The sequence below is a fragment of the Miniopterus natalensis genome, chromosome 3 (genome assembly GCF_054644295.1).
Source record: "Miniopterus natalensis isolate mMinNat1 chromosome 3, mMinNat1.hap1, whole genome shotgun sequence".
Taxonomy (NCBI): domain Eukaryota; kingdom Metazoa; phylum Chordata; class Mammalia; order Chiroptera; family Miniopteridae; genus Miniopterus; species Miniopterus natalensis.
Genome location: NC_142083.1, coordinates 68,373,357 through 68,517,535, shown reverse-complemented (window position 1 = coordinate 68,517,535; position 144,179 = coordinate 68,373,357). Strand labels below are relative to the sequence as shown.

The 144,179-nt window shown below is 43.1% G+C and overlaps 1 protein-coding gene across 1 annotated transcript; it reads right to left on the bottom strand.

Annotated features, from left to right (window-relative positions):
* Positions 1–27,271: 27,271 nt before the first annotated feature.
* PRDM6 (PR/SET domain 6) lies at positions 27,272–122,947 on the bottom strand. Its single transcript, XM_087815089.1, has 7 exons — positions 122,380–122,947; positions 113,207–113,511; positions 58,844–58,971; positions 55,199–55,323; positions 43,636–43,975; positions 35,365–35,541; positions 27,272–27,950 (listed from the first exon to the last, which is right to left on the bottom strand). Exons 1-7 carry the CDS (start codon positions 122,939–122,941, stop codon positions 27,836–27,838), a joined length of 1,752 nt encoding a protein of 583 aa, XP_087671215.1. The 5' UTR covers positions 122,942–122,947; the 3' UTR covers positions 27,272–27,835.
* Positions 122,948–144,179: the final 21,232 nt, after the last annotated feature.

The following is a 144,179-nucleotide window of genomic DNA, read 5'->3' as shown; positions in this document are numbered from 1 at the left end:
TCTTTCAGAGGACTGTGTCCTCAACTGTGAAGTCTAACTCCAGGTACTTGCTATCAGAAGTCATTGCTGCACAACAGTAGACATCCATAGAGCAAGATTTGGAGCAGAATGATACGATTCCTAAATCAGGACCCAAAGAACAACTCCATGTTTACATTTGCCAGAGGCCTGACTATGTCTGAAAAGCATTATGGTTCCCTATATAACCAGTGCACAATTACTCTGTGTTTGTCGAATGAAGTCTTATTACTTTCACCAGCTTTAATGTAACCAAGGTTTTGTAAAAAGCCATGTGCCTTCTAGGCTTAAGTTAAAAATAGAGAGTGGAAATATATACGTCAAAATATTAACAATAGCTATTTCTGAGTAGAAGAGTTGGAATTTCCCAAAATATATATTACTTTCTGCCTGCTGGTTTGTTTATATTATGTTTTGCTTTAATAAGCTATCAAATAGGATTAGTTGGGAGCAGGTAGTGGCAAGTGGCTGAGAATAGAATGTTTCCCCAAGGCTAAATAAGGCATTGGGCTCTTTCTAGCATTTCTTATGCATAAGTTATATAATAACAATTTTTCTCCTATTGGTGTCATTTTGGCTCTGTGATCTTGGACAAGTCATTGTACCATATGTTAAATTGGGGCTTAAACAAGGTGACTGCTAATATTTCTTTCCACTCTAAAATTCTAAGTGCATATCTGAATACTTAAGTTTATGTGCCCATATCTCCAAAACATCCACAGATGTTGGAGGTGAGGGAGAGGAGTTCTTGAATAGGTGAGCCCCTCTAGGGGAACATTTGCATAAAGCTGATTTAGCAAGTGAAAAATGGACTGTGACAGATTAATGCTGGGAGGCTTGATCTGCGCAGTATCTGGCCCACACAGCCTGGTCTGATCAGATCTTCAAAGTCATATGGTCCCTATTTGGTTTTACAATAAATAACTCAGATTTATGAGTTAGACATCAATTAATGAAAATCATCTAGCCAGAGGAGAGTGAGCCTTCTGGGCAGTCATATTGGAAGCATAGACCATCCACTGGCTTTGCCAAGCCTGGGGCTTTTAGTCCTGCTGGTGATCAGCATGGTAGGATTCCTCCCACTTCCAGATGACCTTTGCTCTGAACTATACCAGTAGTTGCCTGGAGGTCAGGAAGGGATTGGCTCCCACAGACTTTACTGATGACAAAAGGCAATTCCAGCTCTAGCCAGAGGTTAGGCTCAGTACTGGGAAGTCTGTATATGGGGTCCATTGGTAAAAGGACAAGAAACTGCTGATAAGACTCTGCTTACTTAATTTTTGTTTCTAGCCATCTTGAAAGGATATAGGAAGGACTCCAGGTAGGATTGTTTTGGAAACAATTAAAGCAGCATCTTGAAGCATCATGTTTCTGGTTGAGAAAGAAAATATATTGACGTGTTCAGATATATTGAGAACCAAACCCACCACGGGTCCTCAATAAATATCAAGCAATCAATCAATTCTCCAGCCACAGAGAAGCTTCCTGTTCCAAGCATGTAGTCATGGAAGGGAGCTTGGCCCAAGACCTAGCCCTCTTTTCCAAATGATGTGGCTCCACACTCCAGGAAAAGTTCTGGGTGTTTTTTTTTCCCCCTTTCTCCCACAATAACTGATGGCACAATCCTTGGCAGCCCTGGCACAGTGACTTCCAGATCAGGACACCAGAGCAGTGAAGTCCTGCCAGGCCCTGGTCAAACTTTTACAACAGATGCAAAGAAGATCTTCAATGATCACCAGGAAGCTGATTGGAAGTGGCTGTACCTGCTTTCAGAAATGCTCTAAGTAAAAATGGATGTGATTTTGAAAGTGGAAATCTATTGTACAGAACTATAGCTATGAAAGCACTTGCTGGAAGATAGCCATAAACTGCACTTGTCTGAGTCAATTTCACATCCTTCAGTTTGCTTCAAAGGTGGCATCCTGCATTTTTAAATTTAGTGATACATACATTATAAATCTCACCTCTAAGTGTAGGGAAAGAGAACTTCACTGTGATGGTTGACAAGCTACTAACAATTTTTAAACACCGCTATTGTAGAAACAATTACCACTGACGCTCGAACATTTGGAGTTACTCACTTTTCCACTTGTAATACTGAGGTTTCCCCAAATGAAAAATCACTCTGAGGGTTCCACTTTTTACAGTGCCCTTTAAAATGATGCATGTTTTAATGGTACCTTGGGCACATGATTTGCAAGACTGTTTCAGTTGTAACTTTATAGACCTTTTGATGGACCATTTGTCTTTGGCTTTGGAAAAGGGAACTAAAGTTACGTGATCATATATGTTTTGTATTTAATAGCCATGTATCAAGTCTCTATATACTTCTTAGTGTGGTGGGATAATAACTTGATATATTAACTATGTGAGGTGGTTTTTTTCCCCTTTGCATTTTTTAGCCCTGTGATCCCATGAGCATCTCCCATTAGGACCATTAGCCATATGGCCTCCACTGGAGAGCAATTTCAGAGGGGATGGGTGAACAAAGGGGCAACTTATGAGTTTTTAAATTCAAAAGCTGCTTATGCTTGAGTGTGACAGAAGAAGTGATGGCAATAAGACTGAACGAATCTCTCTGGGGTTCTATCCCTCACCTCCGCCTAAAATAGTGATCCCTAGAGCTGGTGAGAGAGAGAGAAAGAGCTGAGAGGTTCGTGAGTCGCCAGAAGGTGGGGTTGGATGCTTTGCCAGGCTGGAGGATGGGTAGCAGGCATAGAGGATTGGGCCTGTTTTCCATTGCGGGCACTGAAAGGTGGCTGACCCCCACAGAATTCCTTTTGTCACCATGCCTCTGGAGAGCCAGCTAGATGGGATGCAGCTGTCAGGAGGATGGACAGAGGGAAGAGAAAGAAATTGTTCAGGAAGCCTTGAGACCAGGGCAAGCAGCCACTGCAGCAAGAGATATGTCCTGGGGTTTCCAGCCAGAGGGCTGATGACGCATCATTCATTGTAGCAGATGCCAACTTGAATCCGTGCAGACCAGCTAACACCCAAAATCCACTGCACATCTTAGCAGAAGCCAGAAAATAGAGATACAAAGAGGCTCAAGCACCTCCTACCTCCTCCATATTTCACCCCCCAAACCACCCAATACCTTGTTGCTAAGGAAGGTCCCCTAGATCCAGAAGCCCTCACAGGGGAAGGGGTAGTGAGAATCCTCAAATTTGTAGCCAGTTGGTCTGAAGTGCAGGTGGCCTGGGACCTGAGTCTGCAGCTGGTCTAACCTTAAAATTACTGATCAAATGTTAGAACTGACTAGATTGTGTCTTGGCTATCAGATGAAGAGAGAAATAAAATCTAAGGAATGGAGCCATGATTCTTACAAATTGTAGCCTGATTAAATACTTTCTCCACCAGTGCAGTGTGAAACAAATAATTCTCTTATTGTCTGCACAAACATAAACAACACACTGAGCAAGAAATAGAGACAATGTAAACCTTGACTTACTTAAGGTCAAAAATTAAAGGCTTGCCTGGTGGGCAGAAGTCACTAGCAGACTCCAGTCTCAGCCCCACCATTCACTAGCCATGTAGACTTAGACGAGTCACCTGGGCCTTCTGAGACTCTGTTTTCTCATCTGTAAAGTGGGAATAATGCTACTCTACTTCACAATGACTTGCACAGGGTCATGGTGAAGGTCCAATAAGAAAAGGTATGTGAATGCTCCTCTTAGGTATTTTAACTTTTTTTTTTTGAGCAACAGAAACATGGAGAGGTCAGTTCTAAGAGCCAACAAGAATACTGAGTGGCATGTACTTAGGTTATTCATATGGCCTGTTCTCAAGATCTAAGAAGCAAAAGCTCACTTCAGATTTCAAAATAATTCTTCATAACTGGTATATTAGAACGGTTGGTAGTCTATTTTTGGCACTATGATTTTAATCACATCTAAGTGTAGAAGGGAAATGCCAGGGAAAACCTGTTGAAATTGGTGTTAAGCTACTTGTATTTCATCCAAAGATGCGTTCATTTTTATTTTACAAGGCTGATTTCTGAGTCTTTTGCTCTCTTTTTCAAACCAGTCCTTCATATCAGAGGAATGCATTAGAAAGACGACGGCTAACCTAAATATAAGATGTCCATCCTCTTACGTTTCATCTCAAGGAAAGTAAATTAAAGGCCAAGAAGCTATGAGATACTGCAAAGAAATAGGGCCATAAAAACTAGGCCTGGTGATGGATAAACAAAAGCTGGGAGTGGCAGTATGTGAATACAGAATTATTCAGGACTGGCCCCAAGCCTGTGTGGCCTACACAGAGTAAGCCTGCCAGAGGAGGCCTCATACACTTGGATGGAATCTGTCTTTTCCCACAATTAGAGATATTATAAATTTTTTTCTTGCATATGCAATCTTTATAATATATTGTGTTTCACTATATAATGAAACCTTGATACCTACATATTACTGTATCTTATATGCATTACAAGGGACTTTCAAGGATGACTGGACTACACACATTTCTTAAATACGGACTTTGGAATCAAATCTCCATATAAAATGGAACTTCACTATATATCTTAATTGTCTACTCTTGCTAAGTTAAGAAAAATATAAATATGAAAGAATCATGCAACACTATAAGGCAGTCATCTTATCCATCTTTATCTACCTTTGGAGAGGGATATGATTCCAAATTTATTTGGAAATGAATATCCACACTAGATTTACAGACCTTTTGATGAGATTTGTACCTCCTTTGCTAATCTGTTTATTTCACTTACAGCCAACTCAATCCCAGGGCTAACACTGCACTTTCAAAATCCGCAGGAACTTGGCTTCCAGAGGTGCTGGCTTCACAAGCGGAACAGAAGGTAAGGTACGTAAGGCATCACATGCACAACCAGGGCCTGACATGGGGCGGAGGCATCTGATTTGAAAACCAATCTATTTTAATCACACCCTGAATCAGGACGACAGACACGCCATCCTCAGAAATGGATAATGCATGCGAGAAGTCAAAAGATCATCTTCCATGTCCTCTTTGTTTTTGCTAACAGTCTCGAGGCACAAATGAAATTTGGTGAAAATAATTTTGCAAGCACAATGAAGAAATGATTGCTGACATTTTCAATATGGAAAATTGTGATGAAATCCATTTTTCTGATACCTTTCAGCCTGCTGACTCCTGAACAGCACATTCTCAAATCAGAGAGTGGCTGTGACAGGTCTTCCCAGTCCGGGAGAGACTGGAGAGAATGGAATCTCCACAGTTTTCATACCATCAGGTGCTGGTGCAGAGTAACTTTCCTATTAGAAGGGAGGCAAGTGGAAAATGATGGCAGCTGGTGGCATTAATTTTGTTCCTAAAGTCATCTCCAGAAATGCTGAGGTTACATAGTCACCAGCTATGTCCCCTTGGGAACAGGCTTGTTGAGGATATCTGCTCACCTGGTCCAATGCTTCCATGCTGATTAGGTTTTACAAATAATTACTTAAAACACAAATGTTCACACTCTTCTATGGAGCCCTAAGTGTTTCAAGGGGCACAGAGGAGGCCAGGAGGTTCCTCTCCACCAAAACATTTCCACTTTTATCTGTTTTATATATTGTGACAGTGTTTAAGATTTCATGTTTTAAAAGTTCCACCGTTTTAAGAAGTTCAAAAGTTACTGATCTAAACGGCAGTCCTAACTATCGATTTTTTTTTATTTTCACTTGGATCTAAATAATACACCCGGGCAATGAGTTTCAGAGGCATTGACGATGCACAGACTTAGAGAGTGTCCTTCAATCAGTTTTCAGTGGACACCTTTTCATTTAATTGAATACTGTCTGGGCCTTGAATTATGTGAGAGCCAACCAGGAACACCTGTGTGACCAGGCATTCCCTCACTGTCTGTCATTTCTCCCCTGGCACATCTCATTATGGCCAAATACTATAAACCAATGATGTCCAATCGGTCTTCTGCATCGTTTATACTGGAGTTTTCTTCGATTCACGCAAGTCTTAGTAGAGTCCAAAGTCCGCCCCCTTCTGCTTTTCCACCCAAGAATGTCCAACCTTCCCTCCTTGCTGGTCAGCCTTGCTGGATGGAAACTTCTTCAGCCCATTTTGGATGGTGAATCAGTGATATGAGAGCAAATCTTCACAATTTTTCTAACCCAGAGTAAAACTCAATAGTCCCTCCAGAGTCTGAGTAGAGGTCCATGGTTTTGCATTTTCCCTGCAGCAGGAATGATAAAGGTCTTCTGTGCATTTTCTCATTGCTCTGAGAGTTGCATGGTGGAGCCCATCCATTGCTGCTCGGTTTTCACACAACCGTTGGCCTTCAGCTTCTAGCACATAGCTCTGGGCAGATGAGGGGTCGAGTTCAGTGTTGAGACTATTCTACTGAGTTGACCCCTTGAGAGGCAGAAAGCGTGATACTTGTAAGGGGAGAGCTTCACTAGGAAGAGGCCAATGCTGATTAAGGAGATGCTCTCTGGCTTTAGTGAGGGACATCTGCACCACCCCTGAGCTAAATCATCACTTACAAGATCCACCCACCCGGCTTGTTCAAGGATTTTCCAATCCAACTATGGAGCACCTGGGAACGGAGGCATGCGTGTGTAACTTCCACAGCAGGTCATCCTGACCAGGAAAATGTGGCAGGCAGAGGAGGAGAGGTGCCGTCTTATCACAAAGGCTCCTTTGATAGAATCAAGCACACTTGACTGGTTGATGAACCCCAGGCCTCCCAGGGCCACCCTCAGCACAAACAGGCACTGATTCCTGCTGTCTGAGGAGTGGCTGGAACTTACAGTGTCCCGACAGAGCATTCATTCCTCAAGGACTCCAGCAGCCACAGCATTGCTTAGGGCCCCTGGCTCTGCAAGGGCCACAGACGACAGGCCTCTACTACTACAGCAAAACCCACAAGACCCAGGCTCCTGACCCCGCCAGGCATGGAGCTGACCCAGCTGTTTTCACCCACCAGCCCAAAGCCAGAAAAAAGTGTTTGGTTGGACAAGTATTGAGTCCTTCTGTTGGCTTCTCAGGTTGACCCACTGACCAAACATGTAACCCCACCACTGCTTGGGATCTTGCAAGTTTATAATCCATACAGAAGAAACGTTATATAAACCTTGCCAAGACTATAGGCCTTTTAAATTCCCAACTAAGAAGCCGAAGAAATTTATGGCAGTGTTGCTAGATGGGGAGGCCAAGTAAACTCACAATGTTGATCTTAGGTCTGTTTAAATTTCTCTTGCCTTCTGGCACTTTAAGCAGTAGTGGAAAGAAATCATTTACTCATAGGTGCATTAAGCATTTGGAAACACAAGGATATCGGGGAAGAGCATTAGAAACATAATTGATGTGACATGTGTGGTCCTGGCCTGTGGAGGGCACGATTGCTCGCCAACACTGTAGCCATGCCTGTCATGGGTGGCGCAAAAACCTAACAGTACCTTCGTGCAATAAATAGAGTGAATTATACGAAGGCTCAGTTCTCCTACCAGTGAAGTCTTGGTCATTAACCAGCCCTCCCCCTGCACCCCTATAAAAGGACACACAGCTTGGAAATGGAGCTAGTCATCATATAAGGAAGATCCAGTTGGCTCCAAAGTATAAGAACGGGGTTTTTTAATGCCAGTTTTCTCTGCTCCTTTGTAATTAGTTCTGGGTCTCCTGCTTTTTGTGTCTGCAATGATTGCAGGATTAGCAGCAGGAGCCACTCAAGTTCAGATCCCTTTAGGACTGTTGTTGGAAGAGAATGATCTGAACCCTAAAGAGAGAAATCAGTATTTACCACATAATTGACCTCCGTTTGCTCATTGCATGTCTTCGGGGAAAAGTCTGAGATTCGATCACCGAGGAATACTTTCTGCCAAAGGCTGCAGTTCTCTGGGCTTCCTGCAGGAGCGTGAGGCAAAATGCTGTGGGAATCTCCACTCTTGCCCAGAGTTGGAAGTGAAATGAAGGAGCCTATGTTCACATGCCAGAGTACCTTGATTTAATACAAGATGAAATGCAATCTGATATGAGAACTGGTAATGGACTAACAAATGACTCCAGTAAAATGTCATTTTAATGTGAAGCCCTGGCCATGATGTACAGCCTTCCTGGGAAGCCTGCTCACTGTGCGCCCCTAAGGTTCACGGCTCTGGGACTTTTCTGGATGTGACGCCTAAGCCTTATCTACCCTCCTCCAGCCGGCTCCACTTTAGTGCTCACTTGTGTGTAATCTGAGTATTTTATATAAGAAAAACTTGCTGGAGTCGAAACTGGAGGGAAATATGCCTTCATGGGATTTATAATTTAACAACCCAATACGTCAGGCTAGGATTTATCGGAATAACATCTCCTAAGGATCTTCCATAGCCCGACTGCCGCAATCAGTGACCGAGATCTTTAGAAGAGAAAGGAAAGGACGCCTCGGAAATGTTCTCAAACTGAAGACAGCTAACTTGTTTAAAGTCTATAGGGTCATTTAGAGACATAAAGAACAGTGAAAGAGAAAAAGGAAGGGAGGGAAGGAGAGAGAGAAGCAGAGGCCTTGGTTTCTGATTTCCCGGCAGCAGGACTGACTTTCTTCTGCCTTCCGTTCCCTCCAGTCTCCCACTCCCATTAAGTTCCTTGGATTTGTGTATCTTTAGATGCAGCCACTTTCTTCACTCGGGAAGTTTTCCTCACGCCTTGTGAGGTCTTGGAACAAAAATCAGTTGAGAAAGAAACAACCGCTGCTTCTCTGTCCAGAAAAAAAGTCACATTGCATCATGCAGCTCAAGAAAAGTTTGTTGGGGCGGGGGGGGGGGGGGGTAGTGGGGGGAGGCGGGGAGGGGAGGAAGGCACAGGGCAGGAGCAGCTCATGTCCTCCGCGGGTAACTTCTCTCCTCTCCTCAGGGCACCCCTGAGCCTCAGCCGCTGTCTGCAGACGTGGTGCGGGGGAACCAAATGAACACAAACAGCATGTGAACGGCTGCAGCCTCATAAGTGAGAGTGGAGCCTGTGCCTGGAGGGTTTTGAGTCTCGCTTTTTTGCCTAATTTCTTCATGTTTTCCTTCACCCTCACTCCCATTAACCCCCGCCCGCACCCCAAATACTAAGGCTTTTCTCAATAGTACACACACACACAATTTACGAAAAGTAGCTTGTACACTCAGAAAGTTCAGGGCTCGCTTCGCTGGGGGCAGGGAAACGTGGTTGGAAAGGGTTCGTTTATTGGCCTATAAATCATGGTCACCGCGTCTGACCCAGCCGCCAGGGTGCCTGGGGTCAAGGGACCCTTTCAGAGCTCAGAAGCTCTGAAGCTTCTCTCTTTGCTGGGCTCTTAATCAACCCTCCAGAGGCAGAAACAACATCAAACGACTGCGATGTTGGAGAAGGACTGGTGGCTTAAATGACGCAGCCTCTGCTTGAGAGAAAGAATTTCTTAGCGATTCTGCCCTACAGTAAGTGGTTTTTCTAATTATTTAGAGGCAGATGGGGGGGCTGACAAGGGAGAATGAAGAGATCGTTCCAAATAATACAAATGATTTAAAACTAAGAGCAAAGACATAAATATTGACCCTTCTGAGTTCTCTCCTCTTTAAAATAAAGATAATAACAACTGCTTCCTAGTGTCCCTGAGGACTCAGGGGCAGCGCCCGGCTTGCACTGGGTGCCCAGTCTCCCAGGCAGCCTGCCCAGGTCAGATCCTGGCTCTTTGTGCTTCAATATTGCTCATCTGTAAAATGATGATAATTACAGAGAAAACCATGCAATGTGTTTGGGATAGCCAGGTATGTACTAAGTGCTCAGTAAAAGCTTTTATCATAACACATGTCAAGTGACTCATATGATATCTAGGCACTCAGTGAAAGCTGGTTTCCCTACCCACAATTCTGAATTATCCAAAACAAAGCAGCATGAAATAATTACAAGAACATGACTTTTGATGCCAATCAGATTTGGGTTCAAATCCTAGCTTCTCCACTCACTAGCTATGTGATTTTGGACAAATTATCTTCTGTGTGCCTTGGTTTTCTTATCTCTAGACTAGGTGACAATGCCTGTATCACAAGGTAGCTATAAGGGAAAAAATCAGCGACTGCCCAGGAAAATGTTTCATTGGATGGTGATATGTGGCTTAGAAGCTGTCAGAAACCAAAGATACAGGCTCAGTGTTGATTGGTCTTTTAAGATAAAAGGTGCTTAGGTGCTAGGTACTGAATATGCAAAGGTGAATATCACACAGTACTGCCTCAAGGAACTTCAAATCCAGGGGGGAGACACATAGGAAACATCATTTTAATTCTCTGTGGCTCTTAGTGGAGTCAAAGCCTATTCAGAAGACCAGATAAGACTCAAAAGCATACTGTTTCCTTGCCTGATACATCTTTCCTCAACTCTTCACCAATGCAATTCCAATTATCCTTTGGCTTTCAGGCCGTACTTCACTTGTCCAGGAAGGTTCTCTGAACTCCAAGTTCTCACACACTATGAAGGCACACCATGTTTCCCAGTTTCTAACACTCATCAACACTCCTACCTAACACTCTAACACTCCTACCTCAGCCCACTAGTATTTCCCGGGTGTGTTAACCCATTCACTTGGAAAATACAGTATAAATATTTTATGCGGGAAGAACTGCTATGTGCCCTACCCTGGCAAAGCTGCTCATGGGTAAATGAACTGCTGTGAGGCAACTCAAATATTCTAGGACATACTGGAGGCCAGTGTCCATCCTCTGGTCTGAAGGAGCAGGAGGTAGTTCTGTGATCATCAACACAATCTAATGAGTCAAGAATTACTTTGAGAGCCAGAAATAAATCTTCACATATAAGGTCAAATGATTTTCAGCAAAGGAACCAAGTCCATTCCATGGAAAAGGGGCAGTCTTTTCAACAAATGGTGCTGGGAAAACTGGATATCCACATGCAAAAGAGTAAACTTGAACCCTTATAAACATATATAAACATTAAGTCAAAATAGATCAAAGATCTAAACATAAGAACTAAAACTATAAAACTCTTAGAAGAAAACATAAGAGAAAGCTTCATGGCACTGTATTTGGCAATGATTTCTTGGATATGACATCAAAGACACAGACAACAAAAGGGAAAAAAAGTAGATAAATTGGACTTCATTAAAATTTTTAAATTTTGTGCATCAGACACTATCAACAGAGTGAAAGGCAACCCAAAGAATGGGAGAAAATATCTGCAAGTCATATATCTGATAAAAGGTTAATAAACAGAATATATCAAACTCTCATAATTCAACAACGAAAAACTAACCTGAATTAAAAATGGGCAAAGGATTTAAATATACATGTCTCCAAAGAAGATATAACAAATGGCCAATAAATACATGCAAAGGTGCTCAGCATCACTAATCATTAGGGAAGTAAATCAGAATCACATGAAATCTCACTTCATACCAAGATGGCTATTATTTAAAAAAAACAAAACAGAAAATAATAAATTTTGAAGAGAGAATGTGAAAAATCATAACCCTTGTGCACTGCTGGTGGGACTGTAAAAAGATGCAGCCACTATGGAAAACAGCATGATAACTTTCCTCAAAAAATTAAAAATAGAATTGTTGTATGATCTGTCAATTCCACTTCTGGGTATATGCCCAAAAGAATTTAAAGCAAGATCTCAAAGAGATGTTTGTACACCTCTGATCATATCAACATTATTCACAATAGCCAAAAGACAGAAACAACCCATGTCCATCAATATATGAATGGATAAAGAAAATGTAATATGTACATACAGTGAAATACTGTTCAGCTTTAAGGAGGAAAAAAATTCTGATACATGCTACACATGAGTGAAACTGGAAGATACTATGCTAAGTGAAATAAGCCAGTCACAAAAGGTCAGATACTGTATGATTCCACTCATTTGAGGTACCAGAGTATCGAATTCATAGAGACAGTAAATAGAATGGTCATTGCCAGGGGTTAGGGAGAGAGGGGAATGGGGAGCTATTGGTTAATGGGTACAGAGTTTCAGTTTGAAAAGATAAAGTTCTAGAGATGGCAGGTGCTGATGGGTGAACAAAAATGTGAATCTACTTAATGCTTCTTAACTAGACACTCAGAATTGATTAAAATGGTAAATATTACATTATATTTTACCACAACTTAAAAAATAAAATTAAAGATTTACTCTAAACTAAAAGCATTTTGGTAATGAAAAGGACTGAGAACCCCAGCCAGGACTGAAGTATGAGGTTATCCCATATGGGTTAAATCAGGCCTCTTTGAAAGGCAGAAGGGCAGCGTCAGTTCAAGTAGACAGGTGAGGACAGAAGGTAGGGTACAGCTTCGTGGTGTTTGGAATGAGGCTGGGGTTTGGAAAACCCAAAGGCAACAGTCTGCAAGAGTTTCACTTCCGGCTTTTTAGATACTCTCGTCTTTTTCAGGGAAATGGACTCCATCTGGTCTGAGTCATTAGCACTTTTTGAAATGTCGCTTTGAAGCTCTTGTTGATGTGCAGGAAAACCTTAGCCTATTCTCATCTCCTTTGTTTTTAATGAAGGAGGCTTTGTGATTGGCCAGAGGAACGCAAAGCCAGTAAGACACATTCACATCCGAAGCTCAGGCCTGTGGAGTTTGAGCACTTTCAAAACTTGGTCCGGAGGTTAAAGAGCAGTAAGGAAATGCTGCCGAATGAAAGTTGCAGAACTCTGGGTACTGGAAAAGTGAGCTGCGATGAGCTCTAACTCCTTAAGGCTTCTCCTGCCCAAAGCAGGGGGTAGAGCAGGAGGCTGGGATCCAGGCCTTGCCTCTTGGTTGCTTGGCTCATGTCCACAGAGACTCAGCCTATGAAGGGGAATGTGCCCACCAGGCTAGTGCCCAGTGTGCACATGACAATGACTCAGTCCAGGAAAGCCACCTTAAAAGGAAAACAAGCTACAAAGCAGGAGGAAGACCAGGACGCTGGACAGATGCGCTTAACTGTGGGAAATGCTCTTTTACTCATAAACACAGATAAGAATATGGTAGTTACCAGAGGGAAGGGGAGTGGGGGGTAATAAAGGGTAAAGGGGGCCAAATATATGGTGATGGGAGGTGATGTGACTTTGGGTGGTGGGCACACAATGTAATACACACATCACATATCATAGAAATATACACTTGAAGTCTATATGATCTTATTAACCAATGTCACCCCAATAAATTTAACTTCAAAAAAGGAAAACAAGCCACGAAGTGGAAGGAAGACCAGGATGCTGGAGGGATGCTCTTAACTGTGGAAAATGGTCTTTTAAAAGTAAACCAAACCTATTCATGATTCTTCGCACCTCAGTTGGTGAGACTCAAGCAATCTCTACACAGAAGCCAGTTTATTGGCCTTGTTTGAGGGACTAGTGGCCTTCTGTTATTTGGTGCAAAGCAAACTTATCAAAGTTGCCCCTAGTCTACAGCAATAGGAGATACCAAATATACTTCTCCCATGACAATGTCAACTTTTAGAAGGCAAACTAGTTCTAAGCCTGAAAACAGAATTCATCCACTGTAGATGTTGGCCTTTTTCCATGTGGATTCATCTAAGAATAATTTCTCTTATAGAAGTTGCTTTCTGACCTGTTTAATGTGGGTGGTGCTCTCATATTTGGTACTCAGTGGGTCAGGTCCCTTCCTTCTCTTAAAAAGGAGTACTCAGCCAAGAGGCACTTTAACACTCAGAGCCAGGGAAACTCTTCACACAGGTGGTGCCCACTGAGGAGTGGGAGTCTGTAAAGGGGCCAAAACAGAGCATAGTTTGAAGAAAATCTTTTTCTCCAGAGTCATGTACAAAAGTCACTTGGAAATGCAATAGGGCCAAGAAACAGCATTCCATATCCCAAGTTTTAGGAAAGGTAATATTTAGACACTGCTGAGTCAATCTGAGGCTGTCCATAAAGGGAGCTATTTAAATGCCCTGTGGTTGCAGGACTAGTGAGCTCTCCAAGCCCTCAGCGAGAAGAGCACAGCTGTCAGTAACTTTCAAGAAACTTCAGGGGACTCTTGCCACTCTTTTAAGGTTTTAGCTGATTTTCAAGTTCTCTTTGTTCTGACTCTGGGCTATTGTTATGATGAAAGTCTCAATAAATCCCTGTCAATGGCTCAAGGGTTGAAACATCAGACTTTTAAGAAAAAAATAAAGAACCTGGGATTGAACAGTCTAGATATATACATTCAGAGGAATGTTTCTGCACATCTTTGGTAGCTACTGGAATTCTATCAAGTGGTCTGTGGCCTTTTAAAAACATGGCCAGCTCCAAAATTCTTTGACATTCCTCCCATTGAGAAGTTGAAGGTCCATGTCCTCTCCCTTGAATCTGAGCAGGTTTGCAACAGCTTCAATCTACAGAATATGGTGGAAGTGATGCTATGGAGTTCCAAGGCTGGTCCTTTTGGGATGCTCAGTCTGGAGGAAGTTAGCCACTCTATAATACATCAAACTCCCCTAAGACTGCTGTGCTAGAGAGGCCATGTCCAGGCACTACAGTCAACAGCTCAGTTGAGCTCACAGCTGACAGCCAACATCTACTGCCAGCCACACCAGAGAGCCCAGTCACGCCATCAGGGGATCCAGCCCCACCCAAGCACTGGCTGCGACTCCTTGAGAGATTCCAAGCAAGAACCACCTAGCTGGGCCCTTCCCAAATTCTTTATGCACAAAATTGTGAGCAAAGTAAAAAGTCTGTTGTAAGTTACTAAGTTTTGGGGTAATTGGTTATGGAGAAACAGTAGCCTGAGTGTGGTCCCTTGGTAGTTTGGTAATTTCAGAAGAAAATGTGAAGAGACAACTTTGTTTATATACATATCACAAATTTTCAATGTTAGGTTGATTATGGTTTTCACCAACACCCAATTCTGTCCTCAGTAACCATTATATTCTTAAAAGTGACACATGCATTATTAAAATTATGTATAGTCAGTTTGTCATGGCTAACTTTCAGTTAATAGGATACAGTTGTTCTTTATATTTGCATGTTAATATTTACATAACACTTGTATTTTTCATCTTTATTACACATGCATTTTCATTTGTTAGATGGCAGATATTCACAAAGCACTTCTTATATGCCTGATACTATTTCAAGTGAATACATTTAATCTTCAGATTGATCCCAGGAGGTAGGTATTATTATTACTATCTGCATTTTATAAAAGAAAAAGCTGAGTTACAGAGGGATAAAGTATCTGGCTCATGGTCACATAATTCTTAAGTGTTGGATTTGAAATTTGAACCCAGGTAATCTGGCTTGAGCCCATGAATGTTTTGACCCTCTGCTGTCTCTCAATTATGCATCATTTTATTTCCAATTCTCTCTCTCTCTCATACACACACACACACACATGAACTCCACTGTGTTACACTGAAGTACAAAAGAAGTAATAAAAATATACAATTTGGAATAATGTCATAAATGCAAATGATCACCATAACTCAAGTGCAAATATAAAATACGTATTCTATGGGCTGGGATGTGTGAGAATCCGAGTATATGATACCTAAAAATTAGATTTAATAAGATTATCTACCCAATTATCCTTTGCCTCTAGTTATGAAACATTACATTATAAAACTTTATCATGTTAGGTTATGAAGCAACTAAAGCCTTCCCCTTATTTTTAAACACAGCACAACCACCTTCCTGGAACACCAACAGAGTTTTTCTAGAACAACTGTAAAACAATGCTCTCCATTAGGAAATTTCCAATTGTGCTGCTAAGGTGCAAGAGAGACCAAAAGCACAGAGGCACCATTTCAAGGGGCACACTCTACAGTAAAACAAGTCACACTATTGCCAATAGGCTTGTAAAGCCAGCTATCTATTTACTGACTGATATCATGTTTGGCAAGAAAGCAGAACAAGCTACAGGAGAAGCTCCCTCTTCAAGTGGCACTGTGTGTGTCACATCATAACAATGACACACAGCCTGGAGGAACAATCACTGTCATGTGCAGCGATGGAGAACGTGGACTCCAGAGCCAGAAGGCCTCGATCCACATCCCACCTTTGCTACTTACTAGCAGTGTGGCACTGGGAAGGGTACTGACCCGCCCCCTGCCTCAGTTTCCTCCCACACAAAACAGTGATAACAGTGCCCCCTCAGAGCTGCTAAGAGGATTACGTAAATCAGTAACATAAGGCATTTAGGACAGTGCCTGGCACAGGGCATCTGCTATATAAATGTTTGTCAAATAAGTGAATGAGATGTGTGCTAACAGATAATTCACCCTGTGGTTGGCTAAAACCGCTGCTGCACGATGCAATGCGTATACGCACACGTGGGAGGGAGCAACGTGTGACAACTTTTGTCCTAATTAACACTGAAAGTGAATACTGCACAAGAATGTTTTGGTTAACAATTATTTGATGAGCTATGACATAAATAGAAAAGGTGAGTTAGTTTGAGTATTGATGGGGTGCCAAACTATGTGTGCACCAAGAATACAAGAGTAAAATAATCGTTAGTTACTAAGTAAGTGTCAATCCATCCCCAGTTTTATTCACCAAGAAAAGCCAATGGCCAAAAATATGCCTCCAAATCTTAACTGTTGAGGGAAGTAATGAAAGTTGTAAATCTATAATCAGTTCACAGCCACTGGGTGTCTTTTCGGTGCACTGCGTGAGAAAGCAGTGCAATACGAGCATTCCGGTTCTCCACCCTGAGCTGTATCGACACAGTGATCCCGTGTAACAAAGAGTCGCAAAAGCCTTCCTGGCAGGCAACAATACGTGTACCGCTCATGTAGGGGGATCATCTGGGGCTTAGCTTGGCAGCGCCGTGGAAGCTGGCTGGGCTCGAACACGCATCTAGGGGTTGGCTGGGTATCAGCTAAAGCTACTGGGGCAACGTGGCTCAGTTCCAAGTGCCTCTGCTCCCCAGGCCTGTTCTCATGGCGTTGAAAAGGGCACAACAGAGGAAGCAGAAACACACAAAACCTCCTGAGGACCGGGCCCAGAGCTGGCACACGGTCACGTTACACACTCTGGTGACCAACAAGCTAAGTGCCAGCCTATGTTGGAGGTGTGGAGAAACAGACTCCACCTCTCGTAGCCCAGACTATAAGCTCACATGGCAGAGAGAATGAAAACAGAGAGAGCCAAAGGAAAAGATCACTCAATCATTTAAAAACGGTTTTAGGCCAATATTTATTCTCCAAGGAATGCATTTTTAAATGTACCTAAAATTGGTGGGCTGTATTTTTATGAACTGCTCATAATGTACTCCGATGCTATAATACATCCTACAGGATCATGAATTTTAAGTTAAAACCATAATTTCTTAATAAGACAAAACTGGAACGCACATGTGTAACTGCCAAGAGCTTTTCTGACACTTGATCATTTCTGTCATTTTTTTGGAGGAAAAAAATCAGTGACGTAATATTGGACACATTTTAGAACCATAAACAAATACTAGAGCAGAACAGGAAAAAATACCTTTTACAGCCACAGGCAACCCATGTGCATTAGGAAACCAGCCTTTAACTCTCAAGTTGATAAATCAAATCGCCAATTCTGAAACAGTATGTGTTCTTCAGGTTAGATTTTGGCACAATGTCGAAAGAGATTTTTAGTGAAAAAATTTGTACTTCCTGGCATTGGGTCTAACCTGAATGTCTACGACTCTCTGACAAAGCCATTGGCTACCTGCTGCCCTTGCCAAACACAGAATTGGAAATTAAGTGTTTCTAAATGAAAAGAAATAAAGAAAAAGAAAATAAACTGATGAGATGTGGAAACAGACCTATGACTCAAGCTATTCATCTTGGAGCCAGATGACGAGATTACCTTTCAGGGAAATAATTTGGGGAAAGATTACAGACACCATCATTCCTATAGTTTATCATGAAAAAAAGTATGGTGAGTTTTTAGATGTTTTATTTATTATTTAAAACTTATACCAACTCTTTTAAAATACTATACCTACAATTGGCAGACTGCATGTATGCTCTTTGCCATTATATTGTCTACACACAATAAAAGTTTAAAAAAGAAGTAATAGTTAGCAAATGTCTGAAAAGGAGCTTGCCAACCCCGAGAGTCAGCAGAATACAGATTCTGTATAGATCCAGGCATTTAACTGATTCAAGAACAGCTATCATTAGGAATGCAGTCATTTTGCATGGCAAAAGCCACATGGGAAACCTTACTGACCAATGAGAGTGAGGACAAATGAAATGATCTCAGTGGAGAGAATTTCCCCAAAGTAAATGTCATTGCCCCACTCACTGTTTGCAAGATGCTGGGTCATGAGCTGCATGGTGTGTTATAGTTTCCTACAGCTGTAACAGATTACCACACACTTGGTGGCTTAAAACAACAGAAATCCATTGTCTCACAGATCTGGAGGCTCCTGCACTTTGAAATCAAGGTGTCACCAGGGCCACACTCCCTCCAAAGGCTCTAGGGGAGACTCTTTCTCTGCCTCTTTTAGTTTCCAGTGGCTCCAGGCACTCCTTGGCTTGTGGCTACAACACTCCAGTCTCTGCCTCTGTTTTCACATGGCCATCTCCTTGTGTGTCTTCTCTGCTTCGGTCTCTTATAAGGACACATCACTGGATTTAGGAGCTAACTGGATGACCTCGAGCACCTTAATTATATCCACAGAGACCCTTTTCCAAAATAAGGTCACATTTGTGGGTTCTGTGTGAATTTATTTTTGGGGGTACCATTCAACCCATTACACAGGGGAAAGGGTAAAAATTCAGAAGAGAAAACAAACAGAAGCTTGACTTTTTTTATTAAGGATATCAAATGGATTATCTCGTATAAAATGTGTGTGCCTAGGTGTGCGTGTGAGCATGTGCGCGCATGTGTGTGTGTGTGTGTGTGTACTGATTGCCTGAAGGCGGATAAAATTGAGGTAAAGGCCTTGTAAGAGCACTACCCCCTCTATTATATGGTGAGTTTGTGACTACAAGTTCTGTTTTACTTGCTCTGAGAGATACTGAGTAATTGATTTTGGCTGTGACTGGGTTCCAAATAATTCGTATTCCTTTACATGTGTATGCATGTCATGCATAAATTCTATATACACAGAGACCTGGTTTTAATTTGGGGATGGAAAAGGGGAATAATCTGGAATAACAGGTGGGAAAAAAATCTCTGCCTGGCTGTTACCCTTTTAAATGATAACAAAATGACCTCTCTAACTTATTGATTTGGCCCTGCTTTCTTGCTAGGTCTCCATGGGCCTCATACTGAGTCATAAGCAGGAAGAGAAGCACCTATTACCCACCATGTCCCATTCATTCACTTTTATATATAAGCATCTCAGCACATAGGCTTTTAAAAGTATTTGTTAAATGAATGTATGAATGAGTGGATGAACAACTAGAAGTCGCACTAAAGCTACTTAGAACTGTCCCAACCATGAGGCTGAAAACCAGAACCAACCTTCCACCCCTCACCCCCCGCGCCAGTCAGGCCCTGCCCCCACACACACACCAAGTGGCACTAAACTGAGCCTACCTTCGGACCAGAGAACTAGCGACACGGGGGGAACGGTGCCATGTGTATTCCCAGAGCACCCTTTCCTTAAAGAGTCTCCAGGATGAGACTCAAGCGTCCCATGGCTGCAGAGTTCTAATTTCGAAAGTAGAGTCTCGCTTCTGATTAATCTTTTTTCTTAAGAAACATTTGCACGCCATTCCTGGGCAATGGAATAACTATGTGATGTCACAGAGGAAGCAGGATAAAATTCAACTCCATTTTCACAGTGGAACTGGTGCTGAGCCTGGCCACGCAGGGGAGTCGGCATCCTTGTCACATAACTGCCCACTGCGCATGATCATTTTCCCATTTATCACACCGGGATGACCCTGATGCTTACGGAAAGGATGAACAACCTGAAAATGGAGCATAAACCCCCAAACCAAAAAGTTCATCTTCCAGTTGCTTAAGCCAAAAAACCTTGGAGTCATCTTGACTCCAACAACCCACAAAATATACCCAGAATTTAACCGCCTGCACCACTATCACCCTTACAGAAGACATCATCTCTCACCTGCATTGAGGTGCCCTCCCACCACCTCCCATCTTCAGCCCGTATTTCCCTACAGTCTATTCTCAGCAGAGCAGCTGGAACGATGCTTTCCGATCAGAGCATGCCCTGCCTCTGCTCAAAGCCAGTGCTCCCACCTCAGAGCAAACAGCCAGGTTCTTGCAGTGGCCTTCAAGGCCCTAATGGCCCAGCCCCCTTTACCTCTCTGTCCTTACCTCCTACAAATTCCCCCTCTCTCAATCCACTCCAGCCTCAGTGTCCTCTCTGCTGTTCCTTGAAGCTGAAATACTTTTTCTCAGCGTAAAGTGGGGAATTTTCTTTTCTAACAAAACAAGAGATAAATTAAGCAGCTAACTTCAGCTTTCTGACTGAGAGTCCCATGGCCCTGGACATTCAGAAGGGTCACAGATTCCAGCTACTCTTAGAGCAAGAACTTTATGCTTTCCTCCAAGTCTTATGAGGGCCAGAGATTAAATATCAACAGAATTGTGGCTGGGCCTCTACATGTAAGTTTCCTTGAAAATGGACCTGACTCAGCCGAGCGAATGAGCATGCAAGTACAGGAGGGAGGCAAAAAGCAATTTCAAACACACCTGAATAAATCGCTGAGCTGAATTTTAACAATTATTCTGTTAGCTACTGCTGCAAACATTCTATTTCCCAAGTTATGTTTTCCCAAGGAGAGTTTGTTGGCTTCCTTACTACCTAAGCTGCACACCAAAATCAAACAGTTGGACAAGCAACCGACATGGGGCTGGAAAGACAGATACCATCGGCAGATCAAGTCAGCATAAGAATGTTTTATTAATCAAATATATTTACATTTCTTGGTCAATTATCCCTAAAAGTGTGCCTGTTTTTCATTTAAACATAATGTAATCCCCATAGATTCTATCATAAGAGTACAGCTGCATGCATGAGCTCATTGGTCCTTTGTACTTTTTTTTTAAAAAAAGAAGTGTGTTTAATAAAGCTAAAAAACATAAGCAAATTGCTGACCATTCTAATTTCAGGATAATCATTCTTGTCATACCAATGGCCCTGACAGCCAATGCTCCTCCCACCCACAATGAGCTTCTCCTCATTCTCTTGACTGACTTGATGACACTTTCCAAACCTCAGAAAACTGAAATGGAGCCCTAACCCTGACTATTTTACATTGTAGGAAGAGGGAGAGAGACATATTTCTATTCCAATGGGGGATCATTTACAGTAAGTTGAAATTAGCTTATTAAGGAAATTTACACAATGCCTTGATAGCATCCGAATGTCCTTCTATTAGCATGCTACAAAGCTAGATTTGATAACTTCCTGGGAAAAGAATTATGGCTGCCTTTTTGCCATTTCATTCTCTCAAAGTTGGGAGAAACTTGAGTACGTGTCTGAGCTTGTTCAGGGAAAGTCAGTCTACAAGAGCTGCTTTGCGCATTAGACGATGCTTGAGAGGGGACCAGCGGGACTGTGCGCTGGTGGACATTTGGCCTGAGATGCCTGCTCTCACGGACATGTGGTGATCACCTGCTGTGACAGGATTTTTTTTTTAATTCCAGAGTTCTGTTGTAGAAATATATCTCCAACTTGTTGAAGTTTCTATCAGGATTGTTTTCAGTGGGGAGTGATGTGCCAAGCTTTGAGGGAGAGGCCGCAGCGGGGATGTTTCGCAAGGCAGGAAACAGGAAACACCACCCGGAGCCCACCAGCCCGCCTGACAGGGAAACCGACCGTGTTCATCATTTTCATAAACAAATAGGAACTCGGAAAAAAGCAGCAGACATTGTGGCTTCAATGCCATGGTAAAGAACTGCCTTGTAGTAGAGTCAGTTCATAAAGAAATTTTGTAAACTTACTTTCTGAACACATCTTGCAAATAGTCTCTCTAGACTGTGCCTGAGACCATGAACCGGCTCCTTGAGTCGCCTAATTCACGGAACTGCATGACCTGCGCCTCTGACAAAGCAGACCTGACTCCAGTCTTTCCGTCTCGCTGCTTCAAACCAGCAGGTGAACCACATGAGCTCATATTCTTAACGGACACAACTGCATAATCACTCCATTGATACCCGAAAAGTAACTCACTTAGCATTCGGTCAGAACAAAGAAAGGCAACTGGATTGCACTTAGCCTTGTTCAGGATGCCTTTTCACTTGTCCATAGTGTCCAAGCCTAGTTCCTCAGTTTTGGCCACTGCTCAACATCACCTGCCTTCCTGCCCGATGCCATTTGTCCTGATGTGTAGCACATACTTGAGAGGATTTTTTTCTTTTAATGTGGAATTTTAGCTGCATATTTAGAAAAATAAAAACAATAGCTGCCAGCAATGGGGTATTTGAAACTCTGTTGTCCAACAGCACAGATTTGGAGATTACAAAATCAGCAACTACAATGATGGATATTTTTAAGAGTATTTTAGCATTAACGATAGCATTGTTCCCACAAACACATTTTATAAATAAATCATACTTGTGCTTATTTTTAAAAGCTCTTGTTCTCAGGAAGGAAAAAAAAAGCTTTGAATAAGGAAGTATTTTCCCTTTGAAAAATTACTGTCCTGTTGTTTTGGAGGGGAGAAAAGGTAAAGAAGCGGCTAAGAGAAGATTAGGTGTGTGTGAGAAAGGGATGATAGGATCTTTGTCTCAGAGTGAGGGTTAAATGAAATAATCCAGGTGAAGCACTTAGAACTGTGCCTGACGGTAACTGCACAGAATAAGTTGCTATCATTATAATCGTCCCCATCTACCTCTGAGGGAATTAGCTCAGACTTTTTTTCCATTGAAATTTACGCAACAGATTCTTTAGTAATTCTGAAAACTATAGTAATTTCTAAATATATAGGGAAGAAATACAATAGTCTTTGCTCTGTTTTCTGACTTTATCGTTTTTCATATTGATCTGATGAGACTTCTGACGTTCATTACTTACAAGAAGAACCGAAATAAATATTTTAAATGTTGAACACAACCATGGATTACAGGCTAAACGTCTGTGGCCAGGCTTCGCAGAAAGAGCAATATTCTTCTCAGTTTGGCTTTCTCCACTCAGTTGTACCTGACAGCTGATCACTGGGCCTGTAGAATTTAATCTTGAGAAGGACTGAAATACATGGCTCTTCCTGGGACTCCGTTTGTTGTTTTGCGGTAGTTCAGATAAGTGCTAGTGATGGGAAAACCTCAGGCTCTTGCGTGGGTAAGTACCCAAACATCTAGTCACTTCGTCAAATGTCTCCAAACCTCTTCACCTTGAAAGGATCCTGACAAACGAATGACGTTTTCTGGAACCTGCTGTTATCACTTAGAGTAGCATATCTCTTAGTATCTTGCAAGATTTGGTGTCAGGAATTCGGAAAGGCTGTGGGAAATAAAATAGAATTTACAGAAAGGAAGAAAAGTAGAAGCTAACTTTTTGGAAAGTGTGCTTGTTTAGTTTACTTGTCATTCCTGGCCTGATTTCTGCAGGCACATGTAGCCTTAATATGAGAATGACAGATTTGCCCCTAAACACAAGGCTGCTGGGGCTGCTCAGAGAGACCTGTGGAACCCAGGATGCTCCGAAAATGCCCTACTTTGTGCCATGGTCCCCATTTTAAACAACTCATCAGATTCTTGCATTTCATTTTTTAAATTCATGCTACACAAATGTAGTAATAATGCTACTTCTAATATGGAAGGCAATTAAATATTAGTTTTTTACATGAACAGTCTTATAGCCAATGACTACGAATGAGTTTTGTAAGATGCCCCAGAGACCTGGGGCCTCGGAGGGTAATGCTGCTGACAAGGAACATCCTCCAGTTTTAGTGCGTAAGAACTTGATAGTGAGATTCAAAAACCAAAACGTAACCAACACTGCTGTTTTTAAATGAGGGGTGAATATCCACTCTGACTGTGGTCTCTGAAGCACCCGAGTGCAATTCAGGAGTTCCCACTTCTGAGAGCACTGCAGCCACATACTGGGGACAGGGGCTGCATTGCCCAGACTTGGCACAGGAGGCCTCTCCGAACCATGCAGGGTCTGCAGAGTTCCTTCCCTGAGCAACCCCAGCCCTGTCCCCATTTGCTGCCTTATCACCAGAATAGGGTCATAAAAACGCTACAATCCTGGCCCTAACCCTGGTATCCTGACATTGTTGCTAAGAACCAATAGCCAAGTGGGTCAACCAAAACCAATCAAGTTGTGGATCTTAATTTGTTTTGAAATATGCTATCTTCTGGTCTTCAACTGAGTTTACATCCCTCTGATTCTCCCAACTGCAGAAATCCCTGTAACTTCACTGAGGCAATGGTCTTAGGACTAAAGTGCCCATGCAACTAGCCTGCCACTGATGGGGAGAGTATTATTTTCTTACCCATAGTCACTTAAGTAACTGCTGCTCAATAGTAAACACCTAAAATGGGATCTTATACAAGAGTTCAACACATTTTTCTTGAGTAAATTAATAAAACAATGAATCAATTGATGAAAAACTTGATGAGTTGGTACATGTTTGTAAATCTTTGCATAGCTGGGCTAGAATGAAGATTTTACAAGGTATAATCCAATAAATTATAAGCCCTGTGAGGATGGAAGTGGTATCATAATCTTTTTCTGTTATTAAAAAAAGTTTCCTCCATAAGGCTACACTTGAATAGACATTCAGTAAATATTTACTAACTGAATCAAATTATAGAAATTACACAAGATTTCGTTTTACAGCCTTCATTATCCACACAGTAACTCTATAAAAGCATAAGTACCCTGAAAAAAGTCACTTTTTTTAACAATAAAGACAATGAAAGTGAAAAGCTTATCTTAAGAAATCATGCACGTTTCCTGGGGGGAAATCTTCAGCTTTGCCTAAGGTGATTGAGATATTTCTAAAAATGTGATGTCTGCAGCCCCACCCCCTCATCCTCTGTACCTCGACTTTTATGTGGCATTACCCTTTGGTTTAGACTCATAGCTAGACCAATGAGCATGTGCTGGGGGGGCAGGTCTTATTCTGGGGTAAAAAAAAAAAATCTGTTTCTATGGCTAGAAAAGGGCAGAGAGACTGCTTCAGCTCGGACAGTCCCCCTCCCCCGTTTCAGCTATCTTCCCCTCTCCTCAGTGATCCAGAGCATTAATTCTCTTTACACCAGGTTCATTAGAAAGTGGTTAATATGGGAGACTGGCAAATCTTTATAACCGCACTTTTAACACCACTTACACTGCTCCAAGGGAATATCTGTCAATTTTACATGAAAAAGGCTAAAGCAAAGGTTTTAAGGGAAAGCCTCCTCCTCAGAACATACTTCAGGTAAAAGCACTTGGGACTCAAATGATCTCAGCACCTGCTTCAAGGCTCCCATTCAGTGTGCAGGTGAAGGCCTGTCTCATGGACAGATGGCCTAGGCTGCTCTGCTGCAGTCTGGCAGTGGCTCAGCAGTGTGAAAACTGTGAATGTTCCCTATTCTCTATTTGCTAAGTAGAAAATATTTTCTAACCAAATTTGGTAGACAATACCTGCCAAAAACTTCTCCTACTAATAAAGGAGAGAGACAAACTTACATGAACCAGAAGGCTAGAAGAGTCCCTTGGTACAGAGGTTATTGTCATATCAAGTGAAAATTTGGGATCCACTGACAAAGCCATTAGAGTGAAAGAGACCATTGTTACAAAAACCCTTCCCATGCCCGATATCAAGAGCAATCTTGCATGGGGAGAAGCTCATGAAAACTGAGTGGGGTGCATTGTGTCCAATTATGAAATGAGGGGAAAAACTGCACTAATTTTTCTTACAGAAAAAAATTATCAGAGACATACAGGTGAGTATTTGAAAAAAGCACAACCAAAATGTTTCGACCTTAATAAATGGAACAGCTTGCTCATCTGCACAGCTGATCTGCCACTGTCTTGCAGGTTTGGGGTTAGCATGGTTACATGCTCTTTGCACCCTCCCCATTGCCACACACTGTTGGCAAATGCCTCCATCACTTCAGGCAAGGAGCGGCAAAATCAGAACACATCCCTATCGACCAGAGAGAACCCTTTCGATCAGCAAGTTACACAGCTGTACAGAAAGCTGACTCCTTGCGTGATAAGAAGCCAATAAGAACCGGGAGGAAGTTCTAGGTGAATGACTCCAGATTGGACACAGGAAGTCAGAATTAGGGAAGTTCCTCTTTGGGGCTTATAATCATATATATATAAATTACAAATACAATTAGCGAAGCCCTGTTTTACTCCATTTTGCACGTGGAAGTGGAGCTAAGGGATGGGGAAGCAATATTAAAAGGGAAGGAGGATTTTCTGAGAACCAAATACATGATGATCCATTAAACTGTACCAGGCAGTCTCCTTCCTTTCAGTGGTCAGTTCAATGACATGTCTCATATTTTCGTTGAGGGAAGGCAATGGGAGGGCTAAAAGGTAAGAAGATCCTTAAAAGGCAATGCCCTGATATCAGGCGACCAAGAAACCTACAAATAGAGACTGCTGCAGGTAATTAAGCATTCTATATGGAACAGTTTGATCTGCACGGGCCATCAAGGTGGACTCAGTCTCTGAGATGCCGCAGTGACCTAATGGGCCAGAGCGCAGAAGCCGCTGTTTCTTCCTGAAGTTGAATCATTTCATGTAATATGACCCAATTTTATTGAGCATCATTGTTGAATTAGCAAAAGGCTTGCTAAAGTTAAACTCACTTTCTTAGCACTCAATCCCAAAAGAGCGAAATTGTGTACATAATTCTTTCTTTCAATGGATCAGTGCTGAGAGAAGACCATGGGAGACAAAAAGGACCATGGGAGACAAAAAGGTAATTCCTACTGATAAAATTAGCTTTTTCCTGGGCAGCCTGTTCTACCCACAACCCTCTCTGTGGCTCTTCCTTTCAATGTTCCCTTGTCCAGGTTACTTCCACCTATTTTTGCAGAAATGCTCTCTGCATACTCAGGAGGGTCTCCCGTGCTTCACCTGTATGAGGAAGGAAGATGAAACTGCCTAAAAGGCCTTGACAATGGGGCGTGGCACTATTTTTCTTATATATTCAACACTTTCACAGACACAACAAAAAACAAATTACTTGAAGCCTAATACCTTATATTCAGCCTCTTACCAAAGAAATTTTATTTTTGTGGTTTTTTAAAAGCTAAAATGTTACTGAAAACAAAATTTTCTCAACTAGCTGCTTCAGAACAATATACTGTATTATGAAGCTCCGTACATTTTAAATGTTTTTGAAACAGTGCCCCATTTTTTTCCCTTGAATTTTGAAATTGAAACCATTTTCTTCCACTTCCAGGCTCTTCTGCATCAAGACCAGGCTGTTGGATGGAAGGAGCCACTTGAAAAGTGCATGAGGAGTGAGCGTGGGAAACACAGACATGGAATGCCCATGGGCTGGAGGTGGCACCGGCCAAGGAAAGGCTCTCGCTTCTGCTTCCACGGTCCCCGCCAGGGCAGCCCACACCGGCCAGGCCAAACCAAGACAGCAGGAAGAATGGCTGTACAATGGGTCCCCTTGAATCATGCTACTAAAAAAAGGTGCAACGAGAAACAAGTCCCTGTGCATTCTTAGTCACAACTATGGGCAGAAGAACCCATACGATTCCTCCCTTTGGTATTAAATAACAGTTTAAAAAAGCTTTTTAGAAACAAAGCAAATACATGGTGGGACTGGAAATGTTGGCCATCCCAGGTTAGTTGTCCACTGAAATGAGTCTCATCCCTAGTCATAAATAAATAATCTCTCTCCTGGTCTGACTTCCACACCAGGATCGATATCTCTTAACATCTTACTTATTTTATTACTGCTTTTGGTTTTCTGGGACTGATTGAAAGTTGCTCAGAGGAAATCTTTGGTTTTGCTTAAGTGTCCGTGACATTTAATCATGACTTTCCTTGCAGTTTAATTCCAACCAGTCAATCAGTTAATCCACTTCGATTGATTCTGGGCTCTCGGTTATTGGCTTGCACTCATTGGGCATCCGCTGGTGTCGGCTCAGCTGGGTGGCCTGCGTGAAGCTCCTCTCACACCTCTCGCACCTGGTGGAGGCAAGAGAGAAAATTGAGACCAGGGAGCGGGGCCTGCAGGGTGATGGGCTTCCTCTCATCCTGCCTAATCAGAACAGACACTCCAAAGTGGCTTCAGATTTTCCCGGCTCAAGAGGTTTAATTGGTGGCTCCTTCCAAGGCCCGGGTGCCTGTGATGGGACAAAGCCCGTCTGATGCAGAACAGAGGGATCTGTCAATAGGCAGGGGAAGGTGATTTCTCCAGAGAGCCCTGTCCCGTTGCAGCTCTGATCACTGTCAGTTCAAATAGATAAAGAACAAAAAGAGATTTTTAGGAGTGAGCCATCAAAGCAGCAGCTTGTCTGCAGTTTTCTGCTCCGTAACCCGAAAGAGAAATTGATGACAAATAGAATTTCACCTGCTGCTAATTTAAAATCGGGAATTCTACTCCCCTCAAAACAGCAGCTGAGGGGTGATTGTCTCGGCATTTGGAAACCAGAGGAAGCAATACATTAGTTTGCGGGGACTGTGCAGGGTGGGTGTGGGTGGTTGCTTTTCGTGCAAAAGTTTGTCACAGTATCGCAGCCCAACCAAACTCAGGATTAAAACAATGTTTGTGGTTGGGTAGGGGATCAAAAACCGGAAATAAACAAATGATTGTGTGGTTCAAGAAGTTCACCTCTCCAGAAAGTTCAGTGGAAGAACGGCCTTGCGGGATAGTGTGCCTGAGGAGGAAACTGGTTTCACACTTCAAGACTATTTCCTCTCCTTACAACAAAAAAAAGATTGTAATCAAGAAACCCTGGGCCTGACCTACCTCCCAGGCAACACACATTACTAACTTGATGGCTACTCAATCTAACACACACACACACACACACACACACCTCTCTCTCTCTCTCTCTCTCTCTCTCTCATGTAAGGGTGGCCTCTTGTTTTTGTGTGGCAGTTGTTGTTCCTGACTGGTTGTCTATGATTATACACGCACACACTCTCTCTCTCACACACACTGGCAGCAAGCTGGGCACAGCGATTTCCCTGTCACTACCCTGCTTGGCTGGGCTGCCTGGAGCACTGGCTGAACACCCTTTAGGACAGCAGCCATCTCAGCCATCCCCTTAACATCCTCTCTTCAAACCTTTGAAGAAAAGATGTTCAGGAGAGCTGCAGACAACAGTCTCTTTCTCTCTTTTAAATAACACAACCTTTGGTCCCAGAGTCCTTGCACTATTGGGAATGTGGCAAAAACTATCACAAGAAAGTCGTTACTGCCCTATCATGTTCCTGAGTCTTGTTATCTGGTGAGCAGTCCTCTCTTTCTCCTTTTTAGTAAATTATGCAAAGTCCCTTGCCATAGGAATAATTACCTATAAAAACTGAACACACCCATCCACTCTGGAGACTCTTACATGTTTTTGAGTGTTGGGAGGCTGGTGCTTGACTATCAGGCTTGGATTTTTCAGGGCTCCTGCGCCAGCTGTGTGTGTCAGGATGAAGAAGTTGTGTTTCTTTGATTGTCTTTCAGGGAATATTTTTAGCAGCCTGTTCCACTGTTAAAAACTGCACTGTGATCTTGACAAATGTATAATGTCAGCTTTAATGTATCAGACCTATCAGCTCAATGAAAATAACTCAGAAGTATTGATCAGCTAATGATTTTTGGTGTATTCATTAACGTCCACGGGCAGCTCATCCCCTCTCCAGAGCTCCCGAAGTGCTGATGACATGTTAGTGAATTGCTGATTGTTTATTAGAAAACTGATTAGTTACTGGATTAGTGTGTCAAAATATACTACCTTTCACTGCTTGACAAACTTTCAAATTATTATATTCCTTTTTTTTTCTTTTGAAGCTCTAGAATCAATTTCAATGAGAGCAGAACAGTTTGAACAATTATGAGGAATGGCAATTTACCTGGGTCATACTTTTGCACTTCTAACCTTGTATATTAGAATATAAAGAATTCGAAAGTAGGAAGTTTCATGCTTCATAGAAGGCAAAGTGTATGTGGATACATAATATTTAAACATCCAGGCTGGAGAGAGACATTAAAAGGAGAGTTACATTTTTCTCAAGTGTTCGCCTAAATGCCTCACAGATATTTACTCATGGAACAATTTGTTGTAACAGTCAGGAAATTTACTAAGTCAGATCTAACCATTGCATGAGATCATTACTGAAAATTCATCTTTAGTGCCATCTGCCCACAAGTGTGAGCAGAAACACATGCAGAACCAGGCAACGAAAAATATCTATGAGGTCTGGGAACTAAACGAATACAATTTGTATTATTGAGGAAGCAAAGAGAGCTAGATATAAAAATATTTTTTAAATAACGGAAGGACTTCAGTTTTATGTATATTGTCTTTAATTTTAGAAAATTTCCTTCACAAGTTATTTTCATAGCTTAATAACACTCATCAGAAGGACAGACTCAATGCCAATGCCTACGTTCTAGCAGGCCGGATCTGGACGTCAGCTGGGCTGGCATTTAAGCCTGAACTACAATCCCAGAAGAATGACTGAGCATGGGTACCTCTAAGCCTGGACTTCGTGCAGGGGAGCAGAATGAAGGAGAGAGAGATGCAGTAGTGAGCTGGGAGCAAAGCAATGCCCTTGCACACAGGGTCCTCTTCATTGTGATGACATCACCGCCTTGGTCGCAGGAACAGTGAAGTGGGAAGTCGTCCAAATATTTCAGCAAAGGGAAAGTCCCCAACTTCCTACCAGTATGGGTGTCTTAATTAGACTTGATTTCTTTTTAGATTTGAGGTCATTCTTTACTTACTGTGATGGTTGACTGGATTATAGGTACAGGGAGTTTAACAATTACCATCTGAAATTGACAGAGATGCAAAATAATGTCAAGTTCTGTTACTTTCTGTGCCTCTAGAACCTGTCAAAAAATACTTTATGAATTGAACCAAACTGCACAGGGCTTCATACATATGATGCTCTCAATGCATCTTTACTGATGTGCTTTTTAAATTTGCTTTGATTTTGCCTTGATCTTATTAAAGTATTAGATGTTCTCTGGAATACCCTTTGATTTTTTTTTTTTATGCTGAGCCAAACTGTCTTTACTTAAGGCAAAAATGTAGTGATGAGTATTTTCCCCTGCTTCTAACAGAAGAAGAGAAGAACCTCTCCTAGGGAAAGTCCTGGTCTTCCCAGGCACAGAGCCAGGCATGAAACAGCTCACTTGGATCCTTCCAGGCAGAGGAGCCTCCCTGAAATCTTGAAAGACTGCGTTTAGTAATAGGAAAGGAGAAAGGGTTTCTCATTGCAAAGAATAAGTTTTAGACTCCTTCCTTCCTTCCCTCCCTTCCTCCCTTCCTCCCTTCCTCCCTTCCTCCCTTCCTCCCTTCCTTCCCTCCCTCCTTCCTTCCTTCCCTTTTTTCAATGAAGTGCTTGATAACTGCTATTAAATGAAATGATGTTTCGCTTTTGTTCCTCATTCCCCAGGACTCCTGGTCTCACAGTACAAACTGAAAGCCAAGACCTTTAATATGATCCTTGATGTGTATTTTTCCTATGTGCTCCTTTACCTTAGAAATTCTAAGTCTACAGCCACATCAGCTGCTGACAGGCCTGTGATCTACCTAAAGCATAGGGGATGGAGGCTTTCGGTGGGAGTTCAGCCAATCAGACTGGGATTAAAGCCTGGAATGTGACTGCTCTCTGAATGCCAAACCTTCTCCAGCCTTCTCTGGATGGCAATAATCTTGATCTGCCTTCAAAAACTGTGTCTCCGCAGAAGATTTTAGAGGTTGGAAAGATATGGTAGGTTCAATATGGCCTGGCCCCTGAGAATTCTGTGAAGGACCTCCTGGGCCCTGGGTGGGTGGAACAATTTGGGGACTGAGACATTTGGGGCATCTATTTGGAAGTGGCCCAAAGAGGATAGTTTAGGGTTGTGCATCTTTTACAAGATTCTTTTCCTTCTTTGCAGCATTGTTTAAGCCAATACCCATTAGTTGAAGCAGTAAAATTAACTGTTGTGGTGAAACTCATTTTATTGACTAATCTGCAACAAAAGTTTTTCTGAATGTTTGTTTTATAAGCTTGTAAAAGGACATCTTCATAATATTTACAAATGTCCTTGGGCTGGATATCCATGAGCTGTGGTTGGAAGATTCCCAAAACTCCCCTGGGATAGTTCAATCCTGACCGATCTGTTTGTATACACTGAAGGGTTTGGCTTTCCACTTCCTAGAAAACGTTAAAATCTTGCACTTATAAAATAAGCGTACACTCAGTTCTCCTCCAGGAATATATATTTGATAAGTTAAAAAAAAAATCCCTACAGCCCGGCTGGTGTGGCTCAGCGGTCGAGCATCAACCTATAATCTAGGAAATAGCAGTTCAATTCCCGGTCTGGGCACATGCCTGGGTTTCAGGCTACATCCCCAGTAGGCGTGCAGGAGGCAGCCAATCAATGACTCTCTCATCATTGATGTTTCTATCTCTCTCTCCATCTCCTTTCCTCTCTCTGAAATCAATAAAGATATATTAAAAAAAAAAAAAATCCCTACAGCATGTGGCTAATCTTAATAAGAGCAGGAGCAGAATGAACTAAAACATGCTCACAGAATCTAATCCAACCAACTCTGGTTGTTTGCCCCACCCTCAGATGAAATCAGGTTATGGTCACAAAAGCATAGTTTTAGAAAGGAAGAAGATAAAATTGCTAAAGCCCTTCAAAATAGTAATCTGATGAATTAAAGTAAGTTAAAATGGCAACTCTATTGGAAACATGACAAAAACAGGACGTTAAAGAAAAAAAATTGAGTGGAGTCAACGAGGTTACACATAAGTAACACCTTAACATTAATAGAAATCTATTTCCCATTTTGACCCTGAAACCTCTTCAATTAATTACTAAAATCTATTTACACAGCAACAAGATAAAAATCAATCTGATTCCCGGCACTGTGTCCGTCTGGCTGCCCTCTCTAATATACTGGGCCAGAAGGATTGTCAGTCCTGCGTCTCTTTTAAAAAGCTCTCTTAGAACATATATGCATAGCCCATGGACACAAACAATGGAGTGGTGAAGGCCAGGGGAGGGTTGGTGGGGGCTGGGTGGAGGTGGGCATGGGGGGAACAACAGGCGACATTTGTAATAGTTTCAAAAATAAACCAAATAAATACATACAGACATAAATACATAAATAAATGAATAATTTTAAAAAGCTCTCTTGCTCAAAGGCTCTTGGGGAGAGGTGCCACTGTCACCTTCCACATCCAGCGCAGGCAGGAAGCCAGAATCTGTGACCCCTCTGAGTGTCAGGCCTGAGGGCAATGACAAAGTCCACCTTGCAGGACTCAAACACCTGCCATAGGGAACTCTAGGGCTGTGCTAACCCATCTGGTCCTTAGGGAGAATTAAAAGAAGCAGCCCCTCTGAGCTGTCTCAGACCCAGAGATCACAGCTTGCTGGCATTAATGTGGGCTCGATTTTAGAATCCACCCAGTCCCCTTAGCCAGATGCCTTTATGCAGTAATAAGCAGCAACCATGTACAAAGACGAAAATTAAAACTATTTTTATTAAGTAGTTTCATATTTATTCAATTAAGCCACAATGGCAACAGGAATCATGAGTAAAGGTAACGAACACATGGGGAGGTGAGTGAAGATGGCAGCCTTTTAGGGGCCCCTCCCCCTGCTGGCGGAACAGGATGCTGCTGCCCCGAGCTGAGCCTGGCCTTAGGCTGAGCACCGCGGCGACTCAGGCCTGGCGGTCCAGCAGGGACTCACGGGAAATGCGAGTGCAGGAAGACTCCTTGGCTGACACTGAGCAAGGGGATTAGTTTCCTGCTGCCCGAATAATTTCCTTTCTTGCTTGATCTTGTCCGACAGAAGGTAAATAAGCTATACATCTGTGCCCTTTTTATTTCCTTCTTAACCAGTAGCGTAAGTGAGTAAAGAGAGATGTAAGAGCTTGAACAGAAAAGAGCCCATTACACAGTAGCAACTGCTCTGAGATGACCGACCCGTCACACACACTATTTCACATTCCCAAGCCTTCCATACGCTGTCTGGACTACAAGAAATGCCACTTTCCTTTGTATGGCTAGAAAACCCCTACTTATCCTTCAAAACACATCTTAGAAACAAAACAGAAACAGACTCAGATGCAGAGAACAAACTGATGGTTGCCAGAGGGGAAGGGGGCTGGGGGGCTGGGTGGAAAAGGTGAAGAGATTAAGCAGTGCAAATGGGTAGTTACATAACAGCCATGGGGATGTAAAGTACAGCATAGGGAATACAGTCAACAATCTTGTAATAACTATGGTGTCAGATGGGAACTTGAAATATCAGGGGATCACTTTGTAAAGTATATGATTATCTAACCACTATGCTGTACACCTGAAACTAACACAAAATAATAATGAATGTGAACTGCAATTGAAAAATAAAATTTAGAAAAATGTGGTCAGACATCATCTCCCGTAGACAGCATTGATTACTCCACTTCTGTGCTACCCTGAGATACCTGGTTCCTCAGTTCTGAAGTCTACCGCAGGTCACTTCTGCACCATTCACCCTATGTGGTTAATACTTGTTTATCAACTGGGCTTCCCCAAAAACTATGAGGTCTTCAAAGACCGGGGGGCTAGTCTCATTCACCTTTGTATCTCTTGTGCCTCAAAGGGTGCCTAGTACAAAAGAAGGCGCTCAGCAAATATTTGCTGAATGAATGAGCACATTCATGAATGAGTGAGTGAACAGGCCATCTTGCATGACTCAGATGTCCACCGCTTTCATGATTGTGCTATATCTAGAAACACACTCTCTCACTCGGCCAAAGCCCTTGGAATTCAGTTCCCCTTCTTTTTACATTCCCTGAATTTGAATCTTCAAGAACTTAGACGTGCCCTGTGTTTTGTTTTTCTTTTTTTAACCAATGTGGTAATTCTGATCCAAAAGGCACACTGAAAATTGTAAGTTGGCTACTATAACAGAGTCAAACATCTTTAACGCACAGGAAAAGAGAAGGAAATAGTTCACCAGAATCCTACAGGGTTCAAGTTCCTCAAGAGACGGCCAAAACTGTGGGCACCCTGCTGATGGTCGTGGGGCCTGCTGATGGCCATAAGATGTAGGCCAGAACTGAGCTCCTAGCCCCAATGCTAGAAGCAAGGATCCTTAGGAACCAGAAAGAATCAACCTGAGTTACTCCTACTTCCTTGTTTTACTGATGAGAAAGCAGACCCAGATTGTCTTGGTCCAAGGCTGAACAGCTCGAGCGAGGGTCAATGTACTGGTTTCCTGACTCTATTTTCCAAATGCGAGCCACTAAGCAAGTAGGTCGTTTTGCAGCCCGGCCACTGACCTTCCAAGCAGCCTTCACCAGCCGGCCGCGCCGGCCGCGCCGACCCGCCTGTCGCGCTCTCGGAAAGGGCTGGGAACCAGGCGGGCGACAGGTTCCCCGCTACTTACTTGAAGGGCTTCTCTCCAGTGTGGGTGCGGATGTGGTTGTTGAGGGTGGTGGCCCCGGCAAAGGCACGGCCACAGTAGCCGCACTTGAAAGGCCGGTCGCTGGAGTGCGTGACCACGTGGTTCCTCAGTTCTGAAGGCTGGGAGAAGGACTGGGAGCAGTGGCCGCACTGGTAAGGTCTGAAACACAGAGAGAGGCCGCCTGGTCACTACTGCCCCTGGCGGTCAGCGGCAAGCAGCAGGAGGCAAAGGCCACAGCTTTGGGGTGACATTTTCTGTTTTGCAGAGAACTTCAGCCTCTAGGTTCCCATTACCTGACTTGTTGCCACAGGAACAAAATTCAAAGAACCGCTGAGACATTAATTCCCAAACGATGATTTTTTTTCAGGTATTAACTCTACCGTTTCAAGAACCCCTATTTTCTTGTTTCTATCCCCTCCCCTGGGCAAATAATAATGTGTTTTGGGAGCATGGAGAGTGCAGACTTGATTAACCAGAATGTTACAAGAGAAAATATGTAATTGTCTCTCATAATTCCATGGCACTTTTAACTTTTCAAAAGGGTTTAAAGTCACTTATCTAGTTTAATCTTTACAATCATCCTCTGGGGCAGGGAAAGTGGTCCTTATTATCTCTGTCGGTTCAGAAAACTGAGGATAAACTGTCCTCATAGGAAATAAGCTCTTGATGCCAAGGTTGCTCTAGGGCATGTGGGCCTTATTCTAAGTGCCAGGAAAACACGCAGGCAAGTCAGCAGTGTTTTAATAAGTACTCCACTGTCTCACGATCTGTCTCTAGCACAACCTCAACTTGGAGTCGTCTGACATCGCACAGGCGAACACAGGTATGTGCCCAGATTTGTTTCTTTGAAAAATAAACCCTGACTTCTCCTTACTCTCCTCTGGCCCCCGAATAATATTTATCCATTGGGCCTTTTTCTTGAACGTCAGCTCCCCAGTTTAATCTGGTAGAAGCGGTGATTTATAGCAACACAGGAATGACAGGATGTCACTGTGCCTGCAGAAGGGTGACTGCGATGCACAACAAATGCAAGGAAGTGGTGACAAATACCTGATAATTAGCAAGATGATCAGAGAACATTCTTTCCAGCTCGTGAGAATTAAATCAATTTTTGGTTTTCATATAATAGATTAAAATTCTATCTTTTCCACAGAAGTTCTTCTGCTTACTTAAGCAAAATCTGCAGAGTGATATAAAACCTGGGCAGTTTTCCCTCTTTGAAGCTATTTCATGTCATTCTTCGACAGGGCTCCAATTTGTTTATCAAAATTTTTGTTAGGAAAATTAAGAATCTGTCATGAGGGATATTAACAGCACTCACGAAGCCCTGGTTTGCAGCCCAGGCATCTCTGGCTGCATTTAGAAAGCCACCCGAGAAATGGACTTAACTGCTCTCCCTTTAACAAACATACAAGCTCTGATGACCAGAAACCAAAACACAGAGCTAGGAGACAATGGTGGCCGAGCATGTACAACAATTCAATTAAGTGCAAAATAAAGTGTACCCTCTCATTTGTCACGCGAAGTGCTTAATTGTGGCTACTTGCCTCACTGAACACAAATACTATTATTTTACCAGACTTCAGCACGCTGAGTACTGATTGTAGAATTTTTTAGCTTGATTAATAGTCCAGGATTGATCAATAACTCAATACTATACAATTTTAATTACTTACACTTAGAAATCTATTTAACTGCTCTCAAACAGGTTTCAAAGAAATATGTAAGAGTCCTTGATAAGGAGTTTATCAATCTTGACAAACTGCACATGCATTTTATTATAATTATAAAATACTGCTTTGAAAGCCATTAAAATTATATGTAGATGAAAATGTCCTCCTGCCAAATCTATTCTTTGTTGTAACCATTAACTTTAAAGAGTTTCAAGAAATCACTCTCTCATGGGTAAATTTTTAAATGTTCTTGGAGATTATAAACAAAATAATACATTAATATATGCTATATTCACTGACAATTGATTTTTCTAATGGTGAAGGGACCATTAACATTTATTAGCCTCTGGTTATCTATTTTTAATAGCTATCACAATAAACAATAAGCCAGGAAACAAAACCAATTAATCTTTTCTTTTTTTTTCTAACTCTGCTGTCAAAAGTTGGGGTGATTTATGTCCCCCAGCCAGAAGTCAATCCATCCTTTTTATGTTAATGGTCACAAAGATTTACATGTGGAAGAGCAGAAATGGCCACAGAGAGGCTTCGGTTGAATTCTTATATCAAGGTAATACTGATGAAATGCAAACAGGATTCCAACACATCACCTCTACCCAGCGCCTGCCGGAGAGATGTTGGCTAGGTATCCAGTGACCTATGTCACAGCTTTTAAAACATTGAAGAATTTAGCTTGACTGAATGGAAAGGTCTAGAACAGGGAAAATAGGAGAGGCGAGTCCTACTTCAGTCTCTGACCCCAATCAGCTGTGGGACTTGGACAAGTCACTCAACTTCCCTGACTGTACTTTTTCACCTCTCACCTCTCTGGGAAGGGGGATGGACTGAACCAGACGCTCTCCTGCATGGGGTCATGCTCTGTTCCTGCATTCAGATGTGTGCCCCCTGTGATCTGTCCAAGACACAGCCTCACAAGAGACAACATCAACAATATGATCGCCACCTGCCATCCTGTGTACTAGCCAGTTCCCTGTACATAGAGCTTTCCATGGTTGCGTGCGTGTGCATACGTGTGTGTGTGTGTGTACCATTTAAACTTATTTGGTAAACAGTTGTGAATCAGAGCAACAAGAAAACCTAGTACCAAAATGTAGGATTGACCCTTATTACAGTTGATCTCAAAAAACAAAGTAATTGCCTTTTCTTCTTGAAGGATAAGATTTTAAACCATCAGGTCACGTTCGCCTTTGCAGAAGCTGACTTTATTTAGAATCCAGAACTAAAGTGTGCATTCTGCTTGCCAGTACAAAAATAGATTGTCTCTCTCGGCCTAGAAATGTACAGAAATTAGCCCTAAGAAAGCACAGAAGTTATACAGCCAGTTCACACAGTTCCTTCTTTTCCTGGATTGTCAATATTTTTTTAAAAAAACGAATAAAAGGAAATGATCAAAAAGTAATTTTAACATTGGTTATGTCCTAGGGTTTCATCTAAGGATGGAGGTGGACATTCAAGACAGAATGAAATCCTCAAGCCCAAGAGCAGGGACTAGAACACATCCTCACTGCTGTGGAATCTCAAATATCATTAACTTCTTTAGGGACAACTGACCACAGCAGTCAAGACCCTGTGTGCACGTTTCAATGAGCATGCCCTGGCGCCTCACCTCTTGATTTACTGCGGGGGCATGGGGGGGGGGTTGGGGACACAGAACTAATTGCCATTACTCAGTTTCTTATTCTGATGACTAACATTCCCATGAACTTTTCAAAGGTCTAGCCAAAAGGTAAGACTTAATGTATTAAACTTTGGGATACATCAAGCTCACCTCCAAAGTCCTGACCCCCTTTGGTGAGTCATACCAGAAGCAGCAGGGGAGGAGTGACATTGTCATTGCTGCGTTCAGCTTTACTCCTTCCGGAGCCTTGTGTCATTGCACAACTGAATGAGAATCTCCTTTCTAATGCACTTTGATTCTTCCTAAGCCATCAAACACAGACAGCACTTTATTATTCTCAAAACAAATGCAACAAGCATTCCCCACAAAGGCAAAACATCTCACAAACGGAAGCAGCTTAGGGCTCTCTTACTGATTGAGTGTTGGAAATGTTACCAGCAGTGTTGTCCAGTGACAGAAATGTTCTGTATCTACCCTGTTCAAGTCCACTGGCCACTGGAAAAGTATCTAGGGCGACTGAGAAACTCAAAGTGTTATTTTACTTAATTTTGATTAATTTTAATTCAAACAATCTTGTGTGGCTCATTTCCACAGAAATGTCAAGCTTCATGAAAAACTGGAAGGTGCTCCATACTCAAGAACGAAATAACTAAAAAACAGATGAAGCCTGAGTCCGTTTAGTTAGTGCACATCAATGCTGGTCAGAATTTAAGCAGAAAGAGAGCAGAGGGACAATTCTGTACGTCTCCTGGCATTCTCTGTAACTGGCAGCTCCTCAGCCAAAGATTCCTCCAGTAAAATGTGCAGTTCGTTTACTTTGAGTCTGTAATTGGTTTGGTGTACACATAGGAAAAGAATGAAACATTTAACAAAAGTAAGTGTGGTTTGGTTTAAAATATTATTAATCCTTCTTTGATTTTTCTTTCACGGCATGAAAGCCTCCAGGACAAAAGTTGTTCAGTTGGGGCCACATCCTCTCCTTGCCCCGTTAGTCAGCCCAAGTGCAAATCCCCCAAGACTTCAAAGGGAGCCTACTTAGGTCACTGTTGACTGTGTGGAGTGAGAAATGACCTTAGCTCCATGTAAGGAGGAAAAGATTGCAGAAAGCAGCAAAAGTGCAGAGCCCAAGGACCTGGAAAACATGGAATGCCAGCAAGAAGATAACCTTCACAGTCGGGGAGGGGAGCAGGGGAGCAGGAGCGCAGAGACGCATTCCACAGAAGCGGCTATGGTGATGGATTAGCCCAGGCCCTCCCGCCCACAGCACCTTCCACGGTCATCTGCCCTTCTGGTACAACACCTCCGTACACAAACGACGACAACCAAAACGCCCATGGGAGCAGCTGACAGCGCACCCAGGTGGCTAAGGCACACTTTCCCTGCACTACACGAACCACCAAAAAAGAGAAAAGGGAAAGGATGCAACGTGAAGATAAGCATTACAAAGACACTTTCTGCAGAAAATAAAAGGGAACGTATTCATCAGAAAATAATCCACTGTGATTGAAGGCTTTGCTTACCCCTTTCTGGATCCCTCCCGTGGGACCGTTGAGAGTTTCTGGAGCAGAAAAACAGAAGAGAAAGGGATTTCTAACTCCTGGTTCAAGAAAAGTGAGCCAAGTTGCCCTGGCCTAGGTCATAAGCTTATGCAAAACCCCAAATATTTATGATGTCCATGAATAAAATACTGGTTGGTCCAGATTCCAATAGCTTCTTCCCTTTTAATTCACTTAGGAGGGGGGCGAAAAGTCAGTTGACTGGGAAAAAGGAAGAAGAGATCTGGAGGTTTGTTTAATAGTAACAGAACAAAATCAAGAAATCCGTGACTCTCTGGACCCTCGGGACTGTGAATCTTTTTTCGGTGTTCAATGTAAATAACACGGCAGCAAAAATAAAAAATGGTGATGCTGGCAACCCTGAGTTTCCTTGGATCTCTTTTCTTTATATCGAGACATAGATTTTTTTGATGGTCCCTCACATGAAAAAACTCACAAATATAGACGCACAAAGTCTCTTTGATGAAGGTTGAAATGTCTTAGGTTTCATGGCTAAATACTCAGTCTGTTGAGTGAAAAATCTTTTGGACCTAAGATTCAGGGGCCTGTTTCAAATTTGGATCCGTTTGAAACTCTAACCTGTTTACCTTCTGGCTTTGTCTTCTGCATTCCCCCTTTCTTGCCCCTGGTTCTAGCGAGATTTTCCTATCAAAATAAAAGCACTTGAGTTTTCAAATCAATGGTTTTCTGACTGGCGAGTTCTAAGCTTTTTCACCGTCTATGCCTGAGTAGGCACAAACGGCCAGCAACGGAAAGCCCCTGGATTTATGGTCACTCCCGAAAGAAAACACGGCCATTCCGCGTTTGTCATTCTCCACACGGATAATAAGAGTAAAGGCTCCAAATTTTGCAACCATCACGCACAAATTCGATGTTTCATTTTAGTTTTGTATATTTCTCTTATTTACCACCCACAGGGTTAAGAATTATACGGAGAGGATCTTTTACCTCCAAACTTGCTGCACAGAGAGCACGTCCTAGATTCTGGAACTGAAAAGCACTAATCCAATCCCAGGTGCTAAAGGCAAACTATGTCTCTAGAATGAAACTAGTGGGTCAAAGTGACTGGGCATCTCCTAGGTTCCCTTGATCTCCAATAATCAACTCAGAGGTGATGGAGTCATTTGAGCATCTCCTCATCATTACTTTGCCCATAAAGGGACACATTTTTTTGAAGTCTTAATTTTAACTTATTTATGAGTGATGGTGACCACCTCTCATGTCACCAACAAAGCACAGGAAAGGGAGACACAGGAACCCACTCCGTGAGTAATCGGATCCTTCTCTGGCCATCTACATGGGTATCAGACACCCATTACTTGACCTCATCTGGAGAGGGAAGGCCTGGCCACACCACACTGGGACATCCGAGTCAGAGACGCCCATCAGCATCTAGCACAGGTCAGAAGTCTCAGGCCACTTGGATTTTTGCGAAGAACTCTGAATTATCTTGGAATGAACACTGACCCAAAGTCTCTCATGGAAGTGTATTTTGTACACATAAGTTTCCTAATTTGTCAGGCACTCCTCTGACGGTTTACATAGACGTGTTACAAGTTATGACACCATTATCTGTCAGGACAGACTTCACAGGACTTACACCATACTACACACACAGATTTCTCAGTGTGACTGGGCTGGTCCAAACAGTCTTTTTGGTCTCTTCCAATTCACCGTGACATATTTTCATTATGTGACATTCAGTGTGTCATTACTGTATCATACTCAAAGCTAAGCTTTGCAATCCCGAAACTTTCAACCACTATTTCATCTTTACCTTACATGTTTGGTTATTATAACAACGGGTCTATGCAAATAACAAATGTATCCACTGGAACTCACTCAATGCAAAAAACAAGTTTATAATAACAAGATTTAATGCATCATGTCACTCCTAAACTACTAAAATGCTTTGCAGACTTTGAATAGATATATCTTGAGGCTATATGTATGCTTGCAAAGAAAACAAACTTTCAAAAGAAAAATCCTTTCTGATTGAAGGAAACATTTTCAAAACTTTTGTGCCACCTCTAAAGCCAACAGCACTCATTTTCACTGGGGTGGGGGTAGGGGGCTCTCCTACTGAAAGTAAAAGATTGTAAGGACACAGCTGCCTTAAAAGCCCTAAAGCAAATATTTCAACATTAATTAGCTACAGCAATGATTAATGCCAAGCAAGTGATTTCGAGAATGGCAGAAATTAAAACATGTACACATGTAAGTGTGTATGTATACCCTAAAATGGGTTATGGTTACTTTAGAGAAGACCTACACCCTGCCCACCATGCCCCATCCTTCCTGCTGGGTTTCCTAGTACACTGTCATATCCTGCAGAGCTGAGAGGCAAGAGCTGGATATACATTATAAGGCAAGGAGAGCCATGCGGCTTACGGTTAGTTAATCCAGCGGCCAAATTAAGAAAATAATTTGACTCCAGCTTCCTAGTCTCTTTTCCTACTTCTAAAAATTATTTCCTGCTTTTACATTGAAAGTGATTTTCAATGCTATTCTTAGATATTTGGGGGTTAATCAAATTTCCACAAGCCGTGAAGAAGAGATAAAACACAACCCTTTCTTTCTGAATTAATTTGATTTTTGTCTTTTGCGCTCCCAGCTATCAAGAATGTCGAATAAACCGGTTTTGATTCATAAATAATAGTTCCATTATATCTACTATGCCACTCGTCAGAGTACCTGAAATTTTAATTCACTTGTTCAGCTAAATTTCATCCTCAGTTCATGGCCATAAAATTCTTTATTGACAAACTTTCAAACCAACTTTGACTCTGAGGTATCTAGTCCACATTTTTCTTCGGTGTGGATATTAGTTTATTGAATAAGTGGCATCTGTTTTCCTCCACATCACTAGTAGAGTAGGTATTTCCTTTTGACAGCTTTGCAGGATTTATGAGTTTGCATGCTCTGAAGAAAAATAGTACTAAGCAAAAAATTCCAATTCATTACCTCTTGGTACTTAATTAAGTTCATACCCACGGCACACTGGAGGTGAACCCTGAAACGCCTGTGACAGCAGCGAGCAGCCAGCTATATTATCTTTGGAAGACAGAGAGGATTCTAATGATCCTGACCTCATTTTTCCATCTCTGATATTCACAACTGTTCCTCCTGTTTTGCTCCCCTTTCGGCTTGGACAGGACTGTATGCAAACAAGAGCAGATTCCTCTCAATACCCACTGTGTGTTCAGCCCTTCTAAACAATAAAGTCAAGCGGTGGCCTAACAGGACTCTGACCTTCCAGAACGCAGACGCCTCTGATCACAGGGTTTTCCCCCAGGGGTGGCTGGAGGAGGTGACTGGCCCCTGTTCGGAAGGCAAGCGGTGGAGCTCACTAACCAAACACGCCAGGGGCAGGAAGAGTCGGGGTTACCTGTCGGGGTTCTGCGTGCACACGTGCATCTGTAGCAGGATCCTCTGCGTGAAAGTCTTAAAGCACTGCCCGCATTTCCAAAGATGCCAGTCACTGAACTCCGAGTGCAGCTGGCTTGTGGACGTGGGGCTCGCAAGGACTCGCTGGTTCTTCACGTTGATTTGGTTAAATCCTGACTCGATGGGCCCCGATTTGTCCAGGAGAGAGAAGTTCCTGCTGCACGGAGTCTGTGGGAAAACGACAGAGCGCTGCTGGGCCGGGGAGAGTTTGTTGCTCTTGCTGAAGGGCTGCAGGGCATCTTGTCTGCACATGGCTTCCATTACCGTTGAGGGGACATTTACTGGGAGAACAACATGGTTTTAGAAGATCAGTTTTATTAGCCCTTAAAATAAGCACAATAACATGCATTTTAAAACAATTCTTATAAATCAACATTTTAAAACTTTGTTTTTTCTGAACTCTGAATTAATATAACAGCAGACAATTTGATTTGAGGGGGGAAGCACTGTTATCAAAAATTGATAACTCATTCAATGCTTATTTAATATGCAACTACTACATGCTCAGGGTTGTTTGTACATGGTCTTTGCCCTCGCAGAGTTCACTTAAGACTTTAGACATTAGGACTCCATAATGAGGCCCCACAGTGCACCAGAGGTTTGGAGGGAGTTCAGATGGGAGGTACAGAAGAGAGGGGAAGAGAACGGTGGGGACTGCCCAGAGAGGGTGGTCTTGAGCAGTGCAGGGAAGGTAGATTCAGACCTTCCACCAGACCTTGCCAGCACAGGTATTCAAGAAAAACTGGCTGAAGAGATGAAGGGAACAATATGAAATGAAAGACACCTGGAGACAGGGGTCCAGCACACTGGTGAGATGATAAGACAGACTGACCAAGACAGACTGACACAAGCTCTCGACACTGTGGGAATAAGGCAGGAGGCAGGGAGGGAAAGACCTAAATCAACCTTTAAAGTCCAAAGAAATAAACAAATGACTTCAGGCCTAGGTAATAGGTGCAAACTGTTTCTGAGCAGAAATAGCAAGAAAAAAAAACCAGTGTTCAGGGAGGACTTGAGTGAGGCATGATTTACAGGCAGGGTGGCATGGATAAAGTCAGAATGGGAGGCAATGAGTATGGTGCTTGCAAATTGGGCTTTGAAATCAGAAAGACCTAGGTTCAAATCCTGACTCTACCTTTTATTAGCTTGGTGATCTTAGGCAAGTTATTTAATTTATCTGTGCCTTAGTTTCTCCTTCTGCAAAATGAAGATAGTGGTAGTAATAATCCTAAAAGTAACAGCAGATATGGTTGAGTGGGTGAGGTGGAATGGAACACTGAAATCCACATTTAGTCCTTGGTCAAATGTAAAATGGGTCACCCAAAAGATTGAGTGAGATAATGCACAGATAGCATTTGGTAAATGCTATGGTCACCACTCAATAGATGTTGAGCTCTATGAGCCCTGGTTTCCTCCTCTTTAAACCCCCTTTTATGAGGTTTAAATGAGATAATGAAAGTACTCATCACAGGGCCTACTGGCAACAATAGCCAATTCTTATTATTATAGAAGGAAAAGAGACTAGAATGAAGGAAGGTGGCCCTAAATTGGGGTGGTGAAAGTGAGAGTGAGGAAAGAATAGAAGAAATATTTTGGAGGAGAGAAACAATATACTTGAAATTTGTTTCCCTTTTGGTAAGTCATTATTGTGTTAATAATATATATCATGTATTCACTAGTCAACCTACAGTTTCAGAAGTCATTAGAACCTAATATGCTTAAAAACTATTATTCTTTTTTTTTCAAGAACCTACTGTGTCAATAAATGTATTTATTGGTTATTTCAGGGGTCATAAAGATTAAAGACTATAAAGTGGACAAGAGAAGGAAATTAGAGACTAAAATATTTGAAAAGGTTGGTTGGCAAAAATATTAGTGATGGGAAGTAAACCATGGCTGTTGGCCATTAGTTCAAGGCCACATGGAAGAAACACATGAACTAGGAGCTCTTATCCTTTCTAGCCACAGACCACTGCTGAGGTTCACACATAGCACAAAGACTCAGGCATGTTCAACTATGAAGAGAGAATGGCAGGGGACCATGACTGCAAAGGACTCCGTGCTTAAGTGGACAGGTAGACATCAGGTGTGGGGACACAGAGGGGTTGCTGTGCTGCCACTAAGCACATCAGAGCATTCTGTATAACCACATGTAATTAGACAAATCCAACAAAAGGAACAAGGCTCTGTTGGCATGACCTACCCTATCCTGAGAAGAAAAAATAAAGCAAGAGACTCACAGGCCTGGAGAGAGCCTAGAGTTTTCCTAGTTGGCAGTTCTTGACTCTGACTGTACCTGAGATTCACAAGGGAGATTTTTTAAAACTTAAATCAGAATCACTTGATAGAGTCTGGGCAACTGCATTTCTTTAAAGTTCCCCAAGTGCTTCTAATGTATAACTGGGGCTGAGAATCAGTAATCTAATCCTACTCTCTCTTATTACAAATAAAACAGTTCAGGTCCAAGAAAGTCCAATAACTTGCCCAGGGTCACACATTCAGTTAAGGGCACGGCTGAGCTAGAAGCTTTAGCTTTTTGACTTCCAGATCATTTGTTTCTGACCACAATCCTATACTGTCTCTGCTCACTAGTTGTGTTTCAAAAATAAAAAGGATGTTTTATAGCCAGTACATCTCACATGGACATATATGTTTCACATAAACATATAAGTCATATGTACATATAAATAAATATATACCTATACACACATACATTATACAGATTTATGTACATATGTATTTTTATATATAAATATTTATGTATAATTCCAACTTCTGGGGCAAAAGTGTATAATTAATATGAAATTTGTCCATACATTTTAGACGTTCAAAAAAATCTTTGCACACAGACTGTTGTTTTAAAAATAGGTATTGAAAAATAAGGAGGAATGTTTTAGTCTATTTTGGCACTTTTTAAATAAAAAAACAACAACACAGCAGCATTGTCAGAGATCAGGGTAGAACTCATCTTGTTTAGCCCATTCATAACTAATCCGGAAGAGACAGAGCACAGGGAAATCCACAAGTTTTCAGGCAACACTGAGCCCCTGCGCGCTGGGAAATGCCCCACTAACAGGAAGGGAGGCATGGAGGGAAGACTGTGGGATGAACATGTCATCAACATGCATGAGAGCAGGAAGTCAGAAGCTTCGCCATTGGGAAGAGGGAGATGATGCCTTTGGGGGGAAATAATACAAATAATACTCTAAGTACAGGTTATAAATTCTGACTTCCCACTTATGCTTCTGGAAAGCAACCTAATAAATTAATTTTCAAATACTATTATGGTCACACAATCTTTATATTAAACTAAAGAATTTGTGGGCCAATGAATTTCTGTTACATTTAATGATCAATGTCAAAATGGTAATAAGGAAAAATTTAGACCAGTTTTTATAATAACCTGGGATATATGAGTTCTGAGTTAGTGATAGTAATAGCAGTATTTAGGCAGTAAGAGTGGGAATGGTTGGAATGAAATTATTTTTCTGTCTTATTATTTCTACCCCGAAACAAATGTAATACTTCTTTGAGATACAGGTAGAAACGCCTGCCGTATTCGACTTCTGGCATGATGCTTTATTGTACCTGTGAACAAATGCAATCCCACTGAATACAATGAGCATGTAATTTAGAGAGAAGGAAAACTGAGAACAGGAACAAGCATTTATATCTGATCTCTCAACTGTTCCTCAGTGCTCCTACACACTTAGGGTCCCTGGGACCCTAGAGATCCACAAAGTATAATTTTTTAAAGCAGGACCTAAAGGACACAGATTATTCTTTCCAAATACCAGCCTGATTGGCAACAACAATCAAAGCATTAACAAAACTTGCAGGGAATTAACAGAAAGAGAATAAGAAATGAATTCAGAAAACATCATCTCATCCCAACTCAGGACAGTGCAGACAACTGCAAAAGGCCCAGAGATGACAAAAGGACCACAAGAATGCAGTGGTTTCTACCTGAAGACATGCCAAGCTAGGAAAAATCTCTTCAATGAAGATTCATGGGAAGATGGCAAACTCTTAAAGCCCTAATGGATATAGTAAGGATGAACATAAACTCATCAAACCCTGGAAAATGAGAACGTTGGATACAGGGGAGCAAGAGAGCCACAGCCCCTGTCCTCATGTCACTTAAACTCAAGTGAGAGAGACAGACAGTAAACAGGTGTTTTTACAAATAAACATTTACTCAGTTTTATCAAATCTAAAATTCCATTAATGGCAAGTTGTACCATTAATTGTAAGTCACCATTCATTGTAAGATATCTTCCAGGTTCAAAAAGAGTAAAGTGTGAAAAACGCATGAATTTTAGAATTGATAATATAACAGTTGATACAAGTGTGATAAGTGCCGTGAGAGCAAAGAAAGGGGTGCCAGCAAAACATGTATCCAGGATGGCAAAACCTGGGTGTGAGCGATGGCTTCCCTACGGCAGTGACCTTGGATGGGAGTCCTGAAGGGTACACAGACCAGATAGGTGTAAAAGAGGAAAAGGCAATGCAAGGAGATGAAACACCGGCAGCTTTGCCATAGAGTCTGCGGGTGAGAAGGTGCTCAGGGCACTGAAGACACCAAAAGGCAGCTCAGGTGGCCAGAGAAAGAAGGGGAGAGGGGCTGGGGCTGGAGAGGAAGGCAGAGCAATTCTCATCCTGTGGGAGCTGAGCAGGTAACAGAAATAAGTGATGGGAGGCAAGTCCATACAACAGAGGATGTTGGGGTCTGTAGCAAACTAAATAGGGCATGGCCAGTCTAATAATGTTTGAATCTAATTTTGTAAAACATTATGTGAGCCACGCAAAATATTTCTGAAGACTATATGTGGCCCAAAGGCTATCATATTAAAGAACTGGAGACTGCCGGGCGTGTCTCAGCGGTTGAACATCAACCTAGGATCCAGGAGATTGAGGTTCGATTCCCGGTCAGGGCACATGCCCGGGCTCGATCCCTAGCAGGGGGCGTGCAGGAGGCAGCCGATCAATGACAACTCTCTCATCATTGATGTTTCTCTCTCTTTCCCTCTCCCTTCCTCTCTCTGAAATCAATAAAGATATATTTTTTAAAAAAATAAAAATAAAGAACTGGAGATTTACTATGAGAATAATGGTGAGCCAAAAAAAATTAAAGCTAGGGTGTGAAGTCATCAGATTTATGTTTTAAATGGTCATCACTCTATATTGTTAAATGAAAAAATAAGGTGCAAAACAATGTATACTGCTATTTATATAAAAGGGGCAGGGGACAGAGTGAGAGGCAGAGGAAGTAGGAGGCTTGATGCTTGAATGGGAAGAAATATGTCTGGGAGGGCACCTATGAGTGTGTCAATTGATTGCCTCTGGGAAGGAGAATTATATAAGTCCATAGCCTTTCTGGATTTTGGTCTATGTAACCAAACTACCTAGTAACAAAACAAGTGAGCAAGCCAAAATGATAAAATAAGCAAATCCATGAAACTTCACTTTGGCTGCTGTGATACTAAAAGAGGAAAAATGTGCCATGCAGTGGCACTGCAGTGGTGCAGGCCAGGTCAGCTGGCGGTGACGCTGACCAGGGCGATGGCGGCAGAAGGGAAAGAAATGCATTTAAGAATATACAACCGACAGGCCTCGATAACTGATTGGACAGAAGGGCGAGGAAGGGCAAGGTGTCACGGTTTATAGAGAGAGCAACTGGATGAGTGGGAGTGAGAGTTGCTGAACTGGGAGAGGGGCAGTTAGTCAGAGTGAAAAGGGTGGTTTCAGTTTTACATGTTTAGTTTGAGGTGCCTGTGAGTTGTGCAAGCGAAGATGTGGAACAGACAGTTGGACAGGAGTCTGGGGCTCAGTGGAGAGGTCTGGATGGGAAATATGAACCTGGCAGTGCCTGTCTTAAGTCAGGTTCCCTGGGAAACAGACTCTGAAACGACATTTGGAGTTTTGTGTGCACCTTTATTGAGTGCACCTCTCAATCAACACCTGCTGAGTGTGGGAAGAGGATTCTGCTGAGAAAGATTAGTAGGTCTTGGCTGGGAAGGTCCTTCAGAGCTGACCTGCTTTGGGACAGGAGAAACAGTCCCGAATACCCCCTGCATTGGCCATCAGGAGACATGGGCTCCACAGGAAGGGAGGTCAAGTGGCTCTCAGGCTAAAGGTAATTCCTGGAGACGAACTCACCTGAGCGCTGTCACCCCTACACTACTGGGAATGGGGGGATGAGCACCTCTACCCTGTGCCAAGGGCAAGATCTGGGCAGCACACCACAGCTCCCAAGAGGTCAAACCTCCCATGACAGCGGTTCCGTGTGTCTGTCATTTCTCTGTGTGGAAGCACTTTCATCAGTGACCTGTTGGTGTCCTGTGCAGACACAGAGGCATCCCAATGGGGTGACTGCTCCTTTGCTTCTTCTAGGACCCTACAGGTTTCTCCATTTCTGGACTAGTTTTTGTATTAGTTTCCTGGCCCAGCGTTTCCATCCACGATAGGTGGAACAAAATCAAGCCCACACCACTCCACAGGGAGGGCTGCTTCAAAGATCGTGACATTCTATTTTCACCCAGTGGCGCGAGGACAGTTCCTCGGCCTGTTGGCTTGAGGTTAGCATTTTTCTAGCCCTTACTGAGGGAACAAAATGTAACTTCTGGTTCCTGGATTTACGTAAGGAGCCAATCCCAGCTTCCCACTATATACAGGGGCCTGGAACCCTGACTGCTCCCAGCTGCTCTGGTCCTGAGCTTCACCCCCACCCCCATGCCAAGCTCTGCTCACTGCTATGGCCAGCTCCCACGGCAGCTGCATGGCGCTCTGTGCTGTAGTTGTGGGCTTATGTGCCTTCTCCTAGACTGAGTCCTTGAGGACGGGGCCTACGTGCTTGTAGCCCATCACGATGCTTCCCATAGGCCCCTGCATGCAGATGTTCTTGCTGGATGCAGCTACACTGTAATCTCCTCAGTGTTCATGGAAATAAGGCTTAAATAGGGCTTCTTTACCCCGGGGGCTGAGTTTTTTCATTATTGGAGGAATAGTGAGGGTGAAGAGCACTACACAGAGGTGTCCCTTATTACTTTCTGCTCTTTAAAATCAAAAGAAAAAGGCAGGCCTCCCGGAGGCAGAGTTCACTCCCGTGCCAGCAACTCCCGCGTTGCCTTCAAGTTTCACATTCTGCTACCTCAGCTTCATGGGCCGAGGCAGCAAAAGCAGCAGGAAGACTTGTCTGACATTTATTCCCAGGTTTTTTTTTAATTTCCTCTGAAATGAATATGACTACACCGTGGTCTTTACACTCTGCGGGAGCTAATCCCCCCCTGGAAGCTTTGGGGAACCTCGCTCTGCTCTCGGATGCAACCTGTCGGCACAGGCGTTCTTCAGGCCCTCCTGAAAGGCCTGCAGTGGACCGAGTGGCTCTCTCTACGGAGCTCTATTACATTTAAAACGATGGCTTTTTAAAAGAAAATAACATAGGAATTGCTTCCAGAGCCCAGATGCCTGCGTGAAATGCTGCCTTAGCTTTGAGGCGAGGCAGCTTTCAATGGCTTGTCTGGGAGGGCGTGTGCCCACGGCTTCTTGGCCGCTGCCAGGGGGGCCGTTACCGGAGCCTGAACCCACTGCACAAGCTCAATAGGAAATGTGTACTTTCGATGTTGAAAGAACCATGGGAAGAAAATGATATTTTTATAAATGAATGTGTTTAGTAAGTATTATTCACTAAGTAAAATCATATTTTCCTTTAATGTCTTAGGCTGAGTATCAATTTCATTAACAAAGAAAAATCTGGCTGAAATATTTAATCCCCCAATATTTAATGGCAATAAGATTCTCAATATTTACCCAGTGAGCATTTATTAATTGTTTACTGTGAGGAGGCTCTGTGGAGGCATTCTGTCAAGTAAGTTTTTGATCTCAAGAAGCCTTTTTTTTGGTTATTTTAAATTGATTTTAGAGAGAGAGAGGAAGAAATAAAGAGAGAGAGAGGGAGATCAATATGTTGTTGTACTTATTTATGCATTCATTGGCTGATTCTTGTACGTGCCCTCCCAGGGATGGAATCCGCAACCTTGGCATATCAGGACGATGCTCTAACCATCTGAGCTACCTGGCCAGGGCAAGAAGTTTTTTTTTAAGGTACCTAATTTATTTTGTGGCTAGGTTAGTAGGATAAAAACTGTCTTAGAATTGTTGATCCACTTGAGATGATTTAAATAACTCAGGGCTGAGAAAGGCTGTCTGTTTTATCTGCCCACACCCTTTCACACATCTGTGCTTTTAAATCGCACAGAGTATTTTTCTCAGTACAGAATACGGAGTTCTCATTATAAGCATTCCCAGGCCTCTCACTGAGTCATATGGAATAAGAATGCATCTTCGAGTTAGAGTCAAAGTCATATTTCTATCTCCCCCACACTATCTGATGATGCTTCCTGCTGGTTTCTTGGGTGGCCGGTCACATGACAGGTATATGACTTTGAGACAGGAACTGAAATAAAATTCCTATAATACCTTTAGGGGGAAGGGGGATTGTCACTGTTGAGCATTTTAGTCAGTGACTTAATTCCTTTTAAACTTCCCTCCACCCTCAGTTAGAGCTCTGAACTTGACCCAAAAAAGCTGCTCAGTTTATCTACTGAATCCACAATACTTCGAGCTGCTGTGGCTTTGTGAATTTTCTTCAAAGGATTTCAGGTGCTAAATGATATAACATATGCCCTGGGAGAGTTTTTTCAATACTCTAATCAGCAACACTTCACACGAGTCGGACTCTAGGAGAAGGAAGGACTGAACAGCAAAGCATATGGTGTTTCCAGAAAGTAAATTTTTTTATGGCACTATGGCACTGAATCCAAAGACCAGGCGGGACATTCTTAGACACCCACTTTCAGGTGGCTGTAAACAGCACACAGGAATCCTCCAGCCCAACCCCTAAACCCCTCTCATCACGTCACAATGCCACAAAGCAGAAGCAGTGTTGTAGATGTGTGACTTCCACCCCACAGATCCATGTCAATGGTAAGAAATGCATTCCCTAAGTCGTCACTCCACGGCAGTTTCCCTTTCTGACTCATAACTCAGTAACGGCCATTCCATCCTTCCAGGTGTTCAGACCAAAGCCTTGGAGTTATCTCTCACTCCTTTCTCTCTTACTCAGCATCCAATGTGTCAGCAAGTGCTGTTGGCTTTACTTTCAAAATATATCTAGAATCAACCACTTCTTACCACCTCCACCGCGTCTACACTGGTCCACACTACCACCACCTCTCCCATGGATTCCTGCCCCACCCTCACCCCTTACTGTTTCCACTTGGTAGCCAGAGTCACCCTGTTACAACTTCAGTCAGCTCATACCACTCTTCTACTCAAAACTCTGCAATAGCCCCTTTTCACTCGGCCCACACAGAGTAAAACACTGGGTCCTGATAGTGGCCTCCTGAACCCCATGAGATCCACCCCCCAATATCTAAGTTAACTTCTCTCCATCTCTCTCATTCCCAAACACCTCTGCCAAATTCTGTGTTGCTCTTCCAATAAACCAGGAGCATTCCTATCTCGGGGTCTTTGCACATCTAGATAGCCTGCCTGGAATGCCCTTCTCCCAAATAACACATGGCTTGTTCTTTCACCTCCTTACATCTTACCCCAAAGGTCACATTTCCAGTAGGACCTACCCGGATCACTCTCTAAAACTGATTCCCAACTCCTGGCATGCCTTACCCCTTCTCTCTTTTGTTATCTCTACAACACTTATCACCACCTGACAAACTATTCACTTATGTGTTGATAATCTGTCTCCCTCAACAGGAATGTAAGCTCCATGAAGGCAGGAATTCTTGTCTGGTTTGTTCACTGCTCTATTTGCAGCACCCAGCAAAGACACAGCCTACCGTAGGTGTTCAATAAATATCTGGGCAATGAGTGAATGAGTGAACAAATGGCTGGTTGGACTATGTGCTATGTACTTTAGACTCTAGGCTTTGCTATGCTTATTCCCAGATAATCCTCAACACACACACCAGAACATCTTTAGAGTTTGTGGCAGGTATTAGTAAAGGATTTCTGGAATCCTCTAGAATAAAATTCCATACTTCAGAAGGTGAGGTTATTTCAAGGTTCTATGTACAGACGGGCCCATGTGAGCAGACCGGGGTGGGAGTGGGGGACTGATGCTGGTGCTTTTCTGCCCATGGACCTAAAGCCAGTGTTAGGGAAGCTCGCACGTGGAGCCGCTCTGGGAAGAGCGAGCATACTGGCCCCCATGTCCATATCTGCCTCTAACACCAGCTGCACACTCATGTCCAACACTGAGATTTTCTCCTGTGCAAACAGACACTCCCTCAAATAGGGGTATCACTGCAGGAAAGAAACTTTCCAGTGGAAACCTGGGAAGTCAGAGGAGTGTATTATATGTCCAAAGATTCGTGTTTTGATTTGAGATTGGTTTTGGGTTAAAGCAGAAAAGGAAAGTTGATAGTAATACGCCTTTTGAGGATTCTATTTTTCACAAAGAAAATAAAGGCAACATGCAAAAGAAACACCTGCTCATCAGTATTTTGTTCAGTAGTAATATGAACATTTTTTTTTTTTTTGGAGTTTGTGCAAAAGAGAAAGTTAAGTGGAGAAGAATAAAGTAACATAAAACTTTTCTTCAAAATCAAGTTTCTTAAATAGATCTGTTCTCTGGACTTCATTTTCTGTTGCATAATCCCAGATTATCAACTCACAGGTTAGTCAGTTTTGTGACCAGAAAAAATAGCATCATTGAAACCAGTGTTGCTCACTGAATCACATCAGAATTATCCAATTCTGTTCCAAATACTGGAGATCACCTTAAAATATTTTCCAAAGAATGGATAAAACAAAAATATAAAGTTTACATGAAAATTGCTGCAAGTCTGCATTTGCTTAGATGTTAGATTACTTTTTAGAGATAATGGCTGCCATGGCAAGAAAGGCAGAAAATGACATGGTTTAGTCAGGCTAAGAAATTTAGAGAGACACAAGTTCCTCAGTCCTATGTCTACGATTTTTGCTACCATTTCTCACTGCAGTGACTACTCGGGAGGAAGCACACCCATCGACTGGAGGGGGTTACTCCTGATGAAGGGCACTGTGCTCTCATCATTTCATTTTTGCGGGGAGAGTGGCTGGAGCAGGACTGCGCATCCCTTCAGAGCAGAAGTTGTACCTTTCGCTGCTTTTGTAACCCTGGAAGGTGGCAAGCACAGCACCGGACACACAGTAGGCTCTCAATAAATACCAGCTGCCTTAACACTGCTGCGGGTGATTATGTAAAACTGACAAACATTGTGATGTTGTAAACAGGCAAAGAAGTATTGGCCTGTACACACCAAGATGCCCCATGAGAAAGCAGCAGACATACAGGGTAAAGAAAATGATAGAACAGACTTGTGCACATTTGCATTATATATCAGAGTGAACCACGTGGCCGGAGTTTTAAACAACACTCTTAAATAGTCAGCTTTAAAATAGGGATTTTGAGATGTAAATTCAGAGCTAAAATAAATTCTTACAGTTTTCATCCTGGGCAATGCATTGTAAGGGGATCCCAAAGAAAGACGTATAGCTGTCATTGTACCACACCAGAAGCTCGGTGCCCCTGGGAATATCTATACAGGCTCGGTAGAATATATTCGACCTATTCAAAACAAAAGAAAACCCAGCTTAGTAATATGTAGGACTCGTGTGCCCCCAACCCCATTTTTTTATTGCCCCCAAAAAGTTCTGCCCATCTCCACCTAAACAGTTTCTGTTTGTAATAAAATAGGCACCCACCTTATTGTTCTCAGCAACCAATGAGAGCCTGTAACCCAGTATGAAAAAACAGCTCAGTTAATTTCCATAGTTCCCCTTCCTACAAAGTCTTGACTGAAGAGACAGATATTTAGCCCAGGAGATGGCAGAAAGGAAGAGTTCATTTAAAAAAAAAAATTCCATCTCACACTGATGAGAAAATTTTCTCTCTTGGCAAACTACAGACACTGGTGCCTCAACCTTGTATATAAATTAATACTATTGATTTCTTTTTTGAAGGAAAAGCATTACATGTATTCTTGCAGCTTGGCATTGGGAGTTCTCAAATTTGTAATAAAATTAAACAGCTCTGTGATATAAGGATAAAGAGAAACAAAAATCTCCCCCATTGCCTTCCTTCTAAAGTTAGATATAGGAGAAGAGAAAAACCCTCTTCTGTGAAATGGATGGCAATTCAATAAATACAAGAGGAGCACTTGACTCTGGCGGAAAGATTACACTCTGAAATGATAGAGTGACGGTACCAAGAAATAAACTTTTTTTTTTTTTTTAACAGCTTTGGTACTGTAAAGAAAAATCTACAGATAAAAAAAAAAAATGAGACCACAACTGGTTTTCTCAATGAAGAATTGCTGCAAATATTAGCCTCCAGTTCAAGATAAAAATGTTTAGGGTCGGTGGGCCTTAAATTTAGCCTTTCTGTGAGGAATTGGCTGTAGCAGGGCAATTTGTTCCTTGTACAACACTGCAGACAGAAGGCGAATCCTTCACCACATTTTTCATGGCAGTGAGATATGCACTTGTCAACATATTTTGTCACCACAAAGTGGCTCTTGGCAATAGGATCATAAAGATCAATAAAAAAGTGCAGATTCTCAATATTTTACTTGCAGCTGCAAAAATTTCATTTATCTTATTATTTTCCTTACTTGCTGCCATTCTGTCTCACGAGGGCACTGCTAGCTAAGCAGAATGTTTTTTCCCAACATTCTATGAATATCTGACAAAAACTCCAGCCAGTTAGTTGTCCGGACCTCACTACCCTTCCTCCCTCTGCATCCCCAAGCGCCGTGCATTTTATTAATTCTTTCCACTGCTACATAAAAAAAAATCAAAATTGGAGCCGAGCTATAAATCACTGGCATCTCCTAACTTGAGAAAAATTGAGTCTACTTTGTACTTCACCCTTGTAACATTTCATCTCTCGGTTTGGCTTCCCTTAATATAAACACAGCGCCCGGCAAATGAATGTGCTAAAACCAAATGACACACTTTGCCGCTGAAAGAGCAGAACTGTTTTCGAGCAATGGGTGGTCTTCTGAGGCACGGAGTAGGCCGAGAGGGGGGGAAAGTGTAAGCGTACACCGTTCCTTACAAGCAGGCAGAGCTTCCAAAACTCGCAGCAATCTCTGCATGTTGAAGCACATCAAAGGGATTTTTCCCTTTTCAGATAATATTTCCTTTGCTGACATGTATTTAGTATTGTGGTTGGATGACTCATAAAGATAGCTTCATGGCGTCCCAACACAGTTGAAGCAGAACACATGCCAACAAACATTATTGTCAGCCTCAAAATAAAAACAAAACGTTCAGCTCAGGGTCAATCAATCAAGGGCGCTTTGAAGAAAATTCCATTTAGATATTACAAATCATAACAGAACGAATCTAAACCAGCTGACTTTCTGTGAAGAGGACATTCATGTACAATAAAAATTAGGCTGGCTCTTCAGGGTCCAACTTTTCTATTTTCTTACTCTTGGACATGGTCACTAGTGATGGATGCCAGTGTTTTGTTTTTTTTTAATTGTGTTTTTGTAGCTCATTTTATAAAGATCTGAAGTAATCAAAAACAGATTGGCAGAGAGAACTCGAAGCTTAAGCTCCCTCATGAAAGGGGAGCTATAAAATCCACTTAATATTGACAGATAGGTAATGACTTACTCATGCCCACCTTCCTCTCAGGGGTTTTCTTGTTTGCCCAGGTTCAGACTTTGCCTCGAGAGCTCCCTGGGTGCTCATCACAGGACCAAACTATCTCTTGCTGAATGGACAAGCACAGCCTTTACTAATTCTCTAGCTGCAAGTTTCATAAAACCTTCGTGACAGAAATGCAGCTGCAATAAAGGTGAGTGAGGCCCGTCCACAGCAGTGTAACCGAACGCTGCCATGTGCTGTTTCATGCGACCGTTATTTCATGAAATTAGCTGCATAGGAAACCAAGGCAGTGAAAAGTCACATAATGCCCACATACATTCCTTTTGAGTTGGAGACCTTCCGAGAGCAAGCCAGATTTGTGCAGCCTTTAGCCTATAAGGGGAATAAAGCTCTTTTTTTTTTAAAGGCCTCATTTTTAAAAAACAAAAAAAAAAGGAAAGGAAAATAAATAGCCACAGGCATGACTCCAAGTTGCCGAGCTCAGGGCCGCCTGCTTTGATGTGTCAATGGTGCCTAATAAAGTTAAACAGTTGCTTCTGATTCTAAAGGGAGCATGGCTGTTTATAACTGAGGTCATATATTTATATGGCACATGTTTTCGAGGGATTTTTGAGAAAAGGCTTAGTGGTGGGGCTTTTTTCCTATGTGATCTGTTTCTGCCCTCTCGTCTCCACTCCAGCCTTCTTTAGCACTAAATGGTAAAGCTTGCCCAACAGGTGCACTGAGCAGATGTGGCTCAGCATCTGCTTCTCAGCGCCCCCCACCCCGAGGCCTCCCTATGAGGCTCTGAGAAATGGGGATGGCTCCACCTTGTCTTTGGGCTTTTCGCAAATATCTTGGATACCCAGGGCTTCCCTATGCTCTGGAACGACCTCATCTCCTGAAAACATATTCTGAATCATCCAACGACCAAAGCCCAATGTTTTGGCACCTTTCCAGGGATCAGGAGAGGTAACTCTGGCTCAGATACTGCTGCTGAGCATAATGATTTCGGAAAAGCAGCCTTGGTAAGGCTGAGAGTCCTTGGTTTCCCAGGCCTTTGAGCAAATGAAACTGTTCCTCCTGGGGGAAGGCCTGAAGGTGACTGAAAGCAATCGATCTGGGGCTGAATCTTTGCACTTCTGTTTGTGTGTGTGCACACCTCTGCTGGGGGACTCTGCCCATCAGTGGGTGTGCTGGGCTCATTCAGCCGATGTGGAAGTTCAGGCGAGGACAGGGAAATAGCTTTACCTTGTGCACTGAGTGAAAGAGGCCTTCTACTAGGATTTTTATTCCTGAATTCTCGTGCAATGACTATTGCAAGAACTAAGGAGATTTCAGAAACCTAGCAAAAAAATTTTCTGCCAGTCCTTGCAGAGTTCCTGCAAAAACTCCTGCAGAATTGTTTCAAAACTAGCAGCAAGCCTGCATTTGTATACGCAAGCCCGAGGGCTTCAGCTACGTAAGTGGTAAATCGAGATATACTTTACCTGTACTGAACTACTGTTAGATTCTGTTCTCCGCAGTGCCTTGCACATCGGATATACCTCATCCAGCTTGACTTACTAGGTTCCCCACCATCAATAAAGTGCTGTAGTGTCCCATCTTGGTCATATATCTAGAGAAGAGGTCAGAAGGTCAAGTAGTTAGAATGAATCATCAGCAATCATTTTCCCTGCTTCCCTTGGTGTCTTTATGTGTCGGCTGCAGAAATTTATTGTCCTTAGCTTTTCTAGTGCATATCGATGCTTGTGGAAACTGAACCAGAATAACAGGAAAATATTTTTTGGTGATGCAAGTCAATCACACTTTTCTTATCAGGCCAATCTTCCCTGTTTTAAACATATTTGTGGTATCTCAAGGATGTGAGTGACCATGTTTCCCAAAGAATATTTAACCTATTTTGACAGGCTACTCTTAAGTAATGAGCTGCTAGATAAACAAAGCAAGCTGAAGGGAGAGGCTACACTGACATGGCTGGAACATCCACATTAAAGGCCCCCAGTCTCCAACACATAACTGTTCGAAGGCATTCAGAGGCAGTACCGTCTGCTCAACAAGCTGGGTGACACCTAGCAGAAGGCAGCGGGAGAGTTATGGAGCTGTACAGAATTGGTCAAATAGGCTCTGATTGGGATGAAATAAATGGACTCTCACCTCGCAGAAGATGTAGGACTTCAGCTGTCCGGACCTGAAACTATTAGGAGAGGAGTCATCAAAAAACAGAGACCCTCGAAAAGGGAAAGAAAAAAAATACTGTTTTCTATGGATTCAAATGTCTTAATTAAGGTTGGTCTAATAACTATTGCCTTGGGTCATCTCCAACAGATTTTCTTTCAAGATTGCATTCAAGGATATGAAATCTGCTCCAAGCCAGGCAATAAGCATGGGACAAAAATTCATATGCAAAACAACTGGCCAGCTGGGCACAGGTGGAATCAGTGCCAACAGCAGAGGCAATCAGCTCCCACTCCCAGAAACCAGGTCAGGCCTGGGCACTTGGGAGGATGGGAGGTGGTCTCTAAAGGCATGGGAGATCAGGAGTCACATATGGACAGCAATTCTAGGTCATTCCCCATCCAAGGGGCATCCCGGAAGCAAGTGGTACAATTCTCAGGACCATTGTGAAATTGGACCTGTTCAAATAAAATCAACAGTGGGATCCAACAGAGCATCCCCAGAGCATCCTGAGAAATCAAGTCTCTTACCCTTGCAAATCAGCCTTTCCACTTCTTTCTAGTTACAGAGAGCCCCACTGGTTACATTTAGGTCCTAAAATTAGTATGGTCATCACATTAATTTAGCTCAGTATTTCTATTCTAGAGGGCAAAGGGCTTAGTGTGGACAGTCGTTTTTTTAATCACCAGTTTAAAACAGCTGGGGTTTTTTTGGCTTTTCTTGAACTCATTTGTCTCCATCCCAACCTTTCCACTAACCCCCACAAATAAAAGATAGATATCAACTAATAAAAACAATTGTTTGAGAATTTAGGAAGCACAGCATGCACCGTGATCACAGCTGATAATCATTGTAGCCTGAGAAGAAGTTCCTAGGTTACATTATATCTCACATTAATGGCTTCTTGAAGTTCCCAGTTTGGGGATGATGGCAGAGAATGGAAACACTTCGTGCGCTGTATACATCCATTGCATGTGCAATCCAATGACAGACTTGGTATTTAGGTTACATGACACTGTAGTTATTTTATTGTTGTTCTGTTTCTGTTTTAAGAAGCTGGTTCAAAGATTGAAGGTCTCAACCCCAAGCCTGCTGTTGACAGCCCATGCAGCACTGAACAAGCCTATCAGTTCCTTAAACTCCACTGTTTATCTATAATGGAGCCAAAAATGTTGATGGCCCAGCCCTCTGCCCTGTCCTTTCCCCAGAAACAAACAAACCTTCCATGAGGACTGCTGGTGAAAATAATTATGAAACATTCTGAGAAGTACAATTCTCCTTTGTGCTTCTAGTCAATGTCCCCAGCAGCAAGGAAAACTCTCTAACATTTATACATAGTGGGTGCTACCTTCAGTGTTAGCTCATCTGAACCGCAGACAGTAGCCAGTCAGTCTTGCAAATAAGTACAGTATAAAAATGTTTCCTCCTACACTCTTGTTTCAGCAATAATTTCCTTAAACTAAGTATATTGTGACTACAGGAATCCTACATTTTTCACCTGCCTAATGAAACTGCTACTTGCCTGGAAGAAAAGTAGGTGGCCACTTGTCAGGCGTTTTCCAAATATCGCACAAGGTAGAACACAGCATGAGGCTGAGCCTCCCTGGCTTCAGCTAATACTGATATCAAGCTGTTTCACAGGAAGCTGTGATGAAAATCTCATGCACCTAATTAGAGCCCATAACCATGCACCCAATCCGAGATGAGGAAACTCATTCGACCGTGACCGATCGATCTTCTTTCCCTCAGACCCCAGAGCCAAGCTATCACCAAATCCAGTTGAACTTGCCTCCTAAACTTTTCACATGCATCCATCTCTCCTCCAGTTAGCTTCCCAGCCCAAATCAGCTTCCTTTCTCACAAGTATTGCAACAGTCTCCTAACTGATCTTCCTACAGCTCCTCCAGGCCTCCTCCAACATATTCTCCAAATGTAGCCAGAGTGATCTTTCAAAACACAAATCTGATTGCGTCCATTTCATCCAACTCTCCCCCAAATAAAAAGCTTCATAAATGTCATAAAATGTCAAGTCATAACAACATACGTTGACAGCATGTGTGGAGCATCATGCTCAGATGGCCAGCACCTCCTATCAGTTACTCAGGGAGGCCAAACATGTGTGCCTCTGCATTTGGCTCAAGATAATCCCGGACCTTTTCTGTTAAGGGTTAACATTTAAACTCAGTGTTCTTTTTCTTTCTTTTTAAAAAATATACCTTTATTGATTTCAGAGAGAGGAAGGGAGAGGCAGAAAGAGAAACATCAGTGATGAGAGTCATTGATCGGCTGCCTCCTGCACGCCCCCTGCTGGAGATCGAGCCCGCAACCCGGGCATGTGCCCTGACCGGGAATCGAACCTCGATCTCCTGGATCCTAGGTCAATGCTCAACCACTGAGCCACACCAGCTGTTCTAAACTCGGTGTTTCTTAAAAGAGAAACAACAGACCAGAAAGCACGGATGCCTGTTTCTGTTCGTTCCTCTAGTTAAAGGAGAATAAAATTGGGAAAACACCCAAATGTGAGTGCTAAATAGGAATTAAGGAGGACTTCTCAAAAAATACTCCAGGTACGAATTTGGGCCCTATCATTACTCTCCAGCACAAGCTCAACTTTGTTTCCATTTAAGAGCTCAGTTAAAAAAATAAGTAAGGGGGTAAAGTTCTGCATGTAGCTAAACTATACAAGGACACTGTGCCTGTATCCATCGACTGTATCAGGAAGGGGCTGATGTTCTACCTACCAGGTGGGAAGGAACTACATGTGGGAATGTTCCAACAGGTTTCAGGCTAGGGTAGCAGCAAGAATTTCAAGTTCTGGAAGTTGTTCTTGGAGGTTGCATCAACATCTACATTCATGTGACACTAAAGGGAACTTTTAAGTTAGATACCTAATAGGTCTAAAAAAAAAAATGAAGGAATTTAAGGAGACAAAGTAAGACCAAGACCAAGAGTTATTTTGTTTTCATTACCTTTCTAAAGACTTAAAATAAGCAGAAAAATATTGAAAGTCATGCACAAAGTGTTTAGACAGTCCCCTCACGACCTAAGAATATGTTGAAAAGGTGAGACATTTCATTAATTCAAACACTAGTGAGAATGAAGGCAAGAGAGAGTTAAATTTAGATTAGGGAAAGATTTGTTCTGAAAGAACATTTGAATGTTTCAAAACACAGGTTTTCTGAAAACTGTGGGTTTTATCCTGAATGAACACAAACAACCAACCTTTTAAGGTGTGATCTCTGTTCTAAGGAAGCTGAACAATGGATCCTCTGGAGGTAAGGGAAATGCATGTAAAGAAACACGCAGGTCCCTCGGTGGGAAAGGGGTTAAATTCTGCAGTGGAAACCCCTCAAAACTGTAGAAAGTATACTTGGCATATTTGTTTTATTTATTATTATTATTATATTTAAAAAAAATATATCTTTATTGATCTCAGAGAGAGGAAGGGAGAAAAAGAGAGACAAAAACATCAATGATGAGAGTCATTGATTGGCTGCCTCCTGCACACCCCCGACTGGGGATCGAGCTTGCAACCTGGGCACGTGCCCTGATGGAATCAAACCTCGATCTCCTGGATCATATGTAGATGTTCAACTGCTGAGCCACGGCAGCTGGGCTGGCATATTTGTTTTAGAAAGCTAGTTCCAGCATTGCAAAAAGAGAGTAGAAAGTGGCACAGTCACACTGGAGAACATTTTGATGATACTGAAATAAAGTTGGCCATGCATATCCTATGACTCAACAATTTCCCATCAAGGAAGCTACTCCAATGAAACTCCGATATATGTGCCTGAGGAGACAAGTAAAAGGGCATCTCTGTAGCATTGTTCATAGTAGTAAATAATGAGAATCGTCAGAAGAATTATTTATTCAACAAAATAGTATAAAGCACCTAAAATGGCTGAACTAGATCTGTTTGTATTAAGATCCAGTTCATATAGAGAAATATCAAAAATATATATTGACTGAGAAAATCAGGTTGCAGATTGTTGCGTATGGTACCACTTGTTAACTTTTCAAAATATACAAAATAACACTCTTAACATTCTATCTTATAATACTGCAGATTGTCCTTCTATCATATTTTGTAAAATTCTGAAAAGGCACACTGGAAGGATTCCTGACAACTTCCTCACATTACAGACTTGGGGAAGAAGAGAATGGAGGAAAAACAAAGGGAATTAACACTTTATCTGAAATGCTTCATTTTTCCTAAAAAAAAAAAAAAAAAATTCTGAAGCAAATACGGAAAAGTGTTAACACTTACTTTTTTGGTGGCCTGTACATTGGCATTTATATATTATATTTTGTGCTTTTCTAATTTTCCCCAAAAAAAATATCTCAAAGAGAGAAAAGTAAATAAAAAGAAAACCCAGCCACTTCTTCCTTCGTAGTTTAGTTTTTGCATGCGTTGTTAAAATAAACTGACTACTTTACCCAAGATTAAAAACTATACCTGTTTTCCTCCTGGGAAAAATGGTTGTAATATGTGTCACTATATCATCAACCACTGATTTCTTTTGTGATTGTTCCTGTTGCCATTTTAAAACCACTGTTTTTGGTCTGTACTTTCTCTTTTATCTAGTATCAATGGGAGCAGACGCATAAGTAAGGGGAAGGGCTAATTTTTACCTTTTTAAGGGAATTTTTACAGTTTTCAATCCAATAATATTTATTGGGATGCAACATGTATGGCTGAAATAATGATCACAAATTCTTCATTACAAACCATGTGTGGAATTAACTGAAAACCACGACGCAGGAGGTGTGTTTTATTGCAATCCAGGATATGAGGAAGCACCACTCTCTCCCATGACCTTATTTTCCTAGAACAAGAACCTACTCTGAGAACAGCATGAGTAAAAAATGCACCAACGTTGTACCTTATAAACCCTGGTCATGAGTGGCTCATCCATGGCTTTGTCATTTATGTATACTGCCAACATACCTTAACAATAAGAATCATAGAACCAATGTGACTCAGAGACTGACTTGGGTCCAGTTTAACATAATAGCAAGAAAAACATCTTCTGAATGATAAAAATTTGTGTATATTGGTGGCTCTCAGCAATCTGTTTCTCTAAAGTCAGATTTGCAGACTACTGGCTCTCAGGCTGAACTCAGGCCACTGACCAACACTGATTTTCCTCCACAGTGTTTTGAAAATTTTACCTATTTTCTTATTTTTCTTGGGAAAAAAAATCAAAATATGGGCACCCATTCTCTGGCAATCATCCACCGAAGCTGAGAAAAAGAAGATGGCCCCCTTTAGATCAACCATGTACTTTCTCGTTTTCCATAGTCCCTACCACTCCCTATTGTCTTACATGCTTCCTCAGTAATTTACTTACCTGCTTGTCCTCTTTCAGCATCTAAGTGTGTAATCCCAGCTGTAAAGAAATCATTGCTGCCCCTGAAAATGAGTCTGGTACAGCTGGGGCCACTTTCAAGAGAAGCCCTTTGAACCGATAGCCTGGAAACACTGCAAACATTCATCACTCCTATGTTGCCCAGAGCCATCCTCTGCCTGAGAGCTGGCTTTCTGGGCTGTAGTTTTCCAGGGAGCGGGAGAGCAGAGAAAAGTATGCATTTCTTTCATTTTTACCAGCAGAGCTTTCAGCGATCTTTTAAAGCAAGGGATCATTTTTAATTCAAAGAAGTCTTAAATGTAATTCCACTATAAAAACAGATACAAAGTTGCCCTGGCCCACTATAAAAACAGATAAAAAGAAAGTTTCCCGGTCCACTATAAAAATGGATAAAAAGAAAGTCCATCAGGAACACCCCCCCAGCTCCATGAACCACACCCTTGCTCTCTGAGGCGGTTCCTGCGACCTCACCAAGGGCCCGCAGTGAACTGAGGGACCCTGTTTGAAAACCACAGGCAGCCAGCACACTTCCTCCAGTAGGTAGACCTCCATGAAGAGGTCGGTCACCAATTCCTCTGCTAGAACACTGAGTACCTTGGCCAAATTTAGAGCGTAGGAAAATCAGATTTGGAAGGGACCTCAGAGACCATCTGTTCCAACCTGATCAGTTTACACATAAGGAAATGGGGTCTCCAAAAGTTGGCGACTTAGACAAAGTAAGACTACTACTAGTCAGTGGCAGAATGAAGCCTCCAGGCATCCTCACACTCCCTCTGCTTCCCACTGGAAACGTGCTGAGGCCTCCCTCATCTCATGTAATCCTGCAAGTACACAGAAGAGAGTCAATGATCTTAACAAAAGGAACTTGAATTATAACTAAAACACTAACCTGCTCCTCCCAGAACCTGGGTCCCTGAATTTTGGCATGGGGGGAAAAAAAAAAAAAAAAGAGCCAAAGGTTTTATATGAAAAGGATTAGCAGTTTTCAGGGACCGGGAGACGTCTCGTCTCGGGCTCCCTCTCCGACGTTTCCACATTTGGCATGCCCCTGTGCGGAGGCCCCAGACACCAGCGCTGAGTCTTGTGCTAAAATGCCAGCCTCCTTCAGCTTTGCTGAGCAGCTGACACAAGAGAGCATATTTTATGCCCAAACATCTAACATAGGGCCCAGCATGTAAGAGGAACTCAAAACATGCTGAAGTGAACTGGACTAAATTTCACAATAATCCTTTAGCTTCTTAGAGATCTCAGATCTTATCCTAAGCCTGAGAAATCACCACTAAATGCAATGAAAATGTCATTCTAAGCACTAACAACTAGGGCTTTTTTTAGGAGAATATGGCAACCTCCTTGAACCTAACTACTTTCAATTCTTTGAAATGCAAGGGTGAATTTCATAGGAGGATTAGAACCTATTAAACAACTGCCACAGAAACGGGCTGAGGAGATACGGGACTTGGGGAGTTTCCCGGGTTAGGCCTGAGAGCCCAGCACTGCTCTGGGTCCTCGCCCCACACACGGGGGTCCAGGGATGCGCGGCGACCAAGACGGCCTCTCAGATGCCTCCACCTGTCCTCCACCCTGTGCCTTTGCAGGGTCGGCCTTTCGGTGAAATTCAGAAAATCAGGGTTTCAGAATCAAGCGTATTTGTAATCTGAGAAAATCAACTGAAAAATATACTCTTTACCAAGATGGATAAAAATGTTTCCCTGTGAGCCTCCGTGTCGGGAGGTGGGGGTGCGATACGTTGTGACCTGTGGAAGGCTGCGGGTCACACTGCTCTCACGGCGAAAAGCTAAAACCAGAACAGCGCTGTTGCTAAATAAGAAATTTTACTTTTGCCCTGGCCGGTGTGGTTAGAGCGCTGGCCAGCCCACTGAAGGGCCATGGGTTCGAGTCCCTGTCAAGGGCATGTACCTGGGTTGCAGGTTCAATCCCAGCCCAGGTCAGGGCACGTGTGGGAGGCAACCAGTCACTGTGTCTCTCTCACATAGATGTTTCTCAATCTCTCTCCCCCCCCTTCCACTCTCTCTAAAAATAAATGGGGGGAAAAAACGATTTTACTTTTAATAGTATGGTTGTTAGTAGAGACTTTTCTTAAGTATTAGCCGTGAAAACACATGATGGAAGTGAACAGAGAGGAGAGAGCGCAGAGGTTAAGAGCACCTATGTGAGTGTTGGCTCCAATACCGGTGAGCTAGAACTGTGGTTCCAGCTCAGGGGGCCGTGTGACTTTGGGCAGTTACTAACTTCTTGAGGAAGGTAGACCATCTTTAAAAACAATGGTGCTAATGGCGGTCCCTATGTCAAAGGACTGATAGGAAAATCAAATGAGCTTTTATATGTAAAGCTCTCAAATGGGCTCTGGGAACACAGTAAGAGTCCAAAGAGCATTAGCTGTCCTTCAGGCCAGCACTATAATTATATGGGAAATGTCAGCCCAGGCACAATCTACTAACCTGCTTGGGGTCACTGACCGCAAGATAATATGGGCAGTGTATGCAAACTCATTGTTGCTAAAGTTATCAAACTGTAAGCTCAATGAGGGCAGAAATGCATTTCAAATATTTTTAAAATCTACTAGTAGCTACCTTACACAAGGCTTTGTACATACTAGGAAATCAACTTCTGTTGAGTGGGGGAGAGGGAGGGAGAGGGAGAGGAGAAAAAATTGGGGATACATAAGGGAGGTGTAAGAGTAAACCAGTCATTCTAACTTATGTTTTTAATTCCCAGATGAGTCCATCAAAAAATAAGAAAAAACATGCCTGGCTGGTGTGGCTCAGTGGTTGAGCATAAACCTATGATCCAGGAGATTGCAGTTCATTTCCCAGTCAGGGCACATGCTGGGGTTGCGGGTTTAATCCCCAGCAGGGGGCGTGCAGGAGGCAGCCGATCAATGACTCTCTCTTATCATTGATGTTTCCATCTCTCTTTCCCTCTCCCTTCCTGTCTCTGAAATCAATAAAAAAATATTTTCTTTTAAGTTAAAAAAATAAGACAAAACATTTAAAATGCTGGATGAATGTGAATACTATCTAGAAAATAATAAAGAAGCATTTCTTTGGTCCTACAGTCTCCATTTCCTAAATTTAATCAATCTTCAGTTTAATATAGTATTATAAAAATGTCTTCCAAAAGACATAGGAGCATATCTATAACTAGCAGGTAGTTATTACAAGTGTTTTAATTAATTGTGGCTTAAGGACCCCAGTAGACCTCACTGAATGTCACCTATCATGCAGAATTGCTTGACCTCTGAGGCCACTGACATTTCTGGCCAGAGGAGGTTCAGCATACAGTGCCTCACTCCTACATGAACAAGGGACATGGTCAAGGTAGGAGAGCTGTCTGTGTAATCCAGTGCACCTGGACGGAGAGCAGGGGACATCTGCGCATGGCAGATCTGTGGACAGAGCATCAGGTCAACAGAGATCCCAATTACCCAGGGTCTCCAGGCACTGCCTCCCAAGCTAGTGAGGAAGGCGGCAAGAATGCCACTGGGGTCTCCTAACCTCCTTACTTTTAACCTTTCCAATCAAGCTAAATCAAGGCTTGAGAACACAGACCTCAAAACGATGCTTTAAAAAGGAGTGACATCATCTGCCCCCAACCTAACACAAAGAAAGAATGGCCCTGGCCAGGTGGCTCAGCTGGTTGGAGTGTCATCCTGTACACCAAAAGGCTGCAGGTTCAATCCCCGGTCGGGGCACATAAGGGAGGCAAGCGATCGACGTCGTCTCTCTCACATCAATGTTTATCTCTCTCTCTCTAAAATCAATAAAAACATATATCCTTGGGTGAGGGTTCAAAACAACAACAAAGAACAGCAGGTCCTACACATCTGTGTAGGATTTTAGTTTCTGAAATACAAGCTTATTTGGCCCTTCTAATTGACCTCGAAGGCAGGCCGAAACATTATTCTGTTTCACAAGAAACCTTGGGCTGATAAGAGTAAATGACTTGCCCACAGTCAGACAGCAGTCAGACAGCTGGTGAGTGTGACAAAGATGTAACTCTCCCGAATCACAGGCTATCGTGTTATTGCTTTTTTCATCACATTCCGTTTGTCCTATCAGGGAAAAATACTACAGCTTTTCCTCTAAAAGCATCTGAAATTTTCCAAATGAGGGCCATAAAAATGTTCATAGTGATTAATAATGTCATTTATAAAACATCCCTATTTTCAGAGTAAATGTCAATTTAGTGAGAATTACTTAATCTGTCAGTAAAATTTACACAAAGCAACCACGCCACGGATAGACACAACTCCCCAACGCCGCGGTAAACCGCTCTCCATCCCCTGGCAATAGGCCATAACGACCAGGAACATCAAAAAACGGGGAAGGCAACAGTTTGTAGATGAAGATGCATATTTTATAAGGAAAGCTTCTTTATTAAAGCAAATACTAGCTACTGCTGCCCTATTTATTTGTGTTCAGTTTTTCAACTTTTTTCTCAAGTATGTAATGCTATAGGTGGTTTTTCTTCATTTCAATCATCTCTTCCTCCTCTCTCCATTAGAACTAATTTATTTTTGTTGTTAATTCTCATAAGAAAACTCTTTCCTCTCACTGTGGTTTGGAATATTTTGCAATGTTTAGAATGGCGAGGTTTTGAAACGGGGCTTCAAAGGCCAAGTAATAAACGCCCCATAAAATAAATGAGTAATGGTTATATACACCGTTGCTGTATTTTCAGTAATGCTGATATAAAGCTATATACTGTACTTTGTCAATTCACATTCATCAAGTCCCAGAAATATTAGAAAATCATTAGAGGTTTATGTTGAGCTTGCAGATAATACTAACATATAAGTCAAGACTGAAATATGGTCATCAGAAAAACAGTTGAAAAGTGTCAATAAACTGTAAAACACCCGTGGTGAGGTCTGCAAAGCCTGCATTGGAGAGCCTGCCGTGTGAAGAAATGGAAATGGGTATTTTGGTCACACTGTGGGTCGGCGGCTGTTATGTGTCAGGCCAGCAGAAGAGACTGGGCGACTCAGGATTCCAGCACAGAGACCTGGGAGCTCCCGAGAGCTGCTGAGCCTTTGGTGAGTCCCACTTATCTCCGGGGACGCCAGCGGCCATCAATACGAAGCCTGCCATCCATCAATCTGGGGTCCTCTTCAGACATCCTCTGTCTGTTGATCAGAGGAAGACGTTGGGGAATTAGGCTTCCATTATCAGGATTTTGTCTGTGATCTGAACAAGCCACTGAACCTTTAACTTTTCACTTGGCAGAAGCATAGATGCTGGAAAAGTCCTGACAGTTCATTCATTTTGCTCCATCCTGGAGCCAGCTGATGTCTGACTGGTGAGACCCGCCCTCTTTGATGTTGTACTCTTTCGAGAGTGCCCTGCTGTGAAAAAAATTTTATCCATCCAAATTAAAGGGAAATATTTCTGCATCCAGCTGTTAACTGTGACATGTTTGCCATTTTTCAGGGCACTGGCTTGGTGCCATCCACAGGCTCTGCTGCAAACCTATCTTTTCCCCTCTCCTCCGCAGCAGCAATAATATCCACAGTGCACAACTGTCTCCATGTCCACACAACATCAACACTAAAAAGGAAAATGCTGCTAATCCTGCATTTGCTAAGAACAGCCTCAGAAATATTTTCATGTGGCCATTTCTTTTTTCTTTTTTTAATCTCATTAATGTCTTTCACAAACTGTAAAATTCTTTGACACAATTCACCCATTTAAAAATTGCTTCTATTCTGTTTACTTTTAAAAATCCAGTTTTTAATTCAAGTCACCATCAAGAAGTCCTGACTTCCAATAAATATATTTACAAATGAAATGAATTTGGAGCCTGTGCAAACTTGTTTCACATGTACCAAGTCCACATTTAAAAAGGGACATTTGCTCAGTGGAGAGAAGTCTGTGTAAATGAAGAAAAACTCCCATGAAAGCCTAAATAAACATTTAGATCTAAGTAATCAAGAAAGCCTGTATCTTCTCATATTTATTAAGCGCCAGCGGGGGCTTATAAAGATGCTGCCATGAACTGCGTGTGATAAACAAAGGCAGCTCATATTATCACGTTTTGCCCCGCACACTGCGGTGCGTGAGTGAAACCCCACGGTCCCCGCTCCCCTCACTTTGGCCGAGGTGCAGCGGGACCAGGCAGCTAGGCCGCGGCACCTGGAGCCCGAGAATCCCGCCCAGACTGATCTCAGGCTGACCAGCAAACCTGCACAGCTACTCAGCATCCCTTCCCGCGTCGGTAAAGGTGGGTGGTGAAAAAAGCAAAACACAGCACATGCTGTATGTGAGAAAGTATCCACTTTGGAAACAAGCCACAGGGAAATCTGAGTGAACACGATCCTCCACTTGGAAAAACAAAACCTTCGTTTTCCACCAAACAGGAAAGGGGACCATCATTTTGCTGAACTAATTTTAGAAACATTACCCGTGCGAGCTGCTGGGGATTTGCTCATTACTCATGGGAGCGCGGCAAGTAGTTCTGCACCGGGAACAGTAAGTAACACACTGAAGTCACTGCACACGCTGTGGCACACGCGGGTTCTCCGTAGGGTTCACGCACTGTATCTTATGGAGGATTCCGTAACCCGCACTGTAGCGGAAGTTTCTGATTTTTAAATTCTAGTGGGTGTGTAATACTATCTAGACCTCCGTGAAAACGGTTACTGGTTTTACGCTTCAACTTGGTGGCTAATGAAGGGTGCGGTGTCCAAGGAGCGGCCTGGACCAAAGCCTAGGTGCAAACTGCCGTGTCAGACAGCGATCATATGAAATACTTACTCGGCAGTAATTAGGGAACATCCCTGAAAAAGCAGACAGAGCTACTTCCATGCATGTGCAGACACACACCCCATGTCCCAGAACTCACCCATGTGTTGTTTTTTTTAGTAAGAAATGTCTGAAGACACAAAATATTTGTCCCAATGAAGTAATGGTTTCCTATGGTTTTACTTTCTTTTCAGAGCAGTCTACAGCTTTATTTCTTCGCTGAAATGTGTCACTCTTTAAATTATTATGTTTTCCTAAGTCTACGACATTCTTTTCCTAACCACACCAATAAAGCGTGATTGTCAGACACACTTTATTAGAGGGAAAGTGACCATCTGTCCAGGGTACAAAACATATTTACAGATCTTAAATAAGAAGACATTCCTTACATCAAGTTGAGACAGTACTGAGCACACACTCATTTCCCAATTTACACTTCTTGCCCTGGATCCCAGACAATGGCAGAGACACTATCAACCCTCAGATTCACAGTGCTCCAGAAAGTGAGAGTGCGAAGGTCGCAACTGGCCTAGACCAGGCATGGTCCTGAGGGAGAGCCCCTGAGGTTGCTCTTCCCAAAATAACTGCTTATAGGAAGAACCTAATGAAATTCCAAGTTTGTCCTGGAACAAGAGACATGGGACAGGGATGGATTTTGGCTTCTCTGAACCATTTTTCTTGAAGGAAAGGTTGCACAGTTGTACAGAGGACTGAACACACACACATATTTGCCATAGGTCTCCTCCCCATCAAGACCCAAAAGATGAAGTACCAAGGGTAGAAGGTGATGGCATTAATGGAGGGCAGACTTCTGACCTTCCAGACAACACTTTCAACAAACATTTAGTAAGAAGCTACTATGTGCCAGCCAGTGCTTAATGCAGGGTACTGAAAACTTAAGACCCAGTCCCTACCCTCAAATAATTTACAGTTCAATAGGAGAGAGACACACATAAACAAATCAGAAGACATTTATTCTGGCACCACAACCTGTAGATTTTTCCCATCCAAATTTTGGACATTTGATGTCTAGAATGGGGTTACTAAGTGTGGGAAGGGTAATACATTATAATTTTACCCAAAAAAATCTGATTTTAAAGAGTTAAAACTAGTTATTTACAAATTCTGGATTGTGGAGGCAGCCTTAAACAAACACTTGATTAAAATCTGCCAGACTATCCCCTCAATGAGGGCAAAAATAGAATCTGTCCTATTTACCGTAGTATCCCTAGCAATTAACACAGAGCTTAACTTACTGTAGGTACCTGGTGTTCAATAAATGTCTGTTAATTGGTTGGATGGTTGATTGGTTGGCTGGTCAGCCAGATGGATGGATGGACTGGTGAGTGGATGGATAGACAGGTAGACGAAAGTATGAATAGCCACAAGGATACAGATGAAAGGATACAATAACTTTTAGGTGCCTGAACACTAAGGGCTGGACCATATCTGTCTGCTCTCTGGGCTGGACCATATCTGTCTGCTCTCTGGGCTGGACCATATCTGTCTGCTCTCTTAGCTAGGGCAGAGTGGAAAATCCAACTGGGAGAATTTTAAGGGATGCAACATTACCTGAAAAAGTGTGCTTTGCCTCACTGGCTAAAATTAACACTTCTTTTATTATTCTTTCCCCTTAGTTCTTTGGGATTTCTTTTCTCAGCTTTATTGAGGTATAAATGACAAAAGTGTAAGCTATTTGAAGTGTGCGTCATGATTTGATATGCTATAGATTGTGAAAGGATTCCCACCCCGATGTTAATTAACACATCCATCACCTTCACATAATTATCTTTTTTTTTAACGAGAACATTTTTCTTTTAAAAATGCCAACTGTCTCTGCAGAGTTCAGGCCACTGTAAAACAGCTGCCTGAAGACTTCAGTCAATGGTGAGGCCAGAGGCTACTCAGAACCTGGCACATAGCTGCCTCCCTGCCAATGTTGGTCCCTCCTCCCATCCCAACCCACCAAACTGTGACCTGCTGAGGGTTACTGTTACTCCCCCTAGTCTTTCCTGTAGGTGATTCTTTTTCTACCCTCCATCAGTCCCTCTCTGCTGGGTCTAGTGCTCACTTGCATCAGGATCCTGGTAGCTGAGATCTACTCCTACCTGTGAAGTTGGTCAAGGTGCTACTCCTAGAAATATTTGCATTTTGAGCTTTACCTTCAAGTGAGGCTTGAATGAGGGCATAATGCCCTTTGAAAGAAATTCAAAGTGCCATAGTGAGGGCTGAAGGCCTCCTGGGGAGGAAAAATGATGCCTCCTGGGACTCTTCCTATTGCACACATGGTCTGTTTGGTCCTGGGAGAGTCCAGGGTGAGGCTTCGGACCGCCTTCCTGCAGTTCCAGGACAACAGGGCATGTTCCTCATCAGAGTGCAACTCAGAGGAGAAGGTGAGGGATGCTGGTGACAGGGCGACCCCAGCTCCTCCTGCAGAAGAGTTTTCTGCGTATCCTCTGCAGGGGGTGCCAGCAGGGCCAATCCATAAGGAGCCTCAAATTTAGACTTGTGAAGTCATTTCCAAATGAGGTTATATATACAATCACACAGACAGGCCGACAGGATTAAAAGGAGGCCTTCTTTGCACACTCTGAACTTCGGTCCTTTGCCTGGACCACACTGCCTGTAGTGAGCCATAAATTAACATTTTTATAAATCCTGTAATTAACTTATGAATAGCACAATTATATGTTTCTGGTATTAAAAGCATTAAGTTGTTAAAGGTAAACATTTAAAGTATACCCCTGTTTTTGTAACCCTGTTTTGGTTTTTCGTGGGTTTTTTTTCATTTTTCCATATTTCAAGGGCCTCGAAAAACGGAAGTAGCCCAGGCCTCTCAACAGCCCTAGTTTGGGCTTGTTGATAAAGCTCCTTTCACGCAGTTGGGCCAGAGGGCTGGCAAGCGTGTGGCCGGCACTGGCACACGGCGCTTTTGCACAGAGAGACAGCCCTGTGTTCCTGGACAGGCCGTCAAGTCCACAAGGCATGATTCCCCGGAAATCCAAGCAAGAGATCAGCAAACCTGAACGTCTGGGGCGCGAGGTTTGCAAATCCTCTGGTTAGCAGAGGTATGACTAATGTCAACACCAAGGAAAGGCATCCACCTAATTACCACATTGTTATAATCTGTATGCTTCCTCATTTTTAGACAAGACTTAGAATTCACTTCTTTCTACAGGAAGCATCTATGGGCTGAAAGAAAAGAATGGAAAGGGGTCTCTTCCACGGGGTCCATAGAGAGGTTTCAGACAAGGCTACAAACACCCCGAAATCTCAGAAAGACAATGTATGTGCATCTAAGTAATCTTCTGGGAAGATGGTCCACAGATTTCAGCAGATTCTCAAAGGGGTGAGTTTACACACACACACTAAACACTACTGCCAAATTCCACACAGATGGAAGGGCAGTATTGAATGAAGAAAAGGAGATAAGGGCATGTGAGGATGAGCTAGAATTCTTGGGGTGTTTTATGTACATTTGAGGAGGTGCTCTTCAAAGATTCATAGGTTTCTTTGGTCTCTGAATTGATCTCACTTTCATTTCCTCTTTCCTGGCTCCAGAGACCCTGGGCTTCCTATGTTCCTTTCACTGTATTTTCATTTTGTATTTGGTTGCAACTGTTTTGATGTATTGGTTATGCCTAAATCTCTGACCACATTTCCAGGACCACTAGAAAAGTAAACCAATAGAGTCCTTTGGTTGGTTTATTTCATACAGCAGATATTTTTAGGTTAGAAATCATGTGAGGGGGCCAGGTCACATCGTCCAGCTCAGTGTTTCAGCTCTGTAGACATTAACTGCCGCCTATTCTGGATTCAGTGAGTCAATGGTTATTAATACTCCAAAGCATTCCCATTCAGCTCTAATCAAACCCTTTGATGGTACCATTTTTTCCTACTAAAAAGAAAGTATATAATCACGTTAAATCAGTCAATCTAATAGAACCACTTGCTTTGTAAGCTCTACATGTTTTATAAATTAAAGCACTATTTACCTTTCTCTGGCTTATGCCTTTGTATTTCCTAGTTTACTCATTCATAGGTGAGCTACACATGAGGAATCCTGGGTTCTAATTCTGACTTGAGCAGTGCTAATTTCTATAAGCCTATGAATTGATGACTATGCAAGTGTGTCTTAAAGATAAGTATGTGGCTGCTGGAACCCAGAAGAATAAAAGTCATAACACAACCATTTTGAGCACAAATAAAAATATTTCAATGCCCAATAAGGGGGCAGATAACATAACTATAAGTCACATGCTTTTGCATTAGACCTGTGTAAGTCTAATTATAATTTATATCTTCCAACCTACAGAGCATAACTAAGTCAAGAATAAACTCTTGCCCTGACCGGTGTGGCACAGTTGGTTGAGCAGCGTCCCATGCTCCAAAAGGTCACGGGTTCAATTCCTGTCCAGGGCACATGCCCGGGTTGCAGGCTCAGTCCCCAGGAGGGGACCTGTAGGAGACAGCCGATCGATGTTTCTCTCTCACATTGATGATTCTTTCTCTCTCTAAAATCAATAAAAACATTTTTTTATAAGAATAAGCTCTTAAACAATTATATATTTAAAATTCCACAAAATTGTAAGTGAAATCAATTATACAAATGTGTAATGTATACACTTAGATTTCAGTGACTTGGAGACACGGTAATGGAGCAGAATCAGACAGCCTGGGTCTGAATCTTGGATTCAGCAATTAGGAGCTGTGTCATCCTGGGCAAAACACTTATCTCATTTGTAAGATGAGAAAGATGTTAATGCAACTTCAAAGGGCATTTGTGAGGATGAAATGAGATAATGCATGTGTCTGACACATAGTAAGTGCTCAGTAAATAGAACCATTTATTATTGCTTTTTACTGGTGGGTTTGGGTTTTCCAAAACAAATTTCCTTCCACTTCAATATTTCTGAAAAACTAAGTAGGGAAGAAAATGACGAGAATTTTCATTCCATGGATGCTGTGTGTTAAGTGGAACTGGACAGAGCGGAAATCAAATCTCAGCTGTGTGACTTTAAGCATGTTACTTAACACCTCCAGTTTGCTTTCTGACATGTAAAAAGAGAATAATAACCTCAGAGGATGTGAAAGGATTTACAGAAATAAGGCATAGGAAGGGCAGAGAATAGTGACTGAGGCACAGCTATAAAAGAGAATGCCTAGAAAATAAAAATTATTTTTTTCTGTAGTGCAGTGGTCCCGTATCTTAAATATTAAAAGCATCAAATAATAACAAATTCTAAAAAACTCTATACAATTGTTTTGAAATAAAAATATATATGCCAAGGTATCTGATGATGTTTGAAATATTGAGGCACATTCGAACTTGAAATAAATTTCCAAATCATCTCAGTTTTATTTCATTGGCTCACACTGGATTTCTTTTTAAGTTAAAATAGTTTAAATGGAAAGATAATATTAGTCCTATATCCTCAAAACAATAAGAATTGTCCACACACACATACACACACACACACACGCACATTTGCAAAACAATTCTGAGCTTGGGATATAATTATTCACAACTGGGTTATAATATGATCCTATTAACCAATGTCACCCTAATAAATTTAATTAAAAAAATTAAAAATTAAAAAAACTGGGTTATAAAACCAAGAAAGTAAAATCATAAGAAGCTTCACAAAATTTATGCTTTTCTCTATCTCAATAGAAATATTTAGTTTCTATAATTACCCTTGTAATAACTAGCAGAAGCTACCCTAAAAATAATTCACTTTATTTTTACAAAAATGTTTAACTTAGAATCTGAGGTTCAATTTAAAAGCGGGGACACATCTGATGAAAGATTAGGCCAATACACAACTTTAGAAACAATAATACTTATAACTATAATTTATTTAAGAACAACTTGCCTTCTCTTGATTGGTAAACCATTTACAAACCAAAGTCCCAGCAAGAGTAAATACAATAACATTTCCATGCACCGAAGGGAGAATCTCATTCATTAAACCCATTTCTCAGACCTTTGCTTTAATTAGAAAGCAAAACTATGTAGCCTTATGAAGATATGTGCCGTTTTTTATTAGATAGGAGTATTTTTGTTCTACAAACCATCTTTGAGTTTCTTTTTACATAAATTAAATACATGTCAATTTCTAAATGGCATAATTAAAACCCAACAAATATCTTTTTACTTAAATTAAATAATTTTGTCTTGCTTAGAAGTTGCATAAATCTTGGCTGGTTTGTACATTTTTGCTTTCAAGGATGTAATATAACCACTGGAGCTGTTACATCATATAAATAAGTTTCAAAGATGGTATTAATATAAAAACTATATCACATAACCCTAAAAATTTAAGATAGCTGCCAGGGTAATAACCAGATCATTTTTCCAAACAAATATATATTTCATCATGTCATTTTGAACTTTTTCTGAACTTTTTTTTTTTTGAAAGAAAGAAAACTACAATTGAGACCAAATGTTTTATGAAAGAAAATACAGGCAAGCTGATTTGGCCAAGCATAGATAATTTCAAGTTAAAGATGTTACTATATCTGAGAACTTACCCCATTTTTTCCTTAAGCCACATTAATAATGACATAATTATAATCTGAAGTTATGATGTCACTTAGGAGGTCTATGAGCTTGCAACAGTGCTTAGAATATTTTTTGAATGGTTTGATATCAGCTGTGACTACTGACTACACAGTTCCCTTTTAAAAAAAATTAAATGCAGGGTTTACTGCAGTTTGCAATAAGAGCTACAAATACATCAGCATCTTTTCACAAACAAATTGTAAAAATGAAGTCAATCATATTTTATGGTTAATTCTGGTAGCTGTTACAAGGGTAAACACAGAAACTAAATAGCGCTATTGAGTTAGAGAAAAGTATAAATTCTGCGTTGCTACTCATGGTTTTACTTCCTTGTTTTTATAACACGATTTTGAGTAATTTATATCAAATGAAGACCATTCCTGCAGCATCCTTTTTGCCACCCATCCCTTCTCCTTCCAGGTCCTCCTCCCCCATCATCCAGCCCAACCCTCGGGCTCCTCTCTCTCCTATTTAGTTCAACTCACGTTGGTTCCAGAATCTGTCTTCTTTCAATCCAACTCTGTGCCTATAACAACCCAAAATCCTGAAATCCCCACATTTTCAGGACCAACTGAATCAGTCAATACATTCAAAACAGGAGATGCAGTGAGTTTATACAATTAAGTCACCAGGGTCCACACAGCCTGTACACACTAGTGATGCCTGTTTCACCAAAGGTGGGTTCAGCATAAACCAATACAGAAACAATTCTCCAAAGACCCTCTCAAGAACGGCAAAGACCCCCCGTCCTTCACTGTCCGCATTCTCCTCCTCTCAAGCTCACCATGCACAAAACAAAATTACAAAGAAAAAGCACAAAGGGAATTTAATAACACAAAGGGAAGACCTAGCTTTCCCTCAATGTTACCTGTAAATTATGAGCTGTACTCCTTCTGGATTGTCCCCAGGAGGAGGTCAGTTCACAGACCACCTAAAACAAGGTGGCTGTTAGAATCTACCAAGAGGCTCCATGTTATACTTTAAAGCTGATTTGGGCCAGGCTGGATCCCTAGTTTGAAAGATTTACAACAAGCTGTTCTTTTTCTTATTTGTCAAAGAACCAAAAATTTAATGTTAGAACTTTTATTCACTTAAAAAATGACCTAGCACATTTTTAAAAGCAGCTGAAGGGGACATGGTGCTTGACTAGGGTCAGTAAGAGAGTGGTGGGCATTTCCAATAGCTCCCCTCCATGCCTTCAACACAAACAACGAATCAACTAAAGCAAAACCAAAAACTTGATGTCTAATACGCCCAAATCCTGAACATTCTGACTGTGTGTCTGCTTTGCTTTTGGAAAATGTGATATAGGAAAGCCCAAATTTACAAGAAATAAGGCAGTGATTCTGTTTGACAAAAAGCTTTACTATAGCCTTCCTTAAAGCAGCCAACTTCCCCAGAGCCCTAAAGTATGGCGTGAATGAAATAAATTCAGAGTATTTACAGCATTTCAAAAGTACGGCTACCGTGTGAAGTCAGGCTTACCTGTGTGTACACACAGATAAGGAGAAGAGATGATATGGGCGCTTAACAATCTGGGCTAGAAAGTGAATGAGTGAATGTGCCTATGCGTGTGATAAGATAGCCCACCCGCTATCAGAGCCATTCCTGACATTTCGGTTTTCATATCTGCCTTTTCCTTCTAAAGTGCGTTTCACACTTCCCTCAACTCACTGCAACTGCCAACAACTACTGCTTCTTTTTGCATGTAAGATTCCAGAACACTATGTCAGATGCTGAACCAATATTCACTGTGCTCTGATTCTTTTTAAAGTTATTAGAATAGGAAAAACTCAGGCCTACAAAGTTTATATTTGGACATATAATCATGAATGGAAAAAATGTTAAATTATAGGAAACCACGTGGGCTGTCAAACACTTCCAGCCTCTATCAGTATTTGGAAGGGACAGGGTGAACCTGGAGTAAGGCAGGATTTCCCTTACTTCAGCACTGACATAAATGATTTTTGCTTTATCTTGACACTATCAGTACCATTATGCATTGAATATTCTTCTTTAAATGACTTTAAATCAATTTTTCATGTTAGCCTCGCCAAAAGCAATAATATTTATAAAATTGTGGGTCTGATGTACTAGATACGAGTAATTTCAAGCTCTGTGGATCTCCTGGTTTGCACATCCATAAGTAAAATATCAGGGTGATGTCAAAAGTCTCTTCTAAATTAAAACATTTGATGATCCCAGGATTCCTAAGGTGGTTTGCACAGACACCTGACAGTAAATGGGAGCAGAACCAGGTCCAGACCTAGGGTTTCTGGACTCCCAGTTCAGTCCTCCTGCGGTCCCATCCCACCATGCGCTCCAATGCGCTGCTGACTGGGAAATGACAGCAAATGCGTACCTAGTGATTACCTTTGCCAGGGACGGTTCCAAAGATGCACCATTTATTATATCCCTTAATCCTCACTGCCATCCGTCCACCTGTTTCACAGAGAGGAAACTGAGGCATGAAGAGAAATGCCTTGCACAAGATTATAGGGTTATTTAGAAAGTGATGTAGCTGCAACTGGAGCCCCAGGAGCCTGGCTGCAGCATGTGGGATTTTGTCACAACATACTATGAATTTGGGGAGCCTCTCAGCAGCTAAGGTGCCCATGTACACTTTGCTGGCAGACCTCTGAGCATGTGAGGAGAGCAGGGGGGACAGAGACCACCAGAAAACAGCGTCAAAAAGAATGACGTCTAGAAAATAAGGAACAAAGAAATACACTGCAGCATGTATTCTTTTGCTTAAATTTAGCATAAATAAGATCAGTAATATTAATATTTTTAATAGCACTATGAGTAACAGGAAAAAAACTAGAAATAACATTACATACCCAGCCTCTTCCCCACAAAAATAGGATTAAAATGAAAAAGAAAAACTGTAGCTAAAATATCCCCAAATAGAGTCAAATGTACTAAAATATATTTGTAATCTATTCTATTTACTAGCACATAGAATAGTTTCCAACTAGGTTTATATATATATATACATGTATGTGTGTGTGTGTGTATGTATACACATACATACATATATATTTATGTATGTATATAAATTTTTCTTTCATTCTTTCTACAAAAGAACAGAAAATAGTAACAATTAGAAACACCCTGGCCTCTTGGGTATCTACTTTGTAAAACAGTCTACTGGATTGGATGAATAATATGGTATATCTCACAGTCTCACTGCCATTCTCGGCGAATGTGAACCCTATAAGCACATTAAAACAGGGGAGAAAAGAAAAAAAACAGGGCAGAAATAAAATAGAAGTGGTATGATTCACTTTAGGCCTCCATAGTTCACATTACACAATTCAACACGCCAAAAAAATACATTCAAAGTTGTAGTCTTATGATCATAAGTCTTAAAACCTGTAAATGCAACAATTTTCCAAAAGGAGATAAAAGTCTGAATTCAGAAAGGGATGGGGCTGGAAATACAGCTTTATAATTGCAGTCTTCCCTGACACTCTCACAAGAAACCTAGTCACCCTCATCTTCACAGAGACCTCTGCAAAGCCCAAGCACATCGAGTAGAACAGCGAGACTTGGTCAAACAAGAAAGTTTCATTTTTATTGTAAAACCTTAGACCATCTGAAACATAATTTTAATACTTGAATTTTCTTTACTTAGGGAGAGTGAAAAGAAATAAAAAATTTTAAAAAAACATTCCAAGGCAGTGTGACAGTTAACAAAACAAACGAATGAAACTCTAAAATAATTATGTTGAGCTCTGCTGTCCAAATAGATTGGTCTGGTTATTTTAATATTTGGGTAACACAGATAAATATGTATGTGTTGGGGGGGGTGACTGTTCATGAATAGAGTCTTAGGAATTTAAAAATTCATCCAAAACTCAGCACTTTGAGATGACTTAATGAGTTTGATAATGGGACACAGAAACTTTAATTCTTAAATCATTTGTTTTATTTCAAAGCAGTCATGGGTGATTAATCAGCATTAGTAATAGTTTAGTGGCTTAGAAATAGTTCCCGGGGCTCTGGAAAAGGGAGTTAAAGGTGGTTTGGGGTAATGTTGCATTACCAACATCCTATCTATAGCAACCATTATAGGACACACCCTGAAGTGTTCTTAAATCCACAGGTCTTTAATATAAAGCCGAGCTGCAGCCCTCGGACATGTGTGCAGAGTGGAGTCACCTCAAGGGAGAAACCTCTGCATTGTCTTGTAGCCAGGGCCGCCTCTGTTTGGTTTGGTTTTGCTTTTGCTTAGGGGAACAGCCTTAGCTTTTTCAGGATGGTGAGTTTCACAACCTGATATTGCCTTAAAGACTTTTCACTAACACTTTTACCTGAGCTAATGATTTCTAAGCTTTCATCAAACAGGATGCAAACAACGATACACAGGCACTCAGGCAAAAGTGGCTTCATGCATGTTCCTATGACGGCACTTTGCACTTGTGTAGGACTTTAGTGTTTTCAAAATACTTTCATTTCTTTTACCTCACTGTGGTTTCCAGCCCATGTAAACCATCTAACAAATGGCTAATTCTGGGCTGACCATAATCTTTAAATCATGACAACCACAGAGATTTGTTTTCAGCAAATGCTTTTAATTACTTAAGGAGAACAGGGATTTGGGATCTTTTTCTTAAAGAATATTTTTTGGCCCTTTTATGCATTTATTTTGATAAGGTCTGGTTATCCTTACTGCCTGCGGAGGCTGAATGTGTCAATCACTGCAGGTTAAATGTCTCTGCAATGTGGTCATCTTCTTAAAACCTTGTCTAATGTAACGCTCTATCACACATCTCTGCACACTGAGCAGTAACTGGAGATGAACCAAGTCATTGCAACAGACTCAAAGAATTAATTTCTGGGAGTTAAACCACATACTATTTAGCAGCAATTTTATACTAGAAACGACTGATAGAGATAAGAAGTTAATAGTTTATATGTCTGTCTACAGTTATTCTGACTTAATTTCGTTTAATTAATCCATTTTATGACAAACACAGGAAAAAGTTCAGTTCCTTTCAAAAACAAATTCAAATGTGTCCATAAATTAGCTTTCTGTGTATGCTACTGTAATTTAAAATATACAAAAATTAAAATGTTTTCTAAACTGATTATAGGGATATAACATCTAAATCCATCTACTTATACCAACTCATATTTTGTTAACTGGCTGTACCAACCGTCTTCATTAAAGTAAACTTAACCTATTATCTTGAAATTAATATGTGCAATTTTTATTCCATTTCTTCCAGATGCTAATTTGAAGTACTAAAATAAAGACCTGGACCGTAACACTTAACCGACTTTGAATGCCTCCATGTCCTTTTAGAGCTAAAGCCTCCAATAATTAAAACCAGAACAATGGTTAAGAAAGAAAGAACAGGGAACCCAAATGCAGTGGTAAATTCAAGCTAGGAAAAATATTATGTAAACCCCACATTTATTTTTCAGATACATCTTGAGTTTTTACAAGAGGAGAGAGCTACAGCTTGGCTGACAATTTGAGAAAGATATTTGGTAATAGGACAAAGTGACTGAGCTGTTGGAACTATTTATACAGAAGAAACTCAAAAGTTTGTAAAGCGATCCTTAACTGGTTTGATTAAAAGAGGGTAATTAATAAATGACAAGACAGAACGAAAAGTTCATTGTGGCATTTGATAAACCACCCAAGAAGTTAAATCAATACTTTTTCTGTTTAATTTCACTATTTGTTTTTCCATTTGAGCTGCCAGATTTTTAACATGCTATGGAAAAAAGAGAAACTTTCCTCCTTTTTTTTTTTTGGATTGATAAACATCACAGGCTTTTGTTTCAAATCAACTGAACTTTTTCAAGACGATCCTCGAATTTGCTGTCACACTTGTGGTGAAACCATTATTCCATCAAAACTCTTTAAATAGCCTCCCTCCCCCCCCCCTTTTTTTAACTACTTTGACAAGAACACCATAAACAGTTCACATCACCCCTGACCTTCAGGGTGTAGATCATCTTGTCAACATGTAAACAAACACACTATTGGTTGTATTTTAATAGATTTTGTAAATATCAAGATCCAATTTATCAAAAGGTTCACCCTCAGTGACAGCTCTGAAATTTGGATTGTATTTGCAATGCTAATTCTGACTTTTAATGAAAAAGGATATTTTGGTTGTGTTTTGTCCTTTTGTCTTGCCCCACCCCCCCAAGAAAGCCTAATAAACTACCAGAGCTATTTTTTTGCCCTTTTCTATGGCAGAAGCTTTGACTCTAATTCCATTTCAAAAGGAGGAAACGACCTGTACTATCGAAGGAGGTTATTTCTCTCAGAGGAGAGACACACATGCTTGTACAAGAAAAATTTATAAAATTCCTACTACTCTCTCCTTAGTTTGGCAAAATTCAAAATAAAAAATGTGCCATCAATATTAATGTGCCCTCTCTCCTTACAAGGCCCTTTTTTAGGGAGATAATTATAGGAACACTGTACACTTCATGGACAAGGACAATTCAGTGGACAAAAGGTCCTATTTGTCAGAAGATGGCCTCTAGATAATATTTGTTAAAGATAACATGTAAGAGTTTATCAAACTTCAACAACTGTAAGGTATAATATCTGTATCTTAGCAAAATATAAAAAATAACAAAAAGGGAATACTACATCTGGGAGCAAAATTTTAAAATAAATAATTAAGGCCTCTAAAATTATAAGAAAATGGCAAGGGTCTGTAAGGGATACTGACCTGTGTAGACACATACGTGTGTACAGTCACAATTCTATCATTAGAAATCATCCTTGGAAACTATCTGGAGTAGCACATTTCTCTGAGTCTGGGCCAACCACTCAGCCCCAAACTCTGATGCATTTAGAGACATTCAAAGCTTCCTGAAATGTCAACACACTTTGAGAGTGCTCAAGCAGAGATATGGGGATGATGTACCTACTCTTCTGAAAAACTAAACAAGGAAACCCATTAGAAGGTACTTACAGAACATCCAAGATTTAGAAACTTCTCTTTGATACAAGTTACAAAGAGGAAACAAACAAAAAACCCCACATAACTCATTGTTACTTGGACAGAGGAATTTGTTTAGCCTTCCGTGAAGGCTGAGCCAGCAATAATTCTAATTCTGAAAGGCCCGAGGTGTTTCTCCACGCTTATGCGCTCCATGTGCTAATGAATGGAATTTTTAGTGCTGAGAAGACCACAATGTAGGAAGTTAGCTCGGGTAATAAACAAAGGAAATCTGGATCTGTCTACATGAACATTTTAAAGTAGGACATCAAAAAAGCTAATGTGTACATATCATGACTATACTTAAACTGTACTGAACACTGGACCTATGCTAGCAGATTTCAGGTCCGCTCATTACACACACAAATACGGTAACTGCTGCCCAGCTGGCGTGGCTCAGTGGATGAGCACTGACCTAGGATCCAGGAGATCATGGTTGGATTCCCAGTCAGGGCACATGCCTGGGTTGTGGGCCAGATCCCCAGTAGGGGGCGTGCAGGAGGCAGCCAGTCAATGCCTCTCATCATTGTTTCTGTGTCTGTCTCCCTTTCCCTTCCCCTCTCTGAAATCAATAGATATATTTAAAAAAAGAAAAAATGGTAACTGTGAGGAGGTGACATGTAAATTAATTTGACTATAGTAATCATTTTACTACCTATATGTATATCAAATTATCATATTGTGTGTATTAAATATACAATCTTTATTTTTAAACATGCAAACACATTCTTAAAAAGAAAGATAGGTGCTATAAAAAGAGCACATCCTTTGGAATGAGACATGCCCAGGTTGGAAATAATAATAGTTAATTTTTTTTTTTTTTTAGAAAATTTTTTAAAATGTTTTTATTGATTTCAGAGAGAGGAAGGGAGAGGGAGAGAGATAGAAACATCAATGATGAGAGAGAGTCACTGATCCGCTGCCTCCAGCACGCCCCCTACTAGGGATCGAGCCTGAAACCCCGGCATGTGCCCTGACTAGGAATCGAACGAACTGTGACCTCCTGGTTCATAGGGCGAAGCTCAACTACTGAGCCATGCCAGCCAGGAATGACAGTTAATATATATAGACTGCTTGCTCTGTACCAGGCACTGCCCTAAGTGCTTTATATGTGTTAACTCATTTAATCCTCAAAAAATATAGTATTCTTATGCCCTTTTTGTCTTGGAGGCACCTGAGACACAGAAAGGCTAAGCAACTCACTCAAGGACACACTTCTATTAGGGAACAAAGCTGAGATGCAAACCTAAGTCGTCCCAGATGCAAAGCTTCTGGCACCGTACAAGGCACATAACAAGCACTCAATATCGATAACAATTCCTATCATCATTGTTCATTCAGCAACTATTTATCAAAACTTGAGGATATACATTTGAGTCAGACATGACCTTTGACCCCAAGTTGCTTTTATTCAGTCTACTGAGAAAGACAGAAATTAAAATTTATGACTACAATTCATCATGGTGTTTAACAGATTTAGCCTCTCAGGGCCTCAGTTTTTGATGTATAAAATGGAACTAATTAAACTACCCTCAAAGGGATGATTCAAGCATTTAGATGGATAACGTGTGCAAAGTGCACAGTACAATGTCTGGCACACGGTAAATGTTGTTAATATTAATAATGAGAATTTTTAACATAATAAACAGAGTATAGTAGCAGCAAATACTTTATGTTATTAAGAATGAAAAAATACACGTGCAACTTTACAGCTGTAAAGCTTCTCAGACGATCTCTTGGGAGAATTAGTAACTGCTTATTGACTATCATTTGGCTCAAATGCAATTTTTAATCTCTTAATACTATAAACACTTTAATGGAATACATAGACTTTATCTTTTAAACAATATCCTTAAATAAATGAAAGAATTTAAGTGAAGCCATTACAAAAAGAGACCCTCTGTGCTTGATTCTAATCCAAAAACATTCGTGCACTGCCACATGTATTAAGAAATTAGTTATTCCCCATGCTTGAGAGTTTCCTGATTCTTTAAGATGTGTTTCAGGGCTAAGTGCTGGTGAGAAAGAGATAAAGAGAGAAGAGAGGGGGAGGGAAGAAAAGGGGGAGGGGGCGGGCAGGCAGGCTGCCAGCCAGTTCAGATGCTATTTTTACAAACTAGAATTGCTTAGGTTTGAAATACTGGACTTTCTGATTCTTTCTGGTTTAGGCCCTAAATGAAACAGAACTTTATACTCTAATTTGTTTTAATGCAATAAAGGGAAGGAACCTACTATGTGACAACCAACATGCTATGACATTTATATAACTTTGTTTTACTTCATTCTTATCAAAGTTAGGAAAGATTGATAGTCCTCAGTTTACGAATGAGAAAACCGAAGCTAAAAGTTAAAGGTGACTTGCCCGAAGAAGAACAATCTGCTTGACTGCTAAGCCTCACTCATCATGTCATTCCCACGCAGCTTCTTTCACACAACAGCTCGTTCTCCGCGCAGCACTAGGAGGGAGAAAGATGCTCGGGGAGATCACACAACAACCTTTACTTATTGTCTTCAAATGTTGTTGTGCTTGTTTGCAATACAAGGTGTCTTCCAGACCCCTTGATTCAGCAGCTTTGGGATAGGCCTACAGTTTTAACGACCACCTCAGGAGATCCTTATTGCACTTTGTCAATGAAAATCTATATACCAAGTCCTGGATTTGAAATGATACTAAACTGCTTTGTAGTAACACAGTATCTGAGAAAGCTCTCAGAATGTCATTCCTCTAAAAGTTCTGATTTAGGATCAAAATCCTTTGCTTTATTTTCACCCATAGATCTTTCCAGGCATAGATTTAAAGGTTAACAAACCTTGAAAAGTATTAAGTCTCATAACTAACAATGTTTTCATTTTTTTCCAACCCCAAATAAGTAGTCACTTCTCCATTTACTAGATCTTTTACCCTCAAGCTTACAGTCCTAAGAACTAGACATGAGAACTTTCAATGCCTTTTTTTTTTATTCCACCTCAACTGTCAGATTTTTCCAGTGTTTCGGGTAAAAAGGAGTAAAAAGAAAGTAAGTTTTGGAAGTAGGGTGAGGTCTTTGTGTAAATTTAGAAAGTCTGAGTTTTAAAAGTACAAAGTCATTTGTACGAAAACAACAGCAACAACAAAATTTGTGAACTTTCCTTATGCCAATAGAAGGAGCCACTCTGTGTCACCTTATAAAACATTAAAAGCTCACTAATGATTATGATCAGTATAATAACTCTTGGGAGGCTAGGATCAGGTGAGTAGCTAAAAGATTTCTTTCTTGGCAACAAAGGTATGGACAGGTATAAAACAGTTGGAAATTCTTGTTATTGGCTAGAAATATTCTCCTTGAAATTAATATTACTTCCTACATTCTAAGAAAAATGTAGGAATATGTGTCATCTGTTGTCCAGGAGGTATATCTTGCTTCACAGACAAGACTTGGTTAAAATGAAATTCAAGAACTGGTAATCTCTTAAAAGAAATGGGCTGGTTCTGAGAGCGTGTCAAATCCCAGGCTGTGGTGCTGGCTCACATGAAAACATTCCCTAACTAATTAGCTAAACCCAGAGAGAACGCTCATCCAAACAGTACTGGTCCATGGGTCACCGCCAGGTGTCTCGGCTTCATTAGTACAGAGATGTTACATATGAAACTTGACCAGAAAAATCATGATCAATGAGGGTCAACAACTCCCTGCTTTCAGACTTTTAAGCAGTCACCTACCTCCTCTGATATTTCACACCAAGCAATAGATACAGTGATTGCCAGAAATGGGACATAACTCAAGGAATGCTGCTTTCTCTTTCTGCCTTTATCGATACTACCCTACGCCCTCTCAGATTCATGAAGAAGACTGGGCCCTGTTATGCACAAATAAGAGTTGAAAAGCTAAAATGAATTTGTGAGAATTCCTTGCAGGTTGGTTCCTCATTCCCAGAATTTGTCTCTGTGCCAAGTTAGTCCCTACTTCCTAACTATTGAAATGTAGGTAATTACGACCTTAAAGTAATATCTAGTTGGCACTAAATGAACTACTATATCTCCTACCCACCCCCCCATCCAACACACATACATAAGAACAGCAGGATGAACAGAGAGGGTCAGGGACAAGAACACCCGAGTCCTGACATGGTCCTGAAAATAAGCACACCTATGCTCTTCTCCAACATCTCTGAGAAAGGACATTCACAATTTCTCTCTGGACCCTGAACCTTGGGTCCAAATGTCCTTCGGAGCAGGAAACCCTCTCTCTTCAATGAGACCATTTTGGGAAACTGCCTCTTTTTCAGATGTCTGAAACCAAAAATATATTTTTTCTAACTTTCAAGTCTTTCCTACTGGAAATCATAAAAAAAGCCAAAGAAATGGAGGAGGAAGTGTTTCATTCTGAACATCAGGTAACTTATTTCCTAAGCCAAATTACAATTTCCCCCAACCAAGAGTATTCATCTAGCTTACATTCTGCTTTAAGTCTATTAAGCACATAGATGGAGTAAGATTGGAGGAGGGACCGTGTCAAGTAGGCTTTGAATTTCTGGCAAATGGTTCACTGTATATTTCATTTCAAAGGCCTAATTATGTCTGCATAAATAAACTGTGCTACGCAGCTTGATGCATGGCCATTTGTCATATTAAAACAATGGCATCCAAAATAAATCCCCATTAACATTGTTTAACTTTAATGCTTTGGGGTGTTTGCTACTCAAATGATTAAAAAATGGAGTGATTTATGATACCACAATTTAAATGAGGCACCAAAACAAATAGACTGTGAGTCACTAAGACCTAAAATACACTACAAGCCCAGCTGGGTTAGCAGGGCAAAAGACACCCACGGCTGAAGAGTCCTTGTGTGTGTGTGCGCGTGTGTGTGTGTGTAGTTATAAGGATTGAGCATGGTACTGGGAGAGTTTTCAGGAAAATGCAATGCAAGGTTTAAAAAAAATGTTTTATAAGTTGCTCACATTCAGTCTCCAGGGAAATATTTGTAAATGATGAGGTTCTGGCATCAAACCTTTGGAGTACACAAAATAGGAATAGAGAAAATACAAATTTTTCCCCCCACATATCTGGATGGAAAAGCATAGAACTCCCCCCCCCCTTTATTTTACTTTTCTCTTTTAGAAAACTGTAAGTAAAATATCTTTATTTTATATGAAGAAAAAAAGCAGAGCTTGAAGACATGTCCTTTCAGAGGTCATGGATCAGCCTTCAAAAGTAAAACATGTTGCATAGGCCAGGAAATTAATAAATGGCAGAGTTGTCTAACTCTCCAGACTTCCCTGGTCTTAACCATAAATTTTCCGGATACAGCAATGTCTTGGTTTTTACTGCTGTCAGACTTGTCCACTTTCCTCCTGAGTAGGGCCGTTTTAATCCCTGATCCCTGTCCCACCTAAATCAAGGCAGTGTGATTGCCAAAAACAGCAAAGTCTCTGAATTAGACACTGTCTCTGTGAAAGACCCAAATCATTGCATTTAATGCCAGCTCTAAGTTGGGCTATTGTCTTCAAAAGCAGATCTGGATAAATGCATTTACCAAAGGAGTAATAATATTTTTGCCTTAGCCTTTGAGAAGCAAACTTCCTGTAAATACTTCCATAAAAATACTTGGCGGTCTTTTAAAACAAAGCACCATATGAAGTGTGTCTAAACAGCACAAAAGTAAACTGAAATTTGGCAACGTTCATTCTAATAATGTGAATGGCTCAAGTGGACAATTTGAGATAAAATCATTTCCATTTGAGTCTGAATTATCCTGCTGACCATCTACACTGAAATAACAAGATCAGCTCCTCCTGTTGTGCTGCATAAACAGTCACAAATGCAAAGAATTTTGGTGTGTCTGCGCCGGGCAATCGCAGCACGAAACAGAGACGCACAGCCCGCCGCCTCCAACACAGAAGCAGCAGCGCCCGGCCCGGCGGGCCGGTGTCCGAGGCGGGCCCGCCCGAGGCCAGGTCCAGTTTGGCCAGGGATCCCGTCTTCCCTGACCTTGCTCATTCCACGCTGGTGAGTTTTGCTTAATGGCCATAACCCACTCCAAACCATGGGTTTCTCCAGTTTTTCAAAATATCCCAATATCTCAGCTCTCCCTTTCCCCACCCAAACCTCAGCTGCCTCTCCCTTCCTCTCCACGCGATTCCTTTTTCAGTCACACTGTAAGGAGAGCTCCTCTGAGACAGGAGACTAGACGAAAGGCAGCCAGAAAAGCCAGATAAGACAGCAGGGGGCACATCTTAGGATCTGTATCAAGTGGGCCCAAAGTTTCAGACCTTATTAGCATGGCATCAGAGTTTGCATGGGAGGAAAAGTGAACACATGCCGACTGCAGCGTCAGTATAAATACGGGAAGAGAATGAAGCGCAATAAAAACGAAAATAATACACCCATGTGTAAAATATTTTTTCTGCAAACTTGGACCCCAACGATCTTAAAGATAATCGGCAAAGCTTATTTATTTTGGATTCATTTTGCTTACTCATGAAATGCAACCAAACACCCACAGAACCTGGCATTTCATGATCTCTGCCTAAAATGCAATATCCAAAATGCTCCAACTAGATGAACACAAATTCCCTAGCCAGCTACATGGTTCTGATTATCCCTCATCCCTGTAATGGGGGCTGAGAGCTTCTGAACTGACCACAGGTGGCTTCCCAGACCTCCAAACCTGTTTTCTTAAAACTCAAAGAGTCAAAAGGGCCAAATCATGAATCATCAGGTTCAGTGATGTGCCTCAGAAAGCATAACTGAGGTCCTATATTAACAACCACTAATATGAAAAAGGGAGGGACCCATAAATGGTTTGCAATAGAATGACCACAGTGTAGACAAGGGATCAGGGAAACTCTCATCCACTCACAGGAACATAAACTGATACAACCCTTCTGAAGGCAAATTGGGCAAAATAAAAACTATATATATTTTAACTCAGAAATATAAAAATTAAACCAGGAAAACAGTCATAGATGTGCAAAAAAGCTATAGGGATTCTAACAGAGTATTATCCATACCTGTAAACAATTTTTTTTATTGATTGATTGATCTTAGAGAAAAACATAAACTTGTTGTTCCACTTACTTATGCATTCATTGGCTACTCTTTGTATGTGCCCTGACTGGGGATCAAACCCACAACCTTGGGGTATCAGGATGATGCTCTAACCAACTGAGCTACCCAGCCAGGGCACCAGGGGACAATTTAAACAAGACAAATACCAAAATGAGAGCATACACATATGCTGAGATACCAGGCAGCCACTAAACTGATAGTAAAGAATATTTAGTCATCACTCATAGGATTTTAGACTTTGTCTTTTAAAAAGTTTACTGCCATATGAAAAGATTAGAATGAAATACAATAAAAATACTAACAGTAAATACTTCTAAGCAGAAAGATTATAGGTGATTTCTTCCTACTTCCCTACCTATTCTGTTTAATAACATTTTTGTCAAGTAAAAGTAACTACAGACGTGATGCAAACAGACAGAGAAGTTTTAATACGGAGTTCTCAACAGAAAGCAGTGAAAACACCCCTAACAAGGAATAATCACTGGGAGAAAAAGAAGTGATCGCAGAAAAAGCCTTATATCATCTCAATTATCATCCAGACAAGAAAGGAGTCCCATTTTGAGAAAATCCAATAAATAAAGGGTTCACATTTGTAAAATAAACAAACTAGGGAACAGCTTACTCCTCTACTAAAAAATTCATTCCAAAGGTGCCTCAAGTATGCTCCTTTGTACAGGGGTTCTCAAAGCTGTCTGTCCATCGGAATCAGCAACAGAGCTTTTATTAAATGCAGACCATGAGACCATATCCCTGATGATCCTGATTCGGCAGGTTAGAGGTGAGACTCAAGAATTCTCATTAAAAAACAAAAAAACCCCACAACTGTTGAACTCTTACATATTAAAAAAGACCTAAGAGGTATTTCAATAAAATGCAATATGAAGATCTTGTATTCAAACAAATCAATTGTTAAAAGATTTGGGGGTGGGATGAGGGGATATGGAAATTAGATGCTACTACGGTTGTTAATATTACTGGGTATGATGATGGTATTGTGGTTACGTGCTATTTTTTTTTTTAATCTGTACCTTTTAATCTAAAGTTTCTGCAGATAAAATGTTATAGTATCAGGGAATTACTTTAAAGTAATCCAACAAAAAATACAAAATGAAATAAAAACAAAGCAAAAAAAAAAAAAAGGCAGGAAAGAACAGAGGAAACAAAAATGGAAAGAAAAGTTATTCAAAATGCATGCTAGATACAAAAGGATTTATTATACTCTCTACTTGTTTTACTCTACTGCTTATATTTTAAATTCTGGAAAAAGTTAGAGGGGAAAAAAGTATTCTTTAGGGAATAAAAAAGTATCCCAGTGGTTTGGAAACCCCTGCCCTAGTAGTTAAAAGATTTTCAGTTTGTAAAACTAGACCTGACAAGTAACTTTTCAGAACCCTCTCTCGTGTATAAAATAGGGAATTTTGCAATTTTAGAATTATCATTTTCAAAACATCAGTGAGTTACCGTTTACAAACATCAACTCAGAGATCCTGAAAACAGCCTCGTTAAGTCCAAAGGTTAAAAAAAGGGGGGGGGGGACCATATTCAATAAGCACCTACTATTTCTCATATATTAACTTATGCATTATTACCATAACCCTATAGGAAAGAAATAATTGTCAATAGATAGAAGTCAAAATTATAATGGAAAACTATAACTAACATAGATGCTAAATGTCTAACAATAAGGAACCAAACAGTTAAGCAAACTCTGACTCATTTATTTGGTGGGCAATATATGGAACAGAATGATTACAAAAGCATTAAAGATACTAGGACATGTCTAGGTAACAGTTCTAAGTAAAAAATTTTTTCAGCATAATACACACATATACATATATATATAATTTTTTAGAAAAAAATACACTTAAAGTTTTAGTTTGTCTCCAAATAGTGGGTATGAAAATTTAAAATTCTTTCCTGTATTTTCTGAATTTTTGTTAATAAACACCAATTATTTATTTACTAAAAACAACAACAAAAAACACGCAAACAAAACCAAAAACCCAACAACTGAATAAAGAAACCCAGCACTGCACATCTGATCAGCTACCCCCCAAAGGCCTAAACTGTGCCCTGGCCGACTCTGTCCACTTTTGATAATGGAGCAAACCTCACGTCATGGTAACATCACATCCATTCCACAAACAAACAGAACATCAGGCGACCGTGTCAAGGCAACACTCCTCGGACATAACACATTCCAGCCTCAAAACAGTACCTAGAATATTTTTAAATAATGGACATTTGTTTCTATTTAGAATTTTCCATTTTCATCTCCTCAAAGCATTCACCCATCTCTAAGGCTTTCTAAGAGCCACTTTAAATCTTTTCTTGCAACAAGGTGAATTGAGAATAAACCCCTTTTTAAAATGAAAGACACTCAAAACTAACCCTTAACTCTTTATAAGATATCTGATGTATATTGGTATCATACAGGGGCAAAAAACCTTTAAAAATAATTTTTAACTCAACTTAAAATTTTCAGATTAAATGAATTTTGCAAAATAAAGTAAAATATAATTTTTAAACCTTGTATAAAACTCTGGAATAAAACTGAGCTGAATTAACTTGGTAGTGCAACCTTATAGACATGTTTTAATTTAAATGTCTTTACTTAGCTTGCTCCCTTGAATTCCTTTCTGTTGCTTAATTTCCAAACGAGATATTACTGCTAGTCTTAAATGGATGAATCATCAGGGAAGGGTCTGACACCGCTGACAATGTAGTTCTAAAAACAGAAAACTATAGATTATCAGAGAAGGAAGTTTAGAAGTATCAGCTCAGGGTCTGAAGCATGTCTTGGGAGGCCACCCAAGGACTTCAGCTTTCCTTGTACCACACCCCCAGCCCCAAACTCTAATCTGCAGCCCACAAACAGATGCATTCCTCCAATTCCAAGAGGGGGCAGGGCTGGGTATCGCCCGCAGAAGCTTGTGGGGCGGAGATGTTGCAACTGAGGAAGCAGCCTGGTGGCCCTGGAGGTGGCAGGGCTGCAAACCCCACCTGCCACGGCACCGGCGCTCCAGCGCCCAGCGGCTCCCACTGCCTCTCTCCCCGTCGCGGTTCTTCCTTCACCTTCTCACAGACAATCACCCTTTGGTCCAGGCGTTCTTCTCAACTCCTAACCTTTATCATCCATTTTGCTCTCAGTCCTTAATTTTTTTTAAAAATCTCTCATTTTTTTCTTCCTTATGCTAATCTGGACTCACTTAAAAATGTGCATTCCTTAGTGTTCTTGTTAGTCTGAAGGTTAGTTTAGGTTTTAGGTTTACTTTCTCTCTCCTGTCTCTGGATGTGTTAGGAAATAATTACAGTTAATGCTAACCCACTACACGTTAGCCACTCAGTATACTATCCAAATTTTTCTGGAAGTGTCCTATGAACACCCCACCCCCAACACCACCACCACCTTCCAAGGCTATGCTCCCAGATAGCTGGGTTTTCCAGTTTTCTGTTTGTTTCTTTCCTGTGTTTTTGCACAGCTCTGTACTGTTTGTTGAAGGACTACGCAGGGGCAGAGGCCATTAGATCTGGACCCTCACAAAACGCAATCATCTGTCACAAAGCATAAGATGCTCCTCTTTGTTCCAACAGAAAGTCATTCAACTGCGTACGACCCGACCACAATCACAAAAGAAAAAAGCCACCTTTCTAACACAGGGGATTGTTACCTACCTTAAAGAGGCTCCCACTCCCCTTTTGAGCATCACTCTGTTCCTACCAGTTCCCCTCTACTCTGTCCATCTAATTGGACGTTACTTGGAGTTACACACCAAATCTAAGACTTTACAACACTCAGGTGCCCTAAAAGTGCTGCGTGCCCCGCCTGACGGCTCCTGTGTAACATAAGCTGTGCTTCAGTCGCTGACATCCTCTGGGCGGCAGGGGTGTCTCCAGCTTTACCATAATCCTTACCAGTCTGAACGAAGGGAAGAGCTCAGATGTCGGTGAAACTTCCCTTACCTATACCAGATGAAATCAAACCCGTGTCCTCTTCACCTGCCACCAGCCCCCCTCAAGTCACCCTCCCAAAGATTATGTTGTAGTTTCCTCTCTGCACCTCAATTCTCAACTCTCTCATCGGTTTTCAAGAAGCTCTTCGACGTGCCTTCTGGTTCTCCAGCCTCATTTCTTACTATCACCCCACTGAGAGAGACCCACAAACCAGGTCAACCTTTTAAACAAAAACGACTCGTTTACTCCCCGCCTGGGCTTTTGCACTGCTGTCCTTCCCACCTCACACTCCAGCTCTGCTCTCCACGTCTTCTCATCCCTGGGACACTGAGTGCAAACCCACCTCGAGAGGCTTTAGATGACTCTCCCCCCGCTGCTCCTTCACTCTTCAGTCATCCCTCCGGGTTTTCTCAGCCAGGTGCTCTATCATATTTATTGTGCCTTATTTGTTTTGTTTTAATATCTTTCTCAGAGAGTTGATGTCTTCCTTACAGACTGTAAGCTGCTCTCGGGCGCAGACTATGTCTTTCTAACACAACACTATCCTCCAATGACCTAGGTTGAGTGAGTGGATGAATGGCTCTCCTCAGTCCCACTGCAAACACCTCCAAAACTGGGACCGCTTCCATTAAGTCTTTACACATCTCCACAACTTCTGGTCCAGTTCTCAGTTTGATAGTCACCATGCAGGCAAAGCAACACTGCTGGGACTTCACATCCATCCCTATGTGACATGCTCCACAGTTGCTTTGAATGAAACTCCTTGCTCTGGCAACTTCTGCAAGATTTAAAGAGAACTTCTATCACTAGAGATCTCATGTCAGCAGGGTGGCTCTGAGCAAGATAAATCGGTGACTCTAGCCAAAAGGAACGGTGATGGGACACCAAAGGGAAAACCACTTTATTTCCCACTAGTTTTCTACTCCTTTCTAATGGGTCCCTAACCGTCCACTGTAAACTTTCCAGACACAAACTTGCTGCCATCCAAAGTCAAGAGCATGAAAACTTCCACAGTGCCAGGTCATTGACCAGTTTTCAGAAGCAGAGGTCACTGCTGCTCCTCTCCCTTGGCCAGGGAAAAAAATGCCCCAAACCAGATACCTCGAATGACCCACTGCCTTCTACAGCAGTCTCCAATCGTGGCTATGACCACACCAGCCATAGCAGAGATTGCCTGGGTATGTTTACTCCTCTCTTCTAATCCCCACCCACCTTAGAAGGAGCCCAAAGGCTGCTAAAGGTTGCATAACTTTAGAGTTACTCTGGACCTGGGTCCAAAATGAAACAGACTGTTGTGATATTGGGCATCCGGGGGGCCCCAGAAGGAAAGTCATCAGAAGGCTCAAAGCCCTTTCAGGGATCCTGAGCTCCCTGGATGGGTGGCAAGAACCAGTTTGCTCATAAAAGCCAGGGGCAAGACAAGAGTCTCACAACGGAATGTGGTAGCTGGGAAGCCAGTTTGTTTGAGGTACGAACTGTAGGAATTTGCCAGCTCCACAGAAGTGAAATAAATTAGGGAGAACAAGGAAATTACTGGCTGGGAGACAGAGTTATTATGAAAAGCTGATTTCACTGTCCAAAAATGTTAGCCTGCATTTATTCTCAAAATTATCCAAATATTTCAACAATTATCTATTTATATGCTTGTTTTCTGGACATTTCCTTACTGTTTCTCTCCAGTCTTTTATAAAGTGTGAAAGTGATTTGCTTTTGAAACCATTTCCTCTGTTTCATCACAATGGGCAAGGCCTAGTCTATTGGCCAGTCTAGGTCCACAAAGATCTGCACTTGGGAAAAGATTTCAGCTGGCCTGAGGCAAAATGTCCTGGAATAGGAAAAAAAAGTTTCTTTCACTTTGCTACATAATTAACTTAGATTTGCATATTTATCCCCTCCAATAGCCACTGTGGACAGTGGTCCAAATGTGCTTTTAAAAGATGTTTCTGTTTTCTTGTAGAACTCCAAAGCTGGAATACAAGATACGAAACGACTCTCTCAGTGGGAACCCAGCTCAATATTACCTTGGCTAGGCACAGTCTGCAAACCAACTTCTCTCTGTTTTGTACATTTTAGAAAACAAAGCTCATAATAATGAGTGCATGAGTCATTCGCATGGAGGTGACTTATAATTCAAATTGAATTAACTGTAAATGCAAGCAATTGGGAAAAAATTAAGGCCTTATGTTCAGCGTTGTCGCTACATTTGTTAGGGATTTCATCACTGTGTGGAGGCGTTTAGTTCCAGGCTAACATTTGGACAGATGGAAAGCTCCCCTGGAGCATGCGGGTCAAAAGAGCCAGCTCGGGCCTTCCTTCCGAGGAAGAGCAGGCAGCCTCCTGGATCCAGCTTCCCCACCTCACTCACACCAGGCGGGACGGAGCACTCCCTGCACCTGAAAGGCCGCAGCTACAGAATCAGTGAGCAGGTTGTGAAATCTCTTACAAATCAGAAAGCGATGGACAAATGTTTGCTGTCGCTTTTAGTAGGGCTGTTGTTACTATAAAGGGAGTTTCTCTGTGCGTGTTTTTTTCCTGCAGGTATTCTGGGGAGCATGATCCAATACACTCAGGGTAGCAAATGATTAGCGATATGTTCAAAGTAAGGAGAGAGGGAGGGAGGGAGGACTGACACAAATGTTCAAACGCTGAATTCAACATATTAAGAATATATTCCCAATACATTTTTATAGTATATAGCTAATAATTTTTATTGGCTATAGACTCAAAGAATTTCAGGATGGGGAAAATGCTTATAATTTGGAGGCAAACAGCATGTTTTCATCTATATATTAAAGGAAAATACCACCTGCAATAATAATGACACCAAATTAATTATAACTCATTTTTCTTTTCCTTTTAAAGTATTTTTTCTGCATTATTCAAATTTCCTTTCATAAATATGTTTAGCCCTTGTAGTCATAAAAAAAAATAAAGACTTCACTAGAAGAACTGTGAAAAATGCAAGAGAATATGTGAGATGCCCCACGTGAGGAGGGGAGACGATTGAGATTTTCGGTAGGTTTCAAGTGAGTCGGCTTAAGCATCCCTCTCTATAGTGAAAGGATATCTGTATAGACCTCAACTGGAATATATAACAGCCTCATGATGAACTGATTCCGACATATTTAGTAGCGGTGACATCACTCTGAAGTCACTATGCTCATGCCTCACTGTCACGTCTGCCGTACAGGCAAAAGTGGGGACTGTTCCCACTGCTAGCACAGCAGGGATGTGAGATGAGCCACTCAAGCCATTCCTAACTACAAATATGGCTCTTCATTCCATACCTGACCTACAGCTTCAATCCACAGAGACTTATGGACCTGGAGACATATCAGCCCTCCTCTAGTCAAAGCTCTGCCTACCCGCACTCCCCAGGGCACTCCAACGGCCCTGTGGATTTACAGAACAGCTATAGGCTCACAAGCCTGTCCTCTGAGTTCCCCCTAAGAACATCCACGCTTGTCCCACCACAGGCTGTTTTCCACACAACACCCAGAGTGATCAGTTAGTGCTGCTTCTCATTTAAGATCTATTCACTCGGAATAAATGCAAGGTCTTTCCCACAGTCTAACTTATCTGAGCCCAGCTACCTCTGACCTCATCTCCCACAACACTACTCTGAACTCACTGGTCTTCTCACATGCTGGCCTCCCCGGCAGTTACAGGGCTCAGTCCCTTTTCCATCAGGTCTCTCCTTGATTGTCACCTTAATAAATTGCCAAGTTAAGGAAATAAAAATACAGGACATCCACTCAAAGCTGAATTATATATAAATACCAAATAATTTTTATTTAAGTATGTCCCAAGTATGAGCTTACCAAGCTGAGGCTGCAATATCAGGTGATAAAGCAAAAGTTTCACAGCTGTTAGTGGGGGTGGGGGGGTTAAAGGTAACATGGAAATGGTAGTGAAAACCTGGGATTAGCTCAAAATGAATTCTTGGGAGATGTGACTCTACAAAAGTAAAAGATATAGATTGAACACAGTAAGAAGAGGGAGCCTTCCTGGTTAAGAAACAGCTCAGGCCAGATCTCAGCAGTGGGAATTAGCAAGACATTGGTAAAGAGCAAGCGGTTTGCTTAGAGGGAAGGAGCCGATAGGCATAAAGCTGGGCTCAGAAGGGCTCTGGAGCTCCACTGATGAGGGCTGATCTTCCCCCAGAAGCATCTTTCCTCCCAATCCCTGACTCCTGGGATATTAACCATTTATGTCCCCAGGTTAAATTCCTCCTCCTTCCTGAGTCTTCCCAGAAGGAAGTTACCTCTTTCTCCCATGCACCGCAAAAATCAACTCTTTGCACACAGTTTCCAACTGGAATTACTCATGATCCTGTTTCCAACTGGAATTACTCACAGTCTTTGAAGGCAGAGCTGGTCTTGCCTATCTCTGTGACCTACAAGATGCTGCATGCATAGTAGTTTCTCAATACGTGTGTGTCTCTAAATGCTGAGGAGTTTAAATTTTCTGGGATAATAAATATGGAGCGCACAGTCTTAGAACACAAGGTGGACTAATCATGTCAAGGCCTGAGCTATGGACTTCAGTAAAGCTCCAGCTGGACTGTGTCTGAGAAGCCAAAGCAGTGTCCACCAAGGAAGGAGAGCTCACCCCCAGATCCAGGGGCCTGGTCAGCTGCATGGAGAAGTCTGTGGCAGAGACTAGAGGCCCACAGATAATGAGAGTTCAGGTATGATAGTGGGAGGGAACAGGAAGCACAGCTACAGGCTGATTAAAAGCAAGGACTCTGCAGTCCACAACACCTGAGTGGAAATTCTACCTTTACTACATGCAACCTTGGGCAAGTTACTTAACTTTTCTGTGCCTTCATCTGAAAAGTTTCTTTATCTGAAAAAACTACTTCATTGGGTTATTCTGAAGATGAATTAAGATAATTCCTGTAGCCTGGCCGGTGTGGCTCAGTGATTGAGAGTTGACCTATGAACCAGGAGGTCATGGTTTGATTCCCAGTCAGGGCACATTCCTGGGTTCAAAACAGGTGAGCTGAGTGTGAGAAAGTTACATTAGAAACAGGCTGCAGAATGCTCATAGGCCACTTCCGTCAATGGCAGAAATGGGAAGCCAAATGGGAAGACAGAAAAAGACCAGTGCATTTGTAGATAAAGTTGGCATAGGGAAAATATATAGACTGCAAATCACAAATGTCATGCAAGGAGCATATATGGCCTGTCTATATGAAATAGGACTGCCCAGAGGGGCTGGCAGGAGAAACAGAGGATTGTGTGGTCAGATGTAGCTCTGGTAAGAGCTGAGGGAAGTAAGGTGTCTGCTCACAATCATATAGCTCAGACTCAGGGAGAGCTGGAACTCAGGCACTGTGAACACTAATACTGTTTCCCAGTAGGCCACCTCTTCCTGAAGCACACCTTGATTACGGAGGAGCTAATCACACACCGCAGTTTATATGTAGTATAAAGTTTTCTGCCTTTTTGGAGGCTTCCTTACACCTGGCCAGGTAAACTTCTGAAATATAGAAAAGATGAGTCATAGGAGTCAATTTTGCTGTCTGTTAGTAGTTCTTTAATATTTCTATCTATCTATCTATCTATCTATCTATCTACCTACCTACCTACCTACCTACCTACCTACCTATCATCTACCTGCTTGGGGGGGGGGGGGGTAGCAAGGAAAGAAATTGGAAATGTCCAGAGATTAGCCAAGGTGTAGCAGGAACGAGAGCAAGGTTAAGACTAGAGTTAACATGCAAACAAGACCAGGTATGGGACTGAAGCAGAAGAGAGGCCAGGTGAGGTCAAGAGTAGCCAATACACGGGAAGAGGTGGGAAGGGAAGCTAAGAACCACGGGAGTAGAAAAAGGTGGCGCTGGCATTTGCTTCTTAAAGTGTAGTTCCTGGACACAAGGAACGTTTGCTAAGAAAATAGATTCCTGAGCCCTAAAGCAGTTCTCCTGAATCAGAATCTTTTAGGGGCAGGTTCTCAGATTGAATTTTACTGACCCCCTGTGACTGTAGAGTTTAAGAATTACTGAGCAGGAGAAAAAAAATCACTGAAAAAAATAATTATGCTTTTTTAAAAAATTGAGATAAAATACACATAAAATTTACCATTAACCATTTTTGTGTGTATAGTTTGGTAGTGTTAAATATATTCACACTGTTGTGCAACCAATCTCCAGAATTTTTCATCTCACACACTGAAACTTTATATCCATTATACCCAATATTCTTACTGTTTGTTTGTTTAATAGTTTTGCTAAAGCTCAACTAGCTATCCTAGATTTGGAGCTGCTATGTTCCCTGTGGAGTGCAGATATGACCGCAGGCATCCAGGTGTACAGGGCAGGGTATAAGCTGAATCGGCTGTCAAATATTTTGAATATCACCCTTGCTTAGATTGCCATCTAAGTAAAAACCCCAGAAACCATAATCGAAATGATTACAATATGAAATAAATATATTAGAAAAAATATTAATTTTTGTCTAAATCTTTGTTCTTTATGACACGTTTTGGTATTTATGTTTATTTGTCCATCTAAAATTTTCTAAACGCAGACTGCTCTTCGTGGGGTCAACACTGACACATATTCAGAATTTGTTTGATGTACAGCAGCATCGGCACCCACTGGTACTCGCAGCTGCAGATACCTTTTTATGGACAGTGGCAAATGTGTCATTATGTTGATTTGTTGTCATTTAATATTTATTGACAAGCCACAATATGCTAGGTATTGAGATGGTTTTCTATTCAGAATTCAACATCCTGTGTCAAACCCACCTAATGAACTGCTCCTGATTTGGGGTCCGTGGTCAAAAGACCTTCAGGTTCAGGGATTCCTCCTGACTTTTCTTCATGTTACTAAATCATTCCCCTCACATTTCCATTTTGAAAGTCAGTCCTCTGTTGGGAGGGTTAAGAGTGATTTCACTTACTGAAATCTTGTACATCTAGGAAATGTTCATGTGCCCAGTATTTGCACTTGCTCTGTTGCCCTCCATCAGAATTATAGTTTTAGAAATTAAAGCCACCCAGTGAGTTTTTTCTTTTTATATCCATGTTGTGTGGGACCCCTTTAACACATAATTTTTTCTTACTTATAAGCAGTGCTAAATAAATTTGCATTTAAAATATTATTTAAGCCTGATTTGGTGGTAATAAACACAAGCTGGGTGTCATGGCCCACTGTGTATAATCTTTTAACAAATAATGAGGTTCTTTGCAACTATGTGCACAGTCCACTAGAGATTTAAAAATTACTATTAAAATCACAACTGAAAAAGGGAAAGTCTCTTTGGTTACACAAAAGTCATAAATATTGTCTCTAATTTGCATAAGAGTCCATTATGACTCTCTTTTACACATGGAGAAATAGAGGTACAAAAAAATTAAGAAGTTTCACTGAAGTCTCACATACAACTAGATGAATGAGTCTTCCTCCTTAGAAAAGCATTTCAAAAAGACCTGATCCTCTTTTGCTAACACCTTCATGTGCAAAAAAAGGAAAACAGAAATGCTCTCCTTCCTCTCAGAGGACCATTAAAATCTCCCGGTGGACCCCAGAAAGGCTCTGGTCTTATTAAAGACATGCTATAAAACACATAAAAATATCGGTAGAAGTGTTTCTATAACATCAGTAGGCTCTGCAGATTGTTAATGAAATTTCCCACAGGAAAGATACAGAGAGAGGAGAACAGGACCAGACACAAAATCAAACTCTATTCATGGGTGAGCCAAATTCAAACATTTGCAGGAGATCCTATGAAGACTATCCCATTGGTTGCTGCTTTAAAAATGTGCTTTGCAGTATCAAGGAGATAGTGCAAATATCTCTTACCAAAACTGTGACTCAATGAAATAAATGTGTATTATATTACTTAGCCATCTCTTTAAAGGCTATTATAAAAATCATCAATAATGGTTACCAGTGGTTTATACTTTTATATAGTTTGAATTTCTTATGATGAGCACTATTTTTTGTTGCTTTGAGACAGAGAGAGGAAGGCAGAGAGCTTGAGAGAGAAACATCAATTTGTTGTTCCACATAGTTATGCATTCATTGGTTGATTCTCTTATGTGCCCTGACTGGGAATTGAACCTGCAACCCTAGGGTATCGGAACAATGCTCTAACCAATTGAGCTACCTGGCCAGGGCTGAGCGTTAATTATTTTTAACAGAAAAGTTCATTTTCCACCACTTTAAAGCTTAATAATTAGATTTTCCACTCCATAGATTATGCAGGTCAAATTTTAAACTGTAATAAATTGAAATTAAGTGCTTTCCTATCAGTAGGCCAATATTTTCCAGGACTCTCTCCCCCAGGAACTATTTGTGCATTTTTGATATCACAAATGAAGTTTAATATTAGTTTGGGACAAACACAGCAGGTCCTGGAAGCACTGTACTCTAACCTAGAATTTATTTATGAGTTATCTACCATTTTGGAGTTTGCATGAATATCTGAGAATTTAATAGTTACTTTTGTATAAACATTAATATTCCCAAGTGTGCTAACAACACTTAGGTCTTGGTACTTTACAAGACACTGAAAACATGACTTGATTACATTTCATTTGATTCCAATTAAAAAGCACTTAAGAAGTTTCTACTGAATTAGACTACACTGAATGTTTCTATAGAAAACACTTCATTATCTGAGGCAGCTTTAATTTAAAATGATCACACAGAGTGAAAAACACTGTTCGTTTTAATAAAATGGGCTTAATCCCATATCGTTATTTCACAATTGCATGCAGTAGATCTTGGCTTATTAAATAAATGTACAAGAGCACTGGCAAAAATATCTGTTAATACTGAGTGCCTCCTTCACAGTTCACCCAAGACAAATCTAGTCACATGGCTTTTAAGTCTTAACAGAAACCAGAAATACTGCAAAAAAAAATTAATAAAAATGATGAGATAATATCAAGACAAGTGAAAATAATGCCTTTTCATTGATTTAAGCAGTGAACTTTACAACTAATTAAAAATGAGAATGAACTTCCAAGCAACCATAGTCAAATAAAAATGCAAGGTGTCACCAAACATAACATTCCTCCTTTTAACCAAAGAACTACCTTGAGATCAAATTACTGTATATACAAATCAGGACAAACTTAAAAATTTCAGCCTCCCCAACAGTGTTAAGCAATTTTCTAAAGTGTTACTATTTTCAAGCCCCAGTCTGTGTTAGAGATCCAAAAACGTTAAATTGTGATTAAAAACAAAATGATGATTAAAAGTAAATGCCTAAAGCCAGTTATTCTGTACTAAGCATAAACCACATGGCTAGTTTTCACTGGACAGAACTCTGTACACACACTGCGCATGCCTATCTGATATTTCAGGAATAAAGGCAACTTTGTGGTTTGTGGTTAGTGATTAAGTACCAAGTGAACCCCTTGTGTGTGTTCTTGTATAGGAAAACCTGCAACATTTGGAGCGTTTCACACTTGCAACAATGTCTTTATTATGCCTTCCAGAATTCATTGACCTAAAATCCAGCGACTCCAAGATATATCTATTGGATAATTAGAACTCTAAGGACCAACAAATAAAACATATTATTGACTTTTAGATCTTCAATCAAACAAATATTTGCAGCTGCAATTTGCAAAAATTATTTTCTTTTAAGTTGGCAGCATCTCAAAATTTGTGCTACTGATCTGAAACATCAGGATCATCAACACCCTCTTCCAAAATCAAGATTAAAATGTAAAAGTAATGCTATAATCTTTAGAACAACTGAACAACCTACACCCACCCTCACAGCCTGGGTGGGTCTCTTGTGAAGACGAATGAAACATCATAATTATAAGCTTCTTTGAAAGTGTTTGACCTTGAGACCGAGAACAGCAGGGGGAATGAAGAATAGTGACCTGGTTTAGTGACCAGTAGCTATAGATATCAGAGAATGTGCTTGCTGTCAATGATCGTTGCTGAAATCTGTCTATACCACACTGGAACAATCAATTTTGTAAATGATTGCAATAATCAAGGAAATTGCCTAATTTATAAATCCTTGCATACAGCATCTTAATGGATTTCTCCATTTTAATGCTGATGCCTTCAGAGCTAAATGAATTGTTGTCCGGGCTGTCATTACACAAAATGATAAAAACATTCCGTGTGGTGGGGAAGCCACATCTCATGGATATTCAGACCCTCGACCCATAATCACTCATTAGCGACTCCGTGAAAGTTCCACGCTGCCAAGCCTGCGGAAGAGCAAAGCAACGGGCTCGCGGCTGCGCTTTCCTGCAAATCCCCGCTTTCGTTTTGGAATTTGAACAAATTATCTTCCACTGAACTGTCGTGCCCTGGATGTGTCCCCGGTTCTGACAGCCCCCTGTTGTCAAAGTTGTTCTTTTTTTTTACTTTCTGTCTAACCCGGGGCTGATTTTTACCACCGCGCCTCAGAGCCAGCGGGCTTGGCTGCTCTCAACTTGCAGATCAAGCAGCACATCGACACGGGTGACTCGGGAGGCGCTGAAGCAAACGGGTGACGCTCCACCCTTGCGCCCCCGCTAACAGGTAAACCCACCGGCCTGCTCACAGGGGGACCCGCAGACCGTCCGCGGGGTGGAAACCGAGGCTGCGCGCTCGGCTCTCCCCAAGCCCACCGCCCGCAGATCGCTCCTCAGTTAAACCCCGCCAATTGATTCCAGCCAATAGAGCGCTGTCAGTGCTTTACTTACTGCTCAATCTCACTAACCTGACATTTATGGTGCACTGATTGGCCTCTGTCAGTGGTGCTGGTTGTAAATTCACTTTGAAAAGCTTTGTGTTAACAGCCTTCAGCCAGGCCCCGAGGAGAGCAGGAACAGGCGGCCTGACAATGGCTCGACCTCCTGCCCTTATTACAGTGAGTAAATCAGGGTTTGAGCCATTAGGCTGGAGCCTGGGGCCTACACAGAAAGGATTGACATGACGAAAGGTCAACCTCTGTCACACATGTGTAACAATTTGGATAATGGAATTCTGTAACTTATCTGAGTGAGGTGGCGAATGCTTACAAGGAAAAGCATATTCTGCTCTGGCTTCTCCGGCTTTTATGCTAAGTAGTTATGCCGGAGTCTGTATTTCTTGTGTAAATACACAAGGAATGTCTGAACTCGCGAATACTTGGAGTACAGAGGATTCTTTAAAAGAAAGAAAAAGAGCAAGGTGGTCTCGAAGTGGCTCTGCACATGGCATCCTTTAAAACGGCAAAATATCTCCCCCCCACTTAGCGTACCACCTCCATCCTCTGCGAAAAGAGAATTCAGATACTGTGGACGTGAGTCCTCGGCGAAATACTATGCAGCTCTCGTATTCAATTTTTAAAACCCATAATATTATCCTACAACTATAAGTGATTTCTGGATAACACAATAAATTTACTCAAATAATTAAAACTGCCTTAATTGACACACTGAAATATAAAGACTCCCCAGCAGGTTTCTCGGGCCCAGTGTGGCCATAATCCCATTTTCATCGGATCGCTTGCTGCCACGCAGTCACGGGGGGGAGGGCGATCTGTCCAGGAGCCGCCTCGATTCTGATTTGAATTTCTCTACCCCACTTTTCAGTCAGTGTGTGAAAAAAGAAAAAAGAAAAAATTTATGATGTAAGAAAATACGCAGTTATGAACCAAGAAATACTTTGAATTATTTCTTTACATGGACAAATGCCATCAATAAAAGAAGAAATCTGTAAACAATAGGTAAACTGAACTAATGAGAAAAATAGTCCTGTGGATACAGAACACATCACTCTTTACAAAGTATTTGCAACTAAAGCACTGTAGCATCACATGCATATCTGGATTAACCCTCGCGAACATGAGAATTTCCAAATGGCTGTTACAATTTTATTTTAAACAGTCATTTCTGGACTTAGAAAATCAAGGTGGCACTGTCAGGGGGATACATAAGTCAAAAGGACCGGGATTGTACACGGACCTTTTCAAAGCCAATTTTAAGTACTAAGTTTTGAGTTTTAACACAATGCTGGAAATGATTCCAAGAGGCAGCAGATGGTTTTACAGTTTATGTAAAACTACAAAATGCTCACACTCTATCAAATGGGCACCACTATAAAAGACATCTTCAAATCAAATGAGGCAAAACCAGAGAGATACACCAGCTGTTACCCTGCATAATTTAAAACATAGCAGTAACATTACTATGGTTTATTTTTAAGGAAAATTATTTGGATTTCATAAAACTGACATATTCAAAACCAAGCTGACAAGCAGTCTAGTACATTAACTGATAAATTATTAAGAAACACAAATTTTACTTCAATATAACTGTGACAGCCACATAATTCTATCCCCTGGTGTTCTGATGAGTCAAGCCAAAAATGAGCCAAAGTGGATAAAGCAAAATATGGAGTATATAGTTATAGTACTATCACTGGAACAACTTTTTAAATGATTTTAATTTAATTAAAAAATTATTTTAATTTAAAGTAATTAATTTTAAATGTTTTTTTTTCAACATCTAAATATATACAAATGGGTACAGTACTACAAATGGAATTGGGTCATTTATAGAAACATAAAATACATTTAAAATATAAAATCAATTCATTTCCTTCTAGTACCAATTACCTATCATGGTTTTGAAATATAAACATGTAGCCATGTGTAATATATTTTTAATATTGGTTTTCATTAATGTCTTTTGACTTAAGCTAAATGGTAATGATGGAAAAATAGACCATTTGCTTAAAAGCAAAACTCTTACTAAATCTAAAATATTATGGCACAACATCAAACCACAAAGAGAATCATATTATGTTATCCCTCTTGCTTTTCTGAAGAAAAATAATGAAAGTTTCCACGTAGTACAAGTGAAAATGAGACACTGGAGTTTACTCGGGCAAAGAGAAGACAGGTTCTATAAAATCAAATCCCTTTCTAGTACCTTGACTGTAATCCTAACAAGTTGCTACATTATTTCAATTAGCAGAATAACTTTTTTAGGGTGAAAATAAGTACAATTTATTTTGTCATTGTTGCTAAAATTTCTTGTCAAATCAGAATTTGAATTGAAATGCCTGAGTACTTCTAGCCTATCTTAAACTGGAACTTTATTTTAAACTTCCGTATTTTGTTCCAGTAGAATTTTAAGTACACACTGTGTACATTCCTCAGGTCCAGTCATATTAAATTCTGATGTTAAGCAGAAAGGGGAAACCATGTGCAACTAGATTAATTTATCTCAAGGGAAAAGAGCACATTAATAATTGAGATAATGTTTTCATAAATGTTGGAATCAAATGTGCCTTTTCACTTCTTTATTAGAAAACACATTAGGATAAAATTATCTCACTCTCATCAATAAGACCTAATTGCTGAGAAAGACTATGTTTTCTTTGCAAAACATTCAGAAAGATTTTTCCCATTACGTCCAAAGAGCTAGAAATATATCATGCATTCAAGTCTTGTTGGAATAAATGTATGCAAGCGAGGGAAGTAATTATTTAATCCACCCTGTAATGTTTTTAACTATCTGAATTAATTATTTTTTTAGAACACATTAAAATTCTGATTTTAAAACAAATTGGCCAAAAGGAGACTAATAATTTGACTTTTAGTTTATTAATCTCCTTAAACTACAAAAAAATTACCTTCAGTTATTGCTTAAAAAAAGAAAGAAAAACTCTTAGAACTTCCCATAAACACTCAAAAGAGTCAAAACATATTGAAGGTAATAGAATGATATTTAACTTTCTTTAAATTGCTGTGATTTTTAAGAACCAGGATTATACACAAAGAAAATATTAACTAAAAGATGATAGCACACTTATAAACCAATCAAACAAGCTCTCCATAGCTGATGTATGTTAAATATTAAAAAGTCATTTTTCTACAAATAAAATAGAGCTTTTAATTATTAAACAAAAGGAGTAACGAAGGTGACTCTGATTTTTTTTTCTGTAATAAGCCTTCATGTGTATAATAAAGTACAACCATACTAAAAACAATGAACTGTAAACTGAAACAAAAATCCATCATCTACTTGGAAACAGTGACGGGAAAAGATTAGCAATCCATTTATTGTACTGAAATAAAGATAAGTAACCCTGGTGAGATCCATCAGGACCTGAGTATTGAACTCTAAATATAAAGACATTTCTTCATCAGCAAGTGACTTGAAAAAAAAATGTGAGGAAGAAAAACGATTCCAGTTGACTTTTAAAATAAAATAGTCATGATTCAACTGCTTTTAATTTTTTTTAAGATCTGCTTTATGTCAATCTGATATTCTGGAAGATATCTAAAAGAGTATGTTTTTAAAATGGATAATTTTTACATGAGTCACTGAATAATTATTGCCAAAATTTCCTATAGACCTACAGTGTATTCCAATTACTGATTCTTTCTAACATAAATAATAAAATGATTAAAAACTTTCACAATTGAATTTAGGTTTGAAATGAAAGAATAAAATTTAAGGAACAACCCAACATTAAGACTCTTCTGTTATAAATATAACTTAATTCAAATAGTCATGTTTCATAAAAATAATAAATCATAATGCTTAAAAATAAACTCATATTTCATATCTTAAAAATAATTATACTAATAAAAATCTGTAACCTATTAAAGTTTAAGTGTTTTAGTGGCCATAGACTCTAAGTTCTCTGGCCCCAGTCAGTTACATTTTACATGATCCTTCAGGAGACTGATACATTTTGCATGGCTGCATTTTAATATCCTTTCAATCTCCTAAACGTGTGTTAGTCTGACTGTTCTTACAGATGACAAAAACAAATAGACTGTCCTGAATTGGGAGAAGGGACCTGTAGATCATTCAAGCATACACCCAGCAATTCATTTTTATAACACAGAACCAATTCCATGCACCCCTACAATATACTCAACTCACACAAACAACAGGTAAAACTCACTGTATGTCTACTGAAGTAGCAACAACAACAAAAACTAAATTCTCCAGTCTCTTTACTAACATAGAATTTAAATTTCACCAAGTACAAGTAAAGATATAAAAGAAAGGCTCCATGTTTTCAGTATTACTATGAACAATCGTGTTCTATATGTGTAGTGCGCTCTTGACAATATCTCAATCATCCACAGCCATTTAGAAAAAAAACACAAAAAAACTACAAAACAATAGGGATTTTTTCATGTTTATGGCTTTGTCCCTTGGCACTCTAACCCCAAGTCATCAAAGGGAAATCGTGCTCACTTTTAACAGTTTTAAACAGAGCAAATCTGTACCACTGAACAACTGATTTATAATTTCTTGAGAAAAGTATTAGCAGATCTTTAACTGTATGGTATTAGAGTTCCTATTAAGACCACTAGAACATGAAAACTGACTACAAGTGTTTTATAAACTTTAAACCACACTGGAGGTTACAACAAATTAGTCAGAAACAAAAACCAACTGGGAAAGATTTCAAAACCAGGCGCTTTATTTCCCACTTGTCATTTTTTCTATCCAAAAGCTCTAACTTCTAACCTGCCTCTATGTACCAAGCCATTTTCTCCTGCCCTCTTTTCCTATAAAAATTTCTGTTAAAAAGAGATAAAGCACTATTTGGTAAAATAAATATGCCCAAATTCCCCCCCCCCTCCTCATTCAAGAATCCTATCCAGAAAGACTAAAAATGTATAATTTTCCAACAATACTTTAGGAGTGAAATGACCCTGGGAACCGGGCACAGGGCACCAGCAAATGTAGGATCTGTAGCCCATATCCCCTGTGTAGTCATTGGGCTGCTGGGCTGTGAGTTCACACACTGAGCTCCTCCCCCATCAAAGGAGGCTTCGGGACACAGGCCTCAACACCCCATTGCCAACAGCCATGTAAGGGTTCTGGAGACCAGGTCTGTTTTTCACAACACTGTATCTCTAGGGCCTAACATAGTGCATAGAATGAGTGCTCAGCAAAAGTATGAGTGGAGTATTGAGTCCCATGAGTTTTAGTTAGTGACCATGAGGCAGCTCACAGTGAAAATAATCATCTTGACAGGCCACTGAGCCAAGGTGTGAGGGGCAAGCTGCTGCAGAAATGACCCATTAATGGAGCCCTAAGGCCCATGCCAACTTGGCTGCTGGCATTTCAGAAACTTTCTTTTCAGACTAGTCCAACTCCATTACATTGCCTGGCCTCAGTCATACTTACTTACTGCCCTTAGGGGTAAGAAGACTTCTAGCACCTTGTATTTCATAAATAACTCCATGGGTGAGTGGTGGCTAATTAGCCGGGGGATTACCTACAGGCAAAGGGTTGTCTCTTCAGGAGTGGACCTCAATCATCAACCATGACGCTTTGAGAGAAAGCTCAGGTTAACATTTTTCAAAGAGATTGTTTATTTTTAAATAATAGTGTCAGGTAAGACTGTGCTGTTGAAGCACTGTCATGAACTGAGTTGTACCAACATGCTCAAAGTTTCCCTGTGTTCTGATTTCCTGTCTTCTTGAAGACTGCGTCGCTGTGCTACGAAGCACCGGAATCTGTGATTTCTGATCTGCAGTACTATAGTTGGCTTACTGCGGGAACTTTGGAAGTTATGAACGGAACATGTTGCGTTCTCTCAGATTCAGTGTTTTTATCTGACAAAATGAGCCTGACTCTCTCCTCCTATTTATGCTTATGTTCCTTCTTGCCTGGCTCACAAGAACACATCGGAGGAGCTCAGAACAGGACAGAAAGTCCACCTAGCTCACACCCCCAGAGCCCGAGCTCTCTGCTCCATCGCCTCAGCTGGTTTCTCTTTCTTTCAAGAACCCAGGAAATCAAAGGTGAAATCCAGCTCAGCTGGAGTAGAGGCTCCTTAAGGTGATTCCACCTCCAGAGCCTGCGGGCCCTGACCTTCCTGGCTGGGTTGCCTTTGCGTCAGCTGGGGCTCCGCACCTCTTTACTGCAGGTGGTGCAGACCTCAGGTATTTGCACGACCAGAGAGATCTAGTCTCCGCCATGAGTTACCCTCTAGGAAACAAGGGAGGCCGCCCTCGGGGCCAGGCTCGCTGGGCGGGCAGGTGCGGGCGGCGCGGGACTCACCTCCCAGAGGTGCTGCGTGTTCCTCACGGCGCCCGCCTGCACCTTCTCCGGGGGCAGGAGGACGCCCTGGAAGGGCCCGATCCAGGTGCCCTGCTGGATCCTCTGCGCCGCGCAGATGCCGTAGGCCAGGCCGGGCACGGAGCTGGTGCACAGGCACACCTCCCGCGGCAGGTCTCGCAGCCACTCGGGCATCTCGGGCGGGGGCGCGGCCGCGGCGCTGCCGGTGCTCACCAGCCGGCGCAGCGAGTGCAGCGGCCCGTGCATCGGGCACTCTCCGTGGCGGTTGTCCGCGCACATGTCGCAACCTGACGGAGACACGCGGGGGGGGGGGGGAGAGGTTAACTCGGCAGCTCCGGCGGCGCATCCTCCCGTCAGCTCCCGACCCAGCAGCACCCCGCCCCGGGAAGGCCGCCGGCTAGGGAGGTGACCCCGCGAGGGCGCGGCGGCCCCGGAGCAGGGGAGAGGTGGGCCCCGTCCGCCGCACCCAAATCCGCAGGTACCGGGTGCGGGTCCCGGGCGCCCCCAAAGCCCTCGGAGCGGGGTGCGCACGCCCATGTTACCGCGGCTGGACCGACCTCGAGGCGTCTCCCCGGTTCCCGCCAGGTCTCCCTCTCGGGTGTGTGCTGTCGAACCCCTGAGAAAGCCCAGCAAACCAGCCCGTCTCCGCCGACCTGTCTCACGGAGAGACTCCACTCCGGCCGCCTGGGAGCATTTGCTTTCCTCTTTTTACAATTAAGAGAAGACTTTAGAAATCACCAGGGCAGGTGGCGATCTGCCCGCGGGGCAGCACCCTCCCACTCCTCTGGTCCCCTGGCCCCCAGCGCCCGGCCCGGCGCAGAGCCGGCGCCCAGCCACCGGCGCCCAGGGGCGCAGGCCCTCCGCGCCCAGGGCGGGCGCTGCAGCCGGGTGGGGGCCGCGGCGGAAGGAGGGCTGTGCGGGGGGTCAGGGGAGTCGGGGGAGCCTGGGCTTGGGCGCCAGCTCTTCCCAGGGGGCAACAGAAGCGAACAGCAGGCTTAACGACGCGGCGGTGGGTCTTTCAAGATCAGAATCATGGTGAGTGGAGAGGGCCCCAACTCCTGCCCGGACGGCGGGTTCCCGGGCTAACTGCTACCATCTCGCCTTACAAACTGCGAGTTACTGCGAAGCTGTTTCCTCCGACGTTCCCCCCAGCAGCCAAGGGGACCCCCACGCCGCAGGCCGCGCTGTAGGCGCCCAGTGTCCCTCCACTCACACCCGGGGTAAGAGGCCGGGGGCCGCGGGAAGCAGGGCCCGCGGCGGCCGCGCTGTCGGAGCGCAGCGCCCTCCGGGTTATTAATGGGCCTGGCGGAGCCGCCGTGTCTGCGCCCGGGCCCAGCAGGCCTGCCTCGGGGAGACAGCCTCGGCGCCCGCTGGCGAAACCCGGCCTCCCCGCCCAGCCTCCCTGGGGAGCAGAGGCGCCCCAGCCACGGAGCCCTGTGGCACTAGGCCTGACACTGAGCCAGTCCCAACTGGGGGCTGTGCTGGGTGGGGGTCGCCCTTGGGGCTTCTCTGCTCCGGGCCTTGGTCCCAGCCCGTCCTCATGGATCACACAGGGTGTGGCCTCTTCATGCTGAAACAGACAAAACCCCCAAGGAACTTGTGACAAAGTGAGTCCCTGAAGGATCTTCAGTGAAGGACACCTCATAGAAGGGCCGCATGGTAAGCAAACCCCCCTTTTGCCATTTGCTTCAGCGAGCGCTGAGGGTGGACTGTGAGCATCCTAACTCTGGGAAGGGCTCCAGGCAGCTCTGCCTCTCCTGTCAGCTACTCCTCCACCCCTCCCAAGAGAGCCCAGGGAATAAGCGGACCTTCTGACTGCAGCTTCCTGGAGGTGTCCCCAGGCCTCTCAGGTGAAAAGCAACAACCCCTTTCTGCAGATAGTGAGGTGTCCAGGCCTCTGGACCTCCATCACACAGAGACCCCCTCTTCCAGCAACACAAACTAACGTGAAAACTGTGTCAGGCTCTGCTTTTCACCTCAGGGCCTAGAGAGAAAGTGTCCTCACTCTCTACATGTCAAGCCTTCCAGAACATACACCTTCCACACACCCTCTCGAGATTCTGAGTGTGAAAATAAAAACTTCAAAATAAAGGGGGAATGAAAAAAAAGACAAAAACTAATAATTACCAAGTGCCAACTATGTGCCAGGCACCTGTTTTGACTTAAACAATCACCATATTATCTAAATGTCATGATTCCCGTTTTGCAGATGAAGCAACTGAGCAATGTAAGTTAATCATGGACCAGAAACTAGAAACTGGTAGAGAAAGATTCACAATCAGGTCTGCCTGACTCCAAAGCCTCCAAACATAGAGATCTAGGAAGACTAATGAGAGCTGGGAGAATTTTATATCCAGACTCGTAACTCAATCAATAGAACTGAAATACTTCACTGAAGTCACTATTTAGGGGCCACAGAAAGCACTGTGGATTACTGAGATTTCTCTCGCTCTTTCCCACAGTCTTGAGCTTGGGGTTAAAGAGAATAAATTGGAAAGTAAATAGATAATATCCATAATTTTGAATGTTAGTGCCTAACTTCAGAGATGGCCTTTCAGCACCTTAGCAAAGAAAGCTTAAAACAAATGACAATTAAGCAAAGGCAATATGACCATAAAAATAAATCACCCCAGGTTTTTGATTAACTGACTGTCCCTTTCTGGTTGGCTCAATGAAACAAAGGGTGAGAAGCCAAAGTGTTTAGCATTCACTCCCCTAACAGAATTCACCAGAGATTCTGTCAAGTTCTAACATCTCCACAACAGGGAACATCACACCAACTATATCAGTAATAAAATAAGGAGCAGAAGTACCAACCTCAGCCACCACCCTCACTGACAGCAAGCACACTCCTGACATTTGTTATGCATGGTAACACTGTGGCTAGTCCTTTCTCCAAGAAGTTCTCTAAAGCTCTCTTCAGCTTAAAGTTTCATTTTGTCTCCATGAGAGGTTGAAAAAACTTAGTAGCATTGTGCAGAGTGAAAAGCTGAGGCTCTCCCAATATTTAGAAGATGACATGCATGCTAGGTCCACAGCAAAGCAGGCAAGGCCAATCCACTTCCATTAGTCCACCCAACAGGAGCCTTCCTAATGTATACACTGCTTGGTGCTTTATCAAAATATTCTGTCAGAAAAGTTGACCAATTACATCAAAATACATGTTATATCCTAACGTTACTGTTTTTTTAATACAGAAAGCTCTGTCACTGAAAACACTTGGCTTCTGACTTATGCCATGGAGTCCCAAAGAAGCCTGAGGATGTGTAAAACAAGTAACTGATTACCGGAGGTTGACAAATGTGGCACAAGGAGAGAAACATTCTAGCAGAGCGTTTTCTCGACAGCAAGCCACGAACACCTACACGAAGAGGTTCGAGGAAGAAGTGGGCTCGGTGCCCAAACTACACACACATATATATTACATATATTACACACAGCGCTCCACGCCAAGCAATACATAAGCAAGTCTATTTGTGTTCATAAAGAGGAGGCAAATAAATGTTCCTACTTTCTCTTAAAAAATCAGAGTAAGTTTTTATACAAGTTCATAATTACTATTCACAGAGGGTTTTCTAACTGTGAGAAACACTATAATATTCTCAAGCAGGATACTCTGAAATGCCACATTAGCATTAGGGAATATAAGAAGCCACATTCGGTAGCTTTTCTGTCCTGAATAGATCTGGTGATGCTCCTGTTTATGGGTCCCCAGATAAGGGAAGGAGGGATCCTTAAGTTACAGTCTCAGTTACCTACTGACTTCAGCAGGCCAGGCCCAGTGGAGTGGAGTGGAGAGCAGACTTCACTCTTCCTTTCAGAGCCCTTGTATTGTTTGAAAGTTTGTACAAGTGCATGTATTGCTTTTGTTATTGAAAATAGATCTATTTTAAGGTAAAGGGGGCAAAGCAGGCCATGGGTTTTCTTTTTTCTTTTTTTTTTTTTTCCTTTTTTTTTCAGGTATTTTCATTTGTCTTTCTAGGAAAAATAAAATATAAGAACTTTTGGGGGTTTTCTGTGTCTAGAGAGGCCAACAGGCATGTGTGGGCGCAGGCGGAGCTTGGACCCCTGGGAAGCACCAGGCACAGGCAGGCCAGTTCTTGGGTCCCCAGTGCCTCTCCCAGCCTCTGCCTGCCCTCACTGGTCCTCTGGAAAGGGAACCAAAACGCAGCTGGAAAGGCTGCCTCCCTGCCTAGCAGAGGTAACCACAGGGCTATAAATCCCCCCCAACCACTGCTGAGGTCGCCGCCCTCACTCTCGCAGGCCCGGCCCAGCCCAGCGGGCGGCGCCCATCAATCCCTGCACGGTGACGCTGCCCCAGGAGTGCCGCCTGCTGGCAAGTGCCTCGTGCGCTCTGGGCGCAGAAACGGGGCACCGGCTGCTGCCTGTTAGGGGGGCTGGCCGTTGGGGAAGAGGGCAGGCAGAGCTAGGTTCATACACACACCCGCTCCCCGTCATGGTCCAGCCCAGGCTCTTCCCTAGCCCTCCCAGCGCAAAGGGCTACCTGGGGTGTCGATGGACCAAGCAGGCAGCAAGCAGTCAGGCTGCCCACTGTAGGCCCCCCAATCTAGGGTGCATTTTGAAGGCCTCACCCCCTTCTTACCATCATGGAGCTTTCTTGCAAGGCCAGACGTGGCCTCTGCCACAGAAATCTGGAGACCCCCACTACGCCCCACCACCCACCAGACCCTCCTCTCCTTCCACCCGGCAGGGGTCTTCTAGGCTCCTCAGATAGGGTCTAGAAGCAGATCCGGAGGCAAGTGAGTTAGCTCTGCTAAGGGGAAAGTGAGCCCACTGCGTCGGGCCCCGTGGGAGGCCCAGCTGGTGCAGAACCTTCTGGAGGACTCTCCCTAGGCGAGTTTAAAGCTCCTGGCCAGTCTGGGAGGCTGGGTTTTCCATGCTCCGCCTGGCTGTCAGCTGGGCCGGCTGGACCCTGGGGCCAAGAGGGAGAGACAAAAGGGGGAGGAAAAGAAAGCGGAGACGAGGTAATGTGGTTTTTATTTGTCTCCCGATGTCTGTATTAATAAATTAAACGGGAGCACCCGTGTGTGAGAGAATATTGCGTGTAGATAAACCTTGCCGGCCCTGCCCCTGCAAAGCCGCCATAATACAACGCGGAGATGATAAATAGGAGGCGTGAGAGGAGATCGAAGCGGGTCTGGGCTGGCTCCACTCGCTCCTACAAAACTATAGGGCAATTAATTGTGGCTTGTCCCCTCATCCTTCATCTCCTGGTGGCACATATCGATGGAGATTACTGCTGATGGACCATTTTATCACCTTAAATAAACAGTCGCCACCTCTTCTAACCTCAATCTAATATATAGCTCTATGTTCAGTTTCAGGGCGCGAGATAACGAATGATGTAAAATAACTAAATCATGTGTGTTATGGGATGGGGTTGGGCGTGCACACAAAAAGAGAAAAAAGAGAAAAGAAAAACAGAAAAAAAGCCCACATACGGTGACGCCCAGCCTCCCTTCCACCAGGGACCAGGTCTGAAGTCTAAGTCACTAGCTGGCCATTGACAGCGGGGACTCAGGTGTGCAGCGAGTGTGCCTCCGTGGCGGGAAAGCCTGCTGGCCGGTGACTGGGCTCAGAAGATTCCCAAAAGGGACCTGTGTTTCCCAACTGGGTGGGAAGAGATTAGGGAATATCAGAAAATACTCAATCTCCTTTCTCTCTTTCCCTGACTCCCAACCAGACAAAACAGTGTCCGATGCAGATTTCTTTCTCTCCCCTAGACACTCTCCCCAAATTTTTGGAAAGGATGGCGCTACCAACTGGAAACCCTGGGGCCCTGGCAGTTCCTGGTGCTGTTCCCTGCACAGCAGGGCTCTCCTAACCCAGGAGGAGACTGAGACCTTCAGCTGGGAAAGTTGCAGAATATCCAAACACTGCACAGAGAGACTGGGTGAGGGCTTAGCTCTAGCCTCCCTGCCAGGTACAGGGGAGAAACAGCTTCACAAAAAGGTACACAAAGCTAATTGGTTCAGCCCTTTCCGTACAAACACAGATGCCAGGCATGCCCATGGCCGCCTCTTTCTACATTCCAAGAGTAGTGACAGGGTTTCAAACAAGGCACCAGAACTGAGAAGGGGCCAGTGCCATGGAGCTGGATGGAATCAATGGCTTTGGGCAACCCAGAAGCAAGGAGGACAGTAATACAAGAAGAGGAAGAAAGGACCCCACACCCCAATTATATTACACACTGCCCCACTGGACTTTAGAGAGATGAAAGAAGAGGCAGCTAAGCATTCAGAGCTTCAGCGGAAAGTGTACTTCAACCATGGAATAAATTGAATACATTGAATTAGATAACAGAAATATAATGGAACAGCTCACTCACCTAGCTTGCGTGGTTTCTGCTGTTTCTAAATCTTTTTGTGGGAAAGAGAGCTATAAGACCTTTTGCTATGGAACTTGCCATAGATGCCAATAAAGTTTCAAGGTGAGACTACTGTTACTGATTCACAAGTGTTACTGGGTTGCTGATCCCAAGCAAAAAGTTACTCTTCCATAGGGAATAGAAAAGTGAGGAGGCCCTTTCTTTGCCTTGTAAGAAAAAGAGAAAATTATTCAATACAAAGTAACAAAATGAAGCAATGCTGAGTGGTCTCTTCACAGAGTTCTTTTAGAAGACAATGGCATAAGACCGAAAGGAAAACTAGGGAAATCTAAACATTATAAATTAGTAAGTGCTTCCCTTCTGCCTGCCCTCTCACCTCCCCTGCCACCCCCCACCCCCCACCCCCTACAATCTGGGAAGAGGGAGAGCTCTGTTTTTCACCTTTTTCAAGTAACAAATACACCAGCTTCCCCTGCCTAGGGAAACAGTTTCCCATCCTTTGCAATTCTGACTTCTTTTGAGCCCCTAGTTAGATTCAACTCAATCACTTCTTACTTCATCTTTTTAAAACATATGCCCTGGTTTAAAATGAGTGCCTATGCTTGCCCAGAGAAGTTCCTGAAAGAATGAGAGACACCGTCCCTCATCATTTCACAGAGCTACCCCCACTTTGTTTTCTTTCTCAATTGCCCTTTAATTAGGAAGCAACGTGAATTGTAACTCTAACAGGACGATCTGATTTCTTTTCTCTTCCATCTTTTCTCCTGCACTTCGCATACTGAAGCAATCCATTCTACTCAAAAGGATATACCAAAAAACTACAACAGAAATAATTTAAATAAATCATACTTCATTTCCTCCAGCCAGAGGAAAAAAGTTACATAGGTAATAAACTGGTTCAAAGAACCATATATTAATTAGGAATCTATCTCAGTGCTCTCTCTGATTAGGTTTTTCTCTGGTGAGAATACAGTGAATCTCAAGACTGCATTGCAAACAATATAGGAAGCTCCACACACAGCCAGGGCTTTGGGGTACACTGTTGGTGTCTTTCTGGCAATGATTTCATTCAGATGAGAAACTGCAAGCTTGCTGAAGCACTCTTAGTCCACAGTGCCTATACTTCTACTCAGCAGTAAGAAAAGCCTTTCCCAAAGCGTTTATCTTTTTACTTCACATTTTTAAAGATTTGCTTTGTAAGTAAGCAACACACTCCAATTCAGTAAAATTTGTTTGAAATCCATTAAGACAATATAATTTTTAAATATTTTCTGAAACTCTGGAAATACAAGTGTCTTAACTGTGAAACAAATTCAAGTGCAAACCCTCATTTGAAACTATTACTTTCCCTTTAGATTCTACAACAGAAAAAAAGTAAATGCAACTGCTCTTTTTGTTAGTAGTATCTCCATTAGAACGATGATCTCCCACCATTATGAAAAGATTGATACAACTTAACCACTAAGCTCCTGCCCAGTGTTTTTTCGTCCAAGTAATGACTTTGAGAGTCCTTCAAATAACTCTAACCTGGAGGGGTTCTTTTTTTTTTTTTTTTTTCTTTTACAACGAATTTAAAAGTTCACGGAATGGTAGGCAATCTGCAAGAAGGGGCTTATTCAAAACAGGGTAACAAAAGTGTTTATGATCCTCACGCGGCAGCTGGACCAAGGAAGGAGAGGGAGAAAACGGTGAGCGCTGATCCTTCAGATCCTGTATTGCTTTCAACCTGACTCTCTCAACCTGATTTAATGTTCTCTCCAGAGGTCTCTGGAAGTATATTTAGCACTTAACTCGACACGTTAGGTGTAAACATGTAACTTTTGAAGTTACCAAAAAGAATCGGATAGAAAGCAATACACATTCCTTGGTCTTCAGTGAGAGTTCGGCTTCCAAAGCTCAAAATGGAACCGCACTTGGGAGGAGCGCGTGAAGTTAGCGACCTGGGGACCGAAGCTGGGGGAGACCTGGAGTTGAACGAGGCCCTTGCTATTTGCTGGGGGGACAAGCAGAGTCAGCTTCTTAAACTGAATTAACTGTCACCCCATTTTCACAAATAAGCCACCGAGCGTGGCTACGGGCTGCGAACGTGCTGAGGACCCAGGGTGCGGGGAGCGCGCAGGACCCGCAGGGTACAACTCTATCCTGGGGACGGAAAATTTCTCGCTGCGCAGCTGGCATCTTTTTCTTTTCTAAATAAACGGTAGACCTAAGAGTAAGGCCTGCGTGCTGGACAAACTGACCCAGGATCCTCCGAAACTCCTGCTCCCGCGAGGCTAGGCCGGCCGGCAGCTCCGGCCGACCCCCTAGACAATCGCGCAGCCCGAGCAGGAATCGACGCGGTTAACTCCAGGAGTGGGGTACAGAGGAGAAACCAGCCCTGGAGTCCAGGCTCCCCAGAAATGCTCAGCGCCTATCTCGTCCCCCGCCTCCCCCAAGGCCAGGCCAGCCGGCTCTCGGGGCTCCCTCCCCGTCGCGCCGCCGGCAGCCCGCCGTCCCCGCACCGTCCCGCGGGCAGCGTCGAGATCGGAAAGCCTCGGCCCGCAGGCGACTGGAGCCCGACAGACTCGGGGCTGCGAGGCGGGGGCGGAGGGAGCGAAGAAGTGATCGCGAGGCGCCGCCCGGACACCCACTCCGCTCTCCTTCCTTCCCTGACGCCGGGAAACTCTTCCCACTGTGCCCGGGGGCAGCGGGCCGGCTGCCTGGGCCAGTCCACCACCCGGGTCCCGCCGTCCGACCCGCCTCCCCGACGGGCGCCCGCCCCGGACGGCGCCAGCGCCCCAGGAGCGCGCGGGCTGCGGCTACGTACGGTTGTTGGGGTCGCTGGTGTGCTGGTTAAGCGGGATGATCTCCATGCGCTGCTGGCCGTACAGGTAATAGTCCAGCTCCTCCGCGCTGCAGCGGAAGCGCGGGGCGCCCCGGCCATCCCCGCCGCCGCCCTTGGAGGGGCCCAGGCCCGAGGCGGCGCCGAGGCACAGGTCCTTGGGGGGCAGCGGCTCCGCGGCAACGGTGGCGGCCAGGGGCGCGAACACGGGCAGCTGTGCCACGGGCAGGGCCGAGAGCCCCGCCAGCGCGGCGGCCGCGGCGGCGCAGGAGGAGGCGGAGGCGGCCGGGGCGGCGGAGGAAGCCGGCGTGGAGGAGGCGGAGGAGAGCGAGGCGGGCCGCGGGCGCAGGCTGTCGGGCGGCGGCTCGGCGCGCTCGGGGGGCGGCGGCGGCTGGAGAGGCTGCGGAGCGCCCAGGGGACCCGCGGCACCGCCGCCCTTGAGCGGGCCGCCGCCGCCGCCGTGCGGAAAGAGTTGCTGCCAGTGCTGCAGATAGGCTGGGTCCACTTTGAGGAAGGCCGAGCCGCCGGGGTCTCCGGGCTTCAGCATGTCCGACGCCTCTCGCTGGGGGCAGAGGGCAGAGAGGAGGGTGTGCGTGAGCCGGGCCCCGGGCCTGGTGCGAGACGGGCGGGCGGGGTGGCCGCCGAGACCCTGGAGCGGGAGCCAGAGCCCTTGGCTTCGCCGGCAGCAGCCCGGTTCGGCGGCTCCTTCCTCCCAACTCCGCCGGGGCGCAAAGTTTACTCTGAAGGGAGCAGGAGCTGCGTACACGCTGCCCGGCCTCGCAGCCAGCGGCGCCCGGCTCCCGCCCGGCGCTGTCGAAGCCCGGAACCCGGGCGCTTCGCCGCAGAACTCGCTGCGAGACGCAGCCCCCGCCCCCGGCCGGCGCCCGCGGCCGACCCCCGCCGGAGTGGCGCGGCGCCCGCGTCCCGTTGGCCTCCGGCGCTAGGAGGCGGGTCAGGCTCGCCCCCCGCCCCCGCCCGGGACCTCCGGCCTCCCGTCTCCGGCTCCCGACGCACAGCCCCAGAGGAGCCGCGCCTTACCTGAAAACTCGGAGCCGCCGGCGGCCGGTGCGTGCGTGCGTGTCGGGGAGCGTGCGGTGGCGTGTGCGCCCGGGGTGCGCTACATGCCCCTGGCAGCGCGCGGGAGACTCCTGGGGATCTGGCCGCGAGCGAGGGCTACGGCGGCCCGCGGAGGGCGCGAGAGCCGTGCGGCCCGGAGCGCGGGAGCGCGGGCGGGCCCGGGAGTGCGGCGGAGTCGCGGCGGGTCGCTGCGCCGCGCGTGCTGACTCCTCGGCTCCACGCTCTGGCAGCCTCCCGGCGGGACACGTGGGTTTTACGACAGCACAAAATACAAGAGAGTGTGTGTGTGCGCGCGCGTACGTGTGCGTGTGTGTGTGTGGGGGGGGGGGGAGATGGGGTGGGCGGGGGCGGGGGGGGGGGGCGGGAGGCAAGCCAGAGGAACGAAGGGGAGGGAGGAAGGAAGTTCTCACTGGGCTGGATCCACAAACTGCCCGCGAGCCTCTCCCGCACAAATGCCTCCTCCGCACGGTCCCACCCCCGACTTTTTTTTTGGCGTGACGTCTCCCACGCGCCTGTTGTCTCTTTCTGCCCAAGATTTGTCTTTTCTAGGTGCCGGCTCACTGCCCTGATCCTGAAAGCAGTGGAAACGCGGAGACCCGACTGCATCTCCGCACGCTCGGGTCCGCACCGGGGCCGGGCCGGCGCGTGCGGCTGAGCGCGTGGACCGAGTCCCGGCACCGGGTTTGAGCTTTTGCCCCGCTCAGATTTTCCAGGAGTACTGCTGGGTGCCAGAGTCGACTAGCCCGTCACGCAACTTCTAACATAAATGGGGGGGGGGGGCAGGGCGCGGAGGGCGGGGCGGGTTGCGCGCTGGAATGGAACTCTCAGTTCTCAGCGGCGCAGGCAGGCTTTGTGGGGGTGGGAGTCGGGAGGCAGAGGATCTCTAAGGGGCGGCGGGTCCTACCGGGGCTGGAGCCCGGCCGCTGGGCTGGTCGGCGGCTGCAGTGGAGTCTCACACCGCCCAGCGCTCGGCGAACTCTCTCGAATTGTCTCCCTGGGGGGCTCACTCCTTGCTGGCGTCCGTCCGAGGCAAGTATCCAGAGCTGCATCTAGTACAACTGCTCCGGGACGGGGGCGAGGCTCGTCTGCCTTTGGCTGCCGGGGACTGTCCTGGGGGGTCATGTATAGGTCTCTCTTCCCAAAACTTAGAGCCCCAGGAGCAGGGTGGGAGCGAAGTCCCAACCCGCCACCTTGACCGCCCAGCGCCTTGGTCCGAGCGGCCCTTCAAGGCGCTGCCTCACTTCCACAAATTAGCCCCCACCCCCAGCGCTTCCAGGCGGTCACAGCACTGGGTGGGGAGGGCGCAGGCGGGTGTGTGAAACTGAGCCGCTCAGGCGCTTTCCCCTGGTTGCAATTCTGTCCGCGCCTCAGAGAAGAAATGGCATTTGTCTTTGCCCAAACAAACCAACTTATTCATCACCCGCCCCTCTGAACAATTACTAGCCACACTTTCCTGATTTCTGCTTCTTTCTGTCTCTCCGCCACTCCTTTCGTCTGAGCCTGGGAATCCTGCTGTTTAGACTTTGTCCGGGTCTCACGCAAGATGCCTCGATGCTGTTTGGAGCAGGGTTGGACCGAAAATGTTTTGACTGGCATCGCTGTGACAAGGTCATCAGTCATCCCTGGATAGATTGATAGTGCCCAAGTTTAAGGCAGACACCACGAGGGAAACCCCACGGGGCTGTGGGCACCGAGGCGAACCAGGCAGGCTCCGCGGGCTGTGAACACTTCATGGGGAGGAGAGGGTGGCGGTGCAGGCCCGGGTCAGTTCGTCTGCTCGCGGGACTGCCCAGCAGTGGCTGTCAGACCACGAGAGAAGCAGCAAACTCTCTTTCTCACACTCTCCGGGTTCAGGGCTGAGAAAGGAAGAGACTTTCCTGTCCGCAGGGAAGGACCGGGAGCCCCAGGGACGGGAGCCCAGGCGCTGCAGCAGCGGCCGCGTCCCTTTCTTGCTTCTGCCCGAGCCGGCCGCTTACTCGCGCTCGGCCCCCAGGACTGTCCGTCCCCCAGACACGCTTGAAAATCTCGGGCATTTAACACACTAGTGACAGCGACTGTTTCCGAGGCCTCACGCCGCCCACTCTCTGGGAAGCCCCGGGGTCCTTCGCCATAAAATTAGCGGACGGGTTCCGTGCGCGCTTTCCGCGTGCCGGGCGCGCGTGGGCGCCTCAAGTACCTTTAGTCCGCCCAGCAACCACGCGGAGACGGCTTTATCGTCAACCCCGATACCGCAGAGAGGGTCACTGAGGCTCGGGAAGGTTAGGTGGGTTCTCTAAAGTCACGCCACCGATGAGCCACGGAGGCAGATTCACACCCGGGGTCGTGAGGCGCCGAGTGCATGTTCCTGCGCCCCCCAGCCAAACCTCTGCCCTCGCCGTCGGGCGCACGCCACAGGGAAGCGGGGGCGCCTTGGGGGTGGTTTGGCTCCCCTTGCTGCTGGGGCGCGGAGAGAGACTGTAGGGGAGCTTCCTTTCCCCCCTCTGCACACGTGTGTGCGGCGTCCCAGACCCGCCGGATTCGAGGACCCCCAGCAGCCCGCGGCCACGAGGGTCTCGGAGACGGAGGCCTCGGGGAGCTCGCGTGGAGCGGGGCAAACGTCCGATGGTGGGCTCTGCAGGCCCGGGGTCCAGGAGCGCACAAATAAGGTCTGGGGAGGGGGGGGAGTGTAGCGGAGGTCCGAGCATCCTCGGCGCCGTCCCAGGGGGCCCAGGACACGGGCGGGGCCCCTGCCCGCACTGGGACGTCCTAGGGGCCGGCGGGGCTTGGCCGGGACAGGGCGGCCGGTCCTCCCCCGCCCGGCACAGCCCCCATCGGCCGAGGCCGCAGCCCACTCACCCCGCTGAGCCCGGGCGGCCTTGGTCCCCGGGGGCTGGCAGGTCTCAGGGGTTTTTCAGAAAGTGAGCCCACGGACCATCAGGACATGCACCCCTCAAACCCGCTGGCCTCCTCTTCATTCCTTCGAGGGAGACTGCGGACACAAATCACTTCGACCACTTAGGAAGCGATCAAACCTTTATAAAAATCCATGGCTCCCCAATCGATGGGTGAATATTTGCTGGGAATTTGTTCCAGAGGAATAAATAAGGGGCGTGAGTGTATTAAATGCAAACGGGGGAGGGGGGCGCGGTGGTGTTTTTCTTCATTGATTAATGACCTCTAATACAAAACAAGTGGGAAGAGGCTCCGGGATCAATAAATTAACTACCCAAATTCATCATTTTCCTGAGCAATTTTCACCCCCGAAAATTATCCTTAGGAAGCCCGTCCTACCCTTATCTGGGAGGGAGGCGGGGAGCTGGAGGTGGGCGCTGGGAGAGGGTGACAGGCGGGAGCAGGAAAGCAAGAAGAGGATTGTGTCCGGGAGACCCTCTATCTGATTTCGTTTGACATACAATTTTCGCGTTTGCCTTTCATATTAATTATTTTTTTCCTGATGGAGGAGGGGAACAAATGGTCGGTTGCCTTTGACAGGACTCCAATAAAGAATTCAACAGCTCTCCTCTCTGCCCTCAGCGCTCTGCTTCTAGGTTTAAGGTCATGGGTGGCTGAGTTAATAATTCATTAATATAGACATTTATTCAGAAGGGTTCTCTGAGATCCACTCTCCCGGCCTCCTCCCGGAGATTTATTTTCCTGGGAAATGGATGGGGGCGGGAGGGTGGCTGGGCTGCAGGTGAAATGAGGAAAGAAGGAGTGAAAAGAAAATGAAGAGAGAGCCTGGATACAGCTAGGAGGAATCTCTGCTCACCCACACCAGTGGACAGGTCCGTCTAGCCTGATGTCAAAAACTTGGTTGAAAAATGTAGCATCCAAACTGCACAGGGACCCTGGCCTCCAGTCATCCCTTTCCCACTTCTGCATCTGCTCATTTACACTTACTCACACAGCTCTGTTTCTCCAGCGTTAGGATCCTGGAAGAGCCATCTCACCGTGGACCTTGGAATGCAGGCAGAGGGGGACACCTTGGGAAAGGCACCTCCACCCCCCCCCCATCATAAATTCCCAAAGGAGGAGCTTTGCAGCTTCCTGACCTGGAAGCTACAGGAAGCTCCACGCCTAAGGGCACAAGCAGCTTCTGGTGGACACTGTCCCCTCACAAGGGACTATGGGGGCATTAAAACAAACCAACCAACCCCCAAAGTCCACCTCTTCATGAAGTTTACACTGTAAGGGATGGAAACAAAAAGTAAACAATCAGGTAGTTGTCCGATGGTAACAAGTACTAAAGGAGAGCAATAAAGAACAGGTAAGTGGGGAAGGGAACAGTAAGCGGAAGGCGTTACTATTTTAAATATAGCAATCAAGGAAGGCTTCTCTTATAAGGTGACATTTGAATAGGGAATTAAAGCAAGACAATGCCACTTTTGTGCCCAGAGTGGGGCATTGTCTGCCCTAACCTGTGGCACAAGGGCAAACACAGTAGAAGATCTCTCCTGAAAATCCCCCAAGGCCCTGGGTAAGGATCCTGAATGGTCAGGTCAGCCCCTGGCCTCTCTGGGCTCCCATCTGGTTCCCATGAGGTGCTGTAAAAACTACTCAGTACCCTTTCAAATACACCTGTTCACTGTCTACATCAGCTGAAGTCACCTCTGCTGCTGGTGACGCAGAGCCTTACACAGTGACCAACCCCAAACTGGGCCTCAGTGTCTTCAACCGTCAAATGAAAGGATGGGACTGGCATGGCTTCCTGTGTTAAGCTTTTTATGAAGCATTTACCAAATTCCAACCTCCCTCTCTACCACCCACTCTATACCGCACCTGCAGGATGCGGGACGCGAAGTCGTGCAGTGTGTAAAACGTACTGAGAAGCCGAAAACAAGAAAACTCACACCTTTTCTTTTCATCATTGCCATCTTCCCCTTGGTCCCTTTGCATCTTCAGTCACTCATCTTTAGCGACAGAAAAGCATAGTGCCAGCTGCTATGGGGAAGAAGGGGCGTGAGGGCAGGGAGCCTGAGGAGGAAGGCACTGGAAAGCTTAGCAGGCACCGGTCAGCTCTTTCCCCCCAGGACGCAGCATGAACTCCGCCACTCTCCTGAGGCCTTGGCAGTTTACACGCGTGGTCTCCTCAGCCTTTCTCCTGTCACAACAGTATCGGGAAGGCAAGCTCCTCGCTTTGCCAGGTCATAGACAGCCTCTGGGGCCGAGAGACCAAGCTCAGCCTATTTCTGACCCTGTCTTTCATCCTACACCAGGATCGCCACAGACAGCACCTGTTCACTTCACTTGAAATGCAGCCCAGCCCTCCAGTTCCTTTCACCCTGGTCACCCAGCAGCTGTCACTCAAACAATGCCTCTCAGCCACCCCAGGCCTGATTTGGATTTGACCTACTGACCTCGAGGTGAAAAGCTCTGCAGTCCATTACCAATCCCTGGGGCCAGTTCATTCTCCCAAGAAAGCCTCTAAATATATCCTTTCCGTTTCTAGGGAAATCAACTATTATTATTTGCAAAGGCCCTGTGAGTTTATAACTCATCAGCGCAGTTCAGTCCCATAAAGATTTAATGAATAGCCACTGAGTGAAAAACAGCTGCTCTTTTTCTTTAAGTCTTGACAAGGAAAGGAAGGGAGAAGTAATCAGACAAGGAGAACTGTCCCTTCAGAAACTCCTGTATTCCCTTCACTATCTCCTGCCCATCCACCTTCACCCAGAAACTTACTCTTTCATTTTCCCCAGAATCTGTAAGAATAGATAAGCCCAAATGAAGTTACCTACAAATGAACAGTTATATGTAATATCTAATGTGCACCTACTGTGTGCAAGATACTACTGATAGGGATCTTTGGGACAATATCCTTTGAAGCTCTTCCAGCAAGTGCTATCTGGTTCTAACAGTCTTCCTTTGGTTACCAGATTGTTGCCTAAATTAGCTGAAGCCTGTAGGCCTTAAGTTACAGTCCGGATGAGGCAAGCATATTGCAGTGCATCTGTTTGAAATCAGGAACATGTGCTATGGTTGATTCACATTCTGAGCATTGGTGGTTCCTAGTGCATGGTGGGTTCCCTTTACTGCCTGGCAACAGCCCCCAGGAGCAGGATGGCTTCCAGTTAGCCCCATAAATGAGGGGCCCCTGAGGTCTCCCCCCCAGGCCAGCCTGAGGAAACAGGACTCATATGCTCCTACAGGGGCTCTCACATACACCGTGGGGCTCTGGGAAGCCTGTCTGCCCCTCATCCACAGTGTCCTGGCGGGGTTGGTGCCTGCCCTTACCCTCCTCTGAGTTAGGGGGTCAGAGGATAACAGTAATTGACTAGTGACCCTGGGACATTGATTGGAAAATTCAGTAAGTAACAATATGATGGTATAAAATATTAAGTTTGACCATGTTTCAGGCATTTTCTTGTCTGTCTACATTGGCAAGCACTTTTTCAATTGAAGCATATGTTCGGGTGGACAAGTATTTTATTGGGCAGCAAAATAATAGTTTAAGCATAAATTTCAAAATCAAATGTTTGCTCCATAATCAAATGTTTTCAAGCAGAAGCATTTCTCACAATTGTTCCCTCAAAATATATGTTCATCTTGGAGCCAAACATTCCAGTAAACTTCTTCCATTAGTCCCTCATTACTATTCTGTTACTTTCAAGAGTTTCTATTGGTCACATTTCTTAGATTCCCATAGGTTGCTTTACAAGGCTCGCCCCCCACATGCTTTGTAGTATGAGTACAAACAAATTTAAAAGGATTCATTTTTGCTAAAAATGAGTCAGAAATACATGCACATTTAGCAATGTTTCATTTCATTTGTGTAGATGTCACTTTACTTGTGGTATGATTACTGGCACTAGTTGCTTCTCATTTCCAGTTACAGAGTAGTGAAAGTGGGTGGTAAGAGGCTCTTCTCAACAAAGAGAGAAGATCGGGTCTGTGTGAGTCTCTGAGTGACTGTGTATGTGTGTGTGAAGACAGAAAACCACTATGATTTGTCCCCAAAGTCAGAGAAGGGTGTTAAGAAGAATCAGGGATGACATAGTCTGGTTATATTACTGAGGACTCTTTCAACTGTAGGTGACAGAAATTAAATAAACTGGTAACAGCTTTTTAAAAGGATTCAATGGCTCACATATATAAAACCAGGTTATTGGGTTTCAGGTATAGATGGATTGAGAGGTTCAAACAACTTTATGAAGTCTCAGTCTTTCTCTTCATCTCTTTTTTTTTAAATGTTTTTTTAAAATTGATTTTTAGAGAGAGAGGAAGGGAGAGGGAGAGGGAGAGAGAAACATCAATGGGCTGCCCCCTGCATGCCCCTTACTGGGGATGTGCCCTGACCAAGAATGGAACTGGTGACCTCTTGGTGCATGGGGTGATGGTCAACCAATTGAGACACACTGGCCAGGGCTCTCTTCATCTCTTGATTCTGCCTTCCTCTGTTCTTCCTTTAATCTCAAGCAAAATCTACCACGTGGTTGCCCTAGACACTCCAAGTTTGCCTATTCTTCTGGATAGCAATTCCAGGGAAAAAGATCACTTGTTTCAACAAGTTCTGGAGTTGAGTCTTGACAGGCTAATTTGAGTCACCCAGATATCCCTGAACTAGTTGCTGCAACCAAAGAAGTGGAGGGTATTGACTGGCCAGGCCTAGATATTAGCTCTAACGAAACCACAAAGACTGAGATTGGGCAGGATTAGTTTTCCAAAAGAAAACTAGGATGCTACTACTAGAAACATGGAAATGAACACTGACAAGTGAATAGCAGATGTCCCCTCCCCTGCAAAGGTTTTGCCTGCTCATAGCTAATGGTCCATTTTTGTAGGAAATATTGCCATTGACAAGCCCCAGGCTGGTCATAGTGAATTTCTATCCATTCCTTGAATAATGGGCAGCAGTACTTGGCTTTCCTTCCTAAAGCCACCATAGTGTCTCTTAGGAGCAGACTCTAACAATTTTGGCATTGAGAGCAGGTCATCTGGGGCACACACCAAGGGCTGACCGACCTAGCTCCCATCTGCAACCATCATTCCCTTATTCACTTTGTAGGACTGACTTGGTAGTAGCCAATGAAATATAAATAGGAGGTCTTGGGTGAAAAACTTCTAAGAAAGCTTTTTAAAGAGTAGCGTAAGCTGCCATGCCCTTTAGACTTTTGACTTCTGTCCTTTGCCTCTCCCCATCTCTTCATCCTGGAACACAAACACAGTAAGTGGAGGTACAGAAGTCACCTTGCAATGCTGAGGAAGAAAGCTACAGGCTAAAGAGGGAAGAGCCAGGGATAGAAGTAGCCCAGGTCCCTTGTAGACTCACTGAGCTACACACCTTGGACTGTCTATCCCTACGCTTCTTGTTGAGCAAGACAAAGCCTTTGCTCACAGCCTAATGCAATATTAACCAATACACAAGCCTCTGAATCATCTATGTAATTCATGATGTGGTTTACAGAAAGATTTTATTAATTAGATACCCTGCCTGCTGGCTCCCTACTTTTATTAATTATTCTTGCTAACTAGGTGCTAAGCTCACAGTGTCTGTGCTTTAGGAAAATGTGCAGTGTCAAAGTAGGCAGTATAATTAGATGGTAAACTTAGTGGATATAACTCTAAATCAGAGCATTTGGATGGATTCAAACCTAGTTCCAACACTTAAATTAGTAGCTGTGTGACCTCAGATAGCTTTCTTAACATTTGTGTACCCCACAGACCTCATCTGTAAATCCCTAGTGTTGTTATGAGCATTCGATATGTTTAGTCCTAGAAAAATATTCATAGAAAGCACTCTCTATATAATACATCATTACATATGTTGCCTTTTAAAAATTGCTTAAGATTTATATCCCTTATATTTTGGTATCCTGGAGGTAACTTCAGTTAACACATATGGCTCACAATGAACACACAGCATGTAGATACAGATGGTTCATTGTTCCAATTCCTTGTCTCCTTGATTTCCCCTCCCACTTCCATAGTGTGGAGACAGTTGGCTCCAAGAAGAGTTGGTATTCCAAAATTATGCCACCAGTTTCCTTATTCAAAACCAAGGTTGAGCCTGGCTGGGGGTGGCTCAGCGGTTGAGCATCGACCTATGATTCAGGAGATTGCAGTTCGATTCCTGGTCAGGGCACATGCCTGGGTTGTGGGCTAGATCCCCAGTGGGGGGGGGGGGGGGTGCAGGAGGCAGCTGATCGATGACTCATCACTGATGGCTCTCTCTCTCTCTCTCCCTTTCTCGCTCTCTCTCTCTCCCCCTCCTCCCTCTCCTTTCCTGTTTCTGAAATCAATAAAGATGTATTTTTTTAAAAAAAAAAACAACAAAGTTGATTATATTTTTACCTCTAAATATTTATGAATCACAACCCTATCCATATAGAGACTGTGTTGTCAGGACAGTCAAGGTGCCATCTCCAAGTTCCCCTTGACCATATGCCTCATTCTTTCTCTTGCAAGTTGATTGCAGTCACTTTCAAAATATTTATTCCAATGTTGGGGCTGATCCCTTAAATGCACATTTACTTGCTTTGGCTGAATATATCTTCTCTTTGACTGTAAAAAGCTCGATATGAAATCAATAATTATGATTGAGAACATAAATCAATAATTATGATTGAGAACATACATATTTCACACAAAAAGAAATGCCTAAGGAGAAATATATGCCATTCAGAGTCCATAACAAGCAGGCTAAGTAGCAGGTCACTGTCTTGATCATGAGGACACTCATCTTGGAGTTAACTGGTTAAATTAACTCCCCCTCACCCCCAACCCAAGTACATGCTGTTTGCCAGGAAAAGCACTGGGTTTCAGAATAAAGAGAAGTACTTTGAGCTAAAATTTATTAAGCATAGACTGTGTGCCAAGTCATGGGTTAAGTGCTTTTCACGTAATATTCACTTTGATATTAATTACCTTTTAAAGGTAATATTTAGGGTTTTTTCTGTATAGTTTTACTACCTAAGAGTGTCTCTGTAAATAATATACTCAATTTCACCTGTTTTTGAATTTCATGAATAGAATCATACTGAGTGCTTTCTTTAGAATCTTGCTTTATTTTCTCAAAATTATATTTGTAAGGTTTATCCATATTGTTGTGTGTGACTCAGCTCATTCATTTTTAATGTTACTTATTGTAAGAATATACCAAAATTTACTCATTTTACTGCTGATGGACATTAATCAAAGAGCAAGTGAAAGTGATTGTAATTTTCTGTAAAATCGCTGGAGGTGCGCAGGCCTCCCTCTTGCCCCAGCTCCGTCCTTCACCCTCCCCCCAGCCTAGTTACTGAGCCAGCGCATCCTCCCTCCCAAAGAGGCGCCAGCACAGGCTTTCCCTCTGGCAAGCCTGCCTGCCTCGGGCTTACTCATGCAAGCTGGGGTCAGAAAGCCCTCCAACAGTTTACACAGAATTAGCAAACTTAGACATCACTCCTCTTTGCGCCCTTTCCGCTTCCTCCCACTACTACCTGTTAAGGAGGGCGCCCTTATCAGGGTTCACCCCCCCCCCCCCGTGCCCCCAGGCAGACCACCTGACTATCGGTAATGAAGGAATCCTTAACTGTCTTAAGCTGGTTCTAACAGCATCACATTTCTGTTCCAGAGTGCCAGTGCCCTCAAGACCCATATCAAATAAAGTAAAAAAGCGCTGCTTCTTTCGGTCAGATTCCTTCATCGGTCTGGCCCTGATCTAATTGAACATTCATCTCCCATAACTTCAGATGCGGCCGCTTTCTCCTTGCCAGGGTGGTCTCTCCACTCTCCCCCGCAAGCGCCACTCTAGTTTATGACCTTCTGCCTTTGCTGATTCCGTTTCTGCTTTCAGGTTCCTTCTCCCTGTCCCATACCTCCCAAAGGCCCCCACGTTTTAGGGTCTTGCTCAAGCCTTGCTTTCTCCAGGAGGCCTCCACTGCTCACACTCACCTTTCTGGGAGCTCCTAGAGCTCTTACTGTCTGGCTCACTTTTTTGGCAATGACCTTGTGAACTACCATGTATTGTACCAGACTCTAAAATGTATGTTAGATTTGTCTCTCAAATACAATAACATATTTCTGGAGAATGGGAACTGTGACTTAACTTTATTTTTATATACTGCTCACTACTTGACATGCCACAAGGCACATAGAGGCTGTCATCAAATACCTGCTGGATCGTTGTCAAATGAGTGAGTGAGGGCCTTAGTGTGTGAATAAATGAATGAATGTGTACATAAATAAACATACAAATCAATGAATGAATTGCTCCCAAGCACATGGAGGCCTGTCAGAGACAAAACCAGAAGGGCCAAAGCCAGCAAGTGGCTCTTGATGCGCAGAGACCATGGCAGGGGTCAAAGATGGGGCTGGCAGATCCAGGGACAGGGAGAGAGTGTGTGAGACCAGCTCCCCTCTCTGCTTCCAGAGAGTGCTATCTTGTGCCCTAAGTATACAGAGCTCGCTCTGATTCATAATGTCAGGCATAAACAAGTACAGACTGAATTATTTCGCTATTCGTATGTTTATACTCCCAAGTCCTCCCTGGAGAAGAGGGTCTTTGCCCCTGAGATCCCCTCGTGGCCTTCACACAAGCCCTCTGGACTTGTTGCACTGCATCTTTGTAAACAGTCCTTCCAATGAAGGAAGGAAAATTAAGGGATTCCTCCCTTCGAATGGAATGACCGATGGCATGATCGCATTACCATTATCGCTTACAAATCTTCCCTCTGGTCCAATAATTCCCATCTAAGACCCAATAAGCACAGGCAGGAAGCATGCAGTCCATTTTCTTTTAAATGGGAAATGCCAGCACACGTCTGTGGGCTGGCAGAATACACACATATCTCACACAGGAGTGGTGCCGAGACTTTCTAAATGAGGTCCAGTGAGTGTAATAATGGGGTGGAGAAACCTAAATACAAAATAGTATGCGACCTAATCGACACAGAGGAAAGAACCGGAAACTTGGCTGGTCCTAGCAAAGCCTCAAGGAATCTGCAAGAGCAATCTAATTTTGAATTACAGGGCTTTCGTGAATTCTACATGGAATACAGAGTTTGGAAATAAGCGACATCAGCTCCTAGAAGAGTGAGGGACATTTCTACTGTATACACCCAATTTCCAAATTTCTGAGAGAAAAGCGAGTAAGTCTACACCCTCAGAAGGAAAGCCCCGCACAGGTGAGTGCTCTGGCACTGGGGTGGGTGGGGAAGGTGGTAGCCAGGGCACATGGAGGTCTAATAAGGAAATGGGCAAAGATGGATGGAGAATTTCTCTCATTTCTCTGAAGGAACAGAACTCCAGGGGCTGGAAAAATTAAGTCAGGGGCCTTCTGGGAAACTTCACTGTGCCTGCCTTTTCCCCGCTTCCCCTGTAAAGGGTTTATTACTGGTAGATTAACATAAAAATGTATCACATGAAACCAGTACACTGGCCACAGCTAATGTGACCAGAAATGGGAGCCTGACCCCATCCTAGCTTTCTGTACATGACTAAGTGTTCTTGTCCACAATCCCTGCCCAGAGGCACAGATCTGGAAGGGACTGACCAGCCGATTAGACCCATTCTCTTGGGTGGTGTGAGTTTGAGTTAAATAGAGTCTCTGGTCTGTAAGAGCAAGTTGGAAGAAGAGAGCAAGAAGCTGAGCCTCCCCATCACAGCATAGTAGAGAGGCAAGGGATAGAAAGATGCCAGCTGCTGAAGGAACAATATGATCTATTTGCTAAAGTTGTATTGTTTCTTTTTTTAAATAAGTATATTTTTATTAATTTCAGAGAGAGGAAGGGAGAGAGAGAGAAAAAAACACCAGTGATGAGAGAGAGTCATTGATCGGTGCCTCCTGCACACCCCATTTTGGGGATCGAGCCCACAACCGGGGCACGCGCCCTGACCAGGAATTGAACCTCACTGGCCGGACTGTATCGTTTCCTAAAGAATGTCATGGCCTTAGTGGAGTGGGGCTCTTTCAGGCATCCTGAGTGAGTCTCCTTCTTTTTCACCTGAAGTGCCAACATGCATACTAGTTATTCCCCACCTGGAGTCCTTGGGGTGAATGGCAGTTCTTGTGCTTATTTCAGCCTCAGGTGAAAAAAGTGCAGCCCCAACACCTGAAGAGTGTGTCGTTTATTTGTGGTAGGCAAATAAGTTCCTTGGACAGCAGGGTAAGAATGGCTTATCCTATGTAGCACTGCCTGGCACATGGTAGGACTTCAACAGATATTTGTTCAGTAAACAAAAGTTGGATAAAAACAGTCCCCTGTAATGTCTTCCTCTCCGTTAGTTCAGAAAAATACAACCCAGTCCTGCCATCTCACTAGCAGCTGGCTGATGGCTACGAAAGGTGAGTCCACAGGCCCGGCAGCTAGAAATGCGTGTTAGAGAAGTTGCCAAGCTACAACCTGGGCAGGACAGTCCCCTGGGTTTCTCCCTAAGAAACTCTGAAGGCAGCATGACCCTGCTGACACCTTGGTTCTAGGCCCTCAGGAGGAAAGGCCTGTTAAAATCAGCACTAGAGGTTGGGAGTTAAGGGACTGGAAGGAGGAGCTGCCCTTGGCTTCTCCAGGCCTGTTGTGGGGCTAGAACTAGTGCTCTGGAGTCTCAGAAAAGAGGTCCCAGTCTCAAGTCTTTGAAATCCTTCACAAAAACCCCCTCCTGAAGCACACAGGCCAGTAATTTCGCATTGCAGAAATTACTATGAGTACTTACACTCTTTGAGCCCTGGTTTCTCTTGTTGGAAAAACACTGAACTCTTGCAATTCAAATATTCACCATAAAACCTGCAACCTTCATTCTCCAGACTGCAGAACTACTCTCAGTGGACTCACCATGTGTCCCGTTCTGTCCCAGATAGTTCCAGTTTCAGCTATTATCCCAATGGCATTATGAACAGCTCCCTTCACTCACCAAAACTGTCCCAACTTGACAATGAATTATATGGTCACCCAACGTTTGAGGAATTCTCAGACTCATGGCAGAGAAAAAGTTGTGGTGCACACCTGAGCCTCAGCTTGAGGACACAGAGTGCACCACAGTCATAGCTCAGCCACCACCCCAGAGGATGGCATTTTCTGTTATTTATATTCGTTGTGTATCTTTAACATATTCACATATTGCCTATCTTCACTACAGTTCATTTCAGTGAAGGACAATAGAGCATGTATGCAATACGGTGTAGTCTGTAGCAAACACAGAATACCCACTGATGTGTTTAATAATTAGATGAGTGGAGTTCTTAATGCTTTAAATGGTGCAGAAAGCCTCGATGGACCATTATATAGATGTTTAAGATGTTTGGTGATATTGGAGCAAATAGATTGCAATTTTTGGATAAGTCTAGAGCTCATTATAATTTTTTTGGTATTTAAAATAATGGAATATAGTCTCTCTCATTCTCCATCCAACACATTTTCAGGAGCAAACTAAATTGACAACGAGGGGCACTAACCTCACTGGGCTGCAGAAAGTAACTAGAGCTTACACGTGTAAAGCGTGTGGCACACAGTGGGGCTCCGTCCCCTCTGCTTGAAATAAAAACATTACGTAGAGAGCAGAAATGTCAGCCCCCAAGCTCAGTGTGCTAGACTGATCACTTCCTTTATTTACATTTTTAGTGCCCATTTACACTGAGTGATGGAAATTTCATGTCACTTGGGGGGAGCTTCCTGCCTTCCCTAGGATCGCGCAGGACATTGCGGGTGCTCCTGTCATGCCAGGGCACTGGGTGTGGGGGTCACCCGTCCACAGTCAGAGTCGGGGCTTCCTTTGGCCCTGCCTGTGGTTCCTTAAGCTCTCCTCCTGACTCCTGCTGCCCCGGGTTCCCACGTGGGGTGCAGAGCCTCCCTCATTCCTGCTTCCTCCCCACTTAGTTCCCAGGCGCCGCTGTTACAAATCGCCACAAACGCAGAGGCCTAAAACAATACGAATGTGTTATCTTACGGTTCTGGAGGTCAGAAGTCCAACTGAAATCAAGGTGTCAGCAGGGCTGGCTCCTCCGGGAGGCTCTAGGAGAGAACCCGGACTTGCTTTTGCCACCCTGAGGCTCCCTGCCCTTGGGGACTGGCGGCCATGTCCTCCATCTTCGGAGCCAGCAGCGGGAGATCATGGCATCTCCCACTGATCCTGCTCACCTGCCCTCTCTTGCAAGGGTCTGTGGTTACATTGCTTCACCTGGGTTTTCCTGGATACTTTCCCCCATCTCAAGATCCTTAGCTTAATCCTATCTGCAAAGACCTTTGTGCCATGTAACATATTCACAGATTCCAGGACTGGAATGTGGAAATTTGGGGGAGGCATTGTTCAGACTAGCACACCCCACACAACTGTTCCCTCCTTGGGGCCTTGCAGCCTCCCAGGCTCTCCTGGAAGGCAGGGCACCGTCCCCTCTGCTCTGCGACCCACAGTCCTCTCTGTGCTCACCTCAGCTCTCCCCCTCCCCACCCTAGCCCAGGTGAATCTTTTTTTTTAAGTCTGAAGGTAAAAGGAAAGCCCCTCACTCACCCAAATATTTTGCTCGAACCCAGAATCTTCTAAGCTCCCCTAAATATTTGGGCTTTTGAAGCACAAAAACAAGTAATTTATAGTGTGCCTCTGCTTTTGGGCCAGTCACCTCCTCTTCCGGAGATTGTGGACCCTGGCCAACCATCTTCTGAAAAGGAGGGAGGTGGAAGGGGAAGTATAAGAAGAGTCTGAAAATTAATATCTCAAAGTATTATCCAGTTACATTTGCAAAAGAACGCAGCCCCTTCTGAGGGATAGATACAGAGGCATGCCAGGGAGGGTCCCAGCGGAAACTGGCCTGACGCCTGGCTCCCGAGCCTCTCCCTCTTGCTGACGTCTTCTCACCCTTATTTCCTCTGCAGCCACCGCCTCCCTTGGCTGCGGGAGCACCCTGCTTTCCCTTCAAAATATTGGCCCAAATCTGCACAGAACCTTTGTCCCTGTTTCCCTTAGCACACCTGGGACAGGTGGGCACTTTCATAAAGAGCTGTACTCAGGAGTAAGACAGACAAAAAGTAAATAGCTACAAATACAAAGAGCTTAGAAAATTATCTTGACTCCCTCAGGCAACTTTCTGACCGAGACAATACCCTGTGGCCAAGGAGACTGTTGCAACCGGCTAAGAAGAGGGTCTGGCCTTCTCCCTTCCCACCCTCCCCCACTACCACCCCACCCAAGCCTTCCCTTCCAGAGCAGGGCCACATCCTTCTCTGACAGACGGCAGCAACCGGGCGACCCTTCTCCCTCCTGGTCTAGGTTAAACAGAAGCCCCTGTTCCCAAATCTGCACCCACCTCACCACTCAGCTCCGGTTCCTCACTTGAGGGGCACCCCCAGACTGAGGACAGTGCCACGGTGACTGGCAAATCCATTATTTCACCACCTGTGGAGGATTTTATATCTTACTCATAGGTAAGGATGGCCCCCTATCACACACCTGCACAGAGCTCTATGTTGTAAAAAATATCTCAAGAACGTGTAACTGTATTTTCCCCACACAACTAAGCACTCACGGAGCGGGAAGGCAAATGTGCCAAAGGAGCGACTGTAGAATTCTAGGGGAGAAAGCATAACTTACATTTTTCAATAAGAAATACAGAAGCAAGCCAGTTTTTAAAAATGGGCAGAGGCCTCAGACATTTCTCCAAAGAAGATACACAAATGGCCGACAGGCACATGAAAAGATACTCAACATGTATTAGTCACCACGGGGGTGCTAATCAAAACTACAGTTAGATACCACGGCACACCCACCAGGACGGCTAATTAAGAAAACGCACAGAGGAAAAATAACAACTGTCGGCGAAGATGTGGACGAATTAAACCTTCATGCATTTCTGATGGGACTGGGAAATGGTGCAGCCGCTGTGGAATAGTTTGGCAGTTCCTCAAAAAGTTAATCACGGAATTATTATATGACCCAGCATTCCCACTCCTAGATACATACACAGGAGAATGGAAAACATATGCCCGCACAAAAATCTGTACATGAATGCTCGCAGCGGCATTATTCATAATGGCCCCAAAATGAAAGCAACCCACAAATCCATTAGCAATAATTAGCATTATTTGAACAAATGTCCAAATGTTCTTAGCAGCACTGTTGACGAAAACCAAAAAGTGGAAACAATCCAAATATCCATCAATGGAAAGAGAAATTGTAGTGTATTCATAAAAGGCAGTATTACTCATCCGTGAAAAGGAACCAAGTACTGATGCTGCTCCGGTGTGGATGAACCCCGAAAACACTACGCACAGTGAAAGAAGCCAGACACAGAAGGTCACATATTGTGTGACTTCATTTATGTGAACTTTCCAGACGCGGCAAACCGGCAGACAGAGAGCATTTTGGGAGTGACTGCTTCATGGGTAAGGAGCTAATATTTGGGGTGATGAAAATGTTGTGTAACTAGATAGAGTTGATGGTTGCACAATATGATGAATGTACTAAGTGCTGCCCAATTGTGCACTTTAAAATCATTAATTTTGTGGTATATATAAATATTCCACTGTGTAATATTATTCAGCCATAAAGGAGGAGATCCTGTCGTTTGTGACAACATGGATGAAACTTGAGGGCATTATATTGAGTGAAACAAGTCAAACAGAGAAAGACAGATACTGTATGATCTACATAAATGTAGAATCTGAAAAAAACAAAACAATCCCCACACAATTAAGCTCACAGATACTGAGAAAAGATTGGTGGTTGCCAGAGGGCGGGTCGGGGGATCAAAAGGTACAAACTGAGTGAAGGCGGTAAACCTTCGAGTTATAAAATAAATAAATCATAGGGATATAAACAAACAAAAAATAAAATTGTTAATTTTCATGTTATGTGACTTTGACCTCTTGTCTTTTTTTAAAGGAAAAAGAATGACAGAACTAGGAGTAAGCGGACCGGAGATGGAGTCCTGATTTTAATACTTATTGGCCATTTCACTATGAACAAGTTACTTAAACTTCTCTGAGCCTCAGTTGCCTCATCAGTAAAGTGAGACTAATAATATTTGTACCACCTACTTGATAGAGTTATTATAGGAACGAACTGAGATGCTGTTTATGACATTTTTGTATCATGGAACAGTGACATAAAATGCTAGATATTACTTTGAGGTTATAGTCATTAAAATATATATACTCAGTAAGAAAATCCAGAAGTTCCTTTCATATTTTTGTAAGATCCAAGTTACGGTAAATGTATTCGCAACATTCTATTTTTAATTAATTTATATGTTTCAAGCAAAGAGTTAAAGTAGACAGTTCTTATCCAAATAAGTAGGCAACACCTTAAAGAATTTACAATATCGGGTCTCATTATAGAATTGACCCTAGAGGAGAAAGGTGAAACACATCACAAATTCTTTGCAGACAGGTGATGGAAATGTGACTCATTTTATAGGTCCCACAGGCACAAATGACATGTGGTTACCTATGGTCTGTCAGTCTTCCTTGGAGCAGGTTTGCATAATATTTTCAACAGGGTAATGATAAAAAATATGGGAGGGGGAATATAAACATCTTTAGTTTAAGAAAACATAAAGAGGACTTATCTGGTCATTGCAATGGCTTAATGTTTAGTTGCCCTGTTATTAAAAAATGTCCTCTCCCAAATTTCAATTTGGCTTCAGTCTAGTTCAAATCAGGATAATGAAACGTTTCACTTAAAAATACAAAGTAACATAAAAATCATCCACATATTAAAGGAGTTAACAAATACTATCAAAATATCAAAAGATCTCTCTCTTCCTCCCTCTGTTTCTTTCTTTCATACCATAAGCAGTCCTGTGGGAATTTGGTAATAAACAAGTGAAGTCTGATGAAATCATTAGGATTTATATCGCATATTTATGAGCCTGGTAAATTGTTACTCTTCTCTGATTTTATATCTCTATACTAACTCCCCAAAGTATGCTAGCTGAAATTTCTTAAAACATTTTAAAGAGTAAAATACAAGAGAGTTGAAGGTTTTATAGGATTTCACAAATAATCTGGACTATTTAAATATAACTATTTTTCTTTAGAATGTCATAGTCATTTCATGCCACTGGCTCTCTAATAGTAAAAGCCTGTAGTAAAATTATTCATCATCCACCATCTAGTAACTTACGATAAAATCCTCCAACACAAACTGGACTTATGCAGTTGTTAGGCAAAACTGTAATAGTTGTGTCTAGCCAGAACATGTGCTTTTATTGTGAAACTGGTTTAGTTTTATTATGAAACACACTCAATGTGTCCAGCAGCGAACACTTTAGGCCTCCAAATTCTGTAAGCCCATCATAATTCTGGATTGTGCTCCAGGCCCAAAGTAGGTGGTTCTGAATAACCAAGGGTCCATTGTAGTTCCCAGTCACCAAGGACACATCATAAACTCCACATTTTGAATTTCTATGTATTAAGTTATGCACATGAATGGTTCATTTTCTCATTTTTAATAAATCTAAGATGTGTATGTACCAAGAAAGATTGCTGACTAGCATGATACAGTAAATTGATACATTTCCCCAAAGAGCTTAGCATTTTAGTTAATATTATAAGTAAATATTATACTTCTATTAGCCTCTTTGAACTATTAAAAATAGTTTGCAGTCCTGGCAGGGTAGCTCAGTTGGTTGGAGCATTGTCCTGTACACCAGAAGGTTGTGGGTTCGATTCCTGGTCAGGGCACATACCTAAGCTGCAGGTTCGAATCAGGGTCAGGGCACGTATGGGAGGCAACTGATTGATGCTTCTCTCTCACACCAAAGTTTTTCTTTCTCTCTCTCGCTCCCCTCCTCTCTCTCTAAAATCAATAAAAACATATCCTTGGGTGAGGACTGAAAAAGAAAAAAAGTTTGCAGCCCTATTTTTTACTACTTTCAAGTTCTACACATCAGTAACTTGAGCTGTGAGCAGAAAAGATCTAATAGTACTGAGTGCTTATGCACGAGAGTCTGTCCTAGACAGATACATATCCTAGGCAGATGTGCATGTGTGTACACATGCACACACACATGCACACAATCTCACTTACCTCTCATCCAAATCTTGAGAAGAAGGTGTTACTATCACCTCCTTTTCAGAGAGGTTAAGTAAATTGAAGTCCCATAGCCAACAGGTCAAAATTGGGCTCAAACCAGGGTGTTTTCTGACTCCAGGGACAAGGCTTACACACCCAAGTTATTGAGTTAACTAAGGAACCAAGCATACTGACGTCGCACTAGCCTCCTGGGTGTTGAGAAGAGAAAACCAGAACCAAACCTGCTCCTATAACAAGTGTTTCCTGAGTAGCTGCTATGTGCCTTGCATTGTGAGGGGTGATTGAGACAGACATGGTCCCCGCCTTCAGGGAGTTTACACTCTAGAACGTGCCATAGGAAAAGGGCCTCTGGATTCCAAGCAGACTCTCAGGATGACGGGAAGGAGGTGAAAATAAACCTTATAATTGTTTCAAACATAACTTAACATGAGAACATTGATTTAACAACCATTGATAGAGGACCAACTAAGTGCAAGGCCAAGCTGGGCCCTTCCTTTCATAAGGTATTCTGACATTTCATGGGTGTCCTATTTCACACATCCTGGCATCTCCTAAGAGACAGCTGTACCTCCACTGAAAGATCACAGGTATTTCTTAAAGATCTCACTATTCTAGAAGTGGTATGACGATTAGAGTCTCTTCCATGGGGTAGCCTGGCTAGACTGGGGGACCCAGGGGCGGGTGTTCCGGACCAGATTGCACGCAGGCAATGACCACAGAATCGGGGCATTCAGACCGTGTCTCCCTCCGACGCATCTAACCGTGGAAACTCAATCAGGTCCAGAAAT

What these genes read in the sequence shown, in the direction of transcription:
- PRDM6 (XM_087815089.1), bottom strand. Translation starts at nt 122,941, where the DNA reads ATGCTGAAGCCCGGAGACCCCGGCGGCTCGGCCTTCCTCAAAGTGGAC. An exon ending in ACACGCAGCACCTCTGGGAG is followed by an intron (nt 58,972 to 113,206) that starts GTGAGTCCCGCG and finishes CCTCTTCTCTAG; the next exon opens with ATATATGACCAAGATGGGAC. An exon ending in CTAACAGTAGTTCAGTACAG is followed by an intron (nt 55,324 to 58,843) that starts GTAAAGTATATC and finishes TGTTTTGAATAG; the next exon opens with GTCGAATATATTCTACCGAG.